Source organism: Takifugu rubripes, chromosome 20 (assembly GCF_901000725.2).
Source record: "Takifugu rubripes chromosome 20, fTakRub1.2, whole genome shotgun sequence".
Lineage (NCBI taxonomy): Eukaryota > Metazoa > Chordata > Actinopteri > Tetraodontiformes > Tetraodontidae > Takifugu > Takifugu rubripes.
Window position 1 is genome coordinate 14,531,874 of NC_042304.1, and position 129,839 is coordinate 14,661,712.

General features: G+C 45.0%; 7 protein-coding genes and 2 non-coding genes across 15 annotated transcripts in view; 3 read left to right on the top strand and 6 right to left on the bottom strand.

Moving 5' to 3' along the window:
* Nucleotides 1-25,119, bottom strand: part of col24a1 (collagen type XXIV alpha 1 chain) — a 52,308-nt gene extending 27,189 nt beyond the window's left edge. For both annotated transcript variants that reach the window (XR_003886349.1, XM_029828541.1), the window contains exons 1-17: nucleotides 25,080-25,119; nucleotides 24,087-24,697; nucleotides 18,622-18,692; nucleotides 14,181-15,457; nucleotides 12,672-12,725; nucleotides 11,771-11,824; nucleotides 9,528-9,581; nucleotides 8,955-9,008; nucleotides 6,096-6,140; nucleotides 5,962-6,015; nucleotides 5,487-5,531; nucleotides 4,950-5,003; nucleotides 4,480-4,524; nucleotides 3,859-3,912; nucleotides 3,533-3,577; nucleotides 790-843; nucleotides 414-458 (exon numbers count right to left, since the gene is read on the bottom strand). Coding sequence is in view for 1 of the 2 variants with exons in the window: in XM_029828541.1 (XP_029684401.1) it covers nucleotides 414-458; nucleotides 790-843; nucleotides 3,533-3,577; nucleotides 3,859-3,912; nucleotides 4,480-4,524; nucleotides 4,950-5,003; nucleotides 5,487-5,531; nucleotides 5,962-6,015; nucleotides 6,096-6,140; nucleotides 8,955-9,008; nucleotides 9,528-9,581; nucleotides 11,771-11,824; nucleotides 12,672-12,725; nucleotides 14,181-15,457; nucleotides 18,622-18,692; nucleotides 24,087-24,139 (2,058 nt within the window). In the remaining variant the exon portion in view is untranslated. The remainder of the gene's footprint in view (nucleotides 1-413; nucleotides 459-789; nucleotides 844-3,532; nucleotides 3,578-3,858; nucleotides 3,913-4,479; nucleotides 4,525-4,949; nucleotides 5,004-5,486; nucleotides 5,532-5,961; nucleotides 6,016-6,095; nucleotides 6,141-8,954; nucleotides 9,009-9,527; nucleotides 9,582-11,770; nucleotides 11,825-12,671; nucleotides 12,726-14,180; nucleotides 15,458-18,621; nucleotides 18,693-24,086; nucleotides 24,698-25,079) is intronic.
* A 12,697-nt stretch (nucleotides 25,120-37,816) lies between these two features.
* On the top strand, nucleotides 37,817-39,175 carry c20h1orf52 (chromosome 20 C1orf52 homolog). Its single transcript, XM_003974366.3, has 3 exons — nucleotides 37,817-38,283; nucleotides 38,464-38,668; nucleotides 38,903-39,175. The coding sequence occupies exons 1-3, from the start codon at nucleotides 37,981-37,983 to the stop codon at nucleotides 39,055-39,057; spliced, it is 663 nt and encodes a 220-aa protein (XP_003974415.1). The 5' UTR covers nucleotides 37,817-37,980; the 3' UTR covers nucleotides 39,058-39,175.
* Nucleotides 39,176-44,937: 5,762 nt separating this feature from the next.
* Nucleotides 44,938-76,540, top strand: syde2 (synapse defective 1, Rho GTPase, homolog 2 (C. elegans)). 2 transcript variants are annotated; one of them, XM_011615092.2, is made up of 8 exons: nucleotides 44,938-47,088; nucleotides 52,573-52,856; nucleotides 53,041-53,401; nucleotides 60,365-61,494; nucleotides 64,365-64,491; nucleotides 70,550-70,731; nucleotides 71,112-71,343; nucleotides 74,075-76,540. In XM_011615092.2, exons 1-8 carry the CDS (start codon nucleotides 45,114-45,116, stop codon nucleotides 74,782-74,784), a joined length of 5,001 nt encoding a protein of 1,666 aa, XP_011613394.2. In that variant the 5' UTR covers nucleotides 44,938-45,113; the 3' UTR covers nucleotides 74,785-76,540. The 2 variants fall into 2 exon arrangements, with proteins under 2 accessions (XP_011613394.2, XP_011613396.1); XM_011615094.2 differs by having other exon boundaries at nucleotides 44,938-45,240.
* A 4,618-nt stretch (nucleotides 76,541-81,158) lies between these two features.
* Nucleotides 81,159-92,618, bottom strand: dnai3 (dynein axonemal intermediate chain 3). Its single transcript, XM_029828861.1, has 24 exons — nucleotides 92,590-92,618; nucleotides 92,139-92,243; nucleotides 91,619-91,677; nucleotides 91,509-91,547; nucleotides 89,532-89,716; nucleotides 89,186-89,290; nucleotides 88,608-88,733; nucleotides 88,280-88,479; nucleotides 87,988-88,104; nucleotides 87,714-87,907; nucleotides 87,322-87,428; nucleotides 86,933-87,022; nucleotides 86,688-86,765; nucleotides 85,809-85,928; nucleotides 85,486-85,559; nucleotides 84,979-85,105; nucleotides 84,793-84,868; nucleotides 83,314-83,384; nucleotides 83,191-83,245; nucleotides 82,925-83,055; nucleotides 82,629-82,836; nucleotides 82,354-82,445; nucleotides 82,131-82,232; nucleotides 81,159-81,353 (listed from the first exon to the last, which is right to left on the bottom strand). Exons 2-24 carry the CDS (start codon nucleotides 92,198-92,200, stop codon nucleotides 81,228-81,230), a joined length of 2,544 nt encoding a protein of 847 aa, XP_029684721.1. The 5' UTR covers nucleotides 92,201-92,243; nucleotides 92,590-92,618; the 3' UTR covers nucleotides 81,159-81,227.
* A 702-nt stretch (nucleotides 92,619-93,320) lies between these two features.
* Nucleotides 93,321-97,526, top strand: mcoln3b (mucolipin TRP cation channel 3b). Of its 2 annotated transcripts, none has more exons than XM_011615089.2 (14): nucleotides 93,321-93,459; nucleotides 93,979-94,205; nucleotides 94,287-94,454; nucleotides 94,636-94,789; nucleotides 94,943-95,018; nucleotides 95,273-95,369; nucleotides 95,497-95,596; nucleotides 95,671-95,783; nucleotides 95,980-96,129; nucleotides 96,205-96,306; nucleotides 96,394-96,516; nucleotides 96,603-96,809; nucleotides 96,899-97,026; nucleotides 97,109-97,526. In XM_011615089.2, exons 2-14 carry the CDS (start codon nucleotides 93,981-93,983, stop codon nucleotides 97,146-97,148), a joined length of 1,683 nt encoding a protein of 560 aa, XP_011613391.2. In that variant the 5' UTR covers nucleotides 93,321-93,459; nucleotides 93,979-93,980; the 3' UTR covers nucleotides 97,149-97,526. The 2 variants fall into 2 exon arrangements, with proteins under 2 accessions (XP_011613391.2, XP_011613390.2); XM_011615088.2 differs by having other exon boundaries at nucleotides 93,323-93,459; nucleotides 93,948-94,205.
* On the bottom strand, nucleotides 97,456-108,411 carry LOC101068644 (G-protein-signaling modulator 2-like). Of its 4 annotated transcripts, none has more exons than XM_011615090.2 (15): nucleotides 108,258-108,411; nucleotides 104,600-104,821; nucleotides 103,421-103,556; nucleotides 102,952-103,091; nucleotides 102,389-102,512; nucleotides 102,119-102,234; nucleotides 101,661-101,816; nucleotides 100,479-100,587; nucleotides 100,110-100,272; nucleotides 99,716-99,813; nucleotides 99,429-99,614; nucleotides 99,145-99,304; nucleotides 98,640-98,825; nucleotides 98,469-98,569; nucleotides 97,456-98,393 (listed from the first exon to the last, which is right to left on the bottom strand). In XM_011615090.2, exons 2-15 carry the CDS (start codon nucleotides 104,818-104,820, stop codon nucleotides 98,229-98,231), a joined length of 2,061 nt encoding a protein of 686 aa, XP_011613392.2. In that variant the 5' UTR covers nucleotide 104,821; nucleotides 108,258-108,411; the 3' UTR covers nucleotides 97,456-98,228. The 4 variants fall into 4 exon arrangements, with proteins under 4 accessions (XP_011613392.2, XP_011613393.2, XP_029684300.1 ...); XM_011615091.2 differs by having other exon boundaries at nucleotides 108,139-108,265; XM_029828440.1 differs by lacking the exon at nucleotides 108,258-108,411 and adding an exon at nucleotides 105,384-106,036 and having other exon boundaries at nucleotides 99,716-99,810.
* Nucleotides 108,412-111,797: 3,386 nt separating this feature from the next.
* Nucleotides 111,798-111,871, bottom strand: trnan-guu (transfer RNA asparagine (anticodon GUU)). Its single transcript has one exon. It is a non-coding gene; the product is annotated as a tRNA-Asn (tRNA).
* A 173-nt stretch (nucleotides 111,872-112,044) lies between these two features.
* Nucleotides 112,045-112,117, bottom strand: trnak-cuu (transfer RNA lysine (anticodon CUU)). Its single transcript has one exon. It is a non-coding gene; the product is annotated as a tRNA-Lys (tRNA).
* A 1,634-nt stretch (nucleotides 112,118-113,751) lies between these two features.
* LOC101068417 (fetuin-B) lies at nucleotides 113,752-119,754 on the bottom strand. Its single transcript, XM_003974390.3, has 8 exons — nucleotides 119,646-119,754; nucleotides 118,267-118,550; nucleotides 117,630-117,740; nucleotides 117,291-117,378; nucleotides 116,028-116,194; nucleotides 115,796-115,903; nucleotides 115,354-115,440; nucleotides 113,752-114,535 (listed from the first exon to the last, which is right to left on the bottom strand). Exons 1-8 carry the CDS (start codon nucleotides 119,701-119,703, stop codon nucleotides 114,092-114,094), a joined length of 1,347 nt encoding a protein of 448 aa, XP_003974439.2. The 5' UTR covers nucleotides 119,704-119,754; the 3' UTR covers nucleotides 113,752-114,091.
* Between the last annotated feature and the right edge of the window lie 10,085 nt (nucleotides 119,755-129,839).

Below are 129,839 nucleotides of genomic sequence, written 5' to 3' on the forward strand. Positions count from 1 at the left end.
TATTTCCTAAATCTCTGGCATTCAAGGAAAATCACCCAAAAACTAAAAACTTTTTCCTTCCATGAAAACCACTGCAGCATCTAAAGGGGTAACAATTTTGACCATAACTGTATGTACAGTAGAGTACATATTCATATGTAACAGCTGGTCACTGTCAGGGCAAGATGGTAAGAATGTTCATTTAAGATATTAAAAAAAATCATGGTAATTAATGGTAACACTGCAAAGAACCAATACAAATGACTGAGGTTTTAGTTTCTCTCTTGCTGTTTAACCGAATCTAAACTCAGATTCAGTTTTTTTTTTTTTTGGTTAAAAAAAAGGTCCACAGGATATTTGAATACACCCAATGATGTGAATTTAGCGACTGGCAGACTACAGACAAACTGCAATAATGTAAATATTTAGATCACCTTATCACCTTTCAATCCAGGCAGGCCGGCTCGTCCCGCTGGGCCCTGCCACAGATCAGGAAGAAAGGAAGACAAGAAGGAAGACGCAAGAATTGGTCAATTAGAGAGAGAGAAAAGGGGATTTATGGGAGGAAACACTGACTCCTTTGACAGTATTCCCCTCTAGGATCTGCAGAGTGAGTGAAACCATGACGACAAAGAGGAACCCATGAAAACGGACACTGTCAATGCTTCCCCTCACTTCTCACAGTTCATTATCTGTTAATATCTTGACATGTTTACAATGATGTGTTGATAACATGCAGCACAAACAGAATAAGTCAGTCATATTCCGCAGCACTAAACACTATTTTCTGGAATATAATAGAAAACATACCTGAGGTCCCATAAAACCAGGCAGTCCTCGCGGTCCCTCAGGCCCAATGTCCCCCTGTTGGAGAAGAATAAGGAGATTATTATTATTATTATATTAGAAATATATGTCTTACAAGTCTCACAAATACAAAAGAACTATTTCTTAGAATTCTACAGGTGGCCTGTATTGACACGGCTCCATTTCCTTCATATGATCTTAGGTGTGAGGCTACGCTGTCATTTCCAATTGATCGAGATGCGGAGGGAATGTCCAGAATGTGAGGCTGCACTGAAAAAACACCCTTTTTCTACAAGGTGTCTTAATCTGGACATTGTTTGATACAGTCTGTTTTACTGTACACACAACAGCTTTGCACCAGAGGCGACTCTATAGAAACACTTATAGAAACGCTTATCTACGACGCTACAGGCAGATAAACCAGAAGTGCACAGGTATTCATCGCCTATTGTAGCAGGTTGGAGGTGATTTAGTTGCAAATATCCTGCTGTCACAAGCATCAGTCCCTATTTTCTTAATGACTCAGATTTCCCAAATAAGAGCACATTTCATATGTAATTAGGAATCCACATGATGATAATTATCTATATTGAAAATCCAGAACAATCTTTATGCTCTACTTTAAACTTAATTCACAAATGGAGACGAGTATTTGAATGGAAATGTGTTTCTAACTGGGATGCAGTAAAGGCACGAATCCAGTCCGAAGGGGAAAAAAATCAACAAATCACCTTGACAAAAAAGACGTATGAATGTTCCAGACAGAGAGATTTTAAAGGAGAAGAGAAATATGTTCCAAGGTAGTGAGTGAAGACAGCATCACAGTAAACATAAATAATGGACAATGGACAATCTCACGCCTTTATTTCTCCACTGTGCGATGAATAAGGAAATATCTTAACTTCTAAAGGCCCCAGACTGAATATGTTATTATCAGCATGTTACCCTCATTCCCAACAGTCACGGCAGAGATGGATTATGTCTTTATTTAATGTCATCAAGGACATACGCTTGAACCAAAGCGGCCATCTGGACCCTGAGTTGGTGTTTGGACACTAATCACGTGCACTTTATCTAAACGGGCTTTCAACAGGCGCAAAATAAAAAATTACCTCCTGAGAGAAAGACAAACCAAAGCTCTGGTCTACCAGCCAAGTCTGAATGATCTGGTAGTTCAACATCCCACACAAACACGCACACGCACGCACATGCGCACACACACACACACACACACACACACACTTCGCTCAGCCAAGAGTCAGTCTGACTGCCAGGTGGTTCGAGATTATTCCAACAATTCTACTTCCTAACGCAAGTGTGTAAAGTCTCCAAAAACCAGACGGTTCTCTTCCAAAACAGCTACTGCGGCTGAAATCCTCTCAGTTCAAACTGAGTGTGTCCCAGCAAAACCATAAAAAAAACAATGAATATTGGGTAAAAATCCTCCTCACATCCCACATCCTGGCACCTGTTACACGACCCCCCACCGACCATATCACAGTATATTTCTTCGTGTTTTGCCTCGACTTCACTCTTTTTAATCGGGCCTGCGAAGGAACGTCCGCTTGCATCACATTTCTCTTGGTCTCACTTTGGCAAAGACTTCAAGAGCATACCAGAACGGACACTTGCTGATCTGTTTCTGTTCCCTTCAATTACATAACGTCACAATAATTTTGGGCTTTGTGTAATTGCCTTTCAGCTTTGGCGAAGCCGCAAGGGTGCCGCTGACAGTGGGAAGTGAAAAACAAGATTTCAATTTGGACGACAAATTAAAAGTCCGTGTCAGAGTCACTCAGCCTGGATGCTGACTTGATATGAGTTACATCAAAGATGGGATTAAGGAGGTGGGAGTAATCTGACTTTCTTCTATAATTACTCAAATGATCTTACAGGTAATAATTTGTTGATATTATGATGACAAACTGCTGCTGTATATCAGCGTTAATTACGATTAATTATTTTTTCGTAGTTTTAAGAGTTTGTTATTATTTGGCACAGAGTCCAACACTTATTGATGACATAATCGCATGTGATGGATGCTTCTGTCCGCCGGCGTGTCCACATTTATGAAAAATGCTTTTTAACGTGGTTAGCATAGGAACCGCAATGCAAGAAGGTTACAGGCTCCATTCCCACTGCAGAAAACAGATGGATGGGAACAACCAAAACAATTAAAAGAAAAAATCCACAGTTTTAATGTTGGCACAGACTCTGTGGTGTCCGTCGCTCCTTAGAGAGCTCCATGTCACACATCCATAATAAAGATGGCTTACAGGCATCATCTGAGGTTAAGGGGAGCCAGCCCCTCCAGATGTTTAGGGTGGCCCCCACAGGAACCCCAGTAAATCCTGCAAACTTCGATGATAGCAAAGCAGAATAGACGATGGGTGAAATAAAAAAGAAGAGGTACCACTCGGACATGTTTTTTCTGTCCTTTCATTTTTCTTTTTAATCCAAAACCTCTGTATATTGACCACAACTGAGGTCACAGTGGTGAGAATGTTACCTGTTGGTCTTGTTATTGATCTAAGATCTAAGTAGATAAAGAACAGGGACTGGAAGAAAAGAATGATGCAGTGGTGAGGTGTGTTTTCTGTACATTTCTGTCAGCAAGGAAAAAGGAAAAAAAAGAAGGAAAGCAAGCAAGCAGAGACAGACACAGAAAAGGGGATTAAAGGAATGCCAGAGGGGACATAATGCCTCCTGGCATTGGAAGCATGGGAACATGAAAACCGATTCTCACCCTCAATCCCGGAAAGCCGGCAATGCCAGTCCCACCAACAGGCCCCTGTGAAACATAACAGCAACTTCCTAAGTACACAGAACAGGACACTTACAGTATTACACATTCCTCATTCCTAAGACAGTGCTGAAATTATGAAGTATCTTTGCAAACTTTACCCATGGGCACCTTAAACGGCTACCTCAGCTTCGGAATTTATATAAAAAAAAATCAATAAAGACATTTGAAGTGACAGAGTAAGAAAGAAGCAGCAGGAGAGGTTCTTCAGACGGGCAGGAGACTAAAGAGGTGAAGTCAGAAGGAGTACAGCATTTGACAGTTCTCACCTCTTTGCCATCAGGACCAGGGGGTCCCCTCTCCCCCACGTCACCCACCACACCCTGTGAAGGAGTCACATACATATTCATTAACTATCAGAACAAGTGTCCCATCAACAGCCTCCACTGGGAGGGCACATTTGTTTCTAATGGGGGAATTAATGAGTTTGTTTTCTCTTATTTACTTCTTTTTATGGTAAACACACCGCATCCACTCTTTACTTAAGGCATCAAACGTTCAAATTCCCAAAGTTACTGATCAGATATGTTTTGGAAGTGGTGCCAAATAAAGTGCATTTAATGGTCTTGCTGCAGGTTTCTGATCCACCAGGCATGATTCCTTTGCCTTTCTTAGCTGATTCCTATTTAACTAAAACCATGTGCAACTAAATCTACATTTCCTAATGTTTCTGGCACATTTGATGAAGGGAATCGTTGTTTTTCAAGGAAGTCGTACACATCGGGAGATGGAAAACATTTCTGGCAATTATGGTTAATTTTTCTGAATTTTCAGATGAGAACACACACATTTGTGCCTGCAGCTGTTTCCCCAAAGCCACTGACAGATATACTGTATGTCTTTGCCTTAACAAGTGCGACTCAGTGATGAAGTAAAAATGATTGGATTACGTGTCGTCCTTTGGGGCCAGACTTTCCAACCAGACCAGGAATTCCCTTCGAGACACAGACAAGTAGAAGAATGAAACTTGTCAATGCAACAGCATAGTTGTTAAACCACTTGACCAAAACAAGGAAATAGAACAATATTTCATACTCCAGAGACTTTAGTGGCAATAAAAGAGCACTTTTAGACATTTTGGAGGAAGCCACTCGAGTGTGAGAGCCATAAAAGTGTGCAGCGTTGAATTGATACTGCAATCTCAGGAATCAGTGACATCATTCAGGCACAGCTTGAATGGAAAATCTATCTTTCTCGCATTTTTTCTCAGCTGTAAATTAGAGCTTAGAATTTTCGCTGTCTGACAGTATCCTGACAGTGGGGAGGGGATAAGAAGGCATACACTTGTGGACTGTAAACAGCTGTTCATGGACATGTTTCTGATCAACACGTTCACGTAAAGTAAATATTAATCACTCACTTTCTCTCCCTCAATTCCAGGAGGCCCAGAAAAGCCTGGAGGCCCGATGAAACCCTGGAGATGAGCAAAGGGACATTACACAGCAATGACTAAGCAGGGTTTTATCGCATTCATTCCACGGACCATTTCTACAGTTCACATGGTCTAATTTTGTTTTTTGGACATTGGGAATATGCGGCGAAGTGTCAAACATCTTTGTCTTCAAGCTGGTGCTATTTGTGTCCGCAGCATTACACAAATACACATCTAATTATTGCTTATTGTTTCTTTTGCAGCTGCTTCCCTTATCCTGACACGCAAGTTTTCCTCCCAACTCCACATCTTCCACTACTTCTGTTTTGTTTAGTGCGGTTTTGGTCCAATGTCCTCTTTTCCTTTGGTGTTTTTGATGCTAAAATGTTATAGGATAAAAACTCACACCAGGAGGAGCCTGACACCACCCTGATCCTTTCAGGAAATGAATGTGTTCAACCCACTTCTGACAAATGAAAAGGGGCAGAAATGGGAGGAGAGAGGAGCCGGTACTGGGGTACTTACACGAGCACCTTTGGGCCCCGGGTTACCCTGTGGCCCAGCGGATCCCTGCAACAAAGAAAAGACTGTTGAAGAGCAGCTTTTGTCACAATCACTGCACACTTGGAGTGTTTACACGCTGAGGGGAAAACTAGACTCTGCAAGCTGATCTGAGACCAGGGATAAAGCGAGCTGGCTGCCAGTCTGGTCATGTCAGGATTTAAAGTTGTATTTTACATTTTCTCATCTAAATAGTTGGCAACACGCAAGGGCTTAAATCCAAGGACCATGAAAACACATCAGTGAACTGATTTCACCCAGTTATGCATTCCAGAGTGTCTTTTCTATATTTTCAGCATATTCAGATTCAAATGGCGACTGTTTCCAACTTGAATAACATGAAATTGTAAAGGAAAGTGTTCAGTATTTAATCATTCAGGGCTAAGTTAAAGTAACTGATGAGGGAACTGGAGGCGTATTTTGGTATTTTTCACTGCACCTGCCTGCCAGGGTAACCTGCTTCACCCATCTCCCCAGGAGGTCCTGGTATGCCCTGTAACAGAGAAACGGAAAAGGTCAGATGTATAGTCTTAGTACAAGTACATCACACCCAATGACATAAGAATAACTTACTTGTTCTCCTGGTGGCCCCGGTGGTCCTGGATGACCTTTAGGGCCCTTGAAAATATAATAATTCATGGGTCAATGCAATGCTCAACTCTTTTTCCGGAGTTAATACAGATGATGATTGGAAGTTTCTGAAAATGATATCTAATATTTAAATCTGAGATTGTAGTGGGCCTCTTTAGAAGGGTAAATAAAATTAGGCATAATTTGGGAATCGGTGCTGGTCAGACATAATTTTAGAATGAAAGTGCACATACAGTAAATGTAAATGTTATGCAAACCTTATGATTTAGAATAAAGTAAATTGCTTATAGCATTTGTGTTGTGTTGCCTTTAATAAAATAGCATGTTAATGTGGAGAAAAGCTGCAAATTTTCTGTACCAATTCAAACTGTATCAGGATTATAAATGAATTAACTGATGCTCTCTATGGTCCTTTTTTTGATAAATTACCAAATAAAGGTATTATATCATTCATGACTCTTCTTAAATCTCTTATATATATAGCATGTTAAGCTGTGTGTAAGCTATACAATGTATCGTGAACATGAACAAAAGTAAGCCAAGCTCATCTAATTTTTGTGTGGATCAAGCTTCTCTTCTGTTTTAAGTCTTGTTTTTCTCGTCCACGTGATTATCAAGAACAGATGCTTACAACTTCAAAACACCAGGTCAGAGACAGGTCACTATCTTTTGGTGGCAAGGAGGCACCTTCTTGAATGGTGCCATTGACTCCATCCTCGGCTTATGAGGTTGTGACACAGGAACCTTCACAGTCAATAAAGGGCCCACTTGGGGGTAACAAGCATAATCCCTGAGCCAGTCATTTCCTCTGAAAATTCCTGACAGGGAATAGTTTATGTGCTGGGTATATTAGGTTCAGCTACTGCAAACACTGGGATGCCCTCCTGAGATTAAAGGTGAAGGCCAGCAATGTGGACTGCAGACTCTGGGATTCTATGACAGACTAGCTGGACAGCGATGTGGGTGGTGAACTGTCTGTTTTGTATCAAATGCAGCACCCATGACGTAAAACGCATGACAAGACACTGCAGTGAAAATTCGCTGTCAGAGAGGGAGAGGGCGCTAATGCAGCAACAAAACTCTCCTTCTGGAGGTGGTACACCCGCTGACCTGAGGTGGGAGGGGGACAATACTTTTGTCAGTGACCCCACCTGGTCCGGGGAAGGTCACATTTCCTCTTTAGAATGACAGGTTTAATTAAGGCAGTTGCACATCCTTACAGTCATAAAGAACGGAAAACGTCCTACCGTCCAAGTGTTCATCTAAGTGTAATACCAATAATAATAGTACTAATAATAGGACAATTTGCAGAGACATAATAAAGTAGATAAAACCTATACAAGACATTAGATACAAACAGAGAATAAAATAACCCACTATAAAAATACGACAGTTTCATTAGAGTAAGCCCTTCTGAAGAGATGAGTTTAGAGTCGGGGAGGTGATATGGAGAAGGTCTGGCAGATACGGGGGTGGGGCAAGGTTATGGATGGCCTTAAATGTTTACAGAAGGATTTTAAATTCTATTCTGAATTTGACTGGGAGCCAATGGAGTTTCTGACAGATTGAAGAGAAGGGAATTACAATCGTCCATCTGGGAAGTGATGAGCCTGTGTATGAGGAGAGAAGAGGTGTGTTCAGTGTGGGAAGGACAGAGACGGTTAATGTTGGTGAAAATGTGTGGGGGAAAATATGCAGAGCGGTAATGTTATTGATGGAAGATTGAAATGCTAGTGACTTACTGAGGATGGCAGCCAGAACTTGGGGGAAAGGGAGACGGAAGAGCTATCAATTGTGAGTAAGAAACTTTGGATTTGGTTCCAACTAGAAGGAATTTGGCATTAGTACTGTTAAGTAGCAGGAAGTTTGAAGTGAACCAGATTTTAATTTCAGATAAGCAGGGGAGGTTGAGAGGGAGAGTTTGGTTCGCTGCAAATGTAGAGTTGGCGTCATCCATGAAGCAGTGGAAATTAATGTTGAATACATGGGAAAATATTACTCAAGGGAAGGAGGTAGGGGATGAAGAGAAGGGGCCCTGGACAGAGCTCTGGGGCACACCAGGATTGACAGGGGAAGGCTGGGATATGAAGGAGTGGATATGTATGAACTGAGTGCAGTCTGAGAGATTGAAACCAGAGGAGGGTCAATGGAAGGTATTCTATTGAGGAGGATGGAGTGAGGAACAGTACCAAAGGCTGCACTCATATCAAAGAGGACGAGGATAGTGACCAAACCGGAGTGAGCTGCCCTGAGAAGGTCGCTAGAAAACCAAAATGGAATTATTCATAGAGGCTGCTCTGAGTCAGATGGGAGTGAAGTTTGCTAAGTGTGGTGATGATTGATGAATTACAGAGCAAAATAATTTCTTTCTGTTTAGATAAGGAGGGAGCAGGGTGGGCTGCAGGCTGTCTACACAAATTAAGAGCAAAGGGTCTTAACAGAGCTGCTGAATAATGTTACGATTTTGTTAGGAATTATGGATTTAGCTTTTAAATACCCATTAACCACCTATAATTCCTGCATCTTTCATTCATCCATAAAATGTCCTACTTCACATATCCTGTGACACAGGTTCTAAACACACATCATTGCTGATATTAAAGGCAGGGAGACATTGTGCCAGTTATGCTCCTAATATGAGCTACATCCTGATGCTGTTAGCTAAAGAGATGGCACACTATTTCCCTGAAAAGACAGAAAGGCTGAGATATGCTGGGATCACATTAGTGAAGGTGGAAAATGTCCTGAGGTGTCTGAGCTACCAAGACCAAATATTTGTGATAATGTCCTTTAAGGTGTGTGACCACTTCAGCTGAAGAGGCAATAAAGACTTAACCCTACCGGTAAAGCAGGAAATCCTTTTGGCCCGGGGGGACCTGCTGGGCCTCTGTCCCCCTGAAGAAACGCAAGGACACGTGATTAAAAGATGGCTATAGCCTTTAAAAAGAACAAAGCCTTATCACTGTGCTGTTGTAAAGTTAAAAAGGAATGCTATAACAGCCTCGGGGCCTGTGGCTCTCTCACAGTCGTCATCAACACAGATTCACAAAAACCCCTTTCATCATCTCAGAAAACAAATGAGCAACAGACCACCGCTGGAAAATAAAAGGTCATCTTATACTATAGAGCATCAAACACCTGGATGGTTGGTGGTCTATTTAAAGATGTCTGATCTAAGCTGCTGCTGGTAGTAAACTGAATGCAGAAAAAGCAGACATGAATAAAGATGATGACACTGATTAGTTTGGAATCACCACGAATGTTAGAAAATTATCTCTTCTGAAAGGCAGAATTCTAGTTTATTTTCCTGAGAGAATTTCCATGAGGAATTACAGCATTTTAGGGGGAAGAGGGATTTTATTAGTTGCCCTTTTTGGGAAAATGGATGTTACTTCAAAGAGACGGATTCTTTACCTTCTCTCCTGGTGGAGCCTGACCTGGAGAAAGCCCAGGGTCTCCCTTTGACCCCTTGGAGAGAAGAAGGACACACAGTTAAATAGTTGAATTGAGTTTAATCTATCAACTGGAACCATTTGATCATAAAACTACAAGCAGATCTAAAAACTCAGTTGAATCTGGTTCTAGATGCTGTAGATTGGGAAAGTTACTGTACTGTGACCAACCCAGATGACTAACCATTATTACACTTATCTTTTGCACAACTCCAGGCTACATAGCAATACATTATAGAGATCTCCAAACCGCATCTAGGAGATCTCACAGATGCCTCTAACCTTTTCTCATTTCTGTTTAGATTGGCCTGGTGTTTCTGAAAGCTTCGTTTTTCCGTTGGTTCATAAATAAAGATGAATCATTTCCAGCTGGTGCCAGAGCAATCAAGCTACAGAGCAGCACAGCAGCTCCTGCTTGCCCAGTCATGAGCAGGCTGATGTTGTAATTACAACGAAAGTAAACTCAACAAACTGTTCTGACATGAAATCTGTGCTCAGACATTGATGGTTATTGTAGAATGTGAGCAGCTCCAATTTGATGAACTCAGAGCACAGGAATAAAGCAGGCACATGATTATCAAATGTCGGATTTAATCATTTAATTAACTACGAGCGTATCTGGGCTGCAGCAGACTATAAACCACTCGACTGCATCCCTCACTGCCTTTAAAAAAGAGGTGTTCCAGGTGTTTTTCCACATTACTGTGGTCACACACAGAATTTGCCAGGATGACGGAAAAAAGGAGATTAAAAGTGCGTCTGAAGGCGCATGAACACATCATTCCTCCTGACCATTTCTATAGGTTGCTTGTACAATGTCACACCACTGCCTCACCAGAACGGTGCGTCCAACTCTGTTGTCTGCGTTTTCTCATCAAATCTTGACAAAAGAGCAGTTGTTATAACAAAAACCATAACACAGGAAGAGTATACATTTAACGCTGCCTTCTGATGATGTGTTCAGGAATAAAGCGCAGATGATGATATCGAACTAATACCGAGTCAGACAGAGGAAGTCAAGTGGGTGGGAAATGTAGATCTTAGCGTAAAGAAGGCTCTCCAAAAAAAACAGTCACATGAAAGGGATTGAGATGGTGCTTAAAACACATGTCAAGCAGTCCGTAACCGAAATCACTGGAGAAGAATACACATTTCTGAATTGATACAAAGAGTGTCTTAGTCCCGTTTCCGCCTCCACAGTGGAGTCAAGGGTGAGTGAATGACTCACTAATGGGTCACAGTGGAATCACGGCCACTGACTTTGATTTTCCATGCATAGACAGCTGCCCCGTATTTCATAATAATCAACTGGAGACCCTCAGCCAAACATGTGCTATGTGCCAAGTTCAGGGGTGAGGGGACAAATCTACTCCGAATACAAGAACAGAAACCTCCACAATTATTGAACATCCGACGATGCAGGAAAAGACGTAATTCATTTCAGTTCTTCCATATTTTTCTCATCATTTGCAATTACGTCGAGCCAAGATTCCGAGCGGGGTCTTATCTTCTTAGAGTAAAAGAGCCACCATAAAAGAGAAGACCTTCGGACTGGTCCACATGTCTCCCCCCTACATGAGGACGCAGACACTCTCTGGTAGCCAGTCACGACCACAGACACCACAACCATCTGCATGAAGTTACCCACATCCTGCTCAATGGGTCCATGTCTCCCTTACATCTGCCCTCATTCTCGTAAAAAACTAAGGAAAGCTGCATTTTTTCAGATATATAATGTTTGTGTCTCGTTTTAGAAGCTGAAGGTAGCATTAACATGCTCTTTAGTCAAAACCAAGAGAGTAGAAAAAAATATCTAGGCCATTCAGCATGTCGTTTAGACCAAAAACCATGTGTGAGTGTTTCCGGCTCTGATGTGACACACTGATTCATTAGTAACACACTTGGCTACATCTGGTTCTGTCTGATCCCACTCAAACACACTCCTACAGGCAGACAGATTGTTCATGGAATGAAAGACTCCGCTGTAACTGATGACACTTGCTGTTTGATTCAAACGCAAACTTCAGCACATTACGCCTTTGTGTGTGTAAGCAGTTTGGTGAGCTGGGGGTTTGCAGGAAAAAACAAATAAAATCCAGAGGTCTGCAAACTCAGTTACACATGTAGGCTTGAGCTATAAACTGCGCTGAAATATTCTGGTGGGTTGTCATGTTTTGAACGGGTTCCCATGTCCATGTCACTTACTTTTGGTCCAGGTGGTCCTGGCTGCCCGGGATTTCCATGTGGACCAGTAGGACCCTGTAAAGAGAAGATTTCCAACAGAGATTGGGAAAATGGTCTCAAAGCGTCGAAGTACAACAGAGCAAAGACAATGAGAATTAGAAAAGCAGGAGAAAATCGGTTACCCTGGTAACAGATTGTGACCTCAGAATGGAACATGATTGCACTGATGCGACTTTAGACCTTAAACACCACAGCTATGCCACAAATGCACGACCTTGCAGACATTACCCACATCTACGGCGCATTTCCGTTCATATGAAGCAGGACATCCTGCACATCTACTCTACAAATCCTGATATTCCATGTTTCTTTTATTTTGGAGGGAGAGCCACTGGTGCCCTTGAATCTTTTCTGGCGATACACCGATATGATATGTTGCGATTAAATATGGTGTGCTTGTTTAAAGATGCCTCTGGAATGACAGCTGTGCTGGTTGCATCATGACATACTTGGCAGTTCCCGGATCAGCCCGCTGACAGAGATAATGCCGGTTGCAGCAGGTTGCATCTGGAACAGTTTGAACGCTCCATTCCAGAATGGAACGGCGGAGACAAGTAAACAACGTCACACAATGTTAATGTCACGACTCTTTATGAAGCATGGCTTGTTCCTGAATTTAATCCGGCCAAGCACAAACACGTCTGTCATCGGCTCTTTTCCAACCGTTTGCAGCTGGGTTTTAATGGTAAATACAAGCGGAAGCTTACGCTGCCGTCTAAATGCAATCTGAATCTTTAGTTCTAGAACTCCTGTACTAAATCTGCTTTAATTAATACCTTCATAATGAGCCAAAGATGCTACTCTTTGAACCGATTACCTGGTGCCAACAATGTCAGTTGTTCACTGTGCACATGTTACTTACCCGTGAACCTCTTTTTCCTGAAGGACCAGGTAAACCAGGAGGACCAGGAGGACCCTAAATCAGGCAGAGGGGCAAAGAAGGAGTGTTGTAGAGAGAGTGAAGTAAGGGCAGGGGAAAAATGGAGAGATGGAGTATGTTAATGGCAAGCAATAACATGCAGTTCACTGTCCAGGCCTCTGCTATGATGAGTATGTGCTATATTTGTGTAAGCTCTATCAGGTTCAAAGACAGTCTCTTCAGCTGAAAGCACTAATAGGAACGCTCAGCAGAAAATGCATTGGAAGTGATAAATGGCCACTTGGGGGGGGGTTCATCCAAAGGATTAACACAATCCTACCTCTTATAGAAGGACTGGATAAAATATTTACAGCTAGTTCGTGCGATGATAGTTGCAGGACAGTAACCCAGGTTGAATCAACTCTCAGTGTTGAAAATTGGTTTTGGAATTTTAAACACACGATACAAAAAACATCCGTATTCAACAAATACACCTGCGTGGCGGTTATAGCACAAATTCTGAGGATTAAAGCGCCGTAACTAAATTACTAATCCCACTTTAAGTGATGATGCAACAACAATTTCCCAGCTTTATAGCAAACAGTGGAGCATGTCGAATCTCCATCGTTAGTAAAGGGAACAACCAGGACAACAGGAATAAAGAAATGTTCCTGCCGTCTCCCATTTACAGACACATGGAAAGTGTGAACTCTCCACTGCCGACAACAACACCTGAAGAAGCTGAAGCAGCTTTTTTTAAAACTGAAGCTCCCCCTGACTCCTCTCCTCAACCTGCTGCTGCACCATAAGAATGTGGTGAAAAAAAGTTCCGCCACTTAAATGCTGATGAGATAAGTCGATGAAGGTTGAAGGTCGTATTCACACCAGTGTAAACTGGGAGTTTCCTCTTAAATCGCCTTAAGATAAGGCAGAGATAAGTTCAGCTGATGCCTCCGTGAATGGTCAGAAAACATTCTGTCCACCTTGGGTGGCTGAGTGGGGGTGGGGGATCCTTTGGCCGGATATTTTATCGCTCTTCATTAAGCAGCAGCATGTTCAGGCGCTGACATTTGGAATTCCAATGACAAGCATATACCGAGTTGTTTCTCACAATCTGCTTCCATCACCCGGCAGAAGTTTGAGAGAAAAGCCTGTTTTTCAGATGTTCGTCGCCAAGCCAAGTGCTTTCAGCAATGTTTTTAAAGACTCTAATCATTGTAAACACTGGTTATTGGCTGGGCAGATGTTCACACAGATATTTGATTTGTTCTGCTTCAGCATCTTCAAAACTGTCAGATAATCTCACTTGCAACCTGATATGTGTCAACTGACTTCAAAGCAAATAGGGTGTACTTGCATACACAACCACTAGATGGCGATCAACTTTAAACGTAACTATCTCCCAAGTAGCTTAGTTTATATGCTAGCTATAAAAGCGCTAAGTCGGTTGTCCATAAGTTGTGTATTTTGTTATAATAATTAAATACATAAGCTGTGAATTCAGTTACTCACCACAGGACCCGGCTCTCCTTTGGGGCCTCGGAAACCATCTTCATACTCATATAAGAAGTCCCCGTATCCGTAATCATATCCGCCCATGTCTACGTCATCATAGATCCCGTCCTCTTCGTGTTGTCTGTCCGCCTGGTCCTCTCGGTACAAAGTGGTGCCGTTTGGCCTCATGTGGGTGTCCAGCTGAGGAGTCTGTTCAGGTGTCATGCTGCTGGACTTGGTTCCTTCTCTCGCTTGACTTTGCTTCACTGATGGAATGGGGTCTAATGCAACCTCTGTTGCCTGCAGGCTGCCAGAGCTGCTCTCTTCCTCTGCGGGATCGGCTTCCTTATCAGGGCTTTTCCGTTTCATCCAAACAATTTTAGTGGTGGTGCTCTGAGTGGGGTCCAAACCTCCTTTCGGACTAAGGGTGGGTAGGGTGCCAGGCAAAAGCATGGATGTTGTAGAGTGGGGATACAAGATGGCCATGGACGTCTGGTCCTCCGGGTGAGGCTGTACTGATGAATTGGAGGCTGGATCCAATTTGGAAACTCCTGGGGGTTTTAATGGGGGGTGCGGGGTTGCTTCTACTCCCCCAAGGGAGTTTACCAAAGGATCAAATGGTGGGTCATTGGCCTCCATATTTAAACCAGGATGTGGCAATCGGTAAGTGTCGGCCCGCCGGCACTGTGTTTTCAGATAGTTGCAGTAGTGCGCGGCCGCTTGTGCTGAGGGATAAATATCTAGTTGGCACAATCGGCCACTAAACGCTGGTGATTTGGAGTTCATCCTCCCCAGGGTAAAGAGACCCCCTGACTCCCGGAGCATCTGAGCTCTTCTCAGGGTCTGTGCCCGCTGCTGTACAGCCCCGCACTCTGCGTAGAAGGACACAGAGTGTGCACGAACACCCAAAGCAAACGGGCCCCCATCCTGCCAGTTGTAGGTGAAGTAGACGGTATTCTCGGCAGTGTGGACTACCACTCTGCGTGGCAGCAGCTGAACGCCAAAACGCAGTCTGTCCCTACCGTCTTTGATGCTAAAAAGAAAAGCGTTGTTTGCTCGCCAGGAGCTTAAGCTAACCACAAAAGAAAAGTCCTCGCCGATCTCAGGTGGGATCAGGCTTTTTGTAGAGGCCTCATAAAGGGCATTTGAGTCGAGCATCACCCCATATCCAGGAACAGGGAGGTTCGAGGATGAGGGAAGAGTGGTGTGGGGAGCTGAAGGAGAGCTTGTCCTCACATGGAGGTTCCCTGCTCTGCTTTGAGGCATCAGCCCAAGCCGGAAGAGGACATCCACTCCTGAAAGAGAAGGAAAATGAACCTGTTTAGATGTTTTTCTTTAACCATTGATGAGTTTAATTAAAGGACAGAATGGAAGATGTGGGTCACGTAAAGTGATAATACTGCAGCTGCGGTCCAGATAAGTCAGGGTGGGGGTTCCACACAAGACAACAATCCACAGAGGTTTATTGAATCAATCTGCCAGGCAAGACAGATGAGCTTTCCTGACATTCTTCCACCATGCCCACAGGTAACTCTTCGAAACATTACATAACTGTGCTGACAGTAAAGCACAGCCAGGTTAAAAGGCAAAGGTAGTAAAAATACTTGGAGGGTGAAGGTAACCTAAGCACGGAGGAACTATAGGAAGACTACAGTGGAGAATGATTTCTAACAAGTTCTTGGAATTGCATTAACTTTTTCACTGACTTCTATTTAAATCTGAATTTGCATTTGATGAAGACACAGCAGCCATTTAGCATCATGTCATGGATGGGATGCTAAAATTCTAAGACTGCTTCCCATCCTACCTGTCATTATGTTTTGATTTATTACTGCCGGAAAAAGTGAAAATCAACAAGTTCCTCATGTGACTAGCTGTTAAAGTGATATCTGTGAGCTGTTTGTCCTAAATGTAAGTAATGGTGACGCATTAGCTGGAAATAATTCACAATCAACTGCTGACTTTGATGAATGTAGTCTGTTATTTATTCAACTGGTTAAACTCTGTTGAATAAGCGTTGTAAATTTGTTTGACATTTTTTTTAAAAGGTTCATTCTTGATTTGACATTTGTGTCACATGCAACTGCAGCTCTTTATCAACAGTGATGCATTTGAAGACATAAATCAAATAGCAGATTCCTGTTTGAGTTATCTGTCTTTTGAACGTCGTCTCCTCCAAATTCTATAAATCAATGAGAGGACAGCGTGCATGACGCATGACAGTCTGAAAGTGTTGGTGACTGGCTGTGCTGCATCAGGTAAAAACATTGGTTTGCTGGTTAAACACACAAACCCTCTGGATTGAAGCCTGTAAAACAATTTCACCATCTACATTTCTTCATATTGTGAAAAGAATCAAAGGAAACCTGCAGGAATAACAGACAGAGTGAGTGAGAAACACAAATAAAATTCACATCATCCGCGATGTTAATCTGTAAGGGTTTCTATCCCTGCAGCCCAGGAAGGCGGTCGGCTCATGCTAAATGCATGTCCATTCACACAGATGCCATTTTCTATTTTTCTTTCTTGCTCCCGATTGTATCAGCTCACTCCAACCTGTCCCACCTGGCCATTTAAAGACGCGTTGATGTTGTGCTGCGTTCAAGAGGACTTGTGAAAAACTGATGCTGGAAGTTTTCGTTAAATCTGGAAATGAGGTACGAAGGGGATGTTGATTCTCCCCGTTTAGGAGATAAGACCATCAAGGTCAGTAACAGGAGCCACTCAGACATGACTGTTAAGATAGCCTGGCATTAAATATTCATTTTCCATGATGCAGGTCCTTCAGGTGCTCTTCTTTGTGTTGTGTTGGACAATAAATCCATTGAGCTGTCTGGTTTTCAGCCCCTCTTGGACTTTTGCAGGCTTTTCTCAGGCACTATTTGAGCTGACCGGTGGGAGTGAAATTAGCCTTTTATGCTCCTGTCCCCCAAACAAAGATGCTTCCAGACTCCTTAGACAGCCAGTTTTCCAAGTACCTGTTACATTTTTGTTCACTGGGGTTAGTTTTGATGTTAATATTTCATTAACGGCATAACTCAAAGGTGGAAAACCCAAATTATGGTTCTTTTTTTATGTTTTGTTTTTAAAAAAATGTTTTGTTGATGTCTCCCCTTGTGGAAGTAAGGTTTTTCCTTTTTTTTAATCCAAAAACTGTTAATGATGAGGCAAAAACCATTGAGCTCCAGGATCGGTCAAGCTAATTAGCGACAGTTGTTCCAGTGACTCAAGCTGCAGTCCATTGGGACATGGTGCAAAAAAAGGCACTTAACCAAATCAAGCAAGTCCTCAAATGCAGCAAAGAAACTTCCCAATTGAGAAGATAAATGTTTTACATATGCTCCCAGGTGGGTCGGAGCATCAACCTTAAGTATTGGTTCAATGTTATGGAATAATGGCTAAAATGTTGGGATAACACAAACATCTGGTTTCAGATATCCAAATGCACACAAATTAAATTTGTCTTCCTTTCTTCAGGTAAACATAAATGAAATCCATATATTAGTCCTGTTTTTCCCCAAGGGCTTTCTTTTTTATGTGGAAGAATGTCACCATGTCAAAACACAGACCATCGCATTGAGGTATTTCTGGCAGTGATGCATTTCTCATCCCTGGAGCGGATCCTACTCATTCATTGCACAACACAATTTTCTTTACATTACTCCTCTATAAAAATGGCATGTTTGCTCGAGTAGGTCAAATGCAGTAAAACACTTGTTTTCTATTTTCCACAATGTAACCAAAGTAGGTTGCGTTGACTCCATAAAAGGAGAATCCTGCGTGATCGTCACCAAATCCCGACCCTCTCACCGGCAGGTCTGTTTCGTGCGTTTGGCTATCACCTCATCCAGCTTCCTCTCATGGTTCAGAGGAGACAATAAGTGAAAATAGATGGAGAAAAGAAAGCTGCGGTGCTGCTCAGGTCATCTCTATATGAAATGCATGTTCTGGCTGTGTGGACGCGATGGAACATGTTTAATGAAACACTTAAAAATGAAGAACACATTTTTTATATTGGCTGTGACAGTTTTGCCTGAAAGCAGAATTCAAGATGCATTCGGGTGCAGGCTGACGCTGAAAGTGGAAGAATTCTCCTCAATTCCTGGATAAACAAATGAGGCTAAGGTCTGACATGACTGAACTGACTGTATTTCTGAAAAAAGAAAGAAAGAAAGAAAACAACATTTTTCCCTACGGATAATGAGGTCCTGTTGACACACGAACTGCATGCATGTAGACCAGTAACTTAACCATGTGAGTTTCTTAAAGGGACCCACCAGTGCATCTGCATCCTGCCTTTAAACCAGTAATACAAAAGGTACAAAGACCACCACACTGTGTTTTCTGGTTAACTTGTGAAAATAACCTACATTGAGAATCTGGGGTGCATATATGGCAGGTGCGTTTGTGATCATAGCAATGCAAACATAAGGTGATGCGTTTCAGTGTCGTTGTTTACCTCGAGCACGGTCGTCTCCTTCTCCAGAGAGTACAGCTGAGCATACTGACAGGAGCAGAATTAAGTTCCACCTAGAAGGGAAGTAGAACAGACAAAAACTGAGAACCTGAACCATACAGGAACTATACAATCACTGTTTCCAGTGATGGTCGGACAGAAATAGGAACTTAGCTTTAAGAAGCCACAAAAAAAGTGGGGATATGAAGGCATGGATGACTCCAACTTGGCTGTGTTCTTATTCCGAAAAGACAAGCCTACAGTAGTTACCTGCTGCTGTTACCTACTGAAATATGTCTCCAGTCTTTCTGTTCTTCCTTCCCTCCAGTTGTATTAAATTAGGATCCCTGGTGGAGAATGAGCTTCTCCTCGGCCTCTAATGCCCCCCTTTATAGGGGCAGGTTCTCAGATAAGAGACTAAACCCATCCAGCACATCTTAACATCCATTGGCAGTGAAGGGACTGACAATAAATCAATGTAAAATCAATGCGCCGGTCTGTTTAAACTCTGGGTTTTTGCATTTATAATAATGGTAGAGTCCATTGCTGCAGTGTTCAGCCACAAACGTCCGCAGCTCTGTCCGACAGATCATCCTCTGAGGTTTACTAATGATAAAGACACTTGTCATGTACAAGCACTGAGCGCTGACTGATTCACCCAGTTTGCACTCAGGCAGATGTGAGCGAATGTTCTGAGATCATTTCTCTTTTCTGTACTCGGCAAAAAGAGACCGTATGAAAGACAGTCATTACTGAAAGGATTAGAATGATCTAACCTGCTGAAAGGTGCAAAAAGGAAAAAGTGGCACCTCTTAACTGCTTTCCCGATCCCTTCATTCACCCTGATCCCTCTGCATTAGGAAATCTATTCAGCTGCTGACTTTTTTCCATCCGGGAAATACAGTCATGGTGCTGTAGATGTACCGTCTTTTACTGTGTCAAGACAACAATGGTTCTGCAAAGCCCCAGCCAGACAAGCGTCACACCTGGGGATTTTAAGCTTTTTTTAATCTGCTCTGACTAATTATACACAGTATAAATGTAGAACCTCGGACCTTATTCATTTATAATGAGGTCCCAGAACTGTTAATTCCACAAGTGCCGCATGTTTTTTCAAATTTCAGAGGAATCCTTTTTTTTTTTAAAAGCTGTATGTGATAAAGCCGGGTGACATCTTTATCCAAATACAAGACAAGGAGTTAAATGAAAAGCAGTTTTATTGTATTACTGGATATAACACCCAATAAGTTGTCCACGTTTAATTATTTTGTACGTTGTTGATGTAACAGTTAGACTTTTTTCTACTTGCGCAATAACAAAACGGAATAGAGTTGAATACAGTCGAAATGCTTTCACATATTCAGATTCAATTATCGAGTTATCATCTAAAATAAAGAAAGTATCAAATTTCATTTGACATAAATAATAAAAATGTAAATCTTGGACAATTTACAGACAGCGCAGAACATATTTTACACGGGATCTCTCATGTATGGCTTCAAAGGATGCTCCTTTCAGACCAAATCAATCATGTTGACAGCCATGTGCAGATGACACGCACGATCTCAAGGGGCTTCTGGCGAGCAGCGTGATGATTTTCAACACAGTGTGATTAACACCAAAGACAAGAGGAGAAATTAGTCATGCTAGTTCTCTGTAGCATTGCAGAAGACGAGCCAAACGAGTGCTGTCAATCAGCGACTGCTGTCCCCGACCGGAGGGATTGTTATGTCGACACGATTGGTCTCCGCTTGGTTAGAAATCTTACAAACACGTCCTTTCAGAAGGTTAATCCCAGAAGTTGCAACCAGTGATATAAGGACTGTCACAATTGTTTAACCAAAGTGAGCAAAGGACAGACAAAGTGAGGGTATGGATAAAAGTGAGAGGAAGGAATAAAAGACAAAATATAATTAAACAGGGTGAAGGCACAAGATGGCCACTCCGAGCTGTGCTTGTCACCTGTTTCCCATCAGGAAAGTGGTGTGACATTCCACAGCCAGAAGCCCAAATGTGTCCCTTAATAGAGGAAAATGAATGAGGGAATTTGTAAAAGGTCTTTCACAAATCCTGCAGGGAGCTGGTTCTGCTTAAAATGTGGCAAGCTTTAGACGGACACCAGAAATAGGAACTGGAAACCTAAATATAACACTTGCCATTCCCTTTTTTTTCATTCCCAATATGGGGCCATCTGATGCTGATTCAGGCAGCACTTCTGTCCGTCTGCCACACCGTCTTTCTGTTCAGGACTATTTCAGGCACCCCTGAGACCCCCAGCAGACTTGGGTCATTGTTAGAACAGATCTCCAATATCATCCTCATCATGGGAGGTTTCCAGCACTTTAACGCAGTGTGAACAGTCTGTCAGAACACAGGCTAATAAAACCTGCATACTTACATTTCTTTTAGTTTTGGGATAAAGACAGGTACTCACAGTATTCATTTAAATCCCTTCCAGGATAACAGCACACTACGACACGCTTTCCGATCCCTGCAGTCAATGGAAAATGCTGTTGAAAGCAGGACAAAGCTCCCCAAACACTGCTCTGTTGACCGAGGGAAATACCACTATGTGGGGAGTGGGTGTCATGTCAAGACTATAAATAATCACAACTTAAAACTCCCCACTGAAATGAATCATTCCACAAGTAACAGACACTGCCTTTCTCCCCTCCAAATTAACTTGGATCCCAAACAATAGCCCATTCAAATGTGGAAAGGGTTTGACGGGCGCCAATGGAGAGCAAAGTCACTCCAGTTCAAGAAAAGGGACATATTGTCATTTTAAGTGGAGGCTGCTGTTGGAGCGGGGACATTTGCATCTCCTACTAAAATGCTCATCACATCCCACACTAATTAGGAGCAATAAAGCTATGCATGAAGTCAAAATATTGTCAAACGTTTATCCAATTAAGAGAAAAAGCAACAGAGAATGGAGACCAACTTCCTTTTGCCTCTCTTGGAGGTAAAAATCACATTAAGCCAATATCCACTCATCTGTAAATGTTCTTTGATTTTAAAGATATTCAGCCACATAAACAAAACCTTTTGATTAGTTAGTCCATCTCATCCCTTCTCTTCCCTCCTGACTGAAGAATGTTTCCTTTAGGATATTAAAATCCGAGAGCTCTTTAAAAGCGCTCCACGCAAGTCATCATTCAGAAAATCAAAGTTTATTGAACTTGACCTGGAAGCATTTGTCTGACCTCCACTCGCGTAAGCCCTCTTGGTAAAAAGCAGGTAACTAACAGAGATGCACAAAAAGTCACGCTTCTTTTGAATGCCATCCACGGCATCAAACAAACCAAAATTCAAGAGCAAACACTCAGACCATATATGTGTTTAACAGACTGCTTCAGAACACAGAAACACATTTTTTGGTTTGTCCTATGGATCTGTTAACATGAAGCTGGGGAAGTCTGTGCTTCACCAATCCACCAGGGGGTGATCGTTGGTCTGGATTTTCCTCTCAGATGAGCTTCCACCTTTCCGTCAACAAGCAAAAGACCGCGCGAGCCAAGAGGTGGATATTTCTGTGACGCTGAGGTAAAACATCAAAGACTCTTTCTAATCAAGTACGCTGATTCTGCGTTGCTTCTCGGCTAACACATTACTGGCATGAGGAACGGACCAATGCACATCTGTTCCTACTGGCGGCTTTTCTTTTCTAGCACCTCACTCTTTATCAGAATTACTTCACAATGGAAACACTCAGCGGACGTATCTCCTCAGATCCAAAATGACCATCAGCGGAAAAAATTAGCAGGTCAACAAGTTTCCAGGTTTGAGTTGACTACCTGCTGCTCAGCAGCTGAAAATCTCTCCGCAAGCTGATGGATTAAATAAGAAAACTACCTTAAGCAGAAAAGATGAAGAGCAAAAAAAAAGCGATCAATCGACACAAAATTTTCCGGAAGCTGGATGTCAATGGTAGTTGAAGCAGAGGTGGATTCTTCTACTTAGAGGAAGAACTGGGGTGTGTTTGTGAGGGGTGACTGGAGTCAAGAGGTCAGTGCAGACCAGAGCAAAGATTGACTTAGTCCACAAGACAGCGAGCAGACAAAGGGCTGTGAGTAAACTTCCACAGGTCTTTATTGGTTTGCCCTTTTCCTGTTGTGGGGAGACCTGCAGATGTTAGGCTGGTTAAACACACTCAATCTCTCTGACAGCTACAGTTGTGGAGAAGCAGAGCACGCTCAGCGGGAAGCTGGACGGGGGGGAGGGTGGTTCTACCATGAATCTTTCTATTAAAGAATCAATTCGGGACACATTTGCTGAGTTGTGGTGTTTGAAGCGAGAGGCTGAAGACAAAAGACTGAAAATCATCATCTGGTGAGCTGATAATGAGCACCAGCTCGACAGATTTCAACACGTGATCATTCCGTGGTGCAGTGAGCAAAAACATTGATTTTTAAAACATCTAGGTTTTTGTAAGGGCTCCACATCAGAGTAAACCATGAATCAAACAGCTCAGCAAAAAAACAAAACTAAACAGCCGCATCACATGATAGAGATAACTCAATGGAATTCAATTCCATTCAGTTCACATGTCCAAAAACATGAATTACTTGACCGGGGACTTGAAGGCCATCTGCACTTCCTGATTGAGATGAGAACCACCAGCTAGCGCTGCAGCCACATGATGTGTATCCCGCTACAGGATATCCAGGAGCCTGCATGTACAGTCAAACCTCTGGCAGCGGCGCCTGCAACAGTGGCTGATTGTCTAAGGAGCCAGTTGTCCACCGATGCATAGACACTCACTATTTGAGGCCACGCTTGTTCTCACTCAGCTTATCTTCACATGGGGCTCCTCACTTCCCGTTTACTTCATTAAGCAACAATCAACAACCCAGACACCATAAAGGAGGACGTCAGACGACGGCTAAAGATGCTTCTATATCATCCACGGTGATTTATCCCTGCTGGTATGCTGGCGGGATTAATCATAATTGCTTCCAAGCCATTCTCATTCATGCTTCTCACAAGTGTAGGATGAAGTGTGTGCAGCAGTTGTGCACATGGTGTGCATGTTGTACAGCTGCAAATATGCTCAAAATGCTCCACGTTAAACACATTCAAAAGCGAAATTCACCCCAGAAACACAGGGAAAAAACTACTACTACTACTACTACTACTACTACTACTACTAATAATAATAATAATAATAATAATAATAATAATAATAATAGTAATAGTAATAGTAATAGTAATAATAATAATAACGGTTGTTTGTGGCTATAATGTTCAGCCATACTGCAGGTCATCCATTTATGGACTATAAACGGGATCTTTCAAATGTTTGGTAAGAGGTTGTAGCTGCAGCAGTTGTCAGTTGGATCTCACCAATTTGACTCCCTTGCAAAGCATCCCCAAACCCCTCAAACTTTACACAGATTTAGGCTCTGGGAAACGTTTTCAATCCGCAATTGCGCAGTGGTGAAGGTGGAAAAAAAAGGTCTACTTACGTTGCTGCCGCGGAAACGTGTCCACTCCTTGTCCGTTGGGCTCCTAAATGCATTTGTATTCATTTGTCCAGGCAGCAGAGATCTGGGTGAAAACAGAATCGCGCTCAAGAGGATACCTGCTCATGGGCTAAAGAGCTCTGGCTGCGGCCAAGGGAAGCATAAATTGGACGTCGGAGAGCAGCCACCTCAGAATGTCTTCATGGTGTTCTCTCCAAACGGTCCAAACCTGAGCTCCTCAGGTCCTTTGCGCTCCACGGCGCGCAGAGAAAACTGGCTATTTCTGTCCCCTGCGGAGACGCGCCAACAGTTCTCATAAAAGAAAAAAAAAGTTCACTTGGAAAGAGTTTGGTGGTCTGTTGCAGTGTTAATTCGACTGTCGTGTGGGACACGGAGAACCAGAGCTCGGATTCCTCTCCAACGCTGCGGCAGATGAGGCTCTGCGCAGCTTTACCTCCAGGCGCTGGTTCCTGCGATGTGCCTCAACTTGCACTGATGCGGGGGACCCGCGCTCACCCCAGCGCAACTCCTACCAGCTGCCGGTGTTGGGTTTCAGCAGAGAATCGTGACATCACGGACAGACGCGTGGTTTTGTCAGTGCCCCTCTTTGACCACTGCAGCGTGATGAAATGATTGAATCCCTGAGGTCAATGATGCCCAAAAGATGATGAGCTTCTAAATATACTGTTGCGAGATGAATGGATGAAAGGATGAAACGCTGGGATCTTGTTGACCATTTAAACCGGTTATCTTACATTGTGCTGGTATAAAACCAGTAATTGTGACAGATTATTGTAAGCTGCAAATCATTTCCTGAAAATAATGCTTTATCTTGCTCATTGATTTTTCCAAACAAACCAGCATTGACCTACTTCCAGAACTCCCAATCAAGGTAAAGTCATTAGGCCAGAACAAACAGAGCTCTGTGGGAGTCTGGGACCCCCCCCCACACACACACACACACACATACACGCACACACATCAAGCAATACTAACCTCGGTATCTTCCTTTAGAATACTGTTCACAGCCTTGTCACAGACCCCCAGGTTAGTCTGAGAAAAGAAGGGGGTCCATATGGTTTACAGTTCAGGCAAGTGATGCTACAAGGAGACAGATGCTTCCTGCCTCTAAATCCTGGGAATGCCCCCAGCACAGGGAATAAACAAGGACTAATGAGCAAGTGGTCAAAGTGACTTGGAACCCAAAGCGCAACCAGCCGCTGAATCTAAAATCATCCTTTTCATAGTTTTGTTATTCCTGATCTCGCTTTTCAGCCTTTACATCAAAGACGTCGCCAAGACGGAAGTGTGCCCGGTGGGGTGGGGGGGCAGTCTCACACACCCGCTCTTCTGCAGGCTTCACCATCAATCAGGATTGCAATGCCTTGACCAGATGTTTTCTTCCACATCTTCCTCGATCGGAGTGTTTGAACAGGCAGAACCTGAAGACGGGTGGAACTCATGAAACTAACGATGGCTTTACATTTTTACTATAAACGCTAACTTCACTCAAATATGCCCCCAGATTCATGACAAATGCTTCAAGTTGAATTTTCTGCCTTTCATATATCCAGATTCAGACTGAGCAGTCCATCGTGCACTGGTGCCCAGTAATGAGAATCAGACCGTGTTTCTCTTCAGAGGAGCTGTGACCTTCCTCCTGGAACATGTGGCGTTCTGCTCTCATAGCGTAACTTTTCCTGAAAATTTCTACTTAAATGTGTTGAAATCAAAACACAACCCTTCATCTCCACCCATAATCATTACACAATCAGGGGAACATTAAATTGGTAACTCCTTTGTGGGATAAATTTACCAGAAATTATTTAAGACCGTATACTTGGTTAAAACAACAGTCAAACAATCATATCACCTCCTTTTGTCTGAATCTGTACTTACTTAAAAGGATATTGGTTTCAGTCTCAAGGGCACCATGTACTCCAACCTGCACACATGATTTGAGCTCCAGGACTTCCCACTAATAGAATCCGAATAGCATGTCACGGTCAGAGAGCGTATTGTCTTTCCAGATAAAATAATACACTAACAGCTTGTAAACGTGGGGTGTGTGGAAACTTTCAGCCTCAGAGGACAAGAAAGAAGAGTCAGAGAAACAGGAAAAGGAGGAAGCAGCGAGCTCTATGGTTGATAGAGCATAAAACAAAACGCTGCCTCCCAAGCCTCCTGCAGACATCATGGAAATGGGCTTTGCGGCGATTCAGCTGTACTTAAAGAAAAGACATTAAACAAGATTGGGTGATTAGTTAAACAACTCATCAATAAGCCACAACTCACACTTATGAGCTGCGGTTTGACAAGTGCCTGGGCGGCTGGGTTGACCCGCTAACTGGCTAGACACTAAACATAGTCCTGCCTCTAATTAGCAGACGTCGGAGTGTGTAATTTCTGTCCAATGTGCGTGTCATCGGCTTGTAGGACTGTTATTTTGGCGAGTGAGGAGAGAGTGGGCAACAGCTGGGGGAGTGCTTAACAGATGGCGAAGCGCACAGAGCGGATTGAAGCTGAAACAATGCATCGTGTAAAAGCGTGCATGTGTGCGCACAGCGGTGGTTTGTGGAGCTTAAGGAGCTGTTAGAAAGCATAGAAGAGGGGCCTGGGGAGTCCAGGGCGAAGGGGGTGTTTGGGCTGGGAGGAAGTGAAAGTCCTTGCAGGGGTCAAGTGGGGTGGAAAGGGTCACGGAGGAAGAACACGCTCCCTGCACAGGAAGCACTCGGCCTTCCCATTTTAGCTGCGTCAGCGATCTGGATCGATGTTATGGTATCTGTTGAGTCGGTGAACAGGATCCAGAAACATCATTTAAGTTTACAGGACAGGAAATCAGCAGACAGCGGTTGTTCTTTCACTTAGCAAACGCTTGGCTGGCTGAAGGGCTCGTGTGTATCTGCGCGCATTTGCTTCTGCTCATCTCTTACAGAGCTCGAACACGCTGGCGGACACCAAATCTGTCAGTGCTGCGAACGCTGACTGATATAAAACAACTCAAGTGCCAAAAACCTCAACAAACGCATGCTTACCATAAAACGATCACTTAAAAGATCACTTACCCATAAATTCTTTTGCTGCATTTGCAAAAGAATGTAAATAAGAGTGTGTTGGGAAATGCTTTTCGAAACAAGTGGTCGTCAGCAGGCAACGTGGTTATTAGAAGGGTCATAGGTATTTAGAGTTGCTCTGAAGCTCGGTTACCGTGGCGACTCCTGTATCTGCAGCAGTTAAGTGTCACATCAAGAATGTTACAATCAACCAAAATCTGCCAAAATCAAAGGACTGAGAGTTGTGGGGGGAAAAATCAATTCAGTTGTCAAGAAGAATGAAAGAGTTGAGGCGGACCTTGTTTTCTGGAGCTTTGTCTGCTTCCAGGTTGGGATGAGAGGAAGGGAAAGGTGAAGAGAAAAGAGGAAAAAGAGCAGGAGAAGGCTGGTTTAGAGAAGAAGAGGAGGAGGAGGGGAAAAAGCCACCTTGACCTTGCTTTCATCTCTGGGGCTGATCCTGTCTGGGGTGAATTCTCTGCAGGGCTGGCTGTGGAACAGAGACAGGCTTTATGCTCCTCACTACAGTGTTCCTTGACAAAATCCGATTCCAGTCCGTTGGAGGGTTGAGGGAATGGCTTGAAAGGCATGTTTCTCTTATCTCCTTTGATGCACTTGGGTTGTGAGTAATTTAGACCTCATATCATTTCTTCGTCTGGCGACTTTGGTGCTGGTAATGATGTAATCTTTGTTTAACAATTCCATGAACCCCCCCCCCCCCCACACACACACACACACACACACATGCACACACTTACTTCTGGCTTTAGAGAGTTGTTTCACACATGTATCCACATTTGTTGTTAATCTCTTGTAACCATATTTGATGATGATCCCTCGCATCAGCAAAGAGACGAACCATCAAAAGCCAAATTGATTGCGTTCTTCCCGGAACAACAGCATGTAGGACCAGCCAAACGTCATTGTCACACTACAATTATTGTTTTATGCAGCTTTAAAACAAAACAGTCCGCTTAAATGTTCAAAACTGATGCTGATCATTGGAGCTTCCAGACAACATGGCTGCATAATAAATCCTGTAAAGCCCTCAATGATGGTGAAAATGTCTCTCTCTACTGTGCATTTCTATTGTTTACTGGAAATATGCAGAATCATATTGCAGGCGCCCCGTTTATGGGGCCATTAATGTTGTTTAGTTTCGTAATATACACAAGGAAAAGACAAACATAGCTTGGAAAACTTCTGGGAATGGTTCCCAAGGCGCCGCTTTGCATGACAATGTAAGGAAAACACACCGCCGAGTATTTGCAGCACGATTTCCAAACTTTAAAATTGAATTTGCGCTGAGATACTTTGAAGTTTTTGTGTATTTATAGCTGTCATAAGAGTGGCAACAGACAGGATGAAGCGCTGCACAACGGCGACCTTTGTGCTATAAGTAATATTGTAAACTTCGCTCCATCACAGGTTTGATGAATACTCAAGATTTCTCCCTTCTGTCCATTTACCTAACAAGGATAAAACATTTTTATCATAGGCTTTTGCTCCACCTCATTAATCTTCTATTCAAGTATTAAAGTTTGCACATGTTGAAATGATGCCTGTTTTTAGCCCAGAAAACTCCAAATATACAGTCGCTGCTTAGAAACTGCCTCTTTTCTGTCCTCACAGGTTCCAAGGTTGGTTCCAAAGATCCCTGATAGACACACCTGTCACAGCGCCGTGCACAGAACACGGCTTCCCTTACAACAACCCCGCACTGGAGGACTTTCAACTTGTCATTAATCCAGTATATGAAACAAATTGATGAAGCTATATTTCTTTTTATTAGGATGTTTTTGGCTGCAGATTTTTTTTTTTTTTAAACCTGCAGCCAAAAACATTCTAACTGGCACAGATTCCAGCGGAGGAGTACTCTGGAGCCGTATTGGGAAAAAACACATGGAAAGATCCAGATTTTTTAAATGGATTTTGCATATGTGAGTGTTTTGACAATTACTGCAATCTCTACCCCCCCCCCCTCCCGTCTGTCTGGTGATGGTCTCTGTGAACCACATCTTCATTGTTTCCACATATTTCCCAACCTTTCGTTCACCTGTGTTTGCACCCATGCAGACCTGTTGCGAGGTCCAGTCACTGGAAACTTCAAACGTAAACAATGAAAACCAGATCCAAACTATTTATTTCCTGGGAGAGCGAACACATTTCTGCTGAAAATGAGAAACAACTGCAGAGAAAATTGTTCCCAGTTTGAAAAGAGGGACCGCGGAGATTTACTGCTACAGGGAGAAAGAACCCGCTGTGATCCCTGGTTTACACAATAACATTCCCAAGAAGGTGGAAAGAACGGGAAGGAGACAGAATCCAACATCTGAACAGTCGACTTGTGTTTGTGTGGAGGACATATGCAGCATGTCGCCAACTAATGCAATAAAGAGAATGAACTGCTTCTTTAGTCAATACGAAGATATTCGACAGTATTTCAAAGCAATCACTCATAATTGGGCATCGAGTTCTTTAATTTGATGACAGGAAACCACAATGGACTAAAAATGAACGGTGCGTACAGGCAGTCGTTAAGTATTACAACCCCTGATATTCCAGATTCATATTAAGCTATATTGTAACCATGATACAGCGCGTCAGGAAGGATTGTGTGTGTTGTGTGAGCTGCTTTAACATAAATGTTGGATCCAAGTTACAGTTGAGCACCGATACACGTCTAAAGATGCAGTTTTTATGATGCAGAGCCAATATTTACCTGAATGTCTGCATTTGGAACACTTAGCATGTTAGAGCATGTGTAAAATAGCTAGAATCAATATTTATTTAATTAATATAAGTGTATTTATTGTAAGGAATTGTTAACTAAACCTGTCTTAGGGATAAACTCAAGAGAACACAAGGTGGGAATATTCAGTCTGGATGCCATTTTTAGCCTGACAGTCGCCCCTCTGCTGCTTTGTTTCTGTCTGATTTGCCTTTCAAGGTCCCAGACTCATGTTTCTTGCCAGAGCAGCTCATCAAACTGGCATCTTGCTGTTTGTTACCCCGCCACATTCAGGCTGCACGACCTGCTTGATGTTATCTCCAATGTCACCGATCCCTACAGTAAAGCTGCTAACAACGGCCACTTTCCAAAATGCACAAAGATGAAGCAAAAAATGATCTCGATCTGGTGCCCAGCAGTTATTTTCCATTTCCGACAAACCCGCCATGTCGCCTGGTTCCTTTTCAGGCAGTTCATGGGTGGTACAGACCTTTTGTTTCATGCATGTCAGCCTTGGTGTTAGCCCAGACACTTCCCCGTGTCCATCAGCTGCTCCGTGTCACCGTCTACTTTCAGCACAGTAAAAAATAGCTCAGGTTTTGTGCCCTGCAACCTTTCTGTCCACTGGGGCAAGACAGTGGCACCTGTCAGGCAGAAGACAAGTTAAGACGTCTGGCTCCAGACACGGACGGATGGCCGCTGATACCTCGCGGTTTTGTTTTCAAGGCTGAAGCCAGGTTGGGTCTTTGCTGACACATAAAAGAGCTCGACATTGTTAGCTCATGTGTGTAATCTGTCCAGACTGCCAGCAGCCGCCGTGTCGACATAAAAGAACAAAGTCTTAGATCATTCCTTGGAATGTAAAGACCAAGAGATCAAGAGTTTCCTGCAGTGGAAGTCAGCAGAACCAATCTTAAATGCACTCTATGTCATTTCTGTCACTGGAGATGAGGCAATGGCAAAAATGACATGCTAATGCTAGCAGTATCACATTTTACATTGATTTGCCGTCATATTTAAACATACGGCACAAGGGATATGACATAGAAATAAGGAATATGGCAGACATTATAAATAAGTGTTTATCCTGTGCTGCTTCCAGAACATAGTAGTGATTCAAATCTCCGTTTGCGTCAAAACTCACTGGTTCGGTCCAATTATAGGCAGTAACTCACAAGTGGTCAACATCTGTCTCTGAACTTTGAAGCGAGAGTTGCATGGAGATTATCCAGCTTCAGAATGTGCACGTATTAAGATTTTATTACCAATATTCTGTTATTAATAGATGACCCAGACCTTTACTAATGCACTCCCTTCTTTACTTTTTTAAACATAATAAGACTGGAAACATCTTAATGCAGACCTGAAAATGAAAGAATGATCCCAGCAGACATCTAGAGATACCGTTAAGGTCATCTCAGTCTTGACTTCCAGACGGTTTTAAGCTGGCTGGCTCTGCTGGGCATCAGACTTTGATGGAAACCAAAACATTAAGCTGACCATGACTTGAGTGATGTCGACTGTGTACATTACGTAACAAAAATGAATCAATCTTTCCAAAGTTACTTTCAGGAAGGGATCCCCGAGGGATGACTGCAACACGCCACCTTAATTCTAATCCTCAGTCACACAAAGTAACAGGCCTGTAAGGTGTTTAGCCTACCTTTGCACCCAATATTGACCATGTCTTCCTCATGCCTGGAGTCTTCCACATGCTTCATTCAGAGCAATAGAAGCTAAAAGCAACCAGATTACAAGTGGTCTTCAGCAGCATAAAGGTGGGGAAGGGGGGGGCACAGTTTAAGCTGTGTTTGGGACGATGGGAGCCCTTGAGGAGCCACCACATTAAAAAAGCCAAGGCTGAATTTGAAAGAGAACTTTAATCCAGCCACATATGAAGATAATCACGAATGAGCAGGTTAAAGGCAGGAGCCAATAGCAAAAGTGGAGTTCCACTGAATTCTGTCAATCAAGTCGGTAAATCCTTTTTGATTAAGTCTGATCAAGTTAAGATCTGGAAACAGTTTTGTCAAACTGAGCCTGCAGCAAGAGTTACCAAAAAAAAAAACAGAAAGGAAAGGCGAGGGGGCATCCAGCTATGATCTGCACCCCCTTTTGTTCTGTGACGTGCCTGCTGGTGGATTTAAGCAGCGATTGTACTCCTCTTGCAGGAGAACAAAGGAAAAGTCGCGGTAAAGTTCACAGAATGTACCTAAATTAAACAAGATGCTTTTTAATGTGATGCAAGTGAAGCAGCTGCATTGTCGTTGGGGTTATTTTTGCCGCATTCTTCCCTTCTGAGCCGCTGTGTCCGTTACTGCTGGGGATTTACAGCTAAATAATAACTGTGTCATCCTTCCAGAGACTTTGGCTGCTTGTTCACCTTAATTCCTCCATATTTATTTACAGCACAGCCAGAAGGACACCTGATCCTCCTCTTTCACCAGGGCTATATCTGTATAAGCCCTGTTGTTCTTCTACATGATTTTTTCCCCCTCATGGGCCAAAACAAATGCATTTGCTAACAGGTGGTGAAAGAGTGGGAATCAGGTGAGGAGAAGTATTTACAGCGTTTTTCCAGGCGATCCCAACATAATTTCTAAATATGAATTTCATCTCCGTGCCATTAAGGGCCCCTGATATGGACCATGGCTCTACGGTAGCCCAGAATGGACAAACTGAAGTCAAGCTTTGGTTTTTAGGCTGTTTAGGTCACCCCCCTTGTCTTGGTGCATAGATATGTATGTTGGATTGTTTTTATTTAGACCCATAATTTTGATGTCGGTGGAATGGATGACTGCGTCTTCTTTCATCTTGGCATTATTGGACCTTCCTGGTTGTGCAGACCAAACATTAAACAGTTCCGTGACCAGTAGCTCATTGGCACGCAACTAACACAACTTCACCTTTAAATTTAGCACAATAGCATGATTTCAGCCTTTTAACCCTCAATGCTGCAGTCCTGACGTTGATGTCTGCAGGACAGCAGGAGAACATTTTGATGCCACCCACAGTAACACGGTATCATCCACCACGGTACCGCCGTCCACGTCCGGCTCAACGGGTCAGTGATAAACATTTTAAGAATGCTGGTGTGAGAAGGCGTCTCCCTTCTTCCCGTGTTGCTCCGCATTAGTCCCATAGCTTCAAACAGTACAGGTCAACAGGACACCGTCTGCACATTAGACCTCGGGTCAAACAAACACCTGCTGCCAAGACGAGCAGTCGTATAACTGACAGGCGTTAACACTCCCGTAACTACACTGCTAAGCTGTGTTAAATACGCTGCACTGCATTTAGGGTGCTGCGCTGCCCACGTCGGACTCATCAAACCTCATCTGCGGGCCGCGATTGGCGCTCGCACCTTCTCGCGTCCTGCTCCTCCTCGTCACCCCCCCTCCTGCTCATCTCATTTCACACTAAACAAAGTCACGGCGGGGTCCGATGGATGGAGCCCCTTCGCTCTTATCGCCTCACAGTCGGAGCCACTGGCTGGGGTTGATGAACCTGGCTGGAAGGAATCCGCAGGCTGCTTCACCTGACTGAGCAGAGTTAATGAGTCAGAAAATCCCAAAGCTGGAGCTCCAGGGTTCACCGTGGGCATCGGGGTTGTTCCAGCGCAGGAGAGAGGATGAGCTGTGTTTTTATAGGAAGAGATCTGGAGCCTTCTGAGGTTTGGGGGGGGTGTAGTGGATGTAACCTTGCGAGGAGGAGACAGCATTGAGTAGGACTGATGTGTGGCTGGATGAGGCAGGGATTATCCTGCTTTGATCACTAAAGCCTGTCCGTACCAGGGACCTCAGCTAACAGCCAGGTGCCCTCTGTCCATAAAGCTGCTGCCAACCCCCCACCAAGCTGCCCCCAAGGTGTGAAATGTGCCCCCAATCCTTTCCCGACTCACTCCATCGCACAGCAGACCTACAGCAGAAGGTCTGTCAGAAAGGAGGACATGGCCAACCCAGCGGTCCTCAAACAGTCAATAGTTTACATTAAAATGATATTTCGTCCTCTTCATATGTCACAAACCAGCAGCTCCCTCATTACAACATGAGTATCCATTCTGTATAAGGTAAGCTGGTCTTTCAGGGGCCATTTGATGGTGCATCTGCGGAGTAAAGCTAACGTCTGTGTCATGTTCAGCCGTGCTATTGCCTCCCCCAGTTCCAGGTGATGTTTAAGGCTTGCGTGGACAAATGACACACAGACTGCTTATAATAGCTAAAGACATCTCCTTTTAAATGGGATTGTTCAGCTCGGTAACTTATTTTCTTTCTAGCTACCCGATATTAAGAACAGTTTGGTTCCGACAGGAGGCTATATATTAGTCCCATTAACCAGGAAGAAACCTCAACGCATCCTCTTCTATTCAAGATTCAAGATTCAAGATGTACTTTATTCATCCCCGTAGGGAAATTGAATTGTAGTAGCAGCCTAACGTGGATTAATATAACTGTAGACTAGGTTTTGTCATCTGACAGACGGTTGGTATAGTAACTGGTCTGTGTTTGGGATCCTATTTTCTAGATGAAATGATCGTTCCTTCACCGCCTGGTTATCCTCTTCTACTGTATGCTGGGATGACTGACAACCAGTTAGTGAGTGGAACCATTTGACTGATACATTCCAAAAAACGTGATGCTATTGGCATGAGTTCAAAGCATTCTTTGGTGACACACACAGAAAATACAGACTGGGAAGCTTTTCCGTGCACTGACCAATCTGTTCTGCAGATATCTTTGAACCCCCAAAATCCTAGAAGTGCTGTCAATGTTTGTCTTAGTGCCCGGGTGAGTCTTCTTCAATTTCGTACCAAAGACAAGCTTAAAAGGGGAATGATTAGCTGTAATCCTTCCTGTAATGCAGATTGAAGCATCTTTACACTATTTTTTAAGGAAATTTTGGATAAAAGGAAAAAGCATGAAAGCCAAAATAGCCTGGAGACAAATCCATGGAATGCAATTCACACTTGCAGTAAACTGGGATTTTAAAGAGTTTCTGCAGACGTTTCATGTATGTTAATTATTGTGTGTGTGTGTGTGTGTGTGTGTGTGTGTGTGTGTGTGTGTGTGTGTGTGTGCGTGTGTTTGTGTGTGTGGGCAGGGGAGAGCGGTAAAAACCAAAGCATGAGGAAGGGCATGGGGTTGAGCGTGCCGTGCGTGCTCAGCCCACCACCGTCCACACTGCAGGACACCGTGGAACATGTGATAGGGATGATCACCTCCAACACCCACCTCTGCCCCCCACCCCCTCCCCATCCCACCGAATTCACCCCACACACTGTCCTTTTGACCCAGATCCCTCACACCTTCACGTGGCAAAGCGCCTCGCCTCGTCGTTATTTCTTCTCTCCCCTTTCCTTTTCGCTCCTCTTTCCCCATTAGGAGGATCCAGTTTCGGCCTCCAGCCACGAGCCCCGACAGGCTGCGGTGCAAACAGAGCCTGGAGTCAACGTAACGAGCCCAAGAATGCCACCTCTCGGCTCTGAAATCGCAGCGAGGGGAAGTGGAGCAGGCAAAACACAGCAGCGTGTGAGCGCGTGTGTGGCACAAACAGAGCTGTGGATATATTCTTACTTGATGAATAGAGAATGGAAGCTGAGCGGAGCTGTGCGACATTTCTGCTATGTCTTGCCCACGTGTGCGTGTCACGGCAAGTTGCTTTTTTTTTACCCGCAGTTGAGTCTCCCTTTTTTTCCTCTGTGGAAAAGAACTACATGACACCACATGTTATCTCCAACTCAGCCCAAGTCCAGCCAATCGCATCGGCACTTGATTAAAATATGAAAAAACAGATTAAGTAATAATAGTTTTATGCCATATTTGTGTCATTATATCTTTCCAAACAGCTATTAATTTTGTTTTACATTGCATTGCATGTACAAAGAGGTCACTTTCTATCTAAGAGACCCTCACAGTCCATGATTCATGTTCAAGGATACAGGGGGAAATTGGTTTAAAGGTTTGTAGATTTGAGTTTTTATCTGAAATTTGCAATTAAGGATGTGTTGGGAAATCAAGTGGATCACATCTGGATTTAATGGGTGAATCAAAGACCATTTTCTTTCTTCTTCATTAGCTGGATTTAATTAACTGAAAGCAAATAAAATATAGAAAACTGTTCCAAATAGCCCACTTGTATCTTTATAAGAGTCAATTTGAAACCAAGGGATTGGTTCTGATCCGTCCTCTTTTCTTTGACCAACAATGAGCAAAAACACCTCCAGCAGGTGGTCTCGGAGCTGACCTGGAATAAGGTCTGTGGGTGAATTTGGAATTCATGTGATTATGAATGGCCAGATTAAACAGAAGCGCGGAGAGGTGTGGCTTTTCACCTCCATGGGGAATTTCTCACATCAGGGTCAGACTGCAGAGATGCGAGCTTAAAATGTAAGCCAAAGAATTGGTAAATTCCATCATGTCTTAATTTATTTTTAAAAAAATCCAGCTTGGATACTTTTTTACTCAGACTTTTGCATCCTGGTACTGATTGAAACATGAGGAAATGATGAGGAAAGGAACATGTCACATGTGTTGTTATCTGATAAACGGGAAAGCATTACCATCCCGTAATCTAGCGGGAAAACTGGTTGGAATTGGATAATTACAAAAGCACTTTGAATCAGGTTTAATTTCCCTGATTGTCCTGCAACAATCCAGCCCATTTCAGCTCAGGAATTTAAGTCACAGCATCTGTTCTTTCAAGATGGAAGTGTTGAATGTTAAACTGAGCACAGAGCTCTGTTTGAATTCATTTCAGTGCAGCTGAACCATGAGCAGCCATGAGCAGGTCATAACTTAATAAATGAACGACTGCTTCACAAAATGTTAAGATTGTTGAGTTTTTTTGCTACTGCTGATGAAAGGAGATATGCCATATGGTTTTGGAACAAAGGGGAATGGGAGAGAACGGAAGCAAAAGTTCAAATACTTTGTGCACATGATATTTTGACTTCAGGATGGGTTTGAACTGGACTTCCAGTAAAATTGCTATGCAGATCTGACCTCCTGCTCACCTAAAATACCAAACATCTCATTTGAAGCACCTGTACTGTAATTACTGAACATAGACTGAGAGAAACATGAAGAGAAGTAGGGGACAGAGAAATAATATGCTGTATATATATATAAGATTTACACTCTTCCGGTCTGCCTTTTTTTTATTTCACACGTGTTCTGTGCAAAAGGAACCTGTGCAAAACCCCCTAACCTCAATATGATATGAATCAATGCTTAAACTGATTGGATTTGGATACAAGTTGTTGGAATTTGAGAGCTTGAGATCTGAGAGCTCATCCCTTTATTCTGTATCATGTAGGGAAGAGTAAATTTCGTATTGGAACTGTATCCATCCAGCAAGCAATGATCCATGCAGATCAGCGATCCAATACTCAAATTCAGCGGCGCATCTTTAATCTGACAAAAAATCTGATCCCACTAGTTTGAACATGCTACCCTCTAGTGGTTAGAAGACGACATAACGCTTTAACGTTTTTGGTAAATTATCATATTGATCAAAATAATGTACCTTCCCTTGTCATTTGTAGGAGTTTTACACTAAATGAATAGAACAAAGTGGTGCAAACATCTAAATACTGTAACAATCTTGTTTGAAAGGAAAGAAGAGAATCTCAAAAAACAAGAAACCACAGAAAGTACAAGAAAAAGAAAGTACCACAGTGACCGTAACTGGGAAACTAATTTACAATATAACTTATAACTCAATAATTAGGTCAAATTTGCAATAGAATCTTTTTTTTTTTTTTAATCTTGAGAGATTTCATTATGATGGAAGCCAAATCAAGCTAGACATACTATGGAATTCCAGTACAGGATTTTTTTTTTAAGTGATTGATTATTTTGTTATAATGATGCACAACTTGAGATGCTCTTGCCTTTTCCAATATCCTTGTAATCAACTCGCTTTGCGACAGCTTTGCAACGCGACGTTTACGGCACACCACAACAGTTTACGACTATTTTGAAACTGGATTCAAAATGGGGCCGCATATCTTTTAGCAATAATCGCATCTGAGCCTGTTTCCACACTTTCGGGCATTTCTCTTTTGACGTTTTCCAACTGTCGATTTTCCCTGTAATAGCCTTTCGGATCAAGCAAAATGTCAGAAGAAAAGAAGTCTGGTTCGTTGGGTTTTTTCTCCAGTTATGACGATTTGAGCAACAGTAGCGATGGCAGCGACTCAGACGATGACGGAGGGCTCGGAAAGAAAACGGCACCTTCCACGGCGCCTGTGGAAAGTGGAGCCCAGTCCTCCCAACAAGCAACCAAAAGGGCTGCCGGTGGAGCCTCCCTGCCCAAACCCGACGATCTGTTCCGCTCCGTGTCCAAGCCTGCTTTCCTCTATAACCCGCTGAATAAGGAGATCGACTGGGACAACCTCACGGTCAAACCCCCAGAAGAGGTAAATAAGAACCGGTTAACCCCATATAAGCAGTCTTAAATGCATAAAGCTTCATTAATACCACTAACCCCATTTGTGGGTTCTTGGCATATTTTTGGCAGATCTGTTGTGACCTCTAAATGTTCTCCATGTTGGAGAAGCATTCGTTTACTTTTGCAACCTCTGGTCTGTTACATGAAGCCTGCCAAAGAGTTTAAGCCATGGAACACGACCGCAGTCCCCCCTCCCGAGAGCTACAGTGCAGAACCAGTGAAGAAGAAGGGTCCCCCTCCTGGCATGGACATGGCTATAAAGTGGTCCAATGTGTACGAGGATAACGGTGAAGATGCGCCAAAAGCGGGAAAAGCTCAGTTCTTACCCCCAGAGGAGCAGCTCTCTGACTCAGGTTTGTCCTTCAGTGTTGAGACGGCTCTGCTGTTTTGTCTTGTTAGCTGTCACCACAATATTTAGAGAATTCCACTGTGCAGACAACTGGAGGTCCGTGACTTTGTGAGGTTTTCCTGTGTTTTTAGTTTGCTTGACATTGTAAAATATGCAGGATTACTGTTCACTTTAATATTTAACAGCTATCATTTTCTATTTTCTTTTCTCTCTATGTTCCCACTCTCTGGTGGAACAGATGAGGAAGCCAACAACGATAAAGCATCGTCCAAAAAACGTCGGGTAGAGACGTTCCAGCAGAAGGAGAAGAGAAAGAGGGACATGGGACAAGCGACCTCCGACAAGACGTTCGTAGAGGAGGAGAAAAGGATTCTCAGGCAAAAGTTGGAGTGAAGCTTATATATCTTATAAGGACTCTTTTTTTGGATATTTAAATGAATTATGTGAAGAAGAAACCTTCTCATGAATGTTTTGTATAATAAATTTGTTTTCAGTTAGCAATCTGACAAAATTCTGCATTGAGTCTGGTTTTGTGGAACATTTTGGAAATTTCAATCGGGTTTTTAACCTTCTAAAGAAGGAATGGGAGTCTCCTCTGCACTCTGCTGTGATCCCCCGTCATCTGAGTAGCGTAGCCCAGAAAGAACAAACCAAAATAGCTGTGAAAATTGCTTTCTTGGCCACCGTACTGGAGGTTGAGCCCATGGTAGTTCAGTTAATTCTGTTTGTCACCAGTCAATCCTATGTACAAAATCTTTTAAAGTAAAATTTCTTCTTCCTCACAGGTCTGCTCCATATACATTAAGATTTCTAAAAAATTTCTTTAGCTTTGTATTTTTGCAAATAATAATAATAATAATAACCATTCGGTGTATCCTTTATGTTGATAGAGTCAATGTGGCGTTTAGATTTGTGGTTGAACTTTGCAATGTAGTGTTTAATCATCTAAAACTATGGAACACTTCAGTTTTATACAAAAAAATATTTATTCACCAATAAAATATGAGGTCAGGTTTATAAAGCAGTGACATGCTGTATTTATACTGTACGTATGTATGTACCGTATGTATCCAGACTGCTTGTCTTTTCCGTTTACCGCCACAAGATGTCGCTCTTAGTCCACCAAAATAAACGTTCGAGTTCGACGATCCAGGAAGCCAAATCATAAACACGGTGCGTAAACCTGTTCTTTGTTCAGAAACATTGACCTATATAGTGCACATCTATTTTATTTTATTATTTTTACATGAACCTGAAATGTCAGAACCTTTGAATGCACCTTTGTTCTTTAAACTAAGACTTCAAAGTCTTAGCGTTGCAGATGTTAAACTGTTCCTCCACGCTGTCAATTAAAAAGTGAAAAACTTTTTTGCCTTTGGAGATTCACTTAATAAAAAACATCCTGCAGGTATTTGACTGCACTTTGACATATGCATCACTTATATTTCTGAGACTAGTAGATTAAAAATGGGTTTCTCGGCATTTGTGGCCGAAAGCTTTGCAGCAGCTTCGTGATCAGAGGAATTCCTGCCATTGTGGGCTGACATGAAATAGTGGTAAATGCTCCAATGATAAAATTCCAGCCTGCAGGTATGTGCCTGGCCTTGTCTGAAATGAATACCTGGTTCCTGCACATGAAGACCAACAGAAGCGGCAAAATAGATTTCTATCAGCCCAATTTACGTCAGCAGCCTCCACGTTCCACTGCATGAGAAACGACCAGAGAGGTCACAGCCATGGGGGGGCAGAATTACTCACGTCGGTGTCAAAACTGCTCTGGACATTTCTGCAAGTGTGGGGTTTTTTTGCACTCTATTTGAAAACATGGTGTGAAATCACTTGATTTTGTGGTGACACACCTGAAGTGTGGTTTGGGTTTCGCTCTTTTTGAGCTCGTGTTACCTGATGGATTATTTCATGTCCCACTGGATGACACAGATGGCTGACCCTATCTTCTTTAGGTCGAAATAAAGGTCTCGTGTGTCCCGTTGCACCGTCATAGATGGCCGATTAAGTTCTCAGAGGTTCATTCTCCAACCAGCTCTGAGAAAGTGTTACTCATGATCGAGGCTGAAAGGTGGAGACCTCGTGGTGATCACCGAGGGTTCAGAGATCTGTGGATGAAGATATCTAGAGATGGAGGATAGAGTCAGAATTTCTACTGCAGAACAACCTTTTCCAGAAGGAAAACCTTAATGGAACGGGCTGTTTGCAGTGTGGGTTTGGGCAGAAACAGCCTTTTCAGCACCATTGTGATGAGCACGTTGCTGTTCAAGCAGCTTTGCCAAAACTTCATTTCATGGTCTGATTGGACTTTTGACTCGGTGCCAGTTCAACATGAAAGAAAAAGTTTGGCCTCTTAAAGCTCTTAACTTATCATATTTTGGCTCAATGCTGCGGAACAACGTTGGTGTCCATGAAACCACAGCGCTACTGGGGATATGAGGCAAACTGAGAACACACACACACACACCCACACACACACACACACACATTTGTTGACTTTACTCATCCTCAGTTGTTTTCTCGAAGCAAACAGCTGCTTTTCACACCAGCAGCTGTGCCAGTCGTGTCAAACAGATGTTTAGCAGACAAGAAAAGCTCAGCAGAGGTGGAAGGAAAACAATTCCTCCTTTGCCTTTGTCCCCTGATTAAAATGGAGCAGTAAAGGTCCCGTTCTACACCCCTGCCTCACTCAGAGGAGGCCATCATCTCTACACCACAGGCGCATTGCTCTTGGTTTCCTGCTGAGGTTCCACTCAGATTTTCCAAATGACGTCGAGACGGTAACGTGATATTGTAATTTTCAGAGATACTGTGGTTGCTGGCTGCTGATTTCTAAATAATGCCCCTGTTTGTCATTGATCTTTCAGTTCCATTGGTCTGTACCACCCAGGAACATCTGCACGCCTTCAGCAGAGTTCCAGAAGAGGAGAAAATCAAACCGAATCAAAACTGCAGATTCATTCTCCTTATGAGCGAATATCAGTCATTCGATTTGGGGTTTTGGTGCGTTCACAAACGTATCCCGTGTTTGGGAAATAGGAGATTATCGCTGCTTGTGTGGATCTGAAAGCACAAATGGAAACTTTGAGGAGCTGCTTCCACAAAAAAGCTGAAAATATTCAGATTTTAAACAATCTAAGTCCGTTCAAAAGAACAACGAACAGATGAAATGAAGTTAAGGACACACACACACACACACACACACGCACAGTCAAATCTCTGTGTGACTATCAATAACATTATCAACACCCTCTATCATAGCAGGTCATTCCGTTTGTCCCTCGCTACTGTTTGTTATCTTCAAACTGTGTGTGTGATGTGTGTGTGGGGGATGAGGTGACATGTTTGCTGCTGTGTCCCTCAGTCGACAGCTCATCTGGTTTTTAATAAGATATTTCTATGATATTGGCTGATATCATGTGTCTTACATCACCATCCTGTATATTTGGACCTGTAATATCTGTTCCTGACACACAAATGTATTAAAGCACTGACACCAATTGTCTGTTATCATATATATTAAATTACTGTTTGTCAGCAAGGTTAGTTTACATATTTGCTCTTATCTTTACAGATAAAAGAACAATTGAGGACAAATTTCTTGCTTTAAAAACAGGAACGGATCAAAAACGTACACTGTACAAAGCTACATTTTTCTTATATATATGTTTGCACTCATTTTTACTGTTATTTATTATTTATGATGATTACAGTGTGGTATTTTTTTTATTAAATGTTTGACCATCTTGCTTATTTTCCATGACCAAAATAACAACAACTAAAATATATTTTTAGAAATTAGAGACTGGTACGTGGTAAGATTTTGTTTCCATCGTGTAAAAGCTGCAGGCGTTTGGCAGCGCAGCTCCTGACAGGAACCATTCCAGCAGGATTTATACCCAGAAGAAGGCTTGTGTCCAAGACGTAAATTTATTTGGGGTGTGCACGGTGAAAAAGAGGAGGCCCATAAATAGGCTGGGAGAGGGACGGGAGAGACAGACGGACAGAGGGGGAACAATGAGCAGCCATCAGGAGGAGAGCCCCAACAGCTGCAGAGCCCCAAATCCCAACACACAGATGTACACCTCTGTGACACACACACACACACACACACACACACACTGGCTGGGACAAGTGAAAAGGAAAAGGGGCCAGCTAAGCAGATGTTAAGCCAGTAGCTTCACAAAGAGTACAAAAGAGCGCAGGAGGAGGGAGAAGAGAAAAAAGCCTCCTCATTTCCTTTTTCCATCCTGGCTGACTCAGCAGGTACTGCAGAGAAGCTCCACACAAGCGCTTGTTTTCTGTTGCTTCAAACACCCACGTTTTATTGCTGTTATGTGTTCATCTCCTCACAAAAACACAAATAAACCCACATCACTCTGGCTCAGCTGTGAGCCAGACCTGGAGAATGGAGGAAAAGCCTTGTTACCTTACTGGATTCAAGGGATGTAGCTGACCGGGGGACCAGATAACCTCAATCATTTCTAGGTTGAATGCCTAGCACAGTCAGTGGCTGAACCACAACAATGTCATGTGACCAACAGCTGAGCCTGATTAAAAAATGATGACAAAAACACACCAAATTTTGCATACAGAGAAAACGTCCTACCTGACGTCTACTTGGAATCCATCCCAAAGTGGAAGCGATGACAGCTGATATGCAGAACCACACCAAGCAGCAGATCTGAGCCAAACAACGCAAGGCAAGACCAAATAATCACCCACAAAGACATGCGGTTCCTTACACAGCGTGACCTTTCCAACCTTTCGCCTGACAGGAAACAAGGCATCGTTGTTGCTGACCTCAGGTGTGAGGAGGCGTGGCCAAACAGGGTCACATTTTCCCATCAGAAATATTACATAAATAAATAATATACAGGTGGGAAACAGCAGAAGGCTGTGGCTGTTTTCAGCCTCGGCACGACGTCAGTCTGGTCTTCTGGTTTGTGTCGGGATCCATCCAACCTGTCCCGCACGACGCCCACTCCTCTCACTTTCCTCTCATTCGTGCACAAAGACGCTCTGTGCAGCCCGCAGGGTTTGACCTGTAAATAAGCACCGTGACAGGCTCTAGTCAGTCTAGTCAGTGAGATGGGGAGGCAGGCTGAGGCCTCAGAGGTCCCCACAGCGCCTGCAGAGCAGTACCAGATGCTTATCATGTTTTTACTGAGGGCAACGGCGGCGGGTGCGGGGAGAATGTGGGGTGGTGGGGGTCCCGTGGATGCCTGGCCTGGATAATAAAAGCTGTCCATCAAGGGGCAGATGTGTGCTATGAGATGCTCGCGCGCCCAAGCGACGGCTCACCCTCTCGCACATTCCAAGCAGAGGAAAAACAAATGTCTTGAGGCTGGAGGGAAGTGTGTTTCATTCCTTTCTCTTCTGCCTTAAGGCCTCCGGTCATCCTGCCAGCACGGAGAGGGGTCGGACCCAAGGTCACAGAAGATTACTCAAGATGCACTTCAGATAAAAGAGTTGGGTCGATAATCTGCGGCGATCCATCATGTGGCCGGGCTGCACTTTCTGGCATCAGAGGAGGAAGAATAGCCAGGGTGTGTGTAGTAATGAAGATGGAATAAAAGGCACACTTGGGTCTGCTCATTAGCAAAGGTTAATACATCATTATCACCACCCCACTCGATAGTTCTCAGTTCGCCTAAAAGGTTCGAACCTTTTCCCCATCGGCCTGCTGAAACCTTCACTGGTTCCATTGAGGACGATGATTTGTCGACCCAGTTCGATGCTGAGCTGCGTCTTACACCCACCACCCGAGCCGGAATACAAGCGTTGCATTTAAGTGACATTCTTTTTCCTTTCAGTCAAATATGCCACTAATATTCCATCCTTTTTCCCTTTTAAACCCACAAGCATTGATGAGTTTTTTGTTAATTATTCATCATTTTTATGGGCATAAGAAGAAAAAATGCAAAAATCCAAGGTGAATGCACAACTTCTGACAGTTACAAAGATGACTATTTACACGTTCTATTGACATTCTGCCCTCATGAAGCCGCCCACTGGAGTCATTTATTGCATTTCTGCATTTTTCCTATTTGGGCGACGATTTTGCTGCAGTTTCAATGAACAATAAAGGGCTAATATCTGTGAAACAGCAAAGTATTCCAAACATGCGCGCAGCCATCATGAGGAGACGCCTGGGAGGCGCTAGAGAGAAGCGGAGAGATGGAGGGAGAGAGTGGGAGGGAGGGAGAGAGAGGAGGGCAAAGTGCGCTAGAGAGAGAGAGGGAGAGAGAGAGAGAGAGAGAGAGAGGTAGTGGGACCGAACGCGGAGGTCCAGGAGAGAGGCGCCAGTGTGGAGGTGACAGCGGAGAATGGAGAGGATCCCGTCCGCCCGGCGAGCTTTGACCGCGGCGAGCGAGGAACACCGATTCGGTCCAACGTGTTGATAGAACCCGGGAGAAATTTACAGGTGGTAAAGGAAAGGAATGGCTGATCCTCTGCGGAGGACTTTACTAGCGAAACTACGAGGGAAGAAATCCAAGAAAGGAGCGACGGTCGGCGGCGGATACGGCTCGACTCCGGCCGCTGCTGCGGTCACCGGGAGCCGAGAAGGTAAAGAAAAAGTTTTGCAAACGCAGCGAGACTCCGGCGAGGCTGGCCAGGTAGTGGTGCTCCATGAGCTGGATTACGCGTCAGAGAGAATGAGCACGTACGAGAATTGTGTTGACGGGACAGCGGTGCCAACCGGGGGGGTCGCGATCGTCCGACCGGGTCGCGCAGCCGAGTCGGTCGGCGCGCGTCTCCAGGAGCGGAGCAGCGGGGGCAGGGTTCAGGTTAACGAGGAACTCCCAGGGGTGTCGCTTCAAAGAGCAGTGCAGTTTGGGGGGCGTGTGATCGGGGAGGGAGAGATTAGTTACCAGGGTCCCGGCTCTGGGAAAAGGACGCTACCTGCAGGACTCACGCATGATGGAGCGCACGTCCACAGGAAACTCTTCGTTTCGGTGCCGCGCCAGTGCAGGGTCGGGGATTCAATCGGCTTTGGGGACAGTTCGAGTGACGTTTTGTGTCGAACACGGGTGGAAATGCACGCAGGCTCCGGTCCAGCCGCTGAGAGTGATGTGACCGAGCTCAGGGACAGAGGACAGTCCCGACACATGGCAGCCAGCGGCCCGTGCGTCAGCGAACGCAACACCAACTGGGGTTTGGACAGTAGCTGTCAGCGGACGTCAGCATCCTTGTATCCAAACTCGGATAAAAATATAGTAAACAGAAACGCTGAAGGTTGTGAGCAGGGAGGAGAGGTTAGAGGTTTAGGCGCCCCGCAGAGTCCGACATTTTTTCCCACTAAGTTGGACACTTGCGACATTGAGGTGGATTCCCCGCGCGTCACAGCAGAGTCACTGAGATACACTTTAAACAGTGAGGATGAGGATTATTACGACAATGAAATCCTGCCCTTTTACAAGGCAAAAAGGGATGGTAAAAGAGCAGCGCCCGGGAAGCAGCCTCTGTCAGGTCAGGATGTTGGTCAGGCTGAGGAGAGTAACACCGCACAGGAAACAGACAGGCTCAGGAACCAACTGAAGGAAGCTTATTACCTGCTTATCAGTGCTATGAATGATATCAACCTGGATGTGCAGCAGATTAGTTGCGGTTTAACTGAACAGCAGGCCGCATCCTCTTGCAGTAGCCACTCCAGGGACAGCCTGTGCTCCAGGTTGTCCATTAAAAACATGGACAGCGACTCCTGGTCGTCAGGAGGCGAACACAGCCCTCAGCAGGTGTCTGACGCCAACTCGCTTCTGCTTTGCCTCAGCGGAAACACCGAGTCAGGCTTTAAAGACTGCAGCTCGAAGAGTAAGAGCGCGGAGAATCTGTCCACGGTCACGGTCAGACCCCCTTTACTGCGCTCTGCTAGCGACGGAGCTATCAGGTACACAGGAGGAGCTCCGCTCTGTGTCAGAGTCTCCGAGGTGCAGGGTCCAGAGATTTTCGGTGACGCAGCAGACGCGGAGGCCGAAGCATCCGAAGAGCCTCCTGCGTATTATGAGGCCGTCAGCGGCGACGAGGTGCTGCAGGAGCCAGGCAGAGACGAGGAGCGGGGGGAGCAGCTGAACGAGAGCAGCGGCTCGGTCAACAGCCTCACCGGTTCCTCCGACAGCAACGCCGACGCGACGGCGCATCGGGGTCACGGCAACAAGCAGAAGCAGAGCAAAGGGCGCGAAGAGCGGTCCCACTCCATCCGCAAGGGCCACGGGGTCACCGTCAACAAAATGCAGGAGTGGATGCACAAGGGACGCATGTTGTCTTCTGAGATGAAGCAGCGCATCGAGGGCTCGGCCTTGCCTCCTCAGGCTAACCTTTGTGGGTGTAAGGCGGGGTCTCAGAGCGCCGGTCAGCGGGTTAAACCCGTCAAAGCCAAGTCACCTCCAATCAAGTCGCCACAACTGCAGCAGCCAGGTAGGACGGCTACACGGAGTGATCTCAACTCCCGTGGATCTTCTCAATCAGCGCCCTCCTTCACCCTTCTTCCTCTGATAATTGCCATCCTCCACTCATACTGCACTCCTGACCTCCTGGATGCAAAGCAAAGGGACGAGACACCTCAGACCTCTTTGCTTTTCCTTTAAGGCTGTTTAACCGGTGACGGGTTCTGTCCTTCACACTAATTTAGGTGCATCTTAACAACCAATTAATCGCACATCAGGTCATAGGTCGGATCACTCACAGCGTAGTTCAGTAACAACTAACTCCCTCTCGTTTCAGTAGTGGTGGTGGTCTCTGTTTTGATATGATGTCTGATGACGTGCGAGGTGACGTTTTGATTATGCTCTGATGTTCCGTTTGTGACGCAGCGCCAAAAGAGGGAGAACATCCGTATCACGAAACCACAAACACGCTTGTGAGTGACACGCTATCAGCACCGAGCGTTGGGGAAAGGGGGGGGTGCTTACGTGGGATAATAATTGGTTTTGAATTTGCTCAGCTATGAAAACAAGAGTGAGATCCATCTTGGAGACATTCTAATCTGGACCTACCAGTGGAACAGGCTCTCTGTATGTCTTCCTTATCTGATGCCGGTGATCGCCCCATTTAAAACAATCGGCCACACTTTTATTGCTCTTATATTGAGTGATTCCAACAGAAAGTGTTGGCCCCCGCTGCCCTGATGTGGCTGCAACCGATGATAAGGCAGTTAGCAACAACATGGATACGGTTTGGAGGCTAGCTGTTATTCCACTTTATAATTCTGCACAAGCCTCCCATGTGCTTATTTATCTTCTATAAACGTGCGTGACGTTCTGAGAGTGTGTCCTACGTAAACACTTGACCCGCCATGTGCGCCGGCTGCCGTTGACTGTCAGTGCGTTGCACTCCCAGAAATAGAAAGTGATCCCTGCTGCGTGGAAGGCCTCTCCGCTTGACTCCCAGCTGCACTTGGCTCAAGTTGGCTCCGTCATTTACATCTCAAGCTGTTTCCTCTTTCATAGGGAATAAAGACCAGGCTTGATATAGCTTTTTATGTTTCTCTCTGGAGGCCATTTATCCCCCCCTTCCCCCAGTCTTTTTGGACAGATTTCCCTTTTCTGTCCCGACTGAACATTTCCACAGCTGTGGCCAGAGGAATCTAAAGTAGGAGAAGCCACCGCAGAGTGTAACTGCAGTTTGTGTGTGTGTGTGTGTGTGTGTGTGTGTGTGTGTGTGTGTGTGTGCCCATGGGGGTTGGGCTGTCATGTTGCCTTCCACCCCAGTCATTTGCTCTGGACAGCTCCATGGTAACTTGCATGGAAAAGAGACGTTGGATTGAATATTTAGGATGCCTTTGCTGTTGTTTCACTTGTTTGCGTTGTTCCACTTAAGTCCTCCCCAATGAATGAACAAAATGAAGGGCGTTTAAGTATTTCTTAAGGTCCGGTGCTGGGCTCAGAAGACCCGCTAAAAAAGAAAACAGAAATGCCCTCAAAGGTCAGGCTTGTCTTAGTTTGAAATTCTTCATTATGTCAGTGGATATTTTGGTGTAAAATGGCTGGGAACGCGTCTTCAGATGCGCTCATCTTCCTTCATTTTCCCTGAAATGTCTTGAAAGGCGTATCGATATTCTCCTGAAATTGACAGTAATCTTAGATGCTATTATTTTGAAAGCGACACCTAACTTGCATTTGGCACAGTTCTCCTCAGTAGTCCCCAACATTCCTCCTACAGTAATCCCTTCTTGTTGAGATTATACAAAGAGGGAGATGAGACGAGCGTGCAGGTGTAACACAATCCCCCCCTCGACCGCTGTCAAATCATGTCGGCGCAGCGTGGAGTGGTTGCTGCATTGTGCCAGAAAGCGTGTTAGCGTTCTTTCCTCCTCGTGTGGGTTACAATCATCTGTCTTTATAGTTTGTCACTAGGACAGATTTATGGAGGATAGTAGCGCTCAAGACAGATCAAATGATGGCACTGGGGCCTTTTAAGGGATTGTGAAGCACATCGGGGTGTTGCTGCAGAGTGCTGTGCCAACACTTTTGGGTCTTTTAAATTAGTAACCCAACGGTTTAATGGGAAACATGTTGCAAATTCAATGTGTTTGAGCTGACCGTGTAGGATTCTTCTTTTTAAAAGCTTGACAATGAGACAAGACAGAAGGTGCACTGAAAGAGCTGCGGCATTGAAAAGAGTGGATCAAGAGGCAGCGTTAGCATTAGCATCAGCAGGCTCCGCTGTCAGGATGCCTCAACGGGGTGCAAGTGTTGACATGTGACGCAACCCCAGACGACCTCAGCGCAGCACTGGTGTAAAAAGAAAAATCTACACTGAGAATCCTCATTATCATATGAATGAGCGTCATGAGGGATGTGGCACATCTCACCAGATTCCTTCTGGGGGTTTTTTTCTGGGGGGGTTGCAAACTCAACAAAGTGTTGTCTGTACAGAGAAGGAACGAACTGCTGTGTGTTTTGCCAAAAGAGGAGCCTCCATGAAGCAAAAGGGATTCAGCAAATAAGAGAAAAGCCTTTTGGGAACCGACTCAAAAGAGAAAAAGGAATCAGTCAGAGGGTTTTGGACATGAATATAATTAGAACTTGGATTAATATCGGGCTCATGTAGGGACAACAGCATGTCCAGGAAATATCCTTCCTCTCCGTATTCTCTTCCACATTCCGGCTTCTATTTCCTCACTCAGATGTGCGCCTGTGCTTTGTGTGCTCGGACCATCTGTGGCCTTCAGGTCAAAGGTGTCAGCGCTCCGTGCCCTGAACACATCATCGTCACGCCATCAAGACATAAGGCTGTCAGCCTCTTTTAAGCAAATTTAAATCAGATCAATTTTGCTTTTCACTCTGCCTTTTACTTAAAAAACACCTGTCATTGTGTGTTACACCGAAACACAAATTAGTGGGCAGTAATTTTTCATGCTGTCCCAGTTTCCAACAGACACAACTTTTATAAAGGTTGTTACTTATTTAAGACTTCTGAGGATGGACTAGTGATTGTTTTAGTTTTACAACCCATTGTTGCAAAGGGTGTAAAACAAATACATCTCTTAAAGTGTCTCAAATGTTTGGCAAATCACAGCTTTGTGGATGTGAAAAAGTGCAAGTGTCCTCATGGCTGGATGTCGGATTGTGGTTTAACTCTTCCTCATTGAGTCCACCCTCCGTCATGCACCAGCTTCAGGAGTGTGACGGCGGAAGGAGACGGCAGCGGTGGCGGCGAGGCTGTAAACACGGAGCTGTGGTCTGGAATGCTGCTCGTGTCAGAACACGCTTCCTCTTTCAGCTATGAAAGACCCCTTAAAGACGATGGCATGCTGACAACACCTCCGTGTGCAACCATCGCACCTCTGTTTAGACTTCTTACCAGCGTGCCGACTGGTGAAATAGTTTAACATCTTCCTCCATTTTGGCGCAAAAAAGTTGTTTCCTAACCAACATCTTCCTTGTTTTCCAGCTACAGTTTTGTCATCCTAAGATTTATTTCCTGGAGATGGAGCTGTGTTCTTCCATTTTAGACTCCTGACATAAAAACACATAAAGCTGCTTTCAGGAACCTTTACTTTGGGTCTATTTTTAGGTTGAGGCTGATCTTTTTCCACTTGAAAAAGTTATAAACATGTCTGGAGAGGACTGACAAGTTAAAAAGTGTTTGTAGAAAGCTCAAGGAGGCCGGAAAACAAACCTTTTCTCTGTCTTAGAGTCGGGCTTGCTGGGCCTTCAAATCACTGCTGGACAAAATCTGTATGAGTTCATTGAGATATATTAAATCATGTACGTGTTTGTATGTTAGGATACATTATATGGCAGCCTTAATCCAGACACAAACACACCAGTTCATCTCATCTGTTTCTGGCAGGAATCCTTCCTTAACTTAAACAAAGCAAAATGGAGGAAATAGCTAAAGATGTGCTCTGTATGCTAGCAGCACAGTGCTGTGTTTAAATTAAAATGAAATGAATGACAGAGGGGCCGAGATGGGCGGTGATTTCCTAGTTCGACTGCTGTTTGTTGTTTCGAGAGGTTAGGAATGCCTCAAAAGGTGGATTCTATTCTGACCAAGCTGTTTCAGTTAGGCAGTGGTGCCTTATGTAATCAGCCGGAACGCAGAGGGATCAAGGCCGGCGTGTTCCTCAAGTAGGTTCGGGGGGAAATAAAAGTTCCGAGACTTGTTTTGTTTAGGTTTGTGTATTTATGAGCACCGACAGAACTTTATTTTTATTATAACTAAAATTCAGAAGAGAAACAAAAACATTCCAGTCTTTTCTGCACCGATGTGCTAAAGGTGGCGTGCGACACACTGCAGCTCTCTGACTGGGCCGACAGGGAATCTCCGCTTCTCTCAACAGTTGCCTTTGACTTGGTTGCGTGATTCGGGTAACTTTGCCGTTCTGGTCCAGCTCTTGAGTGATTACGTTGGTGAGCGACTCCGCTCTGCTCTGTTTGCTTAGCTGATGCGGCCGTCAGCATTCGGCCACATCTTAAACCCCAGTAAAGGTTCTCTGGCTGGCACAAGGCTTCGCCAATAAAAGCAACCCAAAATACCTTCGTTTTCACTGACTCGGTTATAAAAAAGATTCAAAGCAGACCCCCAAGAAAGCCCCTCCTTTGACATTTTTAACAATGCAACCCAGGGACCTGCTGGATGCCCTGTGCTCAATTTCAATGTTTTGTAGAGAGAAAATAATCCGGAGTCTGTAATTTGCTGGATGTCAGCGTGGCGTGCGCACCAAACACATTTCCTTGTGGAAAGGAGAAGTTGTCATTATAGCATGTGGAGGGGCTTGTCTGGGAGCTGCCGAGGATCAAAACAGTCTTTTACGCGATGCTGCTCTACATGTCAGAGCAAGAACGTGCCCATCAACCATCACGCACACGCTCGGAGGTTGTTTTTCTCGGGTCGGATCTCTTGTCTGCTCTGGATTTCTAGGAACGCGAGATCTTTTATATTTGATTGCAGAGGAAAATAGAGACCTACGTCAACGCAGCCTTATCCTGCTTTTTAGGGGGGGAGGTGGGGGACATTAAAAAAACAGGCCACCATTTTTATAATCCCTCCTTTTCACTCACTGGTTGCTGCTATTTCAGCAGTAGTTTTCCCCATTCTTCTCGCTGCTGTGATGCGTTGCTCTGTCATGTGTTTCCAGGTCCATTTCTTGCTCTCAGCCGTTATTAAGGAAGACAGGAGGTGTTTGACCTCAATCAAACTGATGACGTTTAACAGCAGAGAAATGACCCAGAGGACAAATGAGAGGCTATAAAATCTAAGGGTGTCAATCAGTGGTCATTACCTTGTGGTTTCTTGATACAGATGTTTTCTCAAAAACTTGACAGGACACGAGATAAAATCATTAAGTTCATTCATGATGATGATGATGATGATAATGGTTTCCTGTCAAATTTGTTTTTTAATGTTCCTGAGTATAAAATCCCCAAGTTTAACCCTCTTTCTTCTTTTTGTTAGCTTTCATTGAGAATGTCCAGACACCCTGCGCTAATGGTCAGCCCGGTGAAAGTCATCCAACGTGGCGGCAGCCGCTCACCACCATCACGGTCTCTAAGAAGCGCAACTGGTTGCAGCAGAGCTCCCTGGGGAGGAATCACTGCAGCAAGGATGAGCTCCCGGGACTGCTGGGAGCCGAGGAGGAGGGCAGTCAGGGCTCCCATCAGCCGCCGCCTTGTCCCTGTCCGGACCAAATAAGAATTTCAGCGACAGTAACACGGCCGGCACGCCTACACCTGCCTCAGGTTAGCCGTCATATGTCTTGACGGTACATAGAGTGGTTAGCTTAGCGTAGCTCTTTGTTTGTGTGCTGAGTTTAGCACCAACAAGGATGAGACTGTAGTTTCAACAACGCATTATTTCTACCTAATAGGACACTTGAGGATGTTTCATTGGAGGTGGTCATCTTTAGCTTGTCTGATATTTTAGGTGAACATCTGCCAGTCAAAGGAATCCGCTCAGTTTCGGAGCGTGGACCCTGCAGAGGAGAATGATGCCGATGACGAAGGAGAGATCTGGTACAACCCCATCCCTGAGGACGAGGAGCCAGAGGTCTCTCACCGGCCCTCCGTGCGACTCTTGGTCCCGTCTCGAGTGGCTCCTCAGAGGAGGCCCAGCAGGGGAGGGGACGTAGGGCATCTCCTGGAGGTGCCTGGAGAAAACCTCGGCAGTGGCGGTTCGGGAGATGGGAGCCAGGGGAACGGTGCAAATTCCGCTGAGACGCTCCTGCTGCACAGACAGATGCTGGTGTGTAAACCTCAGGAGGAGGGCGGAGCCAGCAGGGCCGCAGGTATGGCAGAAACCTCATGGATTTCCTCCTTTTTCCGCATCTTGAACCTGTTTTCATTCGTGCACATTTGAGGTGCTGCGGAGCCAAAAGCTATGTGCTGTTTGTTTGGTCTCTCAGTCGATGTTCTCACGCCTTGATCACTAATTACAGCTCGTGCTGACATTAATCGTCACAGCATCCACAGTCTTATGTAGCTGCTCGCAAGTCCTGACATTTGAATGCGTTGATTAAGATGTCGGAACATTGGAATAACGTCGGTGACTACATTCAAACCTGAGTGTTTGAATCGAAGAACAAACGAAGCCTCACACCTATTTTTGCTCTGAAAGGAGCTTTGGCTGTCTGATCATATCAGTCCATATAAGCGTCTCTCATTAGTTAAACTGAGGCGGACATTAGCCAGGAGGAATTCAGTAACGGCATTCCTCGGAGGAAAGGATATCTGTGTACGTGTGACTCGCACAAAGAGCTGTACGTTTCTTTCATCCTCCGTGTTTTTCACCTTTTTCTCCATTTCAAGACAAAAGCAGAAACTATTATGAACGCTCTGGCTTCCTCTCAGCGCACGCTTTGTGTGCGTTCCACTGCTGAGTTCAACCCATCGGTGCATTTTGAACGCAGCCTATAATTGTCAACACTTTCGTGGTGTTGGTGTTCAGTTGTAGAACAAAGTGCTCCTTAAACCCAGGGCGGTAAGGAGTGAAATGACTGGTTTGGAGAGGTCCAGTGTGTAAGATCAAGCGATCATGGCTTATTATTATCATTAAAGATTCTGTTCAGAAAGGTTTGTTTATTCCAGGTTACCATGGAAACATGGCAGGGCGACATTGTCTATGACCATAATGGGGGGACCTGCCTCAATATTTTTTATACCAATATCTCACTGTTTGATGTGTTGAACATGTCATAATCTTACTTTGCCAAGAGAGAATTGAAAATCTGACCCCCAGGAAGTGAGACCCAAACTAAGACCACAACATATAAGGAGCTCAGTGCTAACCTGAGGTGTTGCTCCATTACCCAGAATAAATCTGTCCTTAGCAAGGACATTGGAATAATTGGCGCTTGATCAACCCCTTGATCCACACGTCTAACTCTTGGCCGTCTCGGGCGTCACGTGCAGCTCAGAGAATCTCTGTCCTGAGAGACTTTCCCTGTCGGATTAGGATTAAACCAGCACCAAATGAGTCTCAGGGCGCCGCTCCAGGAAAGACAACGGTCATGACACACAGAACCAAAGAAAAGAAAGCTATTTCTGATATTCTCAGAAGAGTTAGAGCAGTGGGTATTTTTGGACGCATGAGTTGCCTAATTGGTCCTTTTAAAGGAGATTAGTGCTGTTCTGCCCGTTTCATCATCATCTGATTACCGAACAAAGATCTGAGCCTCATTTAAATCCAAAAATGTGACGCTGGTTAGCGACAGGCGGCCTGTGACAGGACGCCTTCACTCATACCCTTGCTCTGGAAGCGCTCCCCCACCCCCGCTGCTGCTGTTGACTTTGTAACAGATTGATTCTTGTGGGTTTGGCGGCACCAGCCCACACTTGACTGGCACATAAAAGAGCCACAAGCCCCGCTGTGTGTCAACAAGGAGGGAGAACATTCATTACTGTTGTCTGACTGGTGCGTGTGTGCACGTTCAGTGGCCTTGTTGGTTTGAAATCAAAGGGCCAAATGTTCTGGTTGTTATTAATTCAGGGTTTATCAGATGCATCCTGCTCACGTTCGCCCCGTATTTAGGGTCAATAAGTGGGCCTGAAATGTTCTGTTTGGGTCGCAACGTGTCGGCTGTGTTGAGCTGGTGCTACGGCAGATGTCAGGTACCCGATGGCGTCCTCTGCTCCATATCACCCAACGCACGTTCTATTTTTGGCGAAAGGCTCATCGAGCTGCACAGCGCAGATCGAATGGTCCACATAAATGACACCATGAGTCCAGGCAGCGTTCAAGATAACATACACGTGTTAGGGATTGAACTATCGACCAAACATGCAATTTATTGTGTTGTTTAGCGTTGTTAGCATTTAGTCCGATATTAGATTAGATTAGATTAGATTCAACTTTATTGTCATTACACATGTCACAAGTACAAGGCAACAAAATGCAGTTAGCATCTAACCAGAAGTGCTTAAGTAGCGAATATCCATTCTTATGAACGAAAATCAAATCAAGTCCCAACGCAGTTATTGTTTGTTTTGGTTTTTTAAAGCACTTGTGGTTGTGCATCACTGAAAATTAAATAGAAAAAAATCAATGAGATGTTCAATTTAAAAAGAAAAGTTTCATTATGCACAAAGCGATGCGCGATTCAAAGCCCTTTTAAACGTGCGTCCTCCAACATTGTCGAGACCTCAGCGAGCCACATCTTCACCACATCAACCTCCTCTGTGTGTGGGAGAACACATCAAGGGTTGGTGCACCGCCTCCGTTGGTGAAATAGGCTTTCGACAGCACAGCCAGACTACTCGAAACCTTTGTCTCCTCTCTTTTCAAGTCTTAATAAACAGCCCGTTTTATCAGCTCCCTGAATAAAAGTGTCTGCTGAATTAATGAAGCCGTGCAGATGTAGATGACTCTCTGCAGCCAGAGTTTTCCTCTGTTCGGCTGGCTGATCCCCCCCCGACCCTCCGGATACACTCCAGACTCCTCGTGTGCTGCCTATTGACTGACTTATTGTCCATCTGAATGCTCCATTTGTACTGAGAATAATGATTGATGGACTTTCGGGGTGGTGTGTGAGGTGTCCTGCCAATCTCTTGTTCCATTTTGTGCTTGCGTGGGGCATCTGGACTGACTCAGAATGGGATCAGCGCTATTTCTGGGGGTTGTTTTCATCAAAATGGTGACTGCATTTTGAGAATTAGCTCCGTGGGTAACATGAGAGGTGAGAGCTGGTATCTGACCCTGGATGGTGGGTTCACAGATGGGCCTGGAGGAAGTCAACAGCGATACTGTGAGACCTGAACTTCAAAGCAGCAGATTCTTTAGTTTGGCTCTAGATGTGAAGTTCAACTCAACTCCTGGCTCTTTCCTTCTGGTCTGTTCTTCATTTCATCACCACAGAAGCTGCTGAAACCCAGATCTGGATTCTTTGATGATGTGATGAGTCGGCAAATGGATCGCAAAATCAACAAAATGTCAGTTGTTGCAGCTTTTACTTTTATTTTAGTTGGATGCAACAATAATGGCACATAAGATACATACCTGGATGTTATCATTAGTATGGAGTTGGATCAGGTTTTATCGTGAAATCCAAGTCAAGTTTAACTTGAAATATTACTGTTTGAACTTTGCATTTCCCTGTTCTGTTAGATTAATTTTCTAGAATTCTTAAAAGTGGTGTTGCTGCTGTAGAGATAGAGAGATTTAAAAGAAAGTTCTTTCTGCGAGTGTTTGACATCTGTGCTTCATTTTTGAGCAGATTTTGCAACCTCAGCAAATTTCTTTCCTCCCAAATGTTGGACTTGTACCGAACATTGCTCAAACTAAATTAAATGCTTCTGGTCCTTTCGTCAATCTAATGAATAAAGGATGTTCATTTAGAGAATTAAACACATTTAGTGTGATTATTTAGGACAGAAAGAGACTTTTCACACTGCTGAAACCTTGAACGCTGATTTTGAGTTTGCTTCTGCTCATATTTGGCTTCAGACATTGATTCTAATTAACACATTAAGGAAGAAAAAGAATTAAGTGATGTTTTAAGGCAATAAAAATCCCGCTTCTTGCTGACAAACCTATTTGTTTCTGGACTCATTTGACGGCAGCCGCCGTGTAACCGTTAGCGCCGCGTTCTTTACAACGTGACCGGCTGGTGGAAGCTGTTGAGAATGAGCAGCCAGTGTGTCGGCTGAGTTACAGCAGAGCAGGAATTCCTGCAGTGGTAGGAGGCCTAAGTACATGAGGGCTGCATTGGCAGGGGGCCATGTTGTGCTACTGGGAAGGCCTGCATGCCTGGATATATTAGCAGCTATTGTGATCAACCTGCCGCGGCCCCTGAAAGGCGTTCCAGCGCTGAATGAGTTCGAACCCAAGCGTCTCGGTCGCCGCGTCGAGAAGCTACATAATGGCCAGCTACGCGCATTCATCTGCTTATTTACGTTCCCCTTGTTTGTCAGCACAGCCGGCGTCTTTCTGTCTTTATATTTAATGCACAGATTTGGCAGCTGTGACACAGACACACTCGAGTGGTTCTGCGGAGGAGACCGAGGAGATAGCCGTCCCCCTCTGAGGCCTTATCAAGAGTTTGCTTTGTGTCTGCTTCACTCTCTCTTGCACACACACACACACGCACACACACACACGCTTGCATGCACGCACCTCTTCTGTTTGATTGAAAGACATTTAAATCCATTTTGAGCAGTTTTGCATGCACATAGAGGATTGGAGACACGTCATATTTTACACACACCCTCCTCCTACACCTGTCTGGTGCCAGTGCTGTGAAAAGAAGCCATAAATTCCTGGCCTTTGTTAAGAGGTGTCAGTGGCCGAGCGCCTGAGGAGGGTCAGGCGGGCCCGTGTGTGTAAGTGAGCGTATGCGTGCATACTTACATGCGCACTCTTTGTGTCACAGTAATCTGGTGAGTGCATGTGCGTGTTTAAACGTTGGGGGTGGACACAGTTACACGGCTCAGGTGTCACCCAGAGATATGCGGGACCTTTTGCCCTTTGACCCAGGGACATGGCCCTGGAGGGCTGGATGTCAAACCATCACCCCGGAACCTCAGCCAGGTGTCATGTTGCTATGTGGACTGCTGCCATAAGGAGCGTGTGTGTGTGTGAGCAAGTGTGTGTCGAAGGCAAAGAAGCAGAAATCGTTAACCTGGCTTGTGGTTATTGCAGTTTAATAACCACAAGCACGTGTATACAGTAGGTATGTTCACTCAGTATTATCTCATGTATCATGCATTAGATCAGTGCTTTCTTTCTACCAAAAACATTAAGGTTTAAAAAAGTGAATTGTTCTGCACGTTGATATTGAAATGCTACATTCAATAATGTGGTCTTACTAAATAGCCTCTATATTAAAAGATTTTTAAAGCGTTTTTGTTTTGTGGGGACTTTATATGCCATTTTGGGAAGATGCTAAAGCACGATGTATGGAAGAAGCTAAGGTGACACATTTGTGTTTGTTCTACTCACGACGATACGCTGAGACATTTGGGAGGAGTGGGCCTCAACCCTGAGCAGAAGTGACCGCTGGTTGCAACACTCCCCAGATGCTGTTTGGTGGGTTTACATGCAGCACCCTCCACCCATGTTCTCCCCTCTCAGAGCGCCTCTGTGTCTATTATTGGCAGGAAGCCTTGACAGGGAAGGCTACTCAGCCAGAGGGGAAAGGAGGCTAAACATGGTTCGGTGAGGAATGTGAGAGAACAGCCGTGTTCATTTGTACATTCACCAGCCGGTCTGCCAGCCTTCCACTCGACCATCCAGACCTCTGAGAGCCTGGACAAGGGGCGCCTTTGTCCCCCCATCTGGTGGCTACACCCTGCCCTGCTCCTGCCCCTGCCCCCATCTTACTCTTCTCTGCATCCTGTTGTGCCTCCTCTGCTTCGCTCTTTTCACTTACAGGCACTTGCCCCAGAATAGCACAGCAGGTCCCCTCTGAAAATAGAGCTGGTGATGTTGGCAGGGTCAAGCTCTCTCTCTTTTACCATCTTTCTCTCTATTTTTTTACAGAATATCTATTGTTCCAAAATATAATTAGCTTATGAAACGGGAGCGATCAGTAAAACCAGTCATACCCAGCAAGTTCGTCGCCGGACGTGCACCCATCGTGATGCGTTTGTTGATTCGGATACGTTTGCACGCCGTTGATGCACCGCCCAACGATCATGTCCCTGTTATAGTGGAATGCTTTTTATGAGTCTGCGTCAATGACTTTTCAGATAACAGTCTTGTATTTATGTCTCACACACAGTGATTTAATCAAGCATAGCTAGTAAATATCGATCATAGCAGCGTCAAATTGCGCAATAATTATAGTCCAGTGACAGGAAATGTCTTGTTGGGTGAGGAAAAGAAGTCTGGTAGACTAAACAAAATCTGGAAGTTCCACATGCTGTAGATCTCTAGACCCCTAAATTGAACGTTATAGATATTTGGTCAGGCGAGAACTGCCTACGACGTCAAATCCGAATGGACATTTTTCAGCTTGAGTAATTACTGAGTAACCGTAGTTTGGGTGTCTTTAGACAGGCATTTTCCTCCTTGCCGACCACTTTTTTCCTGGAGCGCCAACTTACGACATTCCTCTTCAATTTCCATGCTGTTTGAAGGAAAGAAACCCACCTTAATAAAAGGGCTTTGTGGAAACTCTGAGTGTTTTTCATATCTTCAGCAATTCAGCAGCATGTTTCTGTTAAACAGTTAATGTTCCAGACCAGTGGGTCCTATCGCCTGTACCAGTGTTTTGTGTGGCTTGAGAGTTTCTGAAGCGCTGGCAGTCAGCTGATGAGAGAGTTGTGTTTTTACCCTATTAACTTGATGGATGTGACACATATGTTTAATAATGAGCCGTGCATATTGTGAATTTAATGTTTTATCTACTTGTCTTTATTCAAACCACTGTATTTGCTGTCTTAGCTGAAGATTTTTGACCTTCAGAAAGCATAAATTACCCTGACAGTGTCTAACATGGCAGCATGGCACACAAGGATTGGGTTTGCTGAAGAAAGAGGCAAAATTGACACCATTCTGATGCACCAGCTCGGACAATGGTTGCCGTTGTCTAGCATAATAGGCTAGTTTAAAGCATCAGCTGCAGGCAAGGGGCAAATCATTGAGGGAAGATGAGCAGGCACTAAAATAGTGCTGAAAATGATAAAGTCTTGAAAATGGCACACAATTTTCAATAATAATGGAAAACATTCTGTGTTCTGAAAGTATTGTTGTATTTAAGGGTTTCATCCATGATTAGTTGGGTCTTAATCGATTTTTTTTTTGCCTTTTGTAGATGTCTCTGACCTTCCAAATGGGGTCACCTCCCCTCCTTCCAGTCCCAACCCAGCCAAAAAGAGCAGTTCCATCAACTGGTCCTTCCCAGATAGGATTAAATCCCCGCGTACTGTAAGGAAGATCTCCATGAAGATGAAGAAGCTTCCGGAGCTCAGTCGGAAGCTCAGCGTCAAAGGCACCCCGAGCAGCAGCAACAGTGGGAACAGTCAGTTGGAGCCCAGGGCCCATTCTCCCCGTAACAATGGGAGTAGCTCAGAGGCAATTCCGCATTCTTCAGGCCCCCCTAGGCTAGCTGCATCAGGAGCCGGGCCCGCTAGTCGCAACGTGATCTCCCGCTACCATCTGGACAGCAGCGTGTCCACTCAGCACAGCTTCAATAAGAAGAAGAATAACGGCAGCTCCAAATCTGCCAGTAAAGGTGGCTACCTCAGTGACGGTGACTCCCCAGAGCTGGTGGCCAAGTCTGGGAAGCACAGCTCTGCAGAGGGGAAGGCGGGGAAAGTTAAGGACCCGGAAGGAAGCGTCCCAAACTCCAAACTGAGTGGGACAGAGTTGGACATCGACGCGTTCCGCCACTACAGTTTTACAGAGCAGCCCAAGTGCAGCCAGTACATCTCTGGACTGATGAGCCTACACTTTTATGGTGCAGAAGACCTGAAACCTCCTCGCGTGGACTCTCGGGATGTTTACTGCGCCATACAAGTGGATTCAGTTAATAAGGCCAGAACTGCTCTCCTCACGTGTAGAACTACCTTCTTAGATATGGATCACACCTTCAACATCGATCTGGAGAACGCACAGCATCTGAAACTGGTGGTGTTCAGCTGGGAGCCCACGCCACGACGCAACCGCGTCTGCTGCCACGGCACCGTGGTGCTGCCCGCTCTCTTCCGGGTGACCCGCTGCCACCAGCTGGCCGTGAAGCTGGAGCCGAGGGGGCTGATCTACGTCAAGCTGAGCCTGATGGAGCAGTGGCAGAACTCTCTGGACGGTGGGCCTGACGGAGACAGGGAACCTCAGGTGTTCGGCGTGGAGGCGTGGCGAGCGGTGGAGAGGGAGAACACGGGCCTTATGGTGCCGCTGCTCATTAGCAAATGCATCAATGAGATCGAAAAGAGAGGATGTCAGGTGAGTGGCTTTGCTTTGATGATTCATATTTTGGAAATACAACAAAGAAGAGAGACAATTACGTTTGTGGCTCCGTACAGGGATGCATAAAAATGTGTGGCTAAAAACCCTTCACCAATCCCTTCCTTCTAACAGAAATGAGGTTTTTTTATATTTCCATATCACGCTGGAGTGGCTCGTATGTAAAGGAGCTAAAATAATTCAACCGTGTCAGCATTCATGTGGGACGAGCCCTGCAGCCACCTTTAAGACTGCCATGAGCAGCATGAATAGACAAGATATCGCTACACTTTCTGATGTGGCGGAGCTTTCCCGAGGCCATCGGATCTTTTATCCGCAGGAGAAAAAGACTCCCAGTTAACAGAGCGATGTTGTGGCTGTGGAGTGGAATGTTCCCATCTTGTGACATTGTCTTTTTTCGCTCTGGGATTTTTTAAAGAAGTGAAAAAGACACAAATGGGGTGAAGAGCTTCTCCTAATTAGAGTTGAGACAGTGGCAATAAAAGTGTCTGTCCGGCATCCTGACTGACCCCCCCCTGGGGGGGACATGCCAGTGGCAGCGGGTGCCTGGGGCCAACAGGCAAACATTGGGCCACTCCAAGCAGCCTCACATCAGACTCCGCCCACAAATACTTGTGCAGCGTGTCAGGTTTCTGGCAGGAGTGCGCTGGAGATTAGGAGGCAATTCCTGAATTATGTTATTTATTACCTAACGTGAGGTAAGCGGAAGGTGTCAGACCTCTTCAGCGTGTTGTTGCTCAGGCTTGTGGTGACTCCTGCCTTCTCAGCTCGTTAACCCCGGAGAAGCAGTCTAGACTTTACTGTTGTCAAATTCATGATTAGCCTCTTCACGGCCCATCTTAACGTATCGGTGGTTGCATGGCTCTTACCTCCCATCTCTTCTGTTCAGTCTGAGGGGCCTGCTCTTGTGATTGTGTTTCCCCTCCACTGAATCCTGTTTCTTTTTACATTTCCCCCTCGTCACTCTAGTCCGCGTTTAGCTGCTGTCTTTTATTGCAGAGATGGGGAACAGACTTTACACATGGTATCAGTCTACGATCAAGCGTAACGGCTCCCTCGGGTTGCATTCAGAGAGGGGTTAGTATGGGATAGACAACAGATCTAGAGGTATTTGCAGGTCCTATCATTTAAAGCGCACAAGGCCAGACGTGCAGCAGTGCGCCTTTACAAATGATTATCTGGATGTGTGAGGGGTACTTTTTTTGAGAGGCTCTTAGAAATGAGTGTCCTGAGGGCTCCTCTGAGCTTTTAAGAGCCTTGATGATTGTGGGTGTTTTGAAAAGACTCCAGATAATGTCTGCACCAAAGATTGGAGTTATAGTGCTTCTTTTGAAAGGATCTGTCCTAGAAGCCTACATATAACCATAAAGAGAGTAAAGGACGCACGCGTGAGCAGATTTTGTGTGGCTGGATACCCCCTGAGGCCCTGACACGGAACTTACCGTCCAGAACCACAGTCCAACACACATGCATGTCATCAGTAATATAGTTTGTATGCATCTAGGCTAGCGTATAGATCCTGTTGATTGGAGGAAGAGTATATATAATAAATCCAAGGTAGTTTTCTTTGTCAACTGGACTGTATTTCTTCTCTTTGAAGACGTTTCGCCTTCTATCCAGAAGGCTTCTTCAGTTCAGTATATATAATAAATGGATTCAAAGGATTTTAGGTCTATGCATTGGAAATATACACTAGCAGATGAAAGTAGTTCACGTTAAGAGAGTAAAAATAATAATTGATTGCACATCGCTTTTGTAATCTCACTGAAATCCACATTTCCGTCAAAGCGGTTGTTTTCCTGGTCATTGTGTTGCTTTGCTGCTGCTCATAGGTGCATAGGTGTTGCCCGGTACCCACGGGGCAGACGTGCGAGCCCTCTTTCTGCTAACAGCTGTTGACTGGCTGCAGTCTGCCCCCGAAAGAGAGATTCTTTTTTTCTCTGAATGGACTTGTTGTTCATTGTGCTTGGCGACTTCTGTTTACACTCACACAAAGCCGAATCCCTGCCCAGTCCTTCCTCTTCTGCCCCTCTCGTGGGAGGGTTAGGGCCAGAGGTGAGCCCACAAATAGCACTTCTGCTGGGGGGACGCTGGAGCCCGGTAAGGCCAGTGGTCTCTGTGTGTGCAAATGTGTGTGGAACCAGACCCGGCACGCCATTCACAGCTCACTGGCTTAACATGTTACCAGGGCAACCACACCAGCCGGTCTGCTATGCCACATACCAGACAGACACATGTAGGAGAAATTATGGTATGTCTATAGCCGGGCCTAATCCTGACATAACAAGGAGGCCATTGGTGCAAAGTTTGAGCTATCGGATGTCAACGTCTGAAGGAAATGGTTCTTTGAGGTCACACGCTTGGGACTCTGGTGAAGAAATGTGGAAGATTAGCTGCGGCGAGTTTCCATTTTAAACGGCGGAGTGTCGGCAGAGTTTTCAGAAGACGTCGGTTTTTATTCATTCAGCGGTGGATTTGAAGTTTTTATCACACCTCTGAGTGTGGTTTGGCCAAACATCGAGTGTGTTTAGTATGGTTAACTTTCAAATATGCTGAGGAATGACGCTAACGGGTTAGAGGGTGTGGAAAATGCTGTCTGAAGCAGCAGTGTTTTATGTCACAATCCATCATTTTAAAGAATACATTAGCAAAACTTATGATTGGGAGTTTAAGGAGTCGTGCTGTGAATGTGGGAAGCTGTAAGAAACCATCTTCAGCTCATGCTAAAAGAGGAAACAACGCATTCGGCCCTGTTTAGATCAACACACAGATTGCAGCGTTTGAGTGCACGTCTGATCAATAGCGTCGTTCAAATGCTGTGTTCACCCGACCTACGTGTCCGTTTGCAGGTGGTGGGTCTCTACCGCCTGTGTGGGTCTGCGGCAGTGAAGAAGGAGCTCCGCGAAGCGTTCGAGAGGGACAGCTACGCCGTGGAGCTGTGTGAAAACATGTATCCTGACGTCAACGTCATCACAGGTACCACAAAAAGACCAGGTTATTTCTTCATTAAATGGTCTTTCCTGCAGTCTCACAAACAACCTTTTATCATTAGGATATTACATAATACACCCAGTGCATAAAAATATTGTGTTTCCCATGACAGTGTCAGAACAAGTGAGCCCAAATAAACCCGTTGCGAGAAGCTGAAACTCATGATTGTTTTCCAGAATAATCAGATGCTCCGGAAATAATGATGATCGAGAGACTCTTCCGAGGCAGCAAACTACATAGATAGATGGGGACCAAAGCATTCCAGCTCCCAGTAAAGCAACAAATGTTTCTTATTTAAGGGACAGGAAGTGGTTCCGTTTTGGGCTCTTTACACTCAGAAGATTTAAAGTTTGAAGGGGTTTTTTGGATGAAAAAAGTGGGCAAACATTTAAATACACTGCGCATGGAGAAATAAGTACAAGTCCTTAGATACTTATATTTCATATATGAGGATCATACTTCAGAAATATTGTCCAAATTTCTGAAATGAGTGAAATGAATAAAGGAAGTTATTAGTGGGTGTGAGGAAGTTGTTGCACATGAATGTGCATTAACAACAGAGCAAACGGGACATATTTGAAGTGATTCAGTATTGATCTGGTACTTTCCCAGCAAACGTGCCTGAACTGGCGAGTCCGACACAGATGGGTCAGCACATGTGTACGAGTGTGAGTCTGCCATTGGTAGTAAAAGCATTCCAGCAGTCAAGCAACAGTAGAGAGCAATGGGAAGGGCACACACACACACACACTGTACATTCAGGTCATTCCTTTTCCTGGTTAGCGGTTGAGACACGCTCTGCATCATTTTACTCCTATTCAAACACATTTCTTTTATAAATGCCTTGTATCATCGCAGAGGAATTGTCTTCATATTTGACCATTTAAAAAGGTTCCTCGACTGAGAGAATCTCAGCTCTTTATTGTATAGAAAAACAGCCGTGTCACTATGAAGGAGAAAATGACTTGGTCATGATTTTTGATTCTCCCCTCAAAAAAGAGGAAGACCACGGAAACCCCTGGGCATTGTTGGAGCCGCTGTTGGTTTTGGGAAGGGGCCCCCGCATAGGCGTCGTCCTACCATGCTTGCTTTGATCCACACGCATTTGCATGGCAGGGCAAAGACCACAGTTAACAGTTGAGCGGGCCAGGAAAAAAGGGCCGGCATCAGCTCGGACTGTTGGTTTTCGCTCGCTGCCTAAATTTGCTCCACCAAGCGAGTGGCTGTTGCAGATGGAAGAGTGGGTGGAAGTGGACAGGGAGAGGGGGAAGGGCGGCAGGTTTAGCATGTTCAAAAATGTCCAGCTGGGATTCAATTATATGTTTATTCTTAAAGCACACTCTTACCAAACGTTCGGCTCAAAAACTCTTCCAGGTGATTGACACTTTTCATTTATATTACCAGATTTCATCATTCTCTTTTGAAATTCCTCCCAGCGTTGTTGTGTCTCCTTTGAAATATAAAGGCCGATTATTGGATTAAACTGGAGTCCCTCCAAAGTAAAGTCAGACTAGGCTAATAAGTGAAGATCCAGTGGATGAGATAAGAGGGCTGCTGTGTCACACGGCTAATTTAAAAGAGGAGGTAGTGAAAGGGATTATCCAGAGATCAGAGTTCAAGCCAAAGCTTGCACAACATGCTCAGTGTGCGGCGCTCATTTGTTTCAAATCACAACCTGTTGTTTCAAATCACAATTCAGTGGAAGTGAGAAAAAAAGAAAAGCGAAACAGGGTTTGTCTCTTTATCGCACTCTCTGTAAACATGGGAGACAGTGTGTGTGTGTGTGTGTGTGTGTAGGGGGGGGGGGGTGTTGATGTAGGAACGGCGGAAATATAACCTCCATCATGTTCTAACAAAAGCCAGAACTCATTTTTCTGAGGAAAATCTCTCAGTTGGAAGTGGCAGTAGCTCAAGGAAGGGTGGGGGGGGCGTTGACTGGTGAAGTTTGCTAATGAGTAATCCATCAGCTCCAGTTGTTTTGGCCTTCCAGTGGAACCAGTGAGGTCCAAAGGCTGGAAACGGGGAGACATATTTGTCCACCGTCTTCACAACTGAAAGGACGGCCTCACAAACCCTGCTGGAGGACACAGCACAGGTATTGATCCCAGTTTACGGGACTTCATTTGCCTTTCCTGACTTGCCTTTTCCGTGGTCGACTCCCCTTCCCCCCCACCCCCGGCGGTACTCCAGTGAAGACATGGAAAGTCATTAACAAGTGCCCCCTTTGTTGCCGAACAAACACAGATGGTATTTGGCTCACGCATGAAGGATTAGCTGAACCCTGGGCTGGCCTGGGGAAGCAGGCGAGCACTTTACAAAGCGCTGCAGGCCTGCGTGGGTGTCGGGATATTTCTGCAGGTCAGGAGCCCAGAAAACTGACACGTTTCTGAGGGATCAGAACCAGCATGAACCAGCGCCGCTGTGCCCACAGTCGGGGAGGACTTTTGCTCATCTAGGGCACCAAAGGCTGCGGAAAAGCTGACCGTAAAATGCTCCACCAAACGGGGAAGCAAGGCACATACGTCTCCTCTGGCCCCCTCTAGTGCTGTGGGGGCTGGCAGGACGGCACGGATGGGGCCAGACGTAGAACAAACCCCCATTTGTTCTCCAGGCGAGGCGTTGACGGCAGCTCTGAAAAGAGTAGTGACCTTCCCCTTTGTTTGAACAACAGGTCAAAGGTAGAGCCGTGCCCTGGCGCATTGTGCATCTTGTAGCGTTTGGTGGCGCATTTTAGAGGCTGAAAAAGTCTGAATTCCTCTTTAAAAAAGCCTCGATGCGCTGCCGCGTCGGTTCTCTTTATTGCCGGGCCAGTTTTAATCGCAAGATGAATGATAATTGCTTTCTTCTGTTATCTCCGCGCCGTTTTGGGGTGAGATCAGCAGACGCCCGGCGTGTTTTCGTTGTCAGCTCGCCCGTGAACGGAAGTGAGGCACCTGCAGGGAAAACACGCTGAGCCCGCGACCTTGTGCGTGTGTGTTTATGTTTCACAGAGCGTGTGTATGTTTATTACCGAATCAGGAACCAATAGGGGCGCGTAGACGGAAGTAAACACAGGCACTGACTCATAGCAGGTTAATGATCGACCCGAATGGCTGTGTTCTCAGCACTCCAGGGAAACGCGTGTGCGCACGCATGAGCTAAAAGCTCACTGGTTTCAGCCCGACCCGGCTAGCGTGTATGTTAAAGGGGTCGTGCATGGCGTGTGAGCCAAAGACTGGATATTGTGTTTCATGTATCAAATCCGTGCCGCTGTTGTTGTGTCTTCCCGGCACAGAGGGGGTCGGGGGGGTCTGCGGCGTGTGGGTTTAAGCTACACCATATCTGCACACTTCATCCTCCTCATCTCCCCCCTGCTGAGATAATAATGAAATCACACAACTGTTTTTCTTTTGTTTCCTGGATGTCTTGTTGTCCCGAGACAAACTGATTATTATTATCTCCAAAAACTCCAGAGAAAGAATGACAACAGGAAGCCGGAGGACGGCCCCTCCGTCTAATCTGCGCTGGAGATCAGCTCGGCTGAGTTGTAGATAAGGACGGACGTGAATCAGAAACACAAACAAAATGCAACGGTTGCACCACGGCCCAGCGAGACTCACTCACAGGGGACATATTTCATTACAGCGTCATTGTATGAAGTTCTAAGTGCATGTTTGCCCGGAGCTGCGTTAGTCTGACCTGGCTAATTTACAGGCTGACACAGGACGCCAGTGTGTGCTTGAAGAGTAGATGTGTTTGTGGAGCTTGAAAAGCCACCATTGAAGGCCACTTAGCATGTGTGAGTGTGTGTGTTTTCATGTACATGTGTACTGTCACTGTACCGCATATAGGATGGGTTTTTTTAGGGCTTGGTAATACACACAATATCATTCTAATGCCTAAATTATATATGTATATATTTCCTATTTGTTTTATGTTGAAATGACTATAATAGGCATTAAAATCCAGGCTTTTTAGGTCTGAATTGGGATTATGCACAACAATGGTCGGTGTATTTTCTGGGTAAAGTGCGCTTAAACAGCTTGTCATTAGCTAAAGGGAAACAAAGCAAATGCGTGTAAATGATGACAGACATTGAAACCGAGGCTACTGGGAAACCTTGTGCTGGATTTTAGCTCCTTTCACTGGATAATCTCAGATTTGACCGGCGCGCTCTCCTGTGCGGCGCTGCAGTCAATTAGAAAAGGAAATCTTGTCATTTAAATATGCAAAAATGGGACTGTTTAAATGAGAAAAGACAATGGTAGTTAGGAGCAGGGTGAAATTTTTAAGTCTCTGGGTTCCTTAAAGAGCGCAGCGAGGATTTAGCGGGATTAGCGAGTTAGCGTGTTAAGTGGCGTGCTCAGTTCCCCTGACTGTGCCACAAGGTTGAGAGTGGATTTATAGTAAATCGCATTGTAGTTTGCTGTGAATAGAAGGTAAGAAATACCTCCACTAAAGTGGGACTTCCTATTTCCAGATGCCTGCTCTAATCTGAGTCAGGATTGTGTCACTACTTTGGGGAATTTCTGTGAATCGGGTCAGGGTTAGGGGTCACATTGCTTTTAGACTCCTGCTGTCATGTGACCAAGTCTATTAGCAGCAAACAAAATGTACATTCTTACATAAGCGAAGCCTCTACCAGAAATTTAGCAGCCAAAACTTTAGGAAAGGCATGAAATGAACTTGAATATTTGAGATTTCTGTGTTGCTTAAATCACCAGAGGAAATGCATAATGCTTGTCCCTAATTACAACATCTATAGAGAAATAAAGGCCAAAAGAGATTAGCCTTAATCCACAAGTGCGAAATGTAAATACCGAACATATACAGATAGAAGAGGAGGCTGTGCAGGATCACAGCTGACTGACAATGTAAGACACAAAAACTGTTACCAGAGCCAAGGAAATGACACGGTAAACATGTTAGCACAGGCACCATGTGTTGAAAAGCAGCAATCTCTGGCATCTCAATAGAGAATAACCCTCCCGAGGAGAGCTCGCTTCGATTCAGCTCTGCAAACGGCGGAGACAGAACAACGCTTATCCCGGCTTGTTTGAACAGCTGATAAGATAGGAGGGCAAAACAAAATTGTGTAACCCCGGCAGCTGGAGGTCTCTGACTAGTCCTCACAAAAGGCCATCTTGAGGTGACTTAATTGGGCTTTTGGCACTTTGAACTGTGTGCTAATGAGTAGCTGCTAGGCTGCTCCGTAAACAATGAGTGTAAAATATAGTTTATAATTCAACGCGTGTGTGACGGGCTGTGGATGTGGATTTTACAACAACTCCGTAGTCAGTTTACAAAATAAATAAATTAGACAACCTGGATCTAATACTGACCTAATGAGCCAATCCTGACAATGTCTGCAGGTGAGGGGAAAACTGAACTGCTCAGAACTCAATGAGCAACTTTTGAGTGTATAACTGGGCAGGTAAGTTCCAGCTGGAGTAACGCGGCAGAGCAACTGTGTTGTGTTGCAGCATAGGGCAAAAAGTTCATTCAAGGAATAAAAATGCGTGCGAGGGTTATATTTTGGGTTCCGTGTTCATCTAATTTGGCCCCATAAAAAAAACCCGTAAAATTATACAACTCATGCAAATTCTTCTTCTCACCCTGCAGTCGGGAATGACGGTAGTTTGGAGCGTAACCACCATAGCCTCCCGGGTATCTGTGAAAACTGATCCAGCTCCAGGCACAACGAAATGGGAGTCACCACAAAGAGCTCTCGCCCCCACCACCTGCGATTCTGATTGTTGAGTTACCCCCCTCCCCCCGAGCTCCCTGCCCCTCTGATGAAGAGACATACCTGCCATATTTCCCGGGCTTAGCGTGTTTTCCCGAAGCTAAATTCACAGGTGTGAATGTTCCGTCACAGACATCCCTTCTGTCTGCAGTCACACCCAGCTCCGGTCAGGCATCTCCGCAGACACCACAGGATCAACATGAAACCTCATGTTCAGAATAAACGCTTATGGAGGCTTTAATTGTGTACTTACATATCCTCACCTTGCTAGCATGTAGCATATTACTGTATTTTCTTCATGCTCTCCCTCTCTTTCAGGAGTGTTGAAAGACTACCTGCGAGAGCTGCCCTACCCTCTGATTAGCAAGAACCTCTATGAAGCAGTTCTGGAGTCCATGACTACAAGGCCTCTGCGGATCGGAGTAGCTGGCTGTGAGAATGACCAGGCCGACTCAGAGCACACCGTCAGCCTGCTGGACAGCCTGCCAGAGGTGGAGAAGGTGAGGAAAACAAGTGCTCCCCACCGTGTCTCAACACTTATACTGCGAAAGGACAACTGGTGGTGGTGGTGGTGGTGGTAGCTAATGACAGACTGATGATAGCTCTGCAGATCACTGTTGTTTGACAGCTCGTCCTACAGCCGATGTTAGCCGCAACGTGCAGTCGGAGACAAAATATGCCCTTATATATTGAAATATTATTGCTAGCTTTTGTGCAGGCTGTCACAAGTTCAGGCTTTTTTTTCTCCCGCTGAATTGAAAAGAGTTTCTGGGCTTCAGTCAGGAAGCACATTTTCCCAGTTAACCTCTGCTGCTTTCAGTGGTATTATCCCAGCTACTAATCATAATAATGACATGTCTTGTTTGTGTTTGTGCAACAGATGACACTGCGGAGGCTTCTTGACCACCTAAAATTAGTAGCGTCCTACCAGGAAGTGAACAAGATGACTTGTCAGAACCTGGCGGTGTGCTTCGGCCCCGTGCTGCTCAGCCAGCGTCAGGAGGCGTCCTGCCACACCAACCGCGTCTTCATCGACTCGGAGGAGCTGGCCAGCGCGCTGCACTTCAAAAAACACATCGAAGTCCTGCACTACCTACTCCAGCTCTGGCCAGGTGAGGGAGTGTCTGGCGCGGGTTCCTTTGTGCTATTTTCAACCTCGGTTTTTTGAGCTCCAGAAGGTCTTTTGGTTTGAAACGTTTATTTACAGTCAGATAGCATTAGTGTGCAGGACCCAGAAGCTTCGGTGCTGCTTTGAAGCTTGAGGTTATCCGCTGCCTGACTAAAAGCAGGTCCGATTGGCTGAAGCAACCATCTGTGGACCCTCAGGAGGCGAGCGCGTCATCACCGCACACTTATCCAGTCACAGCCGGGCCCTTCAGCCTGAGCGTGCGTCAAACTTTTTAGGCGTGGCCCCCGTGGCGACATAAATCTGTGACCCGGGACAGAGCCGGCAATGATGCTCGGTTCCAGCTGTGCGAACAGATGATCGGGTTTCGGGGAAGTTGGTGCTGTGAGCTGACAGAGATGACGGAAGAGCATATAAAAAAAATGAGTCCTTTTCTTTCTGCTCACTATTCAGTCGACACTCTTTGAGGCTTTGAGGCTGCCTGAACATCCATGACGCAACCTTCAGCCCAAACGTGAGCTTATTGTGTGGTAAATGAAAGGAAGCTGTTTTTCTTTTAATGCACGAGGGCTGCACTGTTGTGGCCAAGTGACAGAACACAATTGCACATTAACTGTGGCGGCGTGTTTTATTTATTTAAGATGTTCATTAGGTACACGCCAGCGGGGGATCCAAGTGGCTTCGCTGCCATTCAGTTTCAACCAAACCTGCTGATTGATGAGCTGATTGATGAGCTGATTGATGAGTTGACCTTGTCCTGTCTGGCCCCCGCGGTGTACTGCTTCCCCGGGATATCGGAGCCAACCCAGTAAATTAGCGTGGGGCTGAACGGCGTCCGCCCGCCTTCTCTGAGGACGACCAAAGGCAGCGGCTGAATGAGTCAGTGTGTGCAAATCCCATAATTGCAGCTTTGCCTGAGAAGTGGAACTTCAACACCAAAAGTGCCGAGATATTTTGGAGGGATGGGGCGCGGAGACAATGATGGAGCGACGGAGGTCAAGTAGTCTGCTGAGGAGGCTTTTCTCGGTCCTCATTAGAAGCCCGCACTCGTCTGCTGCTGATGTCACCTGCCCGGCACCTATAACCACCTGTAATAACCCTGTCAGCTTCCAGACCGACTCCGAGCTATTGTTTACGCCCTTTCTGACCTCTCCATTCTGCCCACTTCCCCCTCCATCTCTGAGCTCAGGGCGGCTGGACTGTAATTACACATTCCAGCCGTAACCTTTGACCTCAGCCCCCTGAAGTGGCACCCTGATATTTCACTTCATGGGGTGTTTTTCGCAGCCTCTTCCCTCCAGACTCCATTCTCGTGCAGTCTGTGTCGCACGTGCACGCGCGCTGCATCCAAGAGCACGTAAGGTGCGGCGGATTTTATTTTCCCATCTCCGTTTTGTCTGCTGACACCGAATAATTTTTCGTGAATCACGGCTGTTGTGTTTTTAAATGAGGATAATTAACGGGTGCAATTTCCCAGCTATAATTTGCTCGTGTCTTCAGCCTCAGGAGAGTTGCGAGGCATGCAACCACGCTTGGCAACGCTTGAGCAGATCAGTTCAGAAATACTGTTTGAAAACCTTTTAGGAATCATAATTTCCACGTCCGTGTGGAAAATAAACCTCAGAATCGAGTGTCGAATCACAGCTAAGATATTTTGTAGGTGTGCAGAGGTAAAGACAGACAGGTACCCGGAGTGGACGCTGTCCCTGTTGTTGCTGGGACGGTCACATGATTTTCCCTCCATCGAGTCCAGACATAGTCGACGTTAATCGTTAAGCGTGTTTAATCAACAGCCACAATCAGACTGGCAGTTACCAGCGAAGTGTGATGTGACTTCAGCGTGTGTGTTTGTGACCTTGAGAACACAGACGCACGTTCACTTGTGGATTGCTGAGTGTGTGTCGCGCAGATTAACGACACACAGCATCCAGATGATATTTTGTGAGCTCTTCTTAGTGCAGGTTCATTGTTATTTAAATTTAAACTATCATCTCTTCCCTCTACCAGTCCCCAGTTTGCCCCATTGTTGTGGTTAGTTGAAATAAATAGTTAATAACCTAATATCGTCCAACCGCATCTCAACATTTGGAACTTTTCAAAAAGGCTTTACTATAATAGGAAATGTTTTGAAATTTAACGATTTAATCGGTCTGTCTGGGAATTCATGCTGAGATAATCAGACTAAATGCTGCGAAATCCAGCCACTTCCCATGAAATCTGCAGGAGGGGTTATTTCAGTCCCCGGCTTAAAATATCAAGCCATACGTCAAAGTCCTCCGTGGCTGTGAAGATGCAGATGCTAATGATAATCGTGCGAAAGAGCGTGAGAGCCATTTTCTGGTATGTTCTTAATGCGATAGAGGCCAGAAGCAGCGTGCATCATCATCACAGCACAAACAAAAGTCCTCCATCAAGATAACGGAGCCGCGGCTGCACGTACTCTTCTGTGAGTCCTGACAGGATCAAAGATTGTGCGTTTCATGTTGCATCAAATGTTCTGCTTCTGGGATGATTTGAGCTTTTTTTTTAAGATTTACGACACATATCACAATTTTTAGTAGAGCCAAAGCCCGATTGGGTGCAACGTGAAACTCCTGCAGGATTTCTCAACGCTAAGCTAAGCAGGTTCTTGCTGTGTGTGTATGCTGTTATTTTCTGGGTTCATTAATTAGTGCAGCTTTAATGACAAAGATTGTTTTTGTCTCTTTATCCTCTAGTTGTGGATCCATCGGGCCAGTCCTCCTCCTGTTCTTCTTCTTCCTCCTCCTCTCACCTCCCTGCAGCCTTCTTGGCTCAGGCCTCCTCAGACATGGTCTCAGCTCCTCCTTTACGGCGCAGAAAGGAGCGTCCACAGGTCCTCAACCTGTCTACAGTGGATATGGCGGGGGTTCTCCGGCCCCGCCCGGGCCGCCTGGACAGCCCCAGCAACCGGTACGCTGGCGACTGGAGCGAATGTGGCGAAAGCTACTTCCCCTCTGAACTTCTGCTGCCTCCCAGCAAAGAAGAGGCAGACTATGACGATGTACCCTGTGAGGATGCAGAGGCGGCTGAGGAAAGGCAGCACGAGCCTGAGAACGTGGAGGCGGAGGAAGGGCAGACAGTCCCGTGCCCGGCTCCTGATCCGGAGCAACAAGGAGAGGAACCGGCCAACGAGGACAAAGAGGAGGAGGAGAAAGCTGTCGAGAGCGATAGTTCGGGCAGTGTGCAGCCAACTGAGGACCGGGATGAGGACGAGAGGGTGTGCGAGCACATCCTGCCTCCTCGTCTGCCTAAAGAGCACACCTACCAGGCGTACGTGAAGATCCAGGACATTAGCCCGGTGCTGAGCAACAGGGTCAACCTGAAGGACCTGCAGGAAAGCATCGACACGCTGATCGGCAACCTGGAGAGAGAGCTGAACAAGAACAAGCTCAACGTCGGCTATTGACTCCCCCACACATCCACACAGTGTTTGCGCAGCTTCATCGTCACCTGGTGCTGCTTTTTAAAGACAAAGAAGAGAGAGAGAAATGTAAACGGGGCACTTCTGGCATTTGTACCTTATCCAGAGACATTCCACAGTGTTTTAATTTTTATGTTTCAGTCCAGTTCTGTGTTGCTTTTCTTCTTATTAGAAGAACCCATTGACCCCTCAGGGGTTTTAAAAGGTGCCTTAATTGTGTGAAGGTGGTACGTTAAGAAGAAAATCCACCCTGGGGTTAAAAACGCCTCCCCTCTTATGATTATGATCCGCAGGATAACCTAAAGATAACAAGAGATCATAATAGTAATGTGTACATTCTATTTGAAGGTGGATTTTTCTCCAAAAGGCAGCAGAGAGCTTTTCTATTGAGGTATGAAACACTAAATATTGTAACAATAATGCACTTATGAAGCGGGCAGTGATGTAGTAGCCCGCCATCGTTCATGTAGTAGAAAATCTAGAATAATGAACGGACTGAACTGAGAGCTGAACCACCCTCACCGAAAACCTCTTAAGAGATTAACAAATTCAGGGACACGGCTTAATTTACGCAGTGTTTCGTATCTGTAACCAGAACCTAGAAGCTAAGGGTCAGAACGCAAAAGGAGGCTGAAGTTAGCGACTGACATGTGGTCCACGTGGCTTCGTATTCAGTGGTGTCTTCGCAGAATTGGGAGAAGACATTTCCTTGGCACGATTCTCCCGCTGTTGATTTTTACATTTTCAACAAATGGAATAATAATCAAACGTATTTCCACCCGTCAGACTCGGTGGTCATGTTAGCTGGAGCTCAAGCGTGAGGCTCCACAGGGTCTTAGCATGCACGAAGCTCGCTTATCTCCTCTAGTTCTCAGACACCCGACTTCCTCAGGCCACCGAAGAATTCTTTTGAGCCATTACTTTGCTTTTCTTTTTGGACGAACCAGCCAGAGCATGAAGCACTACTTCTGGACAGCAGGTCCGAGCGGAGGGTCTCAGTTAGTCCAAGATTTAAAACTCGCTGCCTAAATCAACAAAGGATGTTTTCAGCAATCCAGGGATTCAGAATGATCAGTATTTAACCTATATGTATATGTATGTAATTATATTAATGTATTTGGAGTATATTATTTTTACAGCTTCTGTTCCCGCCGCGTATTTAAATCCTTCTGATGACCTCGTAGGCGTTTTCCTCTGATCGTTTCCTCCCTTCGAGCTACCTGTACACATCTTAATGTGCTGGACTAATGTTGCAGCTTCAGTCGTGCAAATTCTGCCCTCTCAGAAGCAAAAGTGATGTTATTTTATTGTGCTGTGTATATATTTGGCGTCGTCTCTCGTCCTACAGCTGTGTTTAAAATAAGATGTATTTTTTTAAGGTACCGACGGTCGCATGGTCGAAAGCTTTACTGACAAACAAGGCTCGTTTTTATCTCCCCTTGTGTTTGATATTTATGTTGTGACTCACAGTATCTTGTAACGTTTGTACGAGTTCCGCGGAGTTCTCTGTCGGTCTGGGCTTGGCTCAAAAAAGAAAGAAAAAGAAAATTACAGTAGGAACCAGATGCACCACGCACCATCTTTTACTCCCAATCAGGCGTTCCCTGACCTCTGACACGGAATTGAGCCAATATTTCTGCCATTTCTGACAGTGGAAAAATGTCACTCGGCATCTGGAACGTTGTCTGTACTGATCCTGACAAATGTACGGTCGGAATAAAGTGTATTATTTTACAATCAGACGTTTCGTGTGAACTTTTGTTGGCTTTTGCGCGACATGCTGTTGCTTCCCTCATTATGCACCTATAAAAACAAACTCTTTTTTTCCCTACAGACACAAACGCATCACTGACAAATTCATGAAAAAGTGCAAACACACACAAACACACATCCCTAACACCATCTAACAATCCTGAGAATTGATGTATATCAATTCAGGGAAGTCATCTGGACCTCCCCACTCCGAATTCCGAAATTGCCTGAGTTGGCTTCTGGGAATCTCCCAGAAAGGACTTCCAGCTTAAGGGATATTCCCAGGAAGCAGCAAGACTCCAATAAAACACTGCTGGAAGGCTAATGTGGATGGATTGTTCTGACGGTCAGAGACGGCGCCGAAAGCGTCGCTGCAGCGAGAGAAGGAGCCTCATGATTTTAGGCCGCGTTTGATGTCCCCAGTAGAGGGAGATCAGGTTTTCATAGCTTGATTACGAGAAGGCTTTAAGAGCCTGCCCGCCCCCGCCCCCGCCCGCAGCCCACCTGAAGTCAGGAATTAAACATGTACATGCACCCAGCGCCCATAAATACTCGGTCTGGAATGCTGTAAATATAGACTCCCGTTTTCTGTATGGTATCTTCAGATATTCGGAGGAATTTAATGATGGAAAATGTTTTTACCTCACTGTTCTCAACCTGCAGTGAAAACCCAGGAGGACGGACGGAGACATAATAAGACGGAGCCTGTTTAGACAGTCATGGCCGTACCCGATTCCAGACCGAGCTGAACTTTTCTCCCTTCTAAATTTGGGAGAGAGAAGAGATGTGGGTCTCTTTAGGTAAACATCCTTGACAGCCACCTGCATGTGAAACCAGACCGTTTCTCCCTTTCTTTATCGGCTCCCTGTTCCCTTAATCTCTGCTGACCTTTGATTCTGTATCATGGCTGCGACAACCAGTCAAGCACACAAACTCTCTTTGTTTCAGGTTTTTTTCTCTGAAGGTTTGGGCATTTTTTTTCCACATTTTCCTCAGATGAATGAAAGAAAGTCACCATGAAGTGAGAATGTAATCACCTTTTTGTCCATATTTTCACCATTTGTTTAAAGTTCAAGGCTCAAAATTAATAAAATGTCACAGCGCCGATAGTTCCACCAAAATATATAAATACGTGAGAGAGCCCAGCCTGGGAATCTTTACACGCTGACCCCGGGTACACATTCCGTACATGCAGCGCCCGTCAATAGAAGGGCTATTAAACACATTTTTACCCAGGTCCAGGCCTTTCATGGTGCTTTTTTGGGGGGGGTCTTTTGTTCCCACTGCGATCCGGCCCCTGTACTTGGCAGCCCATCTAAGGGCCTCGGGGCCGATCTCGTGAAGCACCGCTGACAGACCTGCCTGTTCTGAACTGGGGTGATGATGGGGGAGCAGACCTGAGTTAATGGTGAAGAAGAGGAGGTAGAGAGAGGTGAAAGTGAAGAAGGGAGGGAAGGAGAACACAGAAGAGCGGCGCGTTAGATCCTCAGAGGCCAGGACCTCGCTCTCCACTGTCCTCGCTGCCTCCTTCATTGCTCTGTCACTCAGGACTATACTGTTTTATTTTAATAAGTCTAATCCCTCCCGGAGGTAAGCTGCTCATCACCTCCTACCCCCACCCAGCCCCCCACCCACGCCTCTACACGAGAGCGGCCTCCTTTCAGCGTCCAGGACAGGATGAGAGGTTTCGCTCTGCTTGATAGAAAAATGTGAAAGGTGAGACTGAAAAGGAGCCTCGACAGCGGCTGCAGTCGGGTTCACCGAGAAGATCTGGGCCCCCGTGGTTCGATAAGGTCGCAGGTGGCGCGTCTTTTGTAGCGCTTCATCCTGCGAGCAGCCTTGAACATCGCGCCGATATGATAACTTTGTTCTCAGCGGAGGAAGCGGCAGCTCAGCGAGGACTTTCACCTGTCTGCTGTCAGCAGAGCACTCCCCAGCTGTCAGCAGTGGAACCGGGGAGCGAAGCGGCTGCCTCGCTTCACAAGTCCACCTCCACTGATCAACTGATAACAAAGGGAAGAGCTTCTGACTGTGGAGAACTTTGTTCTTCTTCTTGATGCAGCTGCTGCAGTAAGTACAAATAAAGTTGTTTTTTGTGGTATAATTTTAGTAACACTCCATCTGTACTTTTATTATTTATTTTAGTATTTACCCTTCTGCTGTGGTATAAATGCTCTTAATACAAGATTAAATTCCATATAAAAACCTAGAAATAAAACAAATCTATAGGCAGTAGTGATACAAGGATACATAGCATGGGCTTCTTTATGATCAAAGCCCCTTGACTTCTGGGATTTTTGGAAGATCAAAGGTCAAAGTCCCTCCAGAACCCCCACCAAAAATCAATCATCTGTTCCTTCGCCCATTATCAACATTTCCTAAGAACATGAAAATCCATTCACAACCTCGTGAGTTAATTGTTCACACTCTGGCTGTTCCATAACCTCCTTGGAGGTAACAACTAATTTTCATGCTGTACAGAACAGCATCATTTTCAAACTGTAACAGCAAACAGACTGTTAAACAATTGCGACACATTTCCCAAATTTACTCTTGATGTTTGCAGCCATCCTCCCTGACGTTCAAACGAAAACCCTGCAGGGCTTCCGGTTTTGTCTTCGCCAAATGATGCGCTGACAGATTTGGAGACCACATCCTACAAAAATTCTCAGCGCTGGTTTGAAATCATCCCACAGTCGAGGTTGACGACGGACCAAAATTAAAGCGCTTAAACCAAAATGACGCTGAAGTATGTGGAGATTTCTGGCCTGAAGCTCTTTGTGTTGCTGATCTGCTGCACTCGACTTGCAGACTCGGCTGAGAAGCTTTTGATTGAAATAATTAAGTGTTCAAGAGGTTATATTTATACATAAGCAACCGCGGTATATTTTACATGGCTCGGAATGGAAAATAATTACACAAACCCCCCTCAGTAGAACCATCGGATTGGTGCAGAAGGTAAACATTCCACTAAAGCCCTTGTTGAATGCAGAAGTGTTGACAGTTCACCTTTGCACCGTGTTGATATCACGTGTGGATATAAATTGGATTTCCTGACAATGTGTGTGTGTGAGTGTGTGTGTGTGTGTGTGTGTGTGTGTGTGTGTGTGTGTGTGTGTGTGTGTCATGCGAAGGAATCTCGTCCGCCGATAACACGATTCACTGTAAACATGTGCGAGCTTTCAAATTAGAAAATGAAACCGAGTGAAGAGGGAACATTCCACAGGGCTGCCCCGGTCATCTGATCTCTTATGAGGTCGTAGGTCAAGTCATGAAATCTCCCAGAGGTCAGGAGTTTTAAAGGAGAGCAGCTTTTGTCGTTTACAGCGATGAAACAAAAGCCTGATGACTTGATGGGAGGTCATTTTACAAACGTGCCGAAAGCTCTGAAGTCAAGAGGATGAAGAGTGACTTTTTTTTTTTTGCCTAATTGAAGAAATAATCTTAACTTGCAGATATTCGAGGCCTCGTGGAGAACTTTGGATGGCTCCGACATGGAACGAAGCGTATGAAATGTTCTGCCTGCCCCATGTTGGGAGGCTTAGGGACCAGCCGCTCACTCTTCCTCAGCCTAGAAAACACCCTCCCCAGCAGGAGCAGCTAAGAGGCCGGCCCAGAACAATGCCGGGGGAACGGCTTAATTCGCCAGGCCTGATTTACAGCCCCTCCTCGCCCAGCACCAGCTCACATTGTTTCCCAGGATTTCAAAAATAGGTGATAAAAACTGGACCGCGGGCACTCCATCCCCACCCCCCAAGGAGGCATTTATGTGAGGGAATTACTCTTGGATTTAGATGAAGAAATCAGAGAAATGTGACGTGCCTCGGTGGGGGGTTGCTGGGTTTGTGTGAGGAGCAGCTGAACTGACCTTCGGATGCTCATTGAACTGCACAACATTCTTTTTTCATCAGCTATTACAATAATCGCTAACCGGCGAGGGCGACCACACTCCCCGCGCGAGCTGGTGTGCACGATGCCGAGCTGGCCTGGCACAAAGTGAAAGGAGCTCTTGCGTGGACAGAGAGGACACACAACAGAATTCCCAGAGAGGTGCGAGGAGGGGACCAGTGGTGGTGCGGAGGCCCCTTTTGTCACCCAGGCCTTGTGTGTGCCTCAGGGGCCATGTGGACTCCTGCCTCCGCCCTCACCTTCTCTGTGACGGGACTGTCTGAGTGAATGAGTCATGGCCACTGTGATGCGGAGACCAGCCTGGCTCGCTGAGAGCAATCAGCTCCTGCCATCTTCTCTCTCCTCTGAGGCATCTCAAGCCCTGTGAGAACCTGGCATTAGGCAGCTGCCCGCCATATTATGCAGCAACGACCTCCCCTCCCTCCCTCCTGCTGTCCCTATGGCCTCTTTTCTGGCAGGACACCGGCTGTCAGTTACAACTATAGGTTTGCAGGGCTGCTCTTGACCCGAGGTGGACCCCGCACTCTGAAGCGTCCTTATTTTATCGCCATAAAGGAGGCGAAACTAATGGAGCCCAGAGAGGCTGGAGGGGTGCCGGTGCAGCAGCGCAAACAGAGTTACTGTTGGTTTAACAAACAACAAGTGGCAAATCATGCAAACATGATTTCATATTTTGACTGTTGACAGCCCAGATAACATTTTTAAGAAGAAACTGACATCAGCATTAGTTTATTTAACATTTTCCATCACAGCGAAGAGTGAAGGTCTCAGGTGTCTTCAGTGCCCACAGCTGCTGACGGAAGGCCGATGTCCTTCAGGATCTGTTTCTCCAGTATCAGGAATTCATCATATTCCTGCTGTTTAGTCAATTCCAATACTGTTCTGGTTGGTTTCTGTTAATCATCAGAAGCATAGATAAAAGACTTAGAGAATATGCTGTCAGGGGACCAACATAAACACCCTGGCCACCATTTTTTCAATAAAAGCAAATGTAACTGTGCACACAGCTCAGATTACTCTGTTCCATCTAGAATCGGCATATAAGGACAATCTAGCATCCAAGATTGAGATGGTAAAAGAGATGGCTTCCATACTTGGAGACAAATCAATGACTTCTGCTGGGAGGAGAGGATCAAATAAAGATGTGAATGAATTAATCATGAGGGGACAAAGAGTCAGAGAGGGCTAAACTGAAGATGCAAAGCAAGGATAACTTTCTCAAAGACTTTGCAGCTTCAGCTCTGAACTGGAATGAACTGAACTGTTTAACCAAAATAATGAAAACATTTGTGTCCAAGGCCTCAAAAGCAGGCAGCCAGAGACCACCGATGGGAAAAATAACAAACCAAGAGAGCAGAAGGCAGTGGGAGCCACAGAGAAGGGAAACAAATGACTTCAAACAGAAACAACCCACTCAGACACAACTGAGGATACCAGAGAGGAACAAAGGTCCTTATAAAACCTCCCAGTTCCAGCTGATGGGCTCCAGCTGAGGGAGATCTCAGGTGCTGCTCATTACTCCTGATGAGCTGCGACCTTCAGCGAACCCTCCAGGCTCAACAGTCTCATTCAAGAATGAGATGACATGTAAAGTTTAAACGACGAGTAATAAACGACACTTCTGCCTTTGAAAAGGCGCCACACAGGCAGCTTTTTGGACAGCTTCTCACCTTCTTGTCCTCCTTCCTCTCCTTTCCCCACAGTTCCTCCATCTCCAGAAAGCTCTTCAGCCGCTTTTCCTCCATCTCAAAGTACTTCATCACGCCGCTGCTCTGTGTGCGGACAGAGCGTAGCAGTTTTAATAAAACACGTTTCACCTCAGGGATGAACTCGCCGTTAACCCTTGAGGAATTAGAATAGATGAGTGATAAGAGGGCGATCAGTGAGTCTTACTTCATGCCTGGCGCAAACGTGGAATGCTTTTGGGATTTCCAATATACGGACCAATCCTTCATCGTCAGTCACAGCCAGGAAGTGCTGCCGGGCTGTTGGAAAAAAAACAAAACGATTTGGGGTTTAAACAATGTGAGAAAGGGTACACAATGTTACAGTCTGTCATTTTCAAATAATCCAATCATTTGAATCTTTAAATGCGGCTAGATTTTTTTAAAATGTTCCTTTTCCTCAAGAATAGCCTGAGGAAGAGGGGTACCTAAAGCAGGACTTACATGAAAGCATGCAGGGTTTCATACAGGTGATCCTGGCTTTGCTGACGTGCTCCTGGACGTGCACAGGCTCACTCGTCCTTTCCAGCAGGTTCCACACCTCCACGCTGCCGTCCTCTTTCCCAATGAAGAAAACAGCAGGTCTGGACAGGGACCAGCATCCCGCACAGTACGTTTGGTCAGAGTTTGCAGACTGGATGATGGGACCTTCCTGATGGTGGAGCAGAGTAAAAGAACACAGCATCTGGTCAGTCGTCTCCAACCCTGGCTGGAGTCTTTGCTGCTACCAGAGTTGTTACCATGACTTCCTCCCTCCAGATGGCAAAATTCCACTCGCCCACAGACAAAATGATGTTTTTGAAGAAGGGAGACCGCTGCACTGTGTTTACCACCCAGTGGTGGACACTGAAACAGTGGAGGGGCTTGGTACCTGCAACACAGAGGGAAAGACAAAAGGTTGGAAAATCAACCTTTGTTTGAAATTCCTTGAGAATGAGTGGCAGAATAAATGTATAAATGCACAATTGTATAAATGTGCAACAGTCCAGAATACTGTGATTCTCACCCTGCTCAGACTCATCCTTCCCTTGTGCCCAGTCTGTGTAAATAATCTCCCCATCCTGGAAACACAAGCAAAAATGTCAGAGCCAGTGTATAAAGACAGAGACTTGCTTTGGTAAATATGTACCTCTGTTCCAATATAGAGCTTGGTATTGACGTCTGGCAACATGTTCGAATTAACATCTTCATGATCTTCACCTGTAAATGGAAAATGCAGAAGGAAGTTTATCAGAAAGAGCATCTTAAATTAAGGTTCAGCTTTTTTACATCCCGGGATCCTTTCCAGCTTGACGAGAAAGGCGGGAAAACAGGAAAAACAAACTCATATGTGAGATAGTAAAATCACAAGTGGATTGAAGTCAAAAGAAATGAGAGATTGACAAGTGAATTGGTGCAGCCGGCTCTGTAATCTGACCATGAACGAGAGGACAGCAGGACAAAAGAGAGGGAGGTGAGCTGAATGGGCTGGTAAGAGGGGATATGAGGGGGGTGGGAAAGAAAGGAGTGAGGATTGTGTTGAGAAGGGTCCAGTAAGGGAGAAGGGTGGGACGGCTGAGATAGGCAGGCCTGGTTGTGATGGAAGAGTCTTTTCCATCACAAAAGCCCGACTGTCTCTCAGTGCGGCACCGTCCGTTCACACCCCCTCCTTATCAGCAGCCTGCTTCCACTCATGTCCCAGCCTCACTCTGTTAGATTAGCTCCTGAAGGTCAGATCAGATTACCCAATCACACATCTCCTTAATCCACTTTCCACACACAGTTGAGATGTGTGTAAGATATGAGACAGATGATAGAGCCCATCCTGATCCACACACGGTGCTGCTCAATGTGCTTACTGCCCACCGGGGACGTGGAGCAGGGCGGTGGTCCAAAGTTTAGAGAAAAATGAAATGACAGAAGATTACTAAAATGTAATTACCTGTGTAATTAATTGTGTGGTCTTGAGAGTGACTCAATTTTCACATTTGTTCCAAACTTTTTGGGGAGGATTTGGTGCGGCGCTCGTGCCAAAAGCATAAATCTCACCATGATCTTTAGCGTGGAACACTTTGGACACTTCATAGCTAACGCAGCAATTTTACTTGGTAATATTTAACCTCTAAAATTTTGCTCTGACTAAAAACAAACAGCTCAAGAGGGGCCAAATTAATAAGCGCCCTGAGAACAGGTCCGTTCTGCATCAGACAACCACCAACGCTGTGTCTGCGGCGGTTGTCCAGACAAAGACGGGCCTCTTCCTGACCAGCCAGGACACACACGATCATCTTCTGGCCTGAGCGGTATATTGGAAAGAGCTGACAGTCAGCGAGGCTACGGCTTTGCGATGCTAACTATCTAGACCGTGTTTTGGAAGCACGTCTTAATAAAGTGCAGGGAAACTAGAAAAGGGAAGAGAAAGACAGGCAGACCCATTCAAAGAAGAATTAAAGACAAGATCCTCCAGACATTTGAAGTCAAACCACAACGTTTCAGACAAATCTGGACAGTTTTACACAGTTTACTGACCAGGATTAATACAATCGTTCATTTTGATCAGTGCACAAGCCTGCAGAAGAGCAGTCAGACAGACAGACAGACAGAAACCCAGGCTGGCGTGTCTCCTTACCATTGCAGGTGTAGTGTTCCATGCTGAACCTCAAAGGAACATATTCTCCACTGGTATCGATCTTTGAGAGGGAAACCTGAGATGAGGCAGGAAAGAAGACTGAACAACTGACAGAGAACAGACGTTTTTGAGCAGCAAACAGACGAAGGTTGTGGGTCAAACCAGTCAGCTTTGCGTCCACAGTACCTGGAAGAGAGGCTTCCACGTCCGCTCAGGCTGTCTGAACGACTGCATCTTCTGGTCAGTTAGCTTCCTCTCCAACACAGACTCGTTAAACCATTTTAGTGTCTGTACATCCCAGAACTTTAGGGTGCTTCGGGATGAGAAAGTAGTGGAAAATCCATCATTATAATCTGTGTTCATCAACATCACACATCAAAAACAATTTAAAACACTCTGCTCGACTTTAAAAAGACAGGCTGGTTAACTACACCTCATTGGGCTTTACGGAGAGTTACTGAACAGAAGTTCACTCAGTCAACAAAATTGAGTTGCAACTTTCTGATATTACAACCTAAAATAAAGTCAGGAGCTCAAAAAGGCCAATAATGTGTGAAGGTGATCTAATTATGTCTCCCAGAAGGAAACAAACACAGAAAAATTCGAGTAGGAAGGAAAGGCAGACATGGAGCAACACAATAATAACCGTCCCATGACTATCAGACAGAAATGAAATGTGTCGGTCAGTCCTACCAGTCCAAGGAGCAGCTGAGAACCTGGACAGACATTTTGTGTTGGTTCTTTACAGGAATGCCTGTATCGGTCACCTAAGCAGAGAGAGAGAGTCACAGATGGGTCCGTCAGGCTAAATGGTGTAAGTCGATGCAGTCATGGGGTGGGTGGGTGGTAATTCATCGAAACATTCTAAGACAGGTAAATAAAAGCATCCACATCTGATCTTGAAGCTTAAGACCATTTCGGTCTTGCAGGATGGCGCAGTACTTAAATGGAAGCTGTCAAGGCTGTCAACTTTACAGTGTCAAAGGTCAGCCCTGTCATCCAGCCCTCGGCCTTACCGCGAATGCTGGCGGGAGCCATGTGATATCAGTAACTGCTCCTCGGTGCTTGCTCTGTAAGGTAGATGCTGCACAGTAATGCAGGAGCGGAATCGTATGGTCTTTGGTGTCAGTGAGGTCCTGGAAGCGGTTTAGACACAAAAAGGCAAAAAGCATTAGATAACACATTCCCTCAAAAACAGGCAGTGAGTCAGTACACGTCAGGAGGCCTTTTAACCTTTGTCAGGCTTTTGTTTTTGGAAAATCTGGGGGAAATTAAAGTCATACGCTGACTTCCTGCCAAACAAGCTACTAAGGTTAATAACAAATTGACAACCTAATCAGTGTTATAACGTATTCACGGCTGGATTAAAACATCTGTATGAATCACGCCCATGCTTATTTTTGTTTGAGTTAAACAGAAATCTAATCTAGACAGCAGGATTTCGGCTCAATTTCTCTGATAAGTTAGCAACAGGTGCTACATGGAAGGTTGTTAACAGATACAAGTGACGTTGTTTACACTGCAAACACGATGGGGGGAAGTGATCTGATTTGCCTGTGTGCTCTCCCCTATGCGGCAGGGTGGAGGGCTTGTGTAACAGCTGGAGTATGTGAGCTGATGCTGTTGACTCGAGAATGACGAGCAAATATGGACAATGGACACGGGGGAGGTATGGCGGGTGGGCGAGGGGAAAGTCGAAAAAGGAAAAGGATGGAGGCAGCTGTTCCACTGTCATAAAAAGACGCAAAGCAGAAGGGCGCTGGATGATGGGGGCAAAGGGGATCGCATGCACGTTGAAATGTAGTCACGCCGTTGCTGCATTGACCATTAGACTGCAGGAGTCTCTTCTCCTGATAAAACGGGAACACACACTCACACAAAGTAGGGATACCTACAAATTTGTCGTCTTCAGAGACTTTTTTGTCAGTGGCCTGTAAGACGGTGACATGGGCGGAAATGTCCCAGAGTACGACCTGAAACAGCAGCAACAGACAATCAGTGACATCACATGGCAACAAGCAACAACAACAGCAACAACCAGACGTGTTTGATGAATGATTAGCTTCGATTTGCTTCCTCCTGCATACAAAGAAGGCACAAGAGATGGCAGATTCCTGCAGTCCAGTGGGAATCTCAGTACCTGCCCATTTCTGCAGCCGCCAACAATAATATTTGGATCAGAGGGGCAGAACTCAAAGGCTAAAATGTCGTCTGGGCCTTCCAGCAGCAACTGTAAACAATAGAGAAATCCCACATGTAAAGCGGACTGGCATCGCCTTTCAGTGGAGCCATTTTGATTTATTGGGTTCTCGCCATCCCGAGTATTTCTTTATTCTGGTCTTTTTGCCATTGCTATGGTTTCACTGCTCCAACCAGCAGTGAAAGCAAAGCGTGACTTCGTGAGAAAGCTCAGTTGTATGGATTGAGAATCATTTTATTACAGCGTCGATAACATTTTGAAATGGAATGAAAGCCAGCGGAAAGCCACCTGTGCTTTCTGTGCGTTGTATTTCCAAGTCTTTTCCTTACCAGGGGCTGAAAGAGGTTGGAAAAGCTGTAGAAGAGAATGAGGGATGGTTTGTCGACAAATGTAGCGGCCCGCTTCTTTTTCCCTGCCATGGCTACAGCTATCACACCTGTCACATATAAAAAGGCCTCATATTCTACACCAATAAAACAAACATTTTAAATAATGCAGCAGGTGTTTTTCTGGGTCTTGATGTGATGACTGCAGGAAATTACAAATCAGGAGTAAAGAAATCTGCCAAAAACCCGACATTCTGACACGTTATCAGCGCCACATGGTCATAGCTTCCAGGAGGACTGTTTATCAATGTTATTCTTGACCAATAAATCTTATTACTAACATTTAAACCCAAAGTTTCCCACATTTAAGAGTACCCCCCAGAAACCTGCTTTACCGTGGATGTTAGGATGCCAGTTAATGCTGCTGACTTTCTTGTCCTGAGTGTATTTCTGGTTGACAAAATCTTGATAAATCATTAAATCTTTGGAAGCCTTTGCAGGCCTGCCGTGTTCAGCCACTTCCTCCAGATTTTCACAGTCGTCTTTGAACACGTTCATGATGGCCTCCTGCTGCAGGTTGACCAACGTCCTAAAAAACACGCAGGCGTTGCGGTTCAAGAGGTTCTATTGATGGCGTGCAGCCAGAGTGTGAATGATGGGCTGTGATACCTGGGGGTCACTAGGTTCATAAAACGTTTCAAACTCCCAGACTGCAAGATGCCCTCTTTTTCTTCATCAGTCAACTGTTCCAATGCATACTGGGTGGAGGCATTTTTCTGAAACTTCCTGGGGAAAAGAAGTACACATTTGCAGAGTCAGTGCTTTACACCATGGACCCATGGACAGGACGTGCAGGGTTTAACTATAAAGGACGTGGTCACTGATTTAAAAGAACTCATTTAGCTGTCTTATATCCCAGTGGTGAACGACTGTATCAGAGTGTGCTGCTCTGCTGAAGCACCATTGTGTCTGAGCGCTGTTGTTCTGCAGCGTGGGAATAGCCTGGATGCTGGAGTCCAGCTGCACCCGCTTGATGCTGAAGCTGCTGTCTTCGTAGGAGGCGCAGTCTATGAGGCCGGTCTGAGCATCTGTAGCGCTGCGGTCGGAAAAACAGACGGGTTGGCCGAACGCCCTGCGCTCCCTGGAGAATGCGTACTGTAGCTGACCACGAGAAAACAGAAAGGCAGGATTCAACAAAGAGGCACAGCGGTTGAGAGGGACGGCGATGACAGAAAAAGAGTGGATTTAATATACAAGTAGGAAGCTGTGCTTTTGCTAAGGCGCTGTACCTTTTTTCGAGTCTCTCTGACAGATTCAGCCTCTATTTCATGCTCACTGCCGAGTCCGATCCAGTGCTTTGGCCTTGGAGGTACTTCAACTTCCTCCTCTGCTTCCTGTTCCACAGGCGTGGGGGGCTGTGGGACGCAGTTGGAATCAAATTAGAATAAAGTTTAAGAGAAGAAGGACAAATAAATCTAAGAATTTGATTTCCTCATGTTGTTACTATGGCTACCAAACAGGACAGATGACCCCCCCTCCCAGTAGAAAGTTGTATAGTGAAGTTTAATGTGCCTGTTCAATTTTCTCCTGTGCATTTAAACGTCACGCTGCTGCTCATTAAATGCACCACCTGATTTTACCCATTCTGATAAAGTCTTTCAAGTATCTGAGTAAACATTTAAAAAAAAACATTTTGTAAACTCTAAAAAGAGGCAACAATAGTTTTCTGTGCAATAACTCTGACATCCATCACAATATTTACTATCTATGGAGCAATATCATATAAGAACTGTGACTCGTACATGGCCGTTTTTCTCATTTATTCTGAAGCAGCTGTCCTAATTCCCATAAAATGAGACAATCTCACCTTGAGGATTTTCTCCTTAGCCTCTGGTGTAAGAACCAGGTAGAAACACTGACCGTAGGCGAAGGTCCTGTCGTAAACCAGCAACAGCTCCTCATCTGGATAATCCTGGAAGATAAATCGATGCATGAACTCAAACCTGGGGCATTAATTAGCTGAGAAAGACATAGACATGTTGAGTTTTGTGTGTTCCTCGGGTTTCACTCCTCCAGAGATGCTGTTACTGTGTATGGGGGGGGGGGGTTGTGCCAGTCTGTGAGCATCAGTAGGGTCGCCGCGGGCGGTGTCGTCATGCACCGCGTCTTGAGGGCATTGTCCGAGAGATCAGTGTGACAATCAATCTGCTCACCAGCACGATCTGTTTCGCGGGGCTGAAATCGGACACCGCCGCTCTCTTCTTCATGTCCTGGACGACGTCGTCTTTTTTCAGCAGCTTGTAGGGACTCTCCCCTGTGACGTGTTCTTCTGCGATGCAGCCAAACATCTCTTGGGTGACTGATGTCAGCAGCAAGGGGAGTATATCTTCAGGGTGACCTTGGGGAAAGAGGTCGCAATCGATGAAGGCGAGTAATACGAGAGAGGAGAGACATTCAACACAGACATCTTAGAAAATAGGCTAATTATTTCAGTAAATGTGCAAAATGGAATCTACCACAGAAGTAATTACACAGGCTAATCTAACTCACAGAATAAATGCCTGTATAATGCCTTTGTGTTAGTGTCAAAGGCAGGAAAATGAGACGCTTGTGCACATAATAAGTAGGGCTTTAACATGTCTACACGTATGTCTTCTGTAGACTGTACAAAACAATGTGCTGTCATCATCTCTGCCTCAACAAATCACAGATAAACATAGATTGTGTATAATTCCTTAAGAGGTGCATGCTCAAGACTGAGCCGTTAAAAACATGATGGGATTGTCCTTCATATCTATCCCTGAAAGTGAGGATAAGAAACACATTTTAAACTGGAAAACAACGTACGTCAATGCCTTCTTTGCAGGCATTGGATCTTTCTAGGTGAGGAGATGTTTTTAAGCGTCACCCATGGGTCTGAGCCTCACCTGTCAACTGATATTTACACAATGGACAGGCTTTAAATGTATGGCCTGCCTATGGCCTGTGACGCATGTTCTTGTCCTTACGTTTTGGATCAAACACGCAACAATGCCTCTGATCCTTGGCTTGCCCCTCCCTGCAGGCTGGACCACCCTACACCATTACAGGATGAAACAGGCTCCGTGTGAATAGGCTACCCGCAATTTACAAACATGTGGGAAAGCTGCTTTTACGGGCAACAGAAGCAATAATGCACGACTCCATGAGGCTGGTGGTGACAGCCATCGAGCTGGAACTGTTACTGTACACAACCACTGCAGCACTGCCAACAGCAAAGCTGTTTTTTTAGTTCATAAACTCTCCATGCAGACTAATCCAGTCTTAAGTCCAGGCCGAGTCCAGAGCATCCTCCAGCAAACAGGCGTCTGCATAATGACAGTTTTCATGCTGTTTGCGGTATCTCGCTTCAAAGTCTTCCCAAAGCGTTGCTAAGGGGACACTAGGAATGCTAAAGCAGAGCTTAAGTAACCACTTCCCAGCTGGGTGTGTCGCCCTTTTCCACTCGCAGCGTTTAGTCTTCACACAAATTCACTGTAGTAAAGACTTGTGTCCCTCATTAAGGAAAATATGCCAGCTATGGCATCTTCTCCACCAGGAAATATTAGGATATATTATAGGAAATATTATAGGAATAGCACGATATCCAAAATCCCATAACCCTAAAAGACTTCATTGAATTCATACAGTGACAAATTCTTAAAATAAATAAATATAAGTGACATTTTAACTCCTGCAAGAGCAAATGACCTCCGCCGTGGCGAAGGTGCACATTGTGAGTGACCTGCATTCGACCAAAAAACACGTCTGCAGGCCCGACAATGAAGCAGTCCGTGACAATGGAGACCCGCAGCTGCCTGGAGAGCTCAATGTCTGAAGGCTGTGCAACAGTATACACCCAGCTCACATCAGGAGAATGGGTATTGTTTCCTCAGCACCTCCAAAACATCCTCACGTAGTAGTTTCAGTCATCTATCTTCAAAGACACGCAGTCATTCTCATTCAGGCAGGACACAGAAACAGTCAGACCCTGAGCTGTCCAATAATCCAAGATCATATTGCTTCTATATCTGCATCAATAACCACAGACTTTCTGGGTGCACAACATAAAAATGATCTGCTATCTTATCACTTTTAATGTGACATTCATTTGTTGTGATTTTTAAGCGGTGTGATAAGAGTTGCAAAGGGAAGAAATGATGTTGACTTACTAGGCTTCTCCTCTTCAACAGGTGTCTGGGCTTTTTTGCCTAGACAGAAATTGAGAGATCAGTGAGTTTTATGCATTCCAACATGCGGAGCTTGATTTTTGGATGCTCACCTTTACCCTTCTTCTTACGGTCAGGACTTTTCTTCACCTTGGATTTTGGCTTCTTTGGACTGGGGAGGGTTTGGCTAATATTAATTTGTTAAATTACAAGGTCAAAATCACAGATTTTATCACTCGGCAACACTGAAAAGCCAGAGATCTGTCAGCCACAGCCTGGCGAGACAGACCATGACAGAGATTATCAATGGACGTGGCGACACCTAGTGGTGGAAATATCACACGCCAGCATAAAAGACGAAATACGGATGGCCTGTGTGCGTGCGTGCGTGCGTGCTTGTGTGGAGGTGGGAATTTTTCCCCCCCTCATTAATCCCCAATACCCCAGAACGAGGAAGTGAAAACTAGAATTATTTAGATTGTGCTTGGAAAAACGTTGCATGACGTTGCTTGGATGAGTATGGATGAAACACTTTCAATATTTTACACCTTTTGCATTGAATGAATTTGCATGAATATGATGTAATGTGCAATAGGATGAGGCGTGCCTGGGAGTCACCATGTCACCACTCACCCCGCCATCTCGCTGTCAGAGCTGTTTTCATCTGAACCAAAGACAGAAGAGGACGAGCTCATGAACCCCTCAGCTCAAGTTTGGGGCTCCTCTCAGAGGACGTCACTGGTCAAGACAGATAAACCTCGATAAACAGGCCAGAAATATGCTTGATATATTCACCCTTTTCTTTTTAATATGAATCAATATAGCACAGTTGTTTTTGACATCAATGTTACGACATGACACGAAATGTGCAATGATGATCGACATGATCTGGGTTAAAAATATATATATTGTGGGACGTCACTGTCTATCTTATAGATATAAATATCCATCCTATGTGATAGTTTTTTTTCTGATGAGCTGTATTTTATGCGGTATTTTCGTGGTGTAGCGATTTCACTAGATTAAAACAATGTTTTACATATTTATTTGAATAAAACATCGCTGTTTTCAGTATTTTTTTTACCTTGTTCGATTTGAACTTTCTACAGTTGCTGACTGTTAATCAATGAATGATCCCAAAAGTGTAGACGGCTGATGTACTGCAAAGTATTCTTGCTTTAAATCAAAGGTCTTTAACCTTTGAACACTGAAATGTCATCCCCCTCACGCACGCACGCACGCACGCACGCACGCACGCACGCACGCACGCTTACCTCCGGGTGTGATAACCGGTGTGGGAACAGAGGCGTTTTGCACGGTGCGGGGCGCGTCTGCTGCGGGAGCTGCTGCGGGAGCTGCTGCGGGGCCTGGCCGTCTGGAAGCGCTTTGAAACGGGGAGAAGCTCACGGCAGCGCCCGCTGATCGTTGGGAACAGACAGAGCAGAACGTTACGCGCTTTTACGTCAGTTTCCAAACTAAAAAACAACAGAAACTGTCGCTAGATGTGTCGCTTTGGACAAACAAACAACAAATAAGTAAAAAAAAGTGGGCGAGACGATTTGAAAAGTCTTAAATTTAGCGAGAAACTCGCAAAATTGACGACGCCGTTTTACGAAAAATAGTCTGGTTGAGCGAGTCAAAGTTACGACTCAGTTTATGGATGAAATAAAGAGCTCCCAACAACTAAACAAGTACAAGTGAAGTCTGAGATGCCTCCAAACTCACTGCGTTTGCGTGTCTGAAAGGTTGCCATGGGTTACCGGGAAAGCCAATAAGGTTCCAGCGTTGAAATGACGCAAGCATAAAGGTGAAACAGGTGCTCGCGTTCACGTGACTAAGCGCACCTTCCTCTGGAACCAGCACGGAAATCAAATCGGGGTCCTTTCAATGCGAAAATGCTCGACCAAACATGGGTTTTATTTAACGGGATGAACTGAAGAGGTCTCGGACACGGGTGAGCTGCACTCCCCCCGCCGTGTTTCCATTATCGGACCCTCTTTCAATCCTCGATAAATCTTTTACTCGGTCGTTTAAAATGAAGCTTTTAAAATGAGAATCGGGGTGTATTTTATCAGATGATCTTTATGTCCTCGTTCAGGTGATTTCTGTCTGTCAGATGTTTATTACATTGTCATTAAGTCATTGACAAGTCAAACCAGCTTTGCCCTTATGTTTACACTGACTTATACAGTATTTTAAAGCGTGTTCCTTCAGAGAATAATGAATCCTGTCTAACATTTGGGTGTACCATGTATTTTTGGATCACTATGACATTACATTGCTAGGATATACTCACGGTTTGGTTCCTTTTTTATATGAAAATTGAATCAATGTTCCATCCTGTTTGACAACCATCTCAATAATTACACAGTTTGATGTTTAAATTAACAATTACTGGTTTGGCATCTTTAGTCATATTTCGCAGGTATAATTCAGATATAGCCTCGTATTGTATGTGTTCTATAAACTACAGACATGGAGGACTCTGGGAACTTGTTTGACGTGTACGAGACCAACGGCCTCCCTATATGGGACGCCCCCCAACACGAGTGTTGTGTTGGGGACCAGGACAAGGTGGACAGGCTCAGGAGGAGGATCAAGTATTACTTCATGAACCCCTGTGAGAAGTACCGCGCTCGAGGCCGTAAACCCTGGAAACTGATGCTGCAGCTGGTTAAAATAGCCATCATCACCATCCAGGTAGGTCTCCCCCACCCGGCCTGGGGCTGCGGCGTCGCCGTCTCGCCCGCTGACGCGCTTCTGTTTCCCTCCACCTCTCAGTTAGTGTCCTTCGGACTCAGCAACCAGATGGTGGTCACGTTCAAAGGGGAAAACCTGGTGACCTTCAAGCACCTCTTCTTGAAAAACTACGCTGACGGCGACACCGACAACTACGCCGTTTACAGACAAGCTGATGTTTATGGTTACATCAGTCACAGCATTAAACAGGTAGCAGCGCCTCACATGGGATTTCAGTTTAACTTCTATACTGCTGGAAATCATTGTTGCAAGTTTATGACCCTGATTCCATAACAGGTAGACCCCGGACTGGACTTTAAACTGCTGTACTTGGAGGACATGATTGTGCAATAAAAAAAAAAAAACAACCAACAATTCACTCTGTTTTCAGTATGGAAACCTTTACAACATCACGCTGGGCAATCACGAGTATGAGAAAAATGGGGATTCGTACAGCCCGCTGACGCTGTGCCAGACGTTCTACCGGAATGGTTCCGTCTACGCCGGCAATGAGACCTTTGAGATCGATGCTGAAGTTGACACGGGTATGTATGGGTATGCTCGGCTTTATTCATGTTCTCCCCATTTAAACAAGCGTTGTTGTTTTATTAACCCTGTTGGCGTTGTTGCGTCCCACACCTACAACTAGTCAGGCCGGTCGGGTTTGATGCTTGCTGAGCTCTTTTTCCTTCTTCCAGACTGTGTCGAATTTTATCCGGATCACCACCCGTCACCGGAGGAAGTCATGTCACACTTTCCGTTGCATTTCAAAAGGTTTGCGTGGAAATCGTTTGCGTCTTTTTCTTAAATCCTATGTGTTCTTGTTCTTGCTACATACTGGGTACCAAAATCTGCATTATCCCAGCAAAGTCGATCCTCAAAGGAATGTTTAAGGGTCGGTAAGACTTGGTATCAAGGTAGAATTGGGTTTGGGGTAAGGAGCTGAGAAACACAATAGGCCTCTGAAGGTCCTCACAAAGATAGAAGTACAGTATGTGCTGAATGATTCTACCTCCACTCTCTTCCAGGTTGGTGTCCGTCACAGTCACATTTGTTCTCAAGGCCATAAATTTACAGACCATCAGATATCGGGAGCTGCCAGACTGTTACGACTTCACTGTTATTGTATGTTTATTTTTAAATGTGACACAGAAGCACCTTCTGGCCGCACTAACAACACATTAATACAACCACTAAACAACCAGCGGATGGTTTGGCGTTTTAGTCCTTCCCTCTGCTGACCTTTGCCTAGATCACGTTCAACAACAACGCTCACAGCGGCAGGATAAAGATTGAGATGGATCAGGACGTGAGCATCAGCGAGTGCCGAGACTGGGAGATCATCGGAGCGTGTGAGTGTTGGGGAAAATGGTGGGAGAATTCCTTGTTTGGGAGCGCCTTCATTTTCAATTGCGTGTCCTTGCAGCCTCCCAAGTCCTCTACCTGACTGAAGTGTTCGACTGCGTCATCATCCTGACCTGCATCGCCTCCTTCATCCTCTGCACGCGCTCGGTCCTGACTGGGATTCGCCTGCAGTGTGTAAGTGAACGGATTCAAATATTAATAATAATGGGATTGGGAGGACAAAAACAAAAAGCACACGTGCGAACATCTACAGTAACTTCAAGTCCGAAGCAGCAGGAAAGGGGGTAAAGGTCGAGCAGTGGCTCAAATTCAGCACTTAGGTTTCCGAGTGGCGGTAGAACCCAGCTCACGCTCCTTGTGCCGTAACCAGGAGTACAGCCAGTACTGCAGGAACAGCAGCGGGAAAGACGCGCCCTGGTCCGACAAGCTGGAGTTTGTGAACGGCTGGTACATCCTCATCATCGTCAGCGACACGCTGAGCATCATCGGCTCCATCCTGAAAATAGAGATCGAGAACAAGGTAGGCGCCGACCCCAGCGACCCCCGCGCCGTCCGCGGCGCCTCCCCTTTGACCGACTCCTCCTACTTCCGTTAGGTCGTCACCAGCTACGACATCTGCAGCATCTTCCTCGGAACAGGAACCATGCTGGTGTGGATCGGGGTCATCCGCTACATGGGCTACTTCAAGAAGTACAACGTAGGTCCAGACCGCCGACGCTCGACGCTACGGTGGGGGTTTTTTGGTCATTGTTGATTGAGCCGAATGTGGTCGGCCCATTTTCAGATCCTCATCCTGACGCTCAGGGCGGCGTTGCCCAACGTCATCCGCTTCATCTGCTGTGCTGGCATCATCTACCTCGGCTACTGTTTTTGTGGCTGGATCGTCATCGGACCGTATCATGAAAAGGTTAGAAGGGCGAGTCGGGAAAGAAAAACGGCCGTTTTGTGTGGCGGGAAGAATTTGGAGATGTTAACTGAAATTTTTGGCCGTAGTTTCGGACGTTGAACACGGTGTCGGAGTGCCTGTTCTCCCTCATCAACGGGGACGACATGTTCCCCACCTTTAAGGACATGAACCAGAAGAGCAGCCTTGTCTGGGTTTTCAGCAGGATCTACCTCTACACCTTCGTATCGCTCTTCATCTACATGATCCTCAGCCTCTTCATCACCATCATCACCGACACCTACACCACCATCAAGGTGACTCCCGCACCCCCGGCAGCGCGGCGTAGACGTAGGACGGAGATGTTCTGGCACTAACGGGGGTGACTATCATCAACTTTCTTTAGCAACTGGACCAGAGCGGAACCCCAACGTCGGAGCTCCAGGAGTTCCTGTCGATGTGCAACGATCTGCCAAACTCTGGGGTCTACAGGCTGGAAAAGAGCAGCAGCTGCTGCCTGAACTTCATCTCCAGGTAGGTTCAAAGGTCAGCCATTCTGGTTACAAAGAAAGCTGAGATTTCCTCTCTTAAGGAATCGTTCCATGCTCCCTCTCAGGTTCCGGAAGGATGAACAGATCCTGACATCGGAGGCGTAACAGGCCGGCTCTTATGTTGGGAATCACTTCCAGTCGATCCAGGACGTGATGAATCTTATCGGTGGCAGAAAAGTCTACGTGACCCTTTAACCTTTCCTTTTTTTGTCTGGACGAGGGGAAGGAAGCAAATGAAGGAGCAGAGAATGAGCCATATCCTGGTGAAAAGAATGTTGGAACGTCGCCATGATGTAATTGTGTGCAATGGGGATGAAGGAGAAAAGAACAATTTTAAAAATGTATTTATGCTGTTTTGTTCCCCCAAAGTTTATCACTGCACAGAAACACGTTGAATATTGAAGATAATGAATCAAGTTTGAATCATTTTTTATGTAAATCTTGTTTCATCTCCCCATTGCAATAATACAGGTTTTTACACATCCTTTGATCTCCATAATCTGCGCCAAAAAAAGAAACTTTTTTTTTTTTTTTTTTTTTAATTTTGCAAATCATAGTCTAAAGACGCCTTCACTAATCACAGGCACAGTAACAGCGGGGGCCTTTTAGTTCCCCCAGAATAGTTTTGTTAGCTTAAAAGCATCTGTTGCTTATGAGGTCTGAGATGAAAATAAGCCAAAATATAACGCTGTAAACACAAACAACTGCAGAATCTCAGACAGAAGTCCACAGAATGGTCTTTTTGTGCAACATCTTGGATAATTCCAATTTTTTGCTAGCATCCTTGGAAGACAGCATTTCCTAGTTCAATCACACACACAGCGTTGGCTTGATGCAAGCCTCCAGAGTAAACAGACGTCAGTCAGAGCTGAACTGGAGGGTCATCTTGAGATGATGTGTGACATGATAATAGTCTCTTTCCCTTTAAAAATGTAGCATTCAAATGACCTAAACACAACACCGCCCTCTGTTTTTCTATTGTTGTGAGGCCCTGACTCTGTTAAACATATTTTGGCATTCGTGGCGGTCTCGCTGGAACCTTGTCAAGTTGATTCAGAAAGGCAGGAATCAGGAATGCTGTGGATGATACAATACAAACTCTTCATTAAAAATGGAGGCCACTTCATCTGGTCATCCCGAGACCACAGGGACAAAAAAAAACAAAAAAAAAAACTATAATCCTGGTCAGTCCGGTTTAGACTGTGTGACGGTGGGCGGAGGAACTCGTTGCTCTTCCATCCTGTTGGACTGAGAACGCAGGATGAGACTGAAAAAGTCGTCATCTGGCACAGTTGGTCCGGCAGGAGTGGCAGATGGAGCGGCGCATCTCTGATCGTCCAGCCTGGAGCCCTGAAACGGCGTCAAGGCGTTGGCAACCAAAAGCACTCTTGAGTTGGCACACGTAAATCTGGTTTTTTGTCTCACCTGACATTTTACAAGCATGTCAAAAAACACATCATCGCCATCAGGCTGCTCAGCTTTTGCTTCACGGTTCTGGGAAGGCGTGTCTGTGCTGGCGGCCGGGGCTGCGTGGAGAAACGGGACCAGTTAAAATCGGAGCGGAAATCTCAGTTGCAACAGCGGAAATGGGCAGACCTGCTGGGAGGACTGGATCTGTGCTGGAGGTGGAGTGTGTATGAGGCGGGCTGGAGGTGCTGAGACGTAAGCCAGGAAAATGGCTCAGGCTGACTCGTTGGTCGTCCAGGCGACGGGCCTGAGAGCTGGCCAGCAGCTCCAGGAAATGACCAGGATCCTGCAATGGTGTTTCGCGCTCCAAAATAGCTAAAAACAGGGACAGTCGTCTGTTACTTGAGGTTTTCTACGAATAAATATGACTAAAACTATTTCATGCTTAAGAAAGCAAATAGAGAAGCAGAATATTAACAGTACTTAAGACAAGGGAAAAAATAGTTCTAGACGAAAGGGGATGAAGGACGGCGTAACATTCGTCACACCACACGGATGTTTAAAAGCTCAAGGTTGTTGCATTCACACCATGGACCATAATATATAATATTTAATAATAAAACCATTTCTGTACACGTTGATGCTGCTTAAATAACATATGGTGTGAACACAGCACAAAAGGGCCAACACTCACATTTCCTTTCAGCAACAGGTGGGGTAGAGGAGGGAGAGGGGGGAGGGAGGCGACTTGGGGAATCCAGTAGGGAGCACCTTTGGTCTTCCAGCCTGTTGCCCTGGAAACGAGAGAGAAGCTCGAAAAAGCCATCCGCTCCAACGGTGTCCTGTGTTCCAGACTGCAGTGATTAAGTAAACAACAAAAATACAGTTAATGTTATTTTGGAAAGAAAATCTCGAGGTAACAGATCATTAGGATCATAAAGAAAAGAACCCATTAGCAAATGGGTTAGCAAAACAAACCTTAGGAGATGGGGGCGAATCCAGCTCGGGGCCCGAGTCCTCTGTGCCTGCTTCGTGCTTGCTTTTAGGAGATTTGTTATTGTTCTTCAGCTTCTTGCTTCTGAACCGATGGAAGAGGAATAACTTAGAGGAGGCCTTGATTGTGTCGCCTTTTGAAGAGTCGGGGAATGTGTCTGCGTCCCACTCCTGCATAATTAAGGTTCAGGAATTTGTAGCGAGCAACATTACAAATATGGAGACAGTTGACCTTGAAATGGGTCTAAAACCAGAGTACTCTCCACACATACCGGACTTGCGGATGTGTCTCTAGTTTGAGTTTTGTCCAGGTGCCGGCTCAGGTCCAGGTTCTCTTCACTGCTTCTTATCATCGGTGGATACTTGGCTGCTGAAAGCAAAATACCACAGACTCAAATGCTGACAATGAGTGAATTCATTCTTAAATCACCTGGATGCTGAGTTATTACAGTTATAAATGTCTCCCTGAAACTTAAATATTTTACATTCCATCACATGTCCAAATATAAAATCCTCCTATCTTCAGAAGAGAAATAAAAAGCTCATGTAACAATGTTAAAGCAATTTTTGCTAAAAAAAAAAAAAAAAAAAGTAGTTATCTGATTAATTGTATTTTCTACTGTAAATGTATCTAAAAGCTCTGATTTTTGAAGAATGTAGATTTACCTGAGAGGTTGGGGTAACCCTGGAAACTTGCTGGCAGAGCAGAGTTGGTACCAATACTGCGAAAAATGTTTGTGTGGATATTTGCGTTGGACTTTAGGCCCACAACCAGCCGCAGATCTGACAGGTTCATCCTGGCTGTCACCTCTCCACTTTTGTCTCCAGTCTGTGAGAGCAACAACATAAATGTCATTTGTCTTTTTTTAAAATGTATTTTTAAATGTATGTATGTTCATGTATTCAACAAATGTTGCATTCATTAAGAGACTGAGAGCTCCTGCAATCCTACACAGAACCAGTAGAGGGCGGTGTTGGTCTGATTGTCGTCACCACTTTCCCTCTGACGGAAGAGGTGAAAATATAAACAGTCACCTCTTTGGCAATTTCCAGATGTTTCTCAGCAAAGTACATGGCTTGCTGATGATTCCCCAGGGCGGTCTGGGCATTTCCTAGACTCCAGTACGCTCTTCCCTCACCGACTCTGCACAACAAGCAGGGAGAAACAGGCTGAGTGAGTTCTGCCAGGATTATGCAAGACGAGGGGAAGCATTTGTCAATAAACCGTAATCTTAAAACGGAATCTCACAACCCAATTTCTCATCTTGAACTCTTTAAAGACTTTATTTTGTTATACTTTACAGTCATTGCAAGTTAAATGACAAGTCACTGACTCAAAAGGTCTGAGACTATAAAAATAGAGACACTCCCACACCAGGAATGACACTGTCTTGTTAGCAGATATGTTGCATTCTTTTCTACTCAGACTTTATGTAATGGCTTTTTTCTGTGGAACATTTTGGGTCCGTTCACAAGGAGTCCATTTAGACTTGGTGTGTTTATTAAAACCTGTAAGAATCCTATCAGCAGCAGGGGGCCACATCACTGGGTAACATATGCAACTGCAAAACAATGTCAAGGAGCTTTAAGGCTCCGTGGGCTCCGTTATCAGTATAATGCACTGTATAATATGATGTTGCGTTTGTCAATTAGGTTCAGCTTTTAGAGGGAAATAGGTGATAAAACTTTGAATTAATTTTACACCATCAAAAAGCAGACAGGTAAGGGAAGCCCACGGGTCGTCATTGCATGGAATTAAATGTTCTACCCGTATAAATAAAGGATTGCTACTATATTATTATAATCTGGCTTTTTAGTTTCCTTTACACGCAGTTGATGACCTTCCCAGGAAGATTTAATTGGATTTCATTTCTAATGCTGAAGTTGATAAGATTAGCTACAGCGAAGAGGTTTGATTTGCATTTCACGACATTGTTTTGTTCCACCTAGAAGGACGATGACATCCATGATCCCTGCTGGCTAAGATAAGCATTAGGAAAGTTAGTTAGAGCTTCTATTCTGGTTGACTGAAAGTCAGCTGCTTTCTGCAGGAATCTGCAGCTGTAGAGGGCAGCAGCCCCAACTCCAACAGACTGGAGCAAACTTCAAGGCTCTTATTACTGTCCAAATACAAACATCCAAGAGAGGAGAATAAATGATATTAACTCCTTAAGGCAGAGGTCTCCCAAATAAGGTAGTGCAGATGGGACTCAGTACCTGTCGTTCAGGTTCTGAGCAATGACCAGATGTTTGAGATGGTAATCAATGGCTCTTTCATAGTCCTGGAGCAGAGTGTAGGTGTTTCCCAGGCTGTAACAGGCCTGAGCCTCCACTGCTTTGTCCTTCAAAAGCCTGGCCAGCTGCAGAGTTCTCCTGGGGGCAAAGCAGAAGAGGAGGAGGAGGAGGAAGAAGGTCAAAGAATGTCTAGGGCGGGAGCAGAGGAATGATAGTTATCTGCTCACTTCTACGGAACATTTGTCAGCAGCTTCTGAGTAAAAATGTGCAGGGAAGAATAAATCTGTTGTCGATCCTTCTTCTGTCAGTGTTCAACTTCAATTCATTAAAAACCAACCAATGATGCTTCAAAAAAGCTGCTAAGGTTTGTTTTTGGACACACTAGCATACTAAGTATCTGACAATGATCCCTAAAGGGCAAAAAGCCATTGTTAACTCACTTGTAATGACCAGCCGCCACCTCGAACTGACTGAGGAATATGTTGGCGTTGCCGAGGTTACAGTGGGCCCTCCTCTCAGCTGATTTATCCCCAAACTCTTTTGCGATGTGGAGCCGCTTCAAAACAAAGAAACTGATCATCATGTCACTGGTCAAAAAGCAAATCTAAAATGGCCATAAAAACCAAAATGCATTATGTTCAGAAATAGGTCCAGTCAGGAATAATATGGCCATCTGCGAGATTAATCGGAATCCCAACTCTTTACTTTACCTTTTCATGTGCAGCTACTGCTTTTTCAAATTCACCCAGCAGATAGTAAGTGTTACCGAGGTTACCATAAGTACGGCCCTGGGCAGCCTTATCGGCCAATTCCTTCACCATACTCAGGTTTGCTCTTTAAAATAAAAATAAGAGCACAAAAACATGTTTTCACGTTATACAGTACGTACACACAGACACTCAAATCACATTAAGAAACCGGAATAATAAATTAAGTCTGGAGTTCATTCATAAATGTACATGAAATAATTATTCTAATTAAAACATTACTATATTGTGTCCATGGAAAAGATGAATTGTTGGGATGAATGTGTGTAATTTGGTGATTCGGCAACACTTTCAGTCAGTGAAGGATTTTGCAGTTATTATGTTATATGAATGGAGATTTGGAGTATTTAGAAAAATAATAACGAAATTGTATCAGCTGACCAGATAACTTTTACTCGACTGTGGCCAGTCACAGGCTAACAGGCTAATCCTCACAACCGGTCATCTGATGATGCTCAAGCTCTATTTTGATGTGTCCTGCAGCTATTAGACGGGTATGGGCTCACTCGTAGTACTGGGCAGCTTTCCTCAGAGCAGTCCTGGCCTCCTCTGAGAACTCTCCTGGCTCCGCTCTGCTCCAGCAGATGCTCTTGCCTTTGGCGTGGTAGACGTTCCCAAAATTATACAGTGCTCGAGCCTGCCCAACCTACAGCAGGCACAGCAGATTTTCACAGAAGGAAACCAGAGTGACCAGTGTTGTAATTATATACTTAAAATACACTGACACCAGATCTGATGGCTTGCATGCGGACTGACAAACTATTCTAGAGGCTGGCTGGCTCTCAGCCGTGGCGCATACCAGACCCGTGCTGCGGTGGACGTATATGTCATGGTATGATTGAAAACAAAGAGGGATCCACTTATTCTAATAAAATGGCCCTTTTAGTGATTAACTAAACTTTCAGATTGTAGAACAGTGGAAAGTCATTCAGTGTCTGCCAAGAACAACAAAAATACTCAAAAACTGTGACCCGCCTTATCGTAGATGGCTCTGGTTATGTCCAAATGTCTTTGGCAACACACCACGGCTTCATCGTAACGTCCCAAAAGCTTTAATGTGTTCCCCAGGTTGCCGCTGGCTTTGGCCTCCCCGAGCTCATCCCCAATTGTTCTGGAAAAGGATCAAGCAATCATTTATTATCGGACTGCTGAGGCACGACGTCGTGAAATATCACCTCAGATAGTAATGGAGTTTGACGTTTAAACACAATAATGTAATAAATGAAGACATTTCCAGACAGATGACAGCATGGTGATCAGCGTGAGGGGCAGGAAGAAGCGCGGTTCTTAGATTGGACTGAAAGGCATCCGCAGTAAGAATTTTTATGATATTAAGTGGCGGCTGCTTGCACAGATAAGGAGCAGCAAGTGCAGAGGCTCCGTGTCCTTTGTGCTTAAGGAGAGGTTGTGTAAAAGGGCTTTATCAGCAGACGCACAAGTGTTTCATTTCTCCATAGTGGCGTCAAAGATAGATGGAACTGCACTCTTTACAGGAACTATGTGAGACAAATCTATTTAAAGTGATCATAAAAATAGCACCGATATGTCAGCAAACATTAAGGAATCATTATAAATATTATATCACCGACAACCAGTAGTCCTGCTAGAAATTTCTCAGTCAGCCTGTAAATAATGTGGATGTTTTAATTTGGCGATTTGGTCGTTTGCTCCGCCCTCCTCCGTCACCCAACCAGGAAGTCAGTTGCGTTTGGGCCTCCGGGTCGCCAGTTAGCGCTGAGCTGCAGCTCTGAACGTCTGGAATCACCAATGTCTGAGGTGACTAAACCTAAAAGGCCTCATTATGATTCCCAAAGACATCGCGACAAAGTCAGAACCAAAGCAGGGATGTTTCAGGAGACGAAGTTGCTATTTGTTTCTCCCGGACAGGTAAGATTCAGCCAAGTTTCATGAACATCATTTGGATTAAAGCACGGCATGGTCATTTCAAATATTCTCCACCGTCGAAGAACACCACAGTCGCTCCTTGCATTGGACATTCCTGATGGATTCAGCTACCTAACTGGTAACTTGTAATCTAGGGGGAGGGGAAGCGGGCCGGGACCACGCTCTAAATTATTTTGAATGTGATTGCAGTACTGGCATTGGCCACTAGATTATAAATAAGGTAGTTGGATTAAAATGCACCAAGTTTACCTGGTTAATGTCAGGTCATGGCGGTGATACTCCAAGGCCTTGTTGTACTCTTGTAGGTGGAAGTAGGCATTGCCCAGTTGGCTATAGATGGCACTGAGGATTTGAAGATCCTCTGTTCCAACCTGGATGGCCGATTCAAACAAGGACACGCCGGCACGGTAGTCGCCAGCTTTGCAGAACCGCTCACCCTCTAGAGCCAGATCCAGACAAGATGACTCCATCCTGCAGGGAGGTGGGACAGTCTTTATACAACCATGTATACATTAAACCAAACTATTAATAGGAGCATTTTGTGCATGTTGTCAGCTTAAAAAGTCGGTCAAATGACTTGGAATGCAAATACGGGCTTTACATTTAACCACATAGACTAAGTAAACTCAGATGTGTGTGTGTGTGGTGAAAAGTAGGAATGAAACTTTATAACATCCACACCCTTTTTATGGACGGAGCCCACTCCAGCCTGTAATGAGAGAAAAAACAATCCCAGAATCCCTGTGATAGCACAAGCGCTGTATTGTGCAGATTTACAGGCCTGCACTTAACATATGTGACATTATAGTGTGGGACAGAAAGACTCACACATTTGATACATTTTTCTCTGGGATGTAACGATGGCTGGGCTTAGAAGACACGATCAGAACACATTAAACCTCTTCTAACCTGAGGAGTGCGTGTTGGGCTGCCACATTGCTCTCTAAGCCTCCGAGCTCACAAATAAGAAACCTTCAGAACTGGAAACTGCGACTGAGCTGGGAGTCGAAGCGAAGTGGCCGCGGTCACGTACCTGCTGCACCTCCCCTTTCTGACGCACTTCAGACAATTCGACATCAGCGCCATTTCTGCCTTGTGGATCACTTTCTGGAGCAAACGCAGCTCTTTCAGACGCTTGAATGCCTTGACTTCCACGTGCATACACATAACGCAGGCAGCCAATCTCCCCCCGCAGAAAAAGAAGACGGCTCCCTTTCCTCCCCCGCGGCCGTTTCCCGTGTGCCCTTCTGACCCGCGCTCAAAGCAAAGGGGATATAATCCGCTCAGCCTTCTCGCCGACCTCGGATGACAAGCCGTAAGACCTTCAGTTACAGCGAACACGGTTCAGCGTCCGGCGGTTGTCGAGCTGAGCCGTTGAGACAGGCTGCCATGTGTGGAAGCGCTCTCTCCGTCGCCACCAGAACCCTGCCCTAAGCCACCTGATGGTGGGTGTCACATTTAATTAAGCTAAACTGCAGATTTAATTATAGCCAGTTTAAGTGGCTCTGGTCAGCCTTCGGCTGAGGAGACCCCTCAGGAACGGATGTGTACATTTTCCACACCATTTTTGCAAAATACTGAGTAGATTCAACAATGATCCAATAGGGAACAGGAGCCGACAAATCATTTGATTCCACCGGAGTTTGTATTCACTCTGTAGCTGATCCAGAGAAATCCACTTGTGCAAATTAACTAAGCGTTCTGGGGCTCCGTGCTCTCCGAGGAAGCAGCAAAAGTTGCATCATCATGAGGTGGAGCACAAGGACTCAAAGGATCCACGTGACTGTCCACGAAGGCAGGCAGATCACGCTGACCATTATATAATCAGAGTGAAAGTTTGAATTGTTTCAACCAAATTAATGAGTTAATCTGGAGTTAATGAGTCACACCGGCCAGAAGAGATATTTTCTTACAGCAAAATGGGCACTAAAACAGAAATATTCTCTAATGCTGATGATTGAGGAGCAGGTACCTCACATCCCATCATGCAAATAGGCCCCAGGATGGTGTGTAAGTGAGGCAGCCATTTCCAGCCTGCACTGCCTGGGTAATACTGACCTGATGAGGCTTGCACGTCTGGATTTAACTTTACAGTGTGATTCAAGAGTGATCTCACAGCTTTGATGATGTCAACAGCTAGCAATCTGATGTTGTATTGTAGTGGTTTCAGGAGTGTCAATAAGGTGCCGTGGTACTGTTATGCTGAGCTCATTACTCCAGATACTCTATTCTGAGACATTTACTGTAACTGCATCTGCAATTCTATCTTTAAAGAATATATACACTCAAGTTTTGAATCATGCTGTGCAGATAAAACTGCTGCAGGACCTCAACAATGACAGCAGAGCATTTTGCGCATCCTCGCTTGGCTTCCACTGAAGAATGAAGACCACCTCCATCCCTTGTTCGATCCCTGTCCCATTTCTTATCTTCAAACTGGAGCAGAAAAACAAGAGCAAACATGTACCGAGCGCCCAGGTCTTGTTTGTGCCCAGAACATCTTAGCTTCCTGAGCAAGTGGCTGCGATGTGACGCAGATGGCAAAGAACTCCACCAACACCACGAAAAGTCTTGTGTGAGGAAATGCCAGCTTGGAGAAGTGCAGACTAGTAACGGCTAGGAGGGACACTCTCCAAATGATCCCTGTTGGTGGAATTCCGCAACACAATCCTCAACCGCAGAGGGACTCACGCAGCTCTTGCCCTGAAATTCTACGGACGAGGCAGAATTTTATCACCCATGAACTTCCCAACTCCTGTTTAGCGATTGATGCGGAGGTGGGGGGGGGGGGGGGGGGTTTGTTTCAGTATCTTTCTCACATTCCACTGCATTGAGCTGTCCTGAACTTGTTTGGCTCCGGGTGGCTTGAATGAGTCCATTATCCAGTGACCTCATTCACCGACTGAAGTGTTTTCACCCAAAGTGCTGGAGCTGCAGCATTTTTAAACGTTTGCATCATCCGCTAACTCTCTCATGAGGGAAACATGCAAGAAATCAGCAAAAACTGGGACAAGTTTGCAGTTAAATTTGCACAGATTGTGTCCTTCCTCTCACTGTGAGCGATCCACTAAACACTGAAGTCCAAAGAGGAACTGAGAATCCTGTCGAATCAAACATCACCAAATACCTTTCTTTTCACTTTCCATTAGTTACATTCTGAAACTACACATGGTTTTACTTTTTGTTCCTCAGCAGAGGTGTTATATTATTTCTTCCACTCTAAATTCTGATGTTTGCACCGATGTTCGAAATGTGTGAAAAAGCAACAAACAGCTTCTTGCGCCAACATGTGTTTGTTTACATGTGCTGGCGATAATGTGGCTGCCAAAACCATAGTTATTCCAACAGAAACACGCCCATCAACTGCCCCTTAAATTAGGGGATGCTTTTTTTTTTTTTTTTAAATTAAAAAAAATAACGATCCTTTTGAAGAGAGATGAGACGTGCATAATTAGTCTGGAGCCAAGCCCTGCATTGGTGCTACTGCACTTATGCAGGCGGGCTTTAAATGCAACAGGTCGATGCAATTTTGGAGTTTTTATGGAGTTTTTTTGCTTTAGTTGAAAACGTGTGATGAGTGTCTGAGAACTCCAACGGTAATGAGTCAGTTTAGCGAGGACAAGTCATCACTTGCTCACTGTCTGCCTGAACGACAGTGACGAGACACTCGCCTGTTGATGTCAAGTGGAGTGAAACGACTCAAAGAAACATAACCGCAACGAGCTAATATGGTTGACTCCCAGTAAACGCGATTGACAACAAAAACATCCCAGAAATATTTCACCCACCTCAAACCGAAGCACGTAAACACACCAGCAACATGGCGTTGGAGTCGGAGAATAGTTTTACCCACTGACAACTTTTTAAACTGCCCCCTTTCCACTGAGGTGTTTATAAAAGTACTGACCCGTCCGTCCGTGGGTGACAAGGATCCGTTTGTCTCGGGGAACCGACGTTAGAGAAGCCACTCCTCGCACCGACAATCTGCCTCCAATTAGGATTCCACGGTTGATGCCTTCAAGTGGCGTCGGAAATGTTGACATTGCTACATAAACTACAGCCGATGACCAATCAAAACGGTAAGAAATAAAGAGGATGCCGTTTGGGGGCGGAGAAAAGTTGAAAGGCCTGACTGAGAGAGCCTGGCTGAAGTAACGAGGTCGTCAAATTTCAATTTAAGGACAGCAAATGTTGCGCTGCCGAACGTAAAAGTTACGCTTGAAGGCCTCTACTGCCCCCTGTTGTATAAAGCTGCTACGTGCAACTCGGATTAAAGACACGAAAACGTGTTACACACATGTTTTATATATAATCCTGAAACAAATTACATTGTTTTCATTAGTCTTAAAAATGTAGTTGTAATCCTGTCACGTGCATGCAGATCTTTCAGATATATCTTTGGTACATGGAGGGAGGCCCCTGGCAGTTTTCCTGTTTACGATCCTTGAGCCTAATTTACCCTCATTTGCTGCAGTAACTGGAGGCTCATAGGATCTTTTTTTAAAACAACACCTCTGCAGAAGCAATGTCGAAGCATTTTGAGGTAGACAAAGAAGCCCAGTTAAATGATAATTCAATTCTGACTACAATTATTCCTCAATAATCACCAATGTGGACATTTTTAGTGAGTTCGAGGCGGGAAAAAAAACGTGGGTTTTGAACACGACACTGAGACCCTGCTCCAATATTTGCATTCACCATTAACCAAAAGCAACTGGCACAATTACAAAGTATTTTACCTCTTTGAAGAAATTCCAGTTACATTAGCAGTTTTACTTCAAAATGACCTGGTAAGCTTGAAAATATGAATTGTGTTAACAGCCAGTAATGTCTTTTTTCCCCCACTTCCATGTGGCCATTCTGAAAACAGAGGGGATCTGATCACTTTCTCAAAACAGAAGCATCAATTCAGAAAAGGAGATGGGAGATGGTCTGGGGAGATGCCGAATGCTGTTCTCTCTGACGCCTGTAGTCTTAAAGCTACTGTCTGTATAAGATGGGGAAGAAGGGGAAAAAAGGGGGAAGAAGAGAAGGAAAGACATAAGTTCGAATCCCACCTGGACCCAAAAATGATAGAATTATTTTTGTAGGAATGGTTTGTAAAACTTTTAATTTATAACAAAGAGAATATGTATGTACAATTGTGAACAAAATGACATTCACATTTAAGCATTTATAAAGCTGAAATTGTCAAAGAAACAAATCAAACCCCAATGAAAATTTGATACAACTATGAAATAAGATGTAAAACTTGCAGTGGAAGTCAAAGGGCAGAACAGCCCACAGGGATAAGCATATTAAAAGTAACAATATTGCATTACTGTCTCATCTGCTTCAGCCAGTTCCTTGGTGAGAGCCTCAGTCTTTGGACAGTATATTTTTCCTTTGTACTGAAGAGGGTGGCTGATGGTCCACTGGAGGCAACTGCAGGATCAATTTGCCGTAACCTAGGTTTTGCCTGTCCAGCTGTATTTGCTGGCATATGGTATGTGTGCAGCTGGTAACTGGGGGCTGCTGTTGGTACTGTGGCAGAGAGATGGGTTTTGTTTTTGCACAGGGCAATGGGTCAGCTGGCACTGGCCGTTGCACACCTTGCAAAAGAACAGACGCCTCCTGACCCTTCAGCCGTTGGTTATACCACTGCATGAGGGTGGTCTGGTTCACTACACGTTGAAGGGTTGTCTGCTGCATTAGCGTCCCATTGCACAGAACCAGCTGCCGGATCTTTTTGTAATCTTGTAAAATTAGAGACCATCGAGATACGCTGTGTTGTCCTCTTTTTTTGGGGCTCGTGTGAATGTTGCACAGCCTCACGAAGATGGTCTCAATCAGGCGACAGCAGTTTGGCCACTGAGCTGGTGAACACACCGTTTTGTGCTTTCCACCCCAGGAGTGAGCACAGCCTTCTTTTTAGGAGACCTGAAGCGTCCAGTTAGCAACCGGTCCTGATGTCTTGCAGCATACACAATCCTGTCTTTGTCAAATTTGTCAAGACTCTGCCACAAACCCAGAATGGTGCTAACTTGTTGATTGTTCAGGGTCAATCCCGTCTGCTCTCGTAGCTCCACCAAGTATTCAGCCAGTTTATCTACACGGTCCGTTCCAGGAATGCTGCCGTTGTCTCCAGCCTGGAAAATAAAAACTGATATTTAGGTTCTGTGGCATCACAATTTCCTTGTCACTACTTAAATTCTTGCAGACAGATAGATGTCAGGGACCCGACGAGAACCCAAATGTGACACCGGAGTTCGACGGAACACAGCTTTATTACCAGGACAGGATTCACCGGGGAGCAGGCAGGATAGAATAGTTGGGGAAGGTGGAAGGTGATCTATAGATCGACTGAGAATTTATTTATTTATCACTTACATCCTGTTGTGAAGAGGACATGGAAGAAGGAAGCTGGGGCTGAAGCAAAACTGTAGATGACTGAAGAGGAGGCACGGCTGGAGGTTTTTTTGGTAGACATTTTCTGTCATGTTATAACATAACATAACTCAGCTGCAGAGGGCACTTTTCTATCTGTAACAACAAAAAAATCTTCTTGTTTCACATAACATAATAGCTGACTAATAAATGTGTAAACACCCTACTGAATGTAACAGTTCACCGTGTTAAGTTCTTCCGAGGGATTTTTATCCTGCTAATAGTTATAAATCTAGATAGATTATATCCTTTCTGTCTATACCTGAGGGAAAAATGTAGTCTGCTATCTGAAATGATTAATGTAAGTCGTTTTAGGTTGGTCGTTTCACCTGAGTGTAAAGGTCATGCCATTTCTTTTGTCTGTCATAACATAACATAATGTTATAACATAACAAGTAATCAGAAACGACGCACTCCAGCGCACAACTGCCAAAGAAAACAAGCAATTTCATCGGCAGAAAAAAAAATACAACCAGCTAAAGCTCCGGCAGCAACTGCACAAACTTTATTGCAAAACTCCCGATGATCAAGTTACATTAGCGTTACAAATGCCTGACATGACTTGGACATATTGCATTAAGCATTTACGGTGATATTTTATGTGAAATGAAAAAAAAAAACGTAACGAATAACAGACCGCAATTTGCGCACGTACCTTGTCAAAATCCACGGAGATGTCCGGAATAAACAGCGGGCAGATTTTTAAACAATAAATCAACTCTAGGATCGATTGGCTTTTCCAAAGATTGAGACCGCAGTTTAAGTTAAGGCGGGACGTCGAAAGATTGAATCGCGTATATGATTGGCTGTTGAAAGATTGAATCGCGCAGATGATTGGCTGTTGAAAGATTGAAAAGCGCATATGATTGGCTGTTGAAAGATTGAATGGCGCATATGATTGGCTGTTGAAAGATTGGATCGGCGACGCGACTGGCTGTTGAAAGATTGAATGGCGCATATGACTGGCTGGGCTTATACAGCTTATGACAATACTCACCCTAAAAATCGAAAAAAGCAACTGCGTCCCTGGGTGGGCTCGAACCACCAACCTTTCGGTTAACAGCCGAACGCGCTAACCGATTGCGCCACAGAGACGGTGTTATCCACGCTTTTTGCTATAGGCGTTTTCACCGAGCTATTGTGTGATCGGTTTTAACGGAATGAACTGTTGCAGGCGCAGCGTCTGGAATTACAACCAAATATATGTTGCTAAAACTGATTTTAATGAAATATCCAAAAATGTGACTTTCTACGAAAAAAAAAAGCAGCGCCCAACGTGGGGCTCGAACCCACGACCCTGAGATTAAGAGTCTCATGCTCTACCGACTGAGCTAGCCGGGCCATGAATCACGCTCTCTAACCAACCAATCAAGTAGCGGGAGACAGACATCACTATCCCTAGAATTTTACTTAAATTGATATTAAAAAATAAGTATTTTAATTAACTTAAATCTACTTTACTTTTAAAACAAGGATAAAAGGCCAAATTGTTATTCATTTATTTTGGTTTGTTGGTATAGACCTTTAATTTATATCTGACCAGTCTTAGATGCCCCACTGATGTTGAACCTTCTCGTCTCGGCCAGTTTGGCAAAATAGAATCTCAAACATTGTCCAAAAATGTTTATGAATAGTTTTGATAATCAGTAAGCAGTGCTCAAGTGTATACAGTCGATAAACAACTTATTTAATTAGACATGTTTTTCTCTCACGTGTTCGGAGCGTGATGATATATTTCGGTAAAATTCTGATCGTGCAAAGCCTTCAACAAACAAACCGATGCCCATCACACCAAGAAAATAAATATTCCTTTAAACAACGTTTAAAATTCCAAAATTAAGTAAAGGAGTTGAACTTACAAATTTGCCTTGATTTTCCCGCCCACGCAGCCGGGTCGCAGTTCACACCTCCGTACATCTAAATTGAACGGACCGGGGGGGCGTTTATACGTTGGCCCAGGTCGATCTTAACTTAATCAACTAATCGATGCCAAACGTTTACACGACAACACAACTTCTGTTCCGTTTTTGCTGTAGTTTGTAGCACTGAACACGCAGCGATGCGAAAACGCTAGCAAATTAGTTAGTTAATCATTTCGCGCTTTCAGCGATTACGGGCATGCGCACTAGAGTGGCATGCAACTCGGTATGCGCGATTCGTCGTGGGCCATAGGGAGGTTTTTGGTATTCGTAGTTTTGTAGTTCAGAGTTGCTCGTGGAAGCAACTCCTAATAGTCAGCTAAGGAAAACTTTTGGTGCATTATATAGATTAAGAATACTATACATGACATGTTTGTGCCCCTGGCAGATAAAATATCATTTTGCGTGGTTTCTTTGTTTTAAGGCCTTTATGTAGAGGTAAAGTTGCCCATACATCATGGGTTCAGAGCCCCTCTGTCCTGCTTATATAAACCAGTACTTTGCTGTCCTCACCGGAGTTCCTCCTGTCCTTTAAATGAAGACAAACTGCCGCATCGTGACTTGTGTGCTCTGCTGCGTCTCACTTGTGTTTGGTCTCCTGCTGTGTCCCCGTCTCTGCTCATATTCGGTAAGTGGTTTTTATAGGAGGCAGAGTTTCGGACCAGCTGGGGTTTAAAGCCGGAGATTCTGTGTTGATTGAAGATCAGATGTGGGATGCAGATGGTGACACTCCAGTCAGGGCCTCTGTGGTTTTTTTTTTTTTTTAAGCTCTCCAGTTTCTGTGTTGACAAAAACCACCCTGGGTATGCTTTTAAAGCCTCGCTGAGATGTTTGTGTCCGTCTTTTTTCCACCTCAGCGCTATTTTGGCTCAGTTGTGGTGAAGAATCCCAATAAACCCCCATGTTCCCTCCCTTATGATCCCTCCCTCTTACTTTTGCAGTTTTGGGGGGTTTTTTAGTTCACATTTCTCATTTATATTTTGGTTTGAAATTTCATTTTAAGTTTATTTTTTAGGTTTTGCTGTTCAGTGATCAATAACTAGAAAAAAACATTAATCAGGGTCCAAAGATGATATTCACATTTATTAAGACTAATTATCACCTCCCTGTATACTATACTATACTATGCTATACTTGATATAGTAGACAGATTTAAAGTTATAATCTTAACATCAATAACACAGTAACTAATACTTTATGTATAACATACATTACTGTACATACATAGTTTACAGTATTTAACATTTTACCCAAATTTTCATTGAAACTTTCATTGGAATATAATGTGGCAACATTAGCTTCTTCTGCTCCGTTGAGAATAATAATCACGGCTCTCGTTAGCACAAATTAAAGCAGTTCATCAGCCTATATCACTCATGAAACCATTAAGGCCCAGTTAGACTGTGGTGTATCGGGAAGGACCGGGACAGGATCGGAATGGAGAGAACCCGCTGGGGAACTCTGACAGGAAGACGGGGTCGTGAGCCTGGCGTTTCCTGCGATTGCGCCTTTGGTAACGGAAGTTGACAGGTGGTCGAAGTGCGACGGGGCCTCCGATCTCCTCAGAGGATGAATCGGAAAGACCTTCAGCGGACTCGCTGGAAGATGAGCTGTGGGGGACGGAGGGATTAACCACTACAGAGGGGTCACTAGGGGCAGGCTGGATGAGCGTTGGACCAGGTGGCGGTGGTTGGACAGCAGGGGGCACTGCTGGGTCAGTGAAAACAGGCTGCAGTGTGTCGTTTCCTAGGTCAAGGATAGTCGATGGGAAGGTCGGGGTCGCGGTGTCTGCAGGGAGGCCGTGACTCTGAGGCTGCACTGGTCTGAGGAAATCCACATTCTGCAGACAGAGAGACAGAACTCTCAACAAAGCCCCCTCCTGCTGGCTCAATCACACAAGCACGCAGACTACAGTGACGAGATAATCACAGCACACAGGCATAGCATTATAAATCTCACACCTACATTCAAACACATTCCACACAAAACACACTCTGAGCCGCAGCGCGCAAGATATGACAGGATAATTATAAGGCCGGTGGCATTCACGCTGAAAGTTACATTAGCATTTTAAAGGTTCCGTTAGCAAGATTTAAAACAAAACCCAGCATAAAATATTCATCCAGTTTCAAACAAGCTGAAGCTTCTTCCTATAATGTGAAAAGATTAGCGTTTCATATTTTACTCACTGCCATCCGTATTCTGGTGTACTAAAACATTGTGTGGGAGAATGTACAAGTTTGAACCTACATGTTGTATATTATCAGAGATCAGAGTCCGAAACCGGAGAGCTTTAACGGCCTCCCTCTAAGTGTCTGAGCAAAAATCAATCTTCTTTTACAATCTCAACGCTAGTATCTCTACTCTGCATGCTCATGGTTGTAAATGCATGGAGAAATTTGCATCGGAGGTCGAAATTTTAATGTATTCATCAAAAGCGATAAATTATTTAAGTTATAACAGCAATACTAAAGTTTTTTACTGAGCCTGTTTGATCATTTAAAGCTACTGTTTGAAGATGTGCAGATTCCAGCAGCAAAAGAGGAAGAGCAGCATAAATATTTATATGAAATCATCTTTTAAGGGCGCATTTGTGTGTAAAGAAAGAGAATGATGTTATATATATATATATATTATATGTTTTATGTTTCATTTTACCTGGACTTTGAACATCTCACAGGACACGTGAACATCAGGATTGAGTTTCATGTTTCCGTGCACGGAGCCGACGCAGAATCCTGCTGTCTGAGAGGGGAAACGGGACGTTTTAAAATGGGTTTGGTGAAAGAATGAAAGAAAAGACAAGATTTGCTGCCATCACTCTCATTAAAATAATAAATATTGGAGCCTTTTAGTGCTGTCATAACTAAAATGGCTCCAGCGATGGTAAACAACCTGCTGATTGATGTTTATTAATGTATTTAGCTCATAACAGTGTCACATTGTCAACGTAGTAGCCAATTTTCCATTAATGTATCTGCTGTTTAAATTACACGATGTCTTAAGTCCTCCAGTCTGGGATGTTTTTGTAATGTGATGTGTTTCACACCCGTTGATCATTTTTACATTTTTAGTGGACTCTCTTGATTATCTTTATTACCTCGGTGTCAGAATCGAGCGTCAGTCGCTGGCAGGTGCCTCTTTCCGTCAGTCCCTCTGGACACCCCTGGACCGTGTACTCCACAAAGCTGCTTTTCTCTGGAACGGCCTCAGAAATATACAGAAGCATCAAAATGGCAGATACCACAGATGGAAAAAAATATCTGGTCATGTCAGAGTGTCAAGCAGCTCAGAAAAGGTTTTGGCACTTTGACATTCAACCTGAGTCAAACCTGCGCTGAAGCTCTCGTGATGGTCTTCACTCCGAGCTCGGCACCGCGGAGGAACTGTCTCCTGTAGGAGGCCAGAGTGATGCGGGCGGCGTTCACGGCCTGTTGGCTCTCCACGGGCAGCAGGAGGGGGCAGGTGGGGCAGGTCTGCTGGAGCTTCTCAGGGGGGTCTGCATGGATCAGAGAAATATCTGCACTGTTGTCACTGCACACCAGGCAGAATTCAAAGTGCTTCAAATAAAACCATTAATCATCGGGCGTGCGTTTGACAAGGCTGCATCTGGTTTATTGATTTTTTTGAATTTGTATTTTCCCCCTTTTCTGTTCAGACGGTCACATTTCTGGAGAAATTGGCCAAAGGCCATTTACCTGACAACAGCACTGGAATTTAAATGAGATCAATGTAAAAAAAATAAAATTATCCATCCATCCATCCTCTAGCGCTTATCCGGGGTCGGGTCGCGGGGGCAGCAGCCTAAGAAGAGAAGCCCAGACTTCCCTCTCCCCAGCTACTTCTGGGGATCCCCCCAGATGAGCTGGAAGAAGTATGATGGATATTGAAAACTTTCCCCAGAAGAGGCAGAAAAATGGGTTTATACATCAATATGACCGCGAAAGAACGAGATCGCAGATACAAGCGGCTGAACTGAGTTTCCTCCGCAGGGTGGCCGGGCTCAGCCTTAGAGATAAGGGGAGAAGCTCGGACATCCGGGAGGGGCTCGGAGTAGAGCCGCTGCTCCTCCACATCGAGAGGAGTCAGTCGGGGTGGCTCGGGCATCTGGCTAGGATGCCTTCCGGACGCCTCCCTTTAGAGGTGTTCCAGACATGTCCCACCGGGAGGCGGCCTCGTGGCCGGCCCAGGACTAGGTGGAGAGATTACATCTCTCGCCTGGCTTGGGAGCAGCTGGGGGTTCCCCCGGAAGAGCTGATGGAAGTGGCCGGGGAGAGGGCTGTCTGGGCATCCCCCCTGAAGCTGCTGACCCCGCGACCCGGATCCGGATAAGCGGGAGAAAACGAAACGAAACGAAACGAAACATCAATATGACCCGTCTTGCCGTGAGGCTGCATCGATTCCGCCTCCATTGAGACACCGATACTGATTCATTGATTAGGTTTTAATTAATCACATGAAAGAAACGTTCTTAGAAAAAATACGGAAAAGTGGTGATGCATCCGATCCTCACACAGCTCTAGTTTTTAAGATACATTTGAATTTGCATGAATTGTTTGCTTATTTGTTTGTTCTTGATTGTAAGTCGCTGTTACCTGGAACCAGAGTGCAGTCGTAGCTGTAAAGGTAGGTGTAACCCTCTGGTGTGTACAGCAGAGTGGTGTTACAGTTGCCAGAGATTTGCTGGAATAAGTAAAATAGGAAGAACCCTTTTGATTACTTTGTTATCTCAAAGGAGCGACAAAGTAAAAAACAGCACGTGGTATCAGCCTGAACATTTCAACATGATGAAAGTCAAAAAAGTCTATATTGATCCTGTAAATCAACAGATCTTGTAAATCAATAATCTTACTCGTATATGTTATAGAAGAGTCCTCACGTGTATGGTAAAACCAGAGTCATTTTGGGGGAAGCGTATATGCGTATTGACCTACTGTTTCCATGAAAGGCCTGATTCCGCAGCGTTTCCAGGGTTTGGGGCTGCCTAAGTGACATTTGGTCTCCAGCACATCCAGGTCCAGATAGTAGACGTTTCCTGCAGGGCCCTGGCACCACACACACACACACACACACAGACACACACACACACACACACACACAAGCACGATCGATGAAGACCAGACGAAATAGACAAGACCTGATCTTAAGACCTGATCGATCCTCTGGTGGTGCTGCAGTACCTGAAGTTTAAAATCATCCGTTGTGTCCTCTAAATGACCTCTAAACTACCAGCATTCCTACGGGAAAGTTATGGCACAGCAACCTGTATTTCCTGTGCTATAAAAAGGATGTTGGGAGCCTGCAGATGTATCAGTCGGACTACATTTTCCCTGTTTCCTCACCATCATTGCACTGTGACCAGTTCACTTGATTTCTGAGTGAATATGTATGTCATTAAAAACACGTGTTCTCATCACAATGATACGAGCACTGGCCACAGATGAATCAAGGAACATTTGCTCCCTGTTTTCAGGAAATTCTCCATATTCCACATAAGCAACTCATCCTCTGACAGAGGAGTACAACGACCGCAGGCGGTTTCCTGCGCTCTGTGCGTGCTGCTGTACTGACCTGAGCGTGCAGGTGGACATTTGCAACGCGGTTGAGGGCAAACTTGTACCCATCGGGGCGATCCTCGTTGATGTAAGTCATCGCCAGGCGAGACAGCTTCCCCACCGCTTTGTCGTTACAGGGCACGGGAGCAAGTTCAATCGGAGTCAAAGACAGCTCCTCGCTGTGCACGCACCCAGTGTAACAGGACAGCATGAGCAGCAAGAACGGGCAACTTCTGTCCATGGTGGCGGAGTGGAGGGTGAAGTTTGTCCTCCCGTGTTTATGTTCAGTCTCTGCAGTGACTTTTGGAATTAAAACAAATGTTGACAGGATGATAGGGACAAAGTTTGCTTGACGTCAGAGAGGTTGGGGCAGTATTTGTGAATGGACGTTTTCCTGATTGGCTCTACTTTAAACTCGAAACTACTGAGGCAAATAGGATAAACGAGCATTTTATTTACAGTCGGTCTATTTGGATGCAAAAATTCCCCCAGCTGTTGAATTCTGAGTGCATTGGAGTGTGTTAATCCTGGACATGATATGATGCATATAAATCAGTGCATTATTCCGCACAGGGACATGCAGTTATAGTATTCTGCCGAAAGGGGGCACTGTGAGTCCAGTGTGCTACATCGAGGGAAACTGTCCATCAGAACTGGGTTAATGAATTACCTGTGGCACACCTGTAGTTTTTCTATAGCTACCTGATAGATTGGCTTTAAAGTTGCCACAGACAGAATGTTTGTTCTTTTTCTTGATGGTTTTACATATCTCAGAAACTCCTTGATGGTTGACACTAAATACACATGCGTTGCTTGTTCTCAGTGATTAATGCTAAAAATCAGCATAACTTGAATAATGTGCCTGTGCTTAAGTTACTCCACTTTTAGTCCTTTACAACCACAGACTATTCAAATAGCAAATCAAAATGTTATCAAGCATGATACCGCTGAAATCCCAGTTTGTTTGTATTTCATCTACGCGCGTGCTGCACCATCTAAGCTAGGCATTTCAGCTGATTCAAATCAGGTTCTTTTTTCCAATTGTCTGTTGAGGAATAACCATCCAAAAGGCTTTCGAGTCTCCGCCGTCAAGCTTCGTCTCGCAGCAGAGGCAGAGGAGGGTATGGAACTCACTCAGCAGAACAAATTCTGCTAATATCTGAGAGGGGGGGGAAAAAGCCAGCTTGACTGTGGTGAGCTCATACAAGAGAAACTGCTTTAGTGTTTGCCTCTGTGCACACTCGTCTGCCTACAGCCAGCGTTGCATGTGTCAGTGTTACCGGCAGCTGTGTTGCAACAGAAAGCAGAAAAAGTCTGTGGGGGAGAGATAAGAACGGCGAGGCTGCTCCAAGGACTCGCTCTACTAGCACAACGCCAAACCCAAGTTAGACAAACCTCCTTTGATGTGAGCACAGAGTAATCTCCTCTTGTACTCGGTGCAGAGAGATGCCATGCTGCAGCGATGCCCCGGCCCTGATACAATCTGGCTCCTGCCACTGGGGCCCCTGCTGCTCACTTTGTACAGTGATGGAAAAAAGAAGGAGAGCAGTGAAGAGAGGCTAATTTCAGCCCGACGCCGTTTAAACTCTCTTTCGCTGGCGTTAGTTGCTAGATTAAAAAAACAAAAAGGTTCTACTGACATTGTAGAAATGCTGTTTCAGGGGAGTTCATTAGCATTGTTTTCAGAGGAGGATTTCATTGTGACGTGGTTGAAATGCTGTTTCACACACTGTTCCACCTTGCCAAGAACACATTCCTGGAAGAGAAGATGGCAGAAATCTCCACCTGTGTCACATCACCTGCCATTCGGAGAGAAAAGAGGTGATTTCTTCACCGCATGGCACATTTAAGGAGAGAAATAAGAACGGTGACGTTTCTCCCATTCCCCCTCAAAACCATCTGGGCTTCATTTATGTCTTTACTGATTATTTTTTGCCAGATTGTGTGAACGATCAAAATACAGAAGCTCCTCTTTTACAAGTCATCCTTCATTCCCATCTCACATGCTCCCATTTGCGTGATCTTTTGTCCTTCCTCTCATCCTTGCCGTACTTTTTCTTTCAGGAGTTGCTGCTGGGATTTAATTCTTTATCTTATTGGTCACAGTCTGCACATGTAAGGCTGGCCTCAGGATGGCAAGAGAGCAGAGAGTTATATAATTCCCATTTTTAATTAGGTTTGAAACTGACCTCCACTGGCAGAGTCGCTGCAGATACACTTCCCATGGCCAGGATGTCGACGGTCAAAGCACAGAGCCCTGTGAAGGAAACTTTCACAGTTGAATTGGCATTCTCGGCAGGGGCGGTCACGGTCTGTGTCTCCCCCCCTCAGATGCAGGAAGCTTTAGAGTTCCCTCTCATGTCTGCAGTCGGAGGAGCGTGAACTGGACAGCGGGAACAGACATGCAGGCTTTACTGCGATCACAGCGCTGCTTTGATTAAATGCAGCTCATTTCTAAATGAAGCAAGGAAGGTGTGAAAACATTAAACGTTCATCGGGACAGAATTACAGGATCACCGGATCATTGTTGGTGTACATGGTGATGTGCGTTCTGTCACCGTCTTCCACCCACCTCCCTCTGTAAAACAGTTAAATTATAAAATCACCATTTAAAATGAGTCAACTTCAATTCCGAGGCTCTTTCCTGTCACTCAAAGAAAACACATACACGCATCTCATCGACTGTCGCTGACACACGTATCAGCTGGCAATTTCACATTGATATTGATTTCCAAGTTTCTTTGAATAGGTATCTAAATAGGTGTGAAGAAGAAAATGGCGGGGGGGGGGGGGGGGGGGTGGGGTGGAAACAGATTCAGCATGATGCCTCAGACGTCCTGTCAGGGAAGATTTGCGCAGTAAACAACACTTTTCGCCACGGCGCACCAGTTCAGGTCGCACAGACGGACGTTGGCCGTGAAGCCCGGCGCTGGGATGATGACGCACAGTGTGAGAGACTGGCTCAATCTCTGAGAATGATTGAAGTGCCATGTGTGCTCCTCCAAACTCCGGTCCTGATCATGGGCGGCTATCTCCTCCATTTACTTCCTCTGCCAGCACCGAGATGTGTCACAATCACCTGCTAGCCTCAAAAAAAACATCATTTGGGCAGTAACAGCTCGTCCCAACCTAGACTGGCTATTTATATATCTGCCATTAATACTCAAAAATACCCACATTTGTTTGGATGCATGTTTTTATTTGTGTTTACTTTGCAGCGGAGCTGGTTGTAATCTATGTTTCCCAGCACACCAGAGAAAAGGGTTCAGGAGAAGTTAGTGAGTCAGTGGATGACCTTGTCTAACCAACTGGGCATAAAACTCATGACAACTAAAACTTTTCCAGCTCTAAAGCCTATTTATACACTCGTATGGGTCTCTTTGATGTCGGCACTTAAAAGCACCACTAACTCGCCCCGGAGGAAGAGTCGGGCACACAGAGGATGCTCTGGATGTCTCATCCTCTGTGTGTTAGCGGGTGTGTGCGTATACAAGCAAGTGCCCACCCATACATGCGTAGGTGCGTGCGGGAGAAAGCGTGCACGCACATGTACAGTGTCTCTGTGATACAGTCTGTGATGATGAACCCACGTTTTACATTTGGTTCTGTGCTCGTCTCGTCGGCCTCCTTTTGTTTGGGTGTTTATCAGCTGCCACACGTGTGATGTTTTGCAGGACTTTTCTCCTTAAAAAGTGTGTCTGCTTCTGTTTTGGAAAGATTGCCTTTCAGTTATCCCCCACTGCCAGTTTTCCAAGTGTGATCATTTCATCTTTAGTGTGTGCTGTTTTGGAAGGCACACACACACATCCTTGTGCTTCCATCTTTATGAGGACTTTCATTGGCTAATGTGTTACCCAGTACTGTACCCTAACCCTAATCATCCCAACTAACCCCCAGACCCCATCTAAACCCGATTCTAAAAACCAAATCCTTAAAACCAGGTTTTGTCCTGTGAAGTTGTGAAAACTTCCAAAATGTCCTCACTTTGCTGGGAGAATGTAGATCCTGGTATTCACTATGTACAGTATACACACACACACACACACACACACACACACACTCACACACACATACACACACACAGTAAATAAAATCAGATCACCCAGAAGTGATTTATTTCAAATTTAATCCTTGCTGGAACACCCAGACCCTTCTACACACTCAATTTTGGTTGACAGAAGGTGGCTATTTGCTCTACAGGACACTTCATCACAATTTTCTTCTCTGTAAATGAGACCAGAGGGGTTATTTTTTCCATTCTCCTGGACAGTGATCCCTGCGTTTACTCTGCCTTCATCCATAATGTTGCTTTGCTGCATTTGGCGGTGGATATCGGCCACCCGCGAGGGCGTTCTTCAGCAACCAATCACCAACTCTTACTGGGTCTAAACACAACAATCATTTCATTTCCAGGAACGAACAAAGAAAACCGGTTAATGCTGCGGGAAGTGTGCGAGTGCAACAGGCCGACCTGCTCCTACTGTTAAAACTCAGCCAGAAATTTACATTTCTTTTGCATTAAATCACAATTTCCAACCTTTGGAGAGGTTGAAGGCTCCATGCTTATTCCTTCATAATCTGAACTGGTGTGTCTCCAGAGCCAGTATAATGTGACAGCTTCTGACGCCTCTCACGCGCTCCAACTGCTTCTCTGAGGAAATTTAAGTCGTGTCGTTTTATTTTATCTAACAGAAACTGACAATTGTCTGGTGGTCGCATGTAGATGGCTGGTTGGGGTAAAATAAATATTCAGGACCTGACACCAGTCTTGTACTCTCTGCTCTGTCTGAATATCACTATTTGCATTGCTGACGCTGACCGATATGCCTGATTGCTCTCTGTCTCTGTCTGTCTCTCTCTCTCTCTGTCTCTGTCTCTCTCTCTCTCTCTGTCTCTCTCTCCTCATCAGATCACAGTCAGGGAGTGAGGAGGTGTGAAAAGCTCATGCAGGGACAGCAACCCTAGGAAATGCCAGCCAAAGAATGAATGAGACAAGCAAAGTGTGTCAGCCTCTACCTCGCTCCCTGTGTGTGTGCGTGTGTGTGTGTGTGTGAGTAAGCGTGCACAACCTGTGTGTGAGGAGGCATTTGATGGTGCTATGCCCTTCTTTTTTTCCTGCAGTTGTCTTCACAACGATGAAAAAGTGGAACCAACTCCAGCATGTGTGTTTGAACGCCTGTATATATGTATGAGACAGACAAAACTGGGAGGAATATAAGAAGGTGCGCGAGCCAGGATTCAACATGTGTAGCTACTGCAACACTTTCATCATGGATGTGTCAACACAAGAGGAGAAATGCAGAGCTGTGACCTCTGAGAATGATATTAAGCAATAATGGCTAAGAAAAACATTCTATGCACACACTTCAGCGGCTGCTGAAAGAAGCAGCGCCGCTGCTTTATCAACCCTGAAATGGAAAGAGGTTTATGGTATTAAAAAGGAATGGCTGAGTGTTGCAAGCACGTTGGGGGAGCGGGCGAGGGTGCAATACTGCTCTGGAGGAAGAGGAGGTGGGAAAGATGGACCAACATCCAAAAAGGGTCTCTGTAATCCCAATTAACTGTCCCAGTTCCAGAGGATGAAACAGAACTTCACACAGGCACTAAACAAGATCCATGCAAGGTTCAGGGAACGTTCACAATTATTTTGCCAAATTTTCTTAGAAATAGGTTGTCCTTTTTTTTGTATGTTTTGTGTTGCATGTTTTTACATTAACATGCCATTGAAGACATCTGTTTTCTTGAGTGCTGTATCTCTTTTGAGGTTGCAGGGAGGATCCTGGAACCTATCCCAGCTGCAGATGAGTAAAGGCAGGGTAGAGCCCTCAATGAAGGGCCAGCTCTGCAGGGCCCTTTATGAGCATTTGGGGGTTCGGAACTCTTGCTCAAAGTCCTCTGAAGGTGTCCTGATATCTTCTCCTGTTACCAAAAATCAAACTTTGTCCATCCCGGGAGTTGAACCGAGAACCCTCCGCTTCTCAGCCCAGCCCCCTGCAGATTCCGCTGCCTCATTTAAGAAAGCAAACGCACTAATTTCACACCCAGATTTACCATTTGAATCCAACTCGTCTCCTTCAGACCTCCATCTTTACTAGCGTGCTAATGGACAAGGTCAAGAACAGCTAAAGGATTTACAAAAGAGCTGCAGTTTGTCGGACCATCAGACTTTGACCACATGGGGCTGCGGTGTGATTTACAGCTCCAAATGTTGTGTTCATGCGCGCATCATAATAATTAGGTGTGAGTAATGTTACTGAACTTTGTGGGCACGTCCCACCGTGGCTCTCAGTGCGACCAGTCCCTCTGCTTACACATCTGCCTGCAGCTTTGAAGTGGCAGGTGTCCCTTCGACATGCCGCACATACAAAACAAGCTGCCACAACCGCGTTGATGAATGAAAGATATGAGACACACACCTTTGTTGACGGCTAGGAAACAGTTGGGAGATCTGGGATTGTTTTTCATACAACGCTCGCCACACTCAGGTGTTTTAGTTCACTAAGACTTTAATGGTAAAAGGGAAAACCAGTCTAAAACCCATGGCTGTCAGGCATAACTTAGCTGGAGTTGCCCTCCCAGTGGCTCACACATTTCACACAAAGAGACACACACATATCAACGCGTGCAAAAGTGAGTTGAAACAAAGCCGCAGCAGAATAAGTCAGAACAACCAGAAATACCAGCGTTACTGTCGCACACTGTTTCTATCGGCATGCATTTTAATTCTGGTGCTTAAAAGTGAGGAAAAATTCTCAACGCTGAACAAATATTTCCTTTGTCTCACACACTGGGGAGGCATAACTCAGACTCACCCCCACCACGTTTATTCCCAGTTTACAACTTTATTTACCCCGAGAATAACTGCCATCAGTCACACCGCACCACACCTTGTTCTAAACAGTCTGAAGGGCTTTCAAAATTTTCTTTTAAAAAAAGGACTGATGAGAGATGTGCCGATAATTACAAGAACATCTCAACATTTTCTTTCATAAAATCCTGTAATGCTTATAATAATGATATTAGTGCAGGTCATTTCTGCATTGCAGCTAAATTGCACATTCCAAACCTCAGATTACATTTATAATATCTGCATATAGAAAATACAAATATTTAAATACAGATATGTTGATTTCAAGAGTCCATTAGAAGAAGAACAAAAATCTACTGATGTGAGAAAAGACTGTGGAAATGGAGAGTAGGTGTTGTTTATGGCTTCAGTTGTGCATTGAACGGTTTCACAGTTCTGATAGTCCGGTGCTCATAACATGTGTGTGTGTGTGTGTGTGTGTGTGTGTGTGTGTGTGTGTGTGTGTGTGTATGTGTGTAATGGTGTGTGTGTGTGTGTGGGCAGAAATGGACGGCCGACAGAGTAATTAAGAGAAATGAGCCTTTGATCTTAATGAGGTTTTGCAGCGTGCACGTGGGGATGTGCTGATGTGTGAGAGCATGTGCACGTGCACTTCAGTGGGTTCATAATTTCTCACCCAGACTGAAAAGAAGAGCAAACTCGAATTCTTTGTGCACCAGCCTGGGACTGCCTCAGTCTGTCTGTGTCACCTCTTTGAACATTTTAGAACAGATTTAGGTCCCTGAGAAAATGAAAGCTATCATTATCTTTTTTTTTCTAATTTTTTTTGCCTAATTTTCTGAGCATTTGAATGTGGAGCAGCGGCAGAAGGACATTCAGTTCATGGATGCATCTGAAAAACACAAACATCACTTCACTCCGGGGAGCCTCGAGAACATCATCACTGACGCTGTTGTCTGGGAATATCAAAGCAGCTAAACTAAGCTAAGCTAAGCTAAGCTTAGACAGTTCGAGGTCAGCATCCATCTCTGATGCACTCATTCACCTCCAGAGGAGAAGAGCCAGGACAGCTCACCCTCCTCATCAGGTCATTCGCTCTCTTCTTGTCTCTTTCTCTGACTCCTCCGCTCCAGCAGACCAATTGTCTACCCAGTCGGTCATGAACGGTCTTCCTGATCTCCGCACAATCCAGAGGACCTTGGTCTGTTACCAGACTTATCTGCTATTACTCACTCACCAATACAGTGTGCGCTAACCCCGTGGAAATCGAATTCAAATCTATTCACGGATTTAAGCCCTGTGTCGCCATCAGTGGGATCATTTGAGAAGTTGCAGAAGGTTCCAGAAGCATTATTCAAACCTGTTTATAAACCCTGTTCGTGTGAGAGATTTAGAACATGCAAGGTCACTCATTCCCACTGTATTTATCATGATGAGACAGTCAAACCATCACACGTTGGCTAATTTGTGAAAATTTCAGCCTGTAAAACACAATGAAGTATTCCATCAAAGGCAGAGATGTCACTGGGTAAATTAACACATTTTTCTCACTTTGCCAAAATTTGACCTTCTTGCGGAGCTCTGTGTTTTCTGGGATGATAGGTGATTTAATCAAACTGAAGCATTTGGTCTGGCCTGCCGCTGACATCTCCAGACTGCTTCTCATTACTGAGCTGGCATTTAGCATTTAGTCATTTTAGCATTCTACTCCTGTCTGTTGACTCAGAGCACAGTTTGTACTCAAACATGCTCCGCAACGGGACACCGACACGGGTTGATAAGTCAAGAATAATGAACGCAGAAACATATGTGGTAAATACGCCACCATTAGCTATAGCTCAGCATAAAATAAGACTGTGGGAGTCTGTAGTTCTTTAAAGCCGTAGACAACAAGTCAAGAATGTTTTTGACATTTATGTTGTAAGCACGATTTAGATTAGAGACCATTTCAAAAGAACAAATGAAATGTAATCAAACAGGATAGATAATAAAGTATTTGCTGAAAAGAAATGAGCTCATCCTTGAATGAAGTGTAATGTGGATTGAAGTCTATGATTTGTTCGGTTCGAGACGGGGCAACCTTGAAATGTATTTCACTGCGAAAAGCACGTTTCTATTGGAATAAATAATAAACCCCGTCTTCTGTTTTTTAGAGAGCTCAAATTGTGCCGCCCTGGCACAGTGTTCAACTGCATGTGCAGCGAGTCAACATGAACCAAAACTCAGTTTCCTTCGGGTAAAATCAATATTCAGTCTCATGCTTTTATTTTGGAAAAAGAAAGCCGTGAACCAAGGCTACTCCATGGCTGTGTGTGAATTAAGGCAACTAAAGAAAGAGAAAGATATTTAAACCGATATTTATTTAATATTGGTCCTTGAATGCATCACGGGGAAAGCGTGATTCACCGCCCCACCCAGAACAGAGTGGAACTCATTCTCACTTGAGAAGTTTTGCGCCTGACAGCTGACCACTTTATCTCACAACCTATTATGCTGCAGCTACATGATGTTAGAGCTGTTCATTGTCAATCCTTGCATTCTGTTCAACCTCAGAATTCAGAGCATTCAGTCTTTTTCTCAGGCATCATCATTTCCAATTCAGTGAGCTGTTACATCTGTGGATGAGGAGACGGTGCAGGGTCACCCTATATGTGCACGACTCACCTTACAGGTTTTCAAGACTATTTGACACCTTTCTGCAAGTAGAAGAAGGGCTGAATAGATAGAGTGAAATACATAATTGCACATCATTTTTAATTAAATGACACAATGAAGCAGGCTATTTCACAAGAGGACTAAAAAACCAGCAACTTCTATGGTGCCCAAGTACAAAAGTTCTAGCATTCGAATATACTGTAGCTCTTACAATGCGATAATTAATATAATAATAATATTAATGGATGGGGTGCTTAATAATATAAGGGTTAATGCAAGGTATTGGACATCAGTCACAGCAAGACCCCATTTGTTGTGTTAGATAACACTTTTCTACACCGATTTCACTCTTTAAAGCGACCAAAGCTAATGCCGCCGTCTCGTCCTTCCTTTCAGCCTCTTCTCTGCTTTCTATATGTCTTGAATTCTGGTGCAAGCTAGAATGCCAAACATTCATGTGCAGAGATTGTAACCCTTGGCCAACAAGAGGCAACATGCTGGGGTAGCAGTTAACAGTTACCCCCAAACCTTCATACATTTAAATGCTTTCTGTGGAGACTCTTCATTTCCCCGCATGTCCTTTTCCTCTATCCCTGAGGCATCTGTGTTCTGTCTGGAGGTGTTTATCATCAGGAATGTCCTTGAACCAAACTTCCTCAAACTTGGCCAATGTTTTGTGCCCGAACTAAAGTAAAAATCCTCCTACTTTAGGATTAGATGTGTGGGATGCTGGGATTTACCGAGTCATCCAGAGATGCCAGTGGGTACCTTGTGCAGTTGGATAAGTATCCCTTGGAGCACTTGGAGCTTCTGCACATAGACCCCTGTCTCACTTGATCATGTTATGGCATCAAAAAATGACTGTGAATTTAAAAACTGTATTTCTTTGAGGAGCAACACGAGGGCTTTAGCGTTAGCATCACCAAGTGAGCACAAAAGTGATGCATTTTTATCACGTCCTCAAACTTTGGTCAGCCACCTTGAAACAACTCTGTAGATGCTTGGTCTGTACAACTCCAATCTGTCCCCACTTCCAAAAACACAAAGATGCTCCTGGTGATCAGTTGTTAGCAACCCCTGCCTCTATCGGGTACAGTCATTTGCTAAAATCCATCTAAGGCTGCCTACATGCCAGCTAATGGGACTTTTCAAAGGCAACCACATGCTACCTGCACTGCACACCCTGCTGCTGCATATCGGGAGATTATCCCCTGGTGTATGGAAACCTTATCTTCACGCTGCAGTTGGGATTATTTTGCACGGTGGTTTGGAAGTAGTGGTGAAGCCGACTCGGTGATGTAATGAAAGCTCAACCCATAAGAAAATGGCCCCAAGCATTAACTGGAGCTCTATATTATTATCAAATTACTCCCCTGCACATGCAAGTTAGCTGCAATAACCCTCGGTAGACACATTCCCTTTGTATTCACAGTACGCGTGTTAGAAGGCTGGCACGCTGTATCCCTGAGCTGAAAATGCCACTGACATGGCAGCACATGAGGCACCACAGGTGACGTCCTATTAATTTCCACATCTGAGTTATTTGCCAGTCATGCAGGGTCTGGATCAACCTGCAATGAAAAAGATTACTAGTATGCCTCCAATCTAATATGCATAACATGCACAAGGGGAATTAATGTATTTATTATTTGAGTGTGTGTGTGTGTGTTTATGTGAATGTGTGTTGCGCAGAGGGATGCTTGACTCCCAATAGATGCCATTATTTTCTACTTTCAAGCCCTCATCGCAGCATGACTGCTGAGGTATTTTTATTATTCTGTCTGTGTTTTCAGTGTGTGTGTGTGCGTGTGTGTGCGTGTGTGTGTGTGTGGGTGTGTGTGTGTGTGTGTAAGAGAGAGAGACAGGGAGGCCTGTGTTTGCGTGCTCTCATGTGTGGGTGGGTGCTTCACAAAATGGTTCTCAAAAAGTTCCAGATACTTTCCGATTGGCTGAAAAACTGTAGAAGGTCTCATTTCCGACCAAAACCTGCGGAACAAAAAAGGCTGCGGTGCATCGAGTGTCACGTTGTGATGGGAGCTGGTTCGAATCCGTGCCGAAAACAATCTCTCGTTTCGCTCCGGAGCGACGTTTCGATTGAAGCCTGCGTAAAGCATGACGGTGTAGGA

Excerpts from the sequence above, each read along its gene's own strand:
- LOC101068417 (XM_003974390.3), bottom strand. The coding sequence starts at position 119,703 with ATGGCATCTCTCTGCACCGAGTACAAGAGGAGATTACTCTGTGCTCAC. Across the intron at positions 115,441-115,795 it reads CGCTCGATTCTGACACCGAG|ACAGCAGGATTCTGCGTCGG; the intron begins GTAATAAAGATA and ends TTCCCCTCTCAG. Across the intron at positions 114,536-115,353 it reads GTGAGATGTTCAAAGTCCAG|AATGTGGATTTCCTCAGACC; the intron begins GTAAAATGAAAC and ends CTCTGTCTGCAG.
- dnai3 (XM_029828861.1), bottom strand. The coding sequence starts at position 92,200 with ATGAGCTCGTCCTCTTCTGTCTTTGGTTCAGATGAAAACAGCTCTGAC. Across the intron at positions 88,480-88,607 it reads TCAGAGAGACTCGAAAAAAG|CTACAGTACGCATTCTCCAG; the intron begins GTACAGCGCCTT and ends TCTCGTGGTCAG. Across the intron at positions 87,908-87,987 it reads ATGAACCTAGTGACCCCCAG|GACGTTGGTCAACCTGCAGC; the intron begins GTATCACAGCCC and ends CGTGTTTTTTAG.
- LOC101068644 (XM_029828438.1), bottom strand. The coding sequence starts at position 105,517 with ATGTGTATGCACGTGGAAGTCAAGGCATTCAAGCGTCTGAAAGAGCTG. Across the intron at positions 103,092-103,420 it reads CCAGAGCCATCTACGATAAG|GTTGGGCAGGCTCGAGCACT; the intron begins GCGGGTCACAGT and ends TGCCTGCTGTAG. Across the intron at positions 99,305-99,428 it reads ATTCGCCCCCATCTCCTAAG|TCTGGAACACAGGACACCGT; the intron begins GTTTGTTTTGCT and ends TAATCACTGCAG.
- syde2 (XM_011615092.2), top strand. The coding sequence starts at position 45,114 with ATGGCTGATCCTCTGCGGAGGACTTTACTAGCGAAACTACGAGGGAAG. Across the intron at positions 53,402-60,364 it reads CGGAGCCAGCAGGGCCGCAG|ATGTCTCTGACCTTCCAAAT; the intron begins GTATGGCAGAAA and ends TGCCTTTTGTAG. Across the intron at positions 71,344-74,074 it reads CCTACTCCAGCTCTGGCCAG|TTGTGGATCCATCGGGCCAG; the intron begins GTGAGGGAGTGT and ends TTTATCCTCTAG.
- c20h1orf52 (XM_003974366.3), top strand. The coding sequence starts at position 37,981 with ATGTCAGAAGAAAAGAAGTCTGGTTCGTTGGGTTTTTTCTCCAGTTAT. Across the intron at positions 38,284-38,463 it reads CGGTCAAACCCCCAGAAGAG|CCTGCCAAAGAGTTTAAGCC; the intron begins GTAAATAAGAAC and ends TGTTACATGAAG. Across the intron at positions 38,669-38,902 it reads GGAGCAGCTCTCTGACTCAG|ATGAGGAAGCCAACAACGAT; the intron begins GTTTGTCCTTCA and ends CTGGTGGAACAG.
- mcoln3b (XM_011615089.2), top strand. The coding sequence starts at position 93,981 with ATGGAGGACTCTGGGAACTTGTTTGACGTGTACGAGACCAACGGCCTC. Across the intron at positions 94,206-94,286 it reads TAGCCATCATCACCATCCAG|TTAGTGTCCTTCGGACTCAG; the intron begins GTAGGTCTCCCC and ends TCCACCTCTCAG. Across the intron at positions 96,517-96,602 it reads TCGGACCGTATCATGAAAAG|TTTCGGACGTTGAACACGGT; the intron begins GTTAGAAGGGCG and ends TTTTGGCCGTAG.